The sequence below is a fragment of the Magallana gigas genome, chromosome 10, assembly GCF_963853765.1.
Source record: "Magallana gigas chromosome 10, xbMagGiga1.1, whole genome shotgun sequence".
NCBI classification, from domain to species: domain Eukaryota; kingdom Metazoa; phylum Mollusca; class Bivalvia; order Ostreida; family Ostreidae; genus Magallana; species Magallana gigas.
In genome coordinates, this window is record NC_088862.1 from 26,895,245 (window position 1) to 27,039,423 (window position 144,179).

At 33.2% G+C, this 144,179-nt stretch overlaps 5 protein-coding genes across 23 annotated transcripts; 2 read left to right on the plus strand and 3 right to left on the minus strand.

Moving 5' to 3' along the window:
- Positions 1–6,402: 6,402 nt before the first annotated feature.
- Positions 6,403–20,528, plus strand: LOC117683867 (peroxidasin). The gene is made up of 15 exons (XM_034453937.2): positions 6,403–6,519; positions 8,797–8,943; positions 11,020–11,161; positions 11,569–11,789; positions 12,104–12,283; positions 12,664–12,718; positions 13,465–13,568; positions 14,252–14,359; positions 15,734–15,832; positions 16,304–16,638; positions 17,087–17,232; positions 17,548–17,748; positions 18,592–18,767; positions 19,470–19,584; positions 20,420–20,528. Exons 1-15 carry the CDS (start codon positions 6,513–6,515, stop codon positions 20,499–20,501), a joined length of 2,118 nt encoding a protein of 705 aa, XP_034309828.2. The 5' UTR covers positions 6,403–6,512; the 3' UTR covers positions 20,502–20,528.
- Positions 20,529–26,113: 5,585 nt separating this feature from the next.
- On the plus strand, positions 26,114–79,953 carry LOC105321641 (rho GTPase-activating protein 23). 12 transcript variants are annotated; one of them, XM_066073770.1, is made up of 22 exons: positions 26,114–26,153; positions 28,200–28,265; positions 43,004–43,150; positions 45,582–45,615; positions 48,808–49,064; positions 50,148–51,705; positions 56,835–56,957; positions 58,098–58,190; positions 60,022–60,114; positions 60,692–60,830; positions 61,676–61,736; positions 62,451–62,561; positions 66,399–66,488; positions 67,765–68,064; positions 70,965–71,169; positions 71,655–71,788; positions 72,112–72,237; positions 72,855–72,963; positions 73,553–73,716; positions 74,015–74,140; positions 74,510–74,627; positions 76,659–79,953. In XM_066073770.1, the coding sequence occupies exons 2-22, from the start codon at positions 28,233–28,235 to the stop codon at positions 78,680–78,682; spliced, it is 6,045 nt and encodes a 2,014-aa protein (XP_065929842.1). In that variant the 5' UTR covers positions 26,114–26,153; positions 28,200–28,232; the 3' UTR covers positions 78,683–79,953. The 12 variants fall into 12 exon arrangements, with proteins under 12 accessions (XP_065929842.1, XP_065929843.1, XP_034309816.2 ...); XM_066073771.1 differs by lacking the exon at positions 26,114–26,153 and adding an exon at positions 26,439–26,455 and having other exon boundaries at positions 28,203–28,265; XM_034453925.2 differs by lacking the exons at positions 26,114–26,153; positions 28,200–28,265 and adding an exon at positions 29,356–29,673.
- A 9,341-nt stretch (positions 79,954–89,294) lies between these two features.
- LOC136272336 (uncharacterized) lies at positions 89,295–99,444 on the minus strand. 7 transcript variants are annotated; one of them, XM_066073780.1, is made up of 8 exons: positions 99,300–99,444; positions 98,739–98,841; positions 97,486–97,657; positions 93,605–93,712; positions 93,488–93,527; positions 92,376–92,497; positions 92,097–92,141; positions 89,295–90,680 (listed from the first exon to the last, which is right to left on the minus strand). In XM_066073780.1, the coding sequence occupies exons 3-8, from the start codon at positions 97,652–97,654 to the stop codon at positions 89,503–89,505; spliced, it is 1,662 nt and encodes a 553-aa protein (XP_065929852.1). In that variant the 5' UTR covers positions 97,655–97,657; positions 98,739–98,841; positions 99,300–99,444; the 3' UTR covers positions 89,295–89,502. The 7 variants fall into 7 exon arrangements, with proteins under 7 accessions (XP_065929852.1, XP_065929855.1, XP_065929853.1 ...); XM_066073783.1 differs by having other exon boundaries at positions 98,739–98,852; positions 99,300–99,406; XM_066073781.1 differs by having other exon boundaries at positions 99,322–99,401.
- An 11,308-nt stretch (positions 99,445–110,752) lies between these two features.
- On the minus strand, positions 110,753–120,060 carry LOC105321642 (uncharacterized). Of its 2 annotated transcripts, XM_066073882.1 has the most exons (7): positions 119,801–120,060; positions 118,422–118,599; positions 117,342–117,449; positions 115,366–115,411; positions 115,133–115,254; positions 114,878–114,922; positions 110,755–112,038 (listed from the first exon to the last, which is right to left on the minus strand). In XM_066073882.1, exons 2-7 carry the CDS (start codon positions 118,594–118,596, stop codon positions 110,867–110,869), a joined length of 1,668 nt encoding a protein of 555 aa, XP_065929954.1. In that variant the 5' UTR covers positions 118,597–118,599; positions 119,801–120,060; the 3' UTR covers positions 110,755–110,866. The 2 variants fall into 2 exon arrangements, with proteins under 2 accessions (XP_065929955.1, XP_065929954.1); XM_066073883.1 differs by lacking the exon at positions 117,342–117,449 and having other exon boundaries at positions 110,753–112,038.
- Positions 120,061–127,770: 7,710 nt separating this feature from the next.
- LOC117683513 (uncharacterized) lies at positions 127,771–141,852 on the minus strand. Its single transcript, XM_034452801.2, has 4 exons — positions 141,515–141,852; positions 138,072–138,287; positions 132,591–132,719; positions 127,771–128,471 (listed from the first exon to the last, which is right to left on the minus strand). The coding sequence occupies exons 1-4, from the start codon at positions 141,822–141,824 to the stop codon at positions 127,972–127,974; spliced, it is 1,155 nt and encodes a 384-aa protein (XP_034308692.2). The 5' UTR covers positions 141,825–141,852; the 3' UTR covers positions 127,771–127,971.
- Positions 141,853–144,179: the final 2,327 nt, after the last annotated feature.

A 144,179-nucleotide genomic window follows, 5' to 3' on the forward strand; every position in this document is an offset into this window, starting at 1 on the left:
GATAGAAAATATTTGTGAATATATATAATTACACATACAGTGTAGAAGGATAAATATTGACAAAAGGTTCTGTAATTCTGAAATCTGTTAAATGTAAACACAGTTTTGTTTTGTGTTGTTTGTTCACAGGGATCTTACCGTCTGCGATTATGTGATTAACGGTATTTCAACCCTTTGAAGTGCATGAAAAGTGCATGAAATAAAATTCGCTTTGAGAACCGAGAAATGTTTAAACTTAATGTTTCAATTGTCTTTACAATATTTCAATCTCAACGCTTTTCCTAAACAGCTGAAAAACTTAATGATATTGCATATAAAATGCTGCAGATGTCACACAAACGTCTTAATCCGCAGATGTTGCGTTAGAATTCGTATAATTTAATTTCATATAAAAGTCAGGTGTACGTTTTTTACTATAATCAAGAGCAGAAGATTAAATTATACGCAATTAATTATATATATACATATATATATATATATATATATATATATATATATATATATATATATATATATATATATATATATATATATATATATATATATATATATATATATTCCAATTTATGCTCAGCGTTCGATTCAGATGGAGCAGCTTTCGCTACTCAAAACCTGATTTGCTGATTATAAAGAGTAAACTTCTTAATCTAGCTAGTTTATACTTTAATAAATGTTGTAGCCATTGAAATCAGTCCTTAAATGTATACATGGTCTATTGTCTGTGTCAGTGGTAACATTATGTAGTATTTATTCGTTTATTGCTAAATATTATATATAGAAATTATTCTATGACTATAAATAGGTGATCATATATGGTTTGGGGTGATCACGCCATTCGAGCTTTCTTGGATTTGATAACTATAAGCGTGCTTTTGATCAACTTATAATAAAAAAAGAATGATTCCTTATTGCTTAATAAAAGTCGTACTTGAGAATTTGGAAAATTCTACACGGTGCAAGACTCGGGGTTGTTGGAGAGGGAAGTTCTGTCGGGATTTCAGTAGGAAGCGACTGGCTCATCACGACAAGACTAGCTACCAGTAGGACGGCAAAAAGAATACCTCGAACCATTATCATCGTCATCTTCTGACACAGTTATCTGAAATGAGAATTACTGTATAAGCACATATTTTCGTTGGGTTAAATTTTCATTTTTTAGTACTTGGGTTAAAAATTTGGATTTCATGGATTTAATTTCGTTGATTTATACTGCCAACGAAAATGACGATATTACATCCTCTGCGAAAGATTAAAGCTATTTTTCACGTAAAGAGCATATTGTTCAGTGAAATATGTCTTTTCTTGACTAGAACAAACAATTGGTACAATGCTTGCATTAATGCAGTAATGCATAGTAAAAAATTACCAATTAATAAAAACAATTGTAATATATTGAAATGTATATCAAAAATTAGAGTCAATGAAAAGGAACACCAGCAGATTCAATACTGTATAGGAAATAATTATAGATTACAATATCAGGAAAATTAAATATCTTACCGTTTCTTCAACAGAAATGAGCACTTGTGTTGAAGTTATTGTCAGTTCGTACTTTATATTGATAGCCAATACCAGTAGGTGTATATTGATATAAATGAATAATCGTTTATATACAAAGGAGTGAACTTGATCAATGAAAATATCTTTGATTTTAATTTTAGATTGTATTGATATCTTTAATTTTACATGACCACGCAATGTGGGTTTTTAATGTAATACAGCCGGCTAAGATTGATTTAATTGATATTTGTTAGATTAGCTGATGTAGGCAATTTTTTACAATTTTACAATGTGAGAACAAGTGGTAAATAGTGAAATCAATTTTATAATGAACGATTCGTCTTTTTCAATCTGTCTTTAATTATCAAGAAGATGCTCGCATAATTCAAAAACTACTAGTATGCAGAACAAAATAAACTTTAATGTTCAAAATAGTTACAAACTCAGTATATTCTTGGCGTTGTCGATACTTACCACATCCAATTGCAGTATTAAAAAGACGTACTTATCTAATCATCTTAAATGATAGATCATGTTCAGATGTCTTATTGTGTAAAAGTACTTTTTATAACGTAGAATAAAAGTTCAACATCCCGCACTTATGTGTGAATCTAAAATCATGTAATACGCATGCGTAACTTAAATGTACTTTTCATCATTCAAGAAAATACAAGTATTGTATTGTTGACAATTTGAATTTGTTTTAGTTAGTTCGTTGTAATGAGATTTCGTGATATCATAATTGTATGCAGGGAAATGTTCGTCCCGTTTTATTTTACTCCTTTTGCTTAAGACTTAGCAAATTTCAATTTTAAAATTATTTTTCTTTAAACATACTGTGTCTGGGCGAATTTAAGACTGTTTGCAAGTGTAGAGGGGCAAACATTTCACGGGGCGAAAATAACACTGTATACAGTAATTAGAGATTTTTTTACAACTCATTGAATATTTATAAACATACGTGTGAGGAAAGGGCTTGACAGCTACCTAAATCGATCGAGTCTTCACGAATACTTATAATTCTACATAGAATTAAGAAATGTTAGATGGTTTGGAAAAAATGTCAAAATTTGATGTCTATCAAATCTAGAATTGTGTTTGACCTTTCGTATGATAGACATTTTTTAACAGCTTTTAAAGTAATAAATGCAAGAATTTCAAGAATAATTTAGAATAAAAAACAAACGTATAATGTTTTTTAACATTTGACTTTCAAAGATTCCCTCTACGAAAGGCAAAGCTTTAAGAATGGGTTTTAATGTTGTGGGTTCACATTTGAAGAGTGGATAGAAAGAAAAGTGTTTTATTTTATTGATTAAATTTCAGGTCCATATTGTATTGATAGTCATACTATTGCTTTTTTCAATCTAAGTATTACTTTACACAGGTAATGTCCAGCTTTGTTGACACAAAAAAAACACAAAACAGATTTTACCTTAAACATAAAAAAACCCACTTTTCTGAAACAGCTTAAACAAGATTGATGATAGGGTGCATTTATCATTGCAAAAAATCATTTTATAATAAATTTTAGGCCTCGCCATTATAAGTACAGTCTAAGCAAAATATGCTTCATAACACATTTATGAATGCATGGCAGCTGCCATTTTGAGGATGTTGTGTGCGTGTACTGACTTTTTATTAGGAATGGACGTTACAGGTTACCAACTTTCCCCCAGCCAAGATGCAGCCTCAGGTTACAGTATTCATCTCATATTCCTTAATTTTCTGTAAATAGTTGATGTGAGAACAGAGTTGAGTTATGATGAAAAGCCAGGTCTCATTTCAAATCATGTAGACCCCATCTGAACCAAACTCCCAGGGGTGATGCATCGGAGAATATGTGGAGCGCGCACCCCATCTGATCCAAACTAGCTGGGGTGATGCATCGGAGAATGTTAGAATGAACTGCCACTATTACATTATCTAGAACGCATTCTGGTCGTTGTGGATCGTTTTATTGAACTTTGTTTTTTTGTTTAGATTATGGTAATATTGAATTCATTATTGATAATGTGAATCCCCTTGGATATTAGAGTCATCGGTCAAGCTCCAATTTGGAATGCGTAATAGATTCATATGATATAGTATTATTCCTCGAAGAATGAACATGTTTTGAAGCAGATTCACTTAGTTATATACATAATGCATGTTCCAGGCATAATTCTGGCAGAACCTGTGACTAGCATTTTCCAGACAGTAAACAGGTTAATGGAATTAGGTTTGCTCCCACGTTCTCTTCCTTGGGCAAACCGTTTTGATTGTTGCACTCAGACACACTGTATGTAAAATACCAGTAACGCGTAATAATTTGCATGATTCTGGCAGAACCTGTGACTAGCATTTTCCAGACAGTAAACAGGTTAATGGAATTAGGTTTGCTCCCACGTTCTCTTCCTTGGGCAAACCGTTTTGATTGTTGCACTCAGACACACTGTATGTAAAATACCAATAACGCGTAATAATTTGCATGATTCTGGCAGAACCTGTGACTAGCATTTTCCAGACAGTGAACAGGTTAATGGAATTAGGTTTGCTCCCACGTTCTCTTCCTTGGGCAAACCGTTTTGATTGTTGCACTCAGACACACTGTATGTAAAATACCAGTAACGCGTAATAATTTATAGCGAGCGCAGCTCGCCAACGCGCAGCGCCGGCGCGCGGCGAGCTCCACCGGCAAGGCGTGTGTGAATAGAAAATTCGGACTAGTTGCACATTCATTCAACGGATTTTTTGGCGTCAGTAAATCGGACAAGTAGTTCCCTGTAATCATGACAATTTTTTTAATGTCACACATGATGTATACGACATACAGTGAGTTACCTCTAAAGTTCACCTCAGTACACTCTCAATCAAAAATAATCGAGTGACGTCACAAAGGTTTACACATTGATCCGAAAGATTTTTTCGGCGTCAGTAAATGTTGGCCCACAATTCATAGTACCAATGGTTTCAAACCTCACGAGCATTCATCCAAATGAGTGCAAGTTACAACTGTTTCCTATATCTGAAGAAATGTCCTCATTCTTTAGCTTTGCAAGATTTTGAGAGGATTTTTGAAAATTTCAGCAGATTTACAATAACTTCGGTTAGAGTAATTTCCCCTTATTGTGACGTCAAAGTTCACGTTGGTGTCGACTGACTCTTTAAAAGTCCCATGAGAAATAAAAGTACGCGAAGTATACCGTTTTATTTACTTAAAATGTATGATGTTCTTAAGATTGCTTCTCAGAAAATTTACATCGATTCTCGCGATAACTTGGGGTTGGAAACCATTGGTACTATGAATTGTAAGTCAAAATGGGTTTTTTTAACATGGGGGGGGGGGGGGGGGGGCTCTATGATGAGTCAATTTTTGGGAGTTGATTTTTAATCAACTCTCCTATGCAGTCACTCGGACAAACCGAAAGTGAAACAGTGTTTGGACCTCAGCACAAATCATTGCTCCTGACAAGACTTAGTTCTTGAAAATAATTGATGAATTCGATGTGATGTATGCTTAAGCATTGTTTTTCAAGGAAACTTATTTACAAATACCTTAAAAATAGTCAGATTTTAAATGGTACGAAGAATTTAAATATTTTTTGTAGTCGTTTGTATTTCTACGCCAGAGTTCAATATAGTCTCGTTCAACTCGACGCTCGGCTGTCTCCGTAAACCCTTGTCGGAGATTTACGGTGTCAGCCGAGCGTTTGGTTGAACGAGGCTTATAGATCAATATTGCTTGGATCCATACAATTTTCGAGAAATATTTCTACCACTGATACATACTTTGATTGAATTAATTTTATCTTTAAATATTATTTTACATGATTCATATGGAAGTTTCTCGACATTCTAGTCGAAAAAGTTCAAAAATTCATAATATAAAAATATGCGTAATTCAAATTAGAAACTACGTATACGTGTACTTGTCATGCAAAAAAACATATCATTGATTTTAAAATAAATAAATATCGACAAAATCAACTCCCGTCAGTTCTTCAGTACTTTGATTATATGTAAGTTTAAGAAAAAATGTCTACTGCTAAAAAAGGGGATGAACTGACGTTACAATCAATCTAAAAGAGGAGATACAGTGCAATGAACATATATATTACAATCTTTATTAATCAACAACATTGTATCTGGGATTAAACTATTGTTCTACTTATAAATAAATAAATAAATTATAACAAATCTTATAAGCTATGAATAATGAATAATGAAAATTTACTGAAAAATAGGTTTGTTTTATTTTATTTTGCAATCAAATTCATTTACGTTGTTAATTTGAGAGAGAGAGAGAGAGAGAGAGAGAGAGAGAGACAGAGAGATGTGGACATTTATTCAATGTGAGCTTTGAATCTTTTCTTAAGATTAAATGTTTGGGTGTTTTTCTTATAGAAATTTACACAATTACATGTGTTGTACATGTACTGTAAGATACCTTAGATTTGTATAAATCTAATTCCAATTACATATAAATATTGGCACGGCCTTTCTAAGTCAAATGCAGACGTATTCAAGCAATATAATAACATGTACTATGTTTTTGATACTATTCCACACGTAAACAAAATACGACCTCATTAACAAAGATTCAAAGGAATTATTAAAACAAATACCTTATATTAATATATCACATCAAACAATCATAATGTACATTTCAATCCCTTGTTAAATAAAATACAAAACTCAACACTTTTCATGACAAAAATCACTGTCTAGAAATACATCCTATGAAATAAATGCCTAAATATTGTTATGATGATAAAAAACTACTATCTAATCCTTTTCTTAACATAGCATAATTTCTTACTAAAATTAACAGACGAGGACATTAGCATTACTATCAAATCAATATGGGAACTTCTAATGTATGAAGTTTAATATTTTTTCTGAGTTTGAAGATGAAAGATAAAACATAATTATATGTTAATAGCTTAAGACTAATGGCCCTTAATTGATGTCAAATAGATATTTCCCTGTTGTGACTCCTGTTTTAAATCATTTCACCCGAGGACTGCGATATGGCAGGTAAGTAGCAAATATGATCAACATTTTACTATTTTAAATTAAGATATTCATCTAAAGCGGCTAAGTAGCCAACTCACATCTCAACTCTACCTAAAACCATAATTTTTCTAGCAATGAAGTATTATATTTTTAAAGAAACCCTAACAATTTCTGGTTCAAAAATCTCGGACAGAGTTTATCCTTTTCACAGCTATTTACTAAGTACTTAAGATAATAAAATGTACTCTTAGCAAGGGCGATTTTCTATACTTACCTACACATGTATACATACTTACAGCATATTTTACTAATAAAAGTATTTAAAAAAATTAAATATGCAATATTACACTCTATGTACATTGTACATGTATGTAAACAGATGGAGATAACAAAGAATGATAAGATCAAAGGGACAAATTTTTTTACTGATAGCTTGATTATTTGTCTTCTGTTTATCGGGGGTTTTTTCGTGGTTTTTGTTTTTGTTTTTGTTTTTTTTTTTTTGTTTTTTTTTTTAGGAGGGGAGGTTCTCGCTCTCAAATTACATTTTCCTTCCGGTAAATAATGCTATTATAAACAATAGACGTTTTCATAATGTGGGCTTTATACTATATGAAAAATGTTTTGAATAGGCATAATCTTATTTACTTTTGATTGAAGAGGGCTAGTTAATAAATTGCTCACATCTACATCAAATGTTAGATATGTTGTTGTATTTGTAAACTGTCATTGTGTAAAGAAAAATCCTATAAATTAAACTGTAAAACTTCAATATAGTCATATTATCTTTCATTCTAGAGAGAAATAAAATAAATCAATAAAGTCTAAAAATTATACTTTCCCAGAACCCCACTTCCACTCTATTTTAATTTCAAATGCAACTTTCTTGTACGTTCTTGTAAATTTTCGAACAATCTTACATTTAGAGTATCAATGCATGATTAAGAGACAAATTAACCAAATGAAAAGAAATTCAAATTGTATATTTCAGTTGGTAAAATAAATCCCTAAATTAGGTCATTTAAATTGACGAGTGTTTACTTGATAAAACTTCAAATCGATTTTCCAGGAAAAACAAGGGTTTTTTTCTTTTGATAACAGCAGCCAAAAATACATGCATCATCTATTGATTTGGCTGCAGAAAGAAAATCAAAAGATTATGTAGCAAATAATCTCAACCTTGACACCCCAAAAATCAATTTAACTATTGAGAGGCGATCTTCACTCACAAAGATAAACCTACCGCGGCCCATTGATCTACTTTTGATATGAACATTTTCTTTTATAAGATCCATTAAAGATACAGCTCAATTTGCCGATATTTTTTCCCTAAAGAAAAAAAATCATTTGATTTGTTCCACTGATATCTAAATCGTTTCTTCAACATGCAATATGGGGTTTCAATGTGATACTCCCAAATATTTAGTTAGATTTTAAATATCAATAAATATCCTTTACTACAGTTTATTCGTTACATGTAACTAGTATTCTGACAGCTAAATTATGTTAACTAAAGGTAAGTAACTTGAAGGTGGTCATTGCTGATAAAAATGCAGCTTGTCTTTAGTCTTCAGATTTAATTTTCTTACATTTAAAATAAAATTCATTTGAGCTACACAACTAATTAAAATTTGTGCTAGTATTAACTATTTTCTTTTTACATTCTTCAACTCCATCACACGTGTCAATCTTAAGCTATTTTTGCATCATTATCTTCCTTAATCTGCAATATAGTAATAAACCTCCCCAACTCTCCTATTTGATGTTTCCTTTCTCTTTAAAAAGGGAGGAAGGGTAAAATTAGGGGTTGAGGTACATTATTGCTCTTGTTAGATCATCATTTCGCTCATATGATCTGAAGAGAAAGGAACATAGAAGCTAAGCAAGGCAGAGCATCGTCGAAAATCAATGTCAAACAATAAAAACAAAACACTGAATTGACAAATGAATACTTATTTTATTTCAGTGTCTTTGACTGTAATAACACTACGTATCGATTTTGTACTATACAGTCCAATAAATTCAAATGACGTATAAATTGGGCGCAAGCAGGGTTTGCTCATTTATATTCAAATATTTAATCGTGCGATTGCTGAAAATTATATCAATACAAGTAAAAAGGAATCATTCTTTGAATATAATTATGTAGTGAAAACTTCGGTCGGGACATGTTCAAATTAATCATAAAGCCCTTCGGGCACTTTTGGATTTGATCACGCCCCGACCAAAAGTATCACCTAATAAGTAAACAGTCAAAGAAGCATTCCTTATTCCTTAGATAAAGTCTATTTATTTTAGGTAAATTATTTCTTTCACCACTACTTTACCTGGCAATCCTAGTACAAATCGCACTAGGGTCGGAACCATGGCAAGAATTTATGGAAGATTTGAGACAGGATGTCAACAGCATACTTCAGGAAGATGTTTGTTTCCCTCAGCCAAAAGGTACGTCAGTCACTGCATAGCAGGAGAATTTCAACAAAAGCTTGGGCTTTGGGTTGTTGTGTCAAACGTGCCAAATGTGACGTATGGCTGTCTTTTTCATTGTCGGCCATTTAGCCAAGATCACTGAAATTAATCGACAAGATTTGTCGGACTCTTAGAACTATTTTAACAAGAGCTTGGACTTAGGGTAGTTGTGTCAATCGGCAATGTGACGTAGGCCTGTCCATTTAATTGTCAGCCACTCAGCATAGTTCTATGTAATCAACAAGATTTGTCTGGCATTTGAGCTAAGACTACACAATCTGTGTATATTTCGCTTAAACCAGTGCCACTTTTTAACTTGTTTTGACGCAAGAAATAGATTGTTACGTCCTATACCGAAAGTCCAATGTCTTGTTAAAATGGTTCCAAGCTGAGCCTACACAATCAATGCATATTTAGCATGAACGGTCACCAGGATAATTTTTACCTTGTTTGGAAGCAAGAAATACATAGTTACTTCTACGGAAAATCCAAGGTCTTGTTACATGTAAAATGACTCTCAGAGTTTTCGTAAGTAACTGAGTATTAAGCCTCACTTTAATATCGAATGGATTTAATTTAAAGCAAAAAAGGCAACTTCAAAGATGTTGCTTAACATCTAAGCAGTTCGGAGGTAAATTTTATGTTCAACATGGTACGTTACGTTAACGTAAGGCACTTGACGTCAAAAACTCAAAAGTTCTTTTGACGTTAACTCATCGGATTAATTAGATCAAGGCTACCCAATCAAAAACCAAATGGTCTTTAAAATCAAATTTAACGAAACGTTGGTCCTGTGTTTCGATAAGTTTTGGTAGGCATTTTAGAGATTTCTTGCTCAGTTGCTGTACATTAGCGTGTTTACAAAACATAGGCCTTTAACACAAGTGTTCGACTGCCATTAGATCTGATAAATCATTTTTCAATGGAATCAAAATAGACTGGATTTGTTTAATCTCATGAAATCATAAAAAGCAGCGGGTTAAATGGTTGGATCTAGTTCACCTATATATTGGACTTAAAAACAAATTAGATTTTCGCCTTCAAGAAATTTTTGGGAAAAATCACAAGAGCATTTGTTGCGAGTGTTTGCGAACCAGACATTTATTGTCTTTCGAAAGTGCTTAATATTATCAAAATAGGTCTTGTCACACAATAAAATATCTCGCCTGTAACAAACTAATGGTTAGTTTAAACGCAGAAAAAAGTCGCCGTGAATTGAACCATTTTATCAAGACCTTGGACTTTCAGTAGGACGTAGCTATCTATTTCTAGCGTCAACACAAGTTAAAAATGACGCAGTTTAAGTGAAATATGCACCGATTGCAAAGTCTTAGCTCAAAAGCCAGACAAATCGGGTTGATTTCAAAGAGATATGACTGAGTGGTCAGCAATGAAATAGACAGGCCTATGTCACATTGCTTTGTGACACAAATACCGAAAGTTCCAGCTTTTGTTAAAATAGTTCTAAGAGGTAGTTAACAGAGTAAGTAGATGTTTTCCATTTGTGTTTTCCAGTAATCTGTGTTAGCAAACACAATGATTTTCCGCATCAGGCACGTAGCATGGGAGGGGGGGGGCACATTTTTTTCGAAGCAGACACAGTTCTTAATTTACATATGAACATTTGAAATACCACGGAGTTGCCCCCCCCCCCCCCCCTTGGGGAGCATGTCATAAATGAAAATGAAAATTAGTAATTTAATAGTAAAATTGAAGATACAAGAATTACCCCACACACACTCACACACACTTTCAAAAACAAGCTTCGTGCCTGGGAATCACTTTCAGCGTATATGAAATTTCATAATGTGTAAAACTGCTGTTAGTCAATTAGAACCATTTTAACAAGAGCTTGGATTTTGGATAGTTGTGTCAAGCAGCAGTGTGACGTAGGCTTGTCGATTTCATTGTAAGCCACTCAGCCATGGCTTTTTGAAATCAACAAGATTTGTCTGGCTTTTGAGGGATGACTACTAGTCGGTGTATATTACGTCCCATCGAAAGTCCAAGGTCTTGATAAAATGGTCCTATGTATTAATAATTCTTTTTCAGTGGTGTGTGACGAAGAGAACATCGACTTTCACAACGTCCGCCAATCCGTGTTCGCCAACCTCCACAAACAGTCGTCCACGTCAAGGGAGTCCATCCGGCGATGGGGCGTCCTACGGGAGTTCTCACAGCAGCTCTGTGACATGTAATGAGAGAGAGAGAGAAAAAAAAAGAGAGAGAGAGTGAGAGAGAGAGAGAGAGAGAGAGAGAAAATGAAAATAGGAGACTGAGAGAGAGAGAGAGAGTAAGTATATGACAGACATATATAAACAAACTATTGATTTAACTAATAAAACAATCTATCATTCTTATTCATATAATGAATTAAGTTTGAGAGAGAGAGAGAGAGAGAGAGAGAGAGAGAGAGAGAGAGAGAGAGAGAGAGAGAGAGAGAGAGAGAGAGAGAGAGAATAAAGGAAGAAAAGCGATTGTGAACTAATAAAAAAAAATACGGTGAACAATTGCTTCAACTGTGTTTACAATGAAAAACATGAACCAATAATTACTTTTTCCCTAATTTTTGACATCGACGTGTTTGCTTTTATTTACCAGGAACACGTTCAGCCTGGCCACGCCTGAGAGCTTCCCCCAGTCGCCTTACAAGGACCACTTCAACCACATCGTCTGCAACAGAAAAGAGGGCCCAAACTGTGACTGGGCGAGGTCGGCACGGTACCGTACGGCCGACGGGGTCTGTAATAACCTGATCAACTCACGATGGGGGGCCTCCAACACCGTCCAAAGAAGGATGTCCCCGCCCCAGTATCAAGACGGTCAGTTATATTCATAAAAAGCACCCCCGGCCATTATTTTTTTTCAGGAACGTGTTGGAATCGTTTGGCCCATTTGCAAAACTGCGTGAAAACGCCAGCTCTTATATTACGAATTGTTGTCCCATGTTTCGACCTCGTCGCATTGCACACTGGACATATAGATTTCAAACAAAGAAAACGTCTTTAAATTTGCAATAAATTAGATAAGATCTTATTCAATTTCACCAGCCCTCGTCTACCCATTTTTCAAAATAAAAACATGTAAAATTGAATAAATTAAAAAAAAAAAATACTGACGTCATGTCTCCTTATAGAGCACTCGATGCCCCGAGGATGGGGACGGAACCCCGCTATGCCTACCCCACGAGATATCAGTGAGCGCCTGTTTTCTGCCGCCGGGGGAAACGAGACGCCGAACGACGATCAGAACTCGCTCTTTTTGTGGAGCTTCGGTCAATTCCTGGACCACGACCTAACTTTCACCCCGACTATGGGCAAGTGTATCGATTCATCCCTTTCCCCCTATTACTATCCATCTGTGTTTCATTCTCTATTTTTTTATTCTCTCTTTCTCGTATTATTGTTGATATCTATCAATCTAACTAATTATATTTCTACATTTATTTAAATATTTATTTATTCATAATCTATCTATCTATCTATCTATCTATCTATCTATCTATCTATCTATCTATCTATCTAGTATCTTTTCTGACGGATAAAAGGATTAGAATTTACCTTAGTAATGTTTTCAATACTTGATGTACAATTTACATAGTCAATAATTCAATGTTTTGGTTTTATGGGGTTTTTTTCAATATGATTAACGCATTGTAAAATATAGATAAATAAACAAGAAAATTTTTCTTTGTAGATGAAGATGGTAGAATCCCACAATGCTGCGCTGATTCACATAAAAATAACATCAGGTACGTTAAGAATTGATTACCCCATGAAATCTTAAATTTCAAAAAATAAATAACTTGAATTGGCAATTTCTTGGAAAAGTATATAGATTATTTTCCAAGAGCAATAAACACAGTTACCTACGTTATGTAAGGAGGAATTTTAATTCATCCTGCAGGTTCTTGTGCAATATTGAACTCCATTACATCCATTAAGATGTCTGACATTGATATTAAGATTTTCTTAGAAAAGTTAAGGCATAATAAAAAGTTACAGGAGGAATAACCCATCAAAGAATGATGCGTCAAATATAGTTTAGTGTTTTTCTCTTTGAATGCTTCATTAACACAATGTTACGTAAGAGTATTTTTTTATTATCAAATACAGTACAGAATGTTCTTTTTTTAAAAGAAATATTCAATTGATATATATAGATCTGGAATTTTTATAACAGTTTGTGGTGTTTGCTTAGAAATGTTTTAACGATAATGTTCGATAAAAGGATGCCATGCGCAAATCTAGAGGGTTTAGAGACCCACCCCTAGAAAATTCAAACTTAAAAACACTTAGTAAAATTACCGGAGATAGGCCTCGGATCACTTTACCCCGATCCGCTTTTGAATGTTCTCGTATATATATACTTCAGGGTGTACTTAAAGAAATATTAATAATCAATTCATAGAATTATGCATGGAAAGAATAGCATCGAAGTTGATTTATAATGTTTTATCAATAAAATAATGCATTAAAAGAGTGATATTAAATATAGTTCAGGATGTTTCCCGCTGGTTCGTCACGTGGGTGGGGATGAGGAATGTATGCCCTTCATGAGATCCGCCCCCGCAGAAGAACCGGTCCGTCCAGAGTCCTGCGGTAAGCTATCAATCTGCACACGTGGTAAGCTAAAAATAGTACATATATTTGTACACATGGCATGCGCGGATCCAGATAATTTTTCCAGGGGGGGTCCGAAGGATAATTGTGTTTGCCAGGGGGGGTCCGAGGCATATTTTCGCGATAATTTTACTATGTAAATTTAATAAATTTTCATTTTCCAGGGGGGGGGGACCCCCCCGACCCCCCCCCCCCCCCCACTAGATCCGCGCATGCATGGTTAGCTATAATAAATAGAGCAAGTAATTGAACACGTGATTAGATTTTTTTTTAACAAGTACATCTACGAGTTATATTTTAGTTTATAATAAAATAGAAATAAATGTGTATAAGTTCTGGATAACAAAAAAGTTGCATAAAAGTGATACCAAATATAAACAGTACGAGTATAAAGTACTACATGCATTGATACATGTATACACATGTAAAGCTAAAACACCTGCATTAAAATGTAAGAATAATGTCATTTGTAGTTACTAGTATACGTCTATCTAACATGTTTTGGTAAAAAGTGAATGATTATCGATTTCAGCAAAAAAACAAAAAAAAAAACACAAAAAAAAAACGGTAATAATGTTTTAAATCTAGATCTAGAACTTTGAAAATGTTACTTGTCACAACTCTTTTTTCTTACAAAGTTTAAAATTTTGTGTTATTTTTAGGGAAAGATTTCAGGGAGCAGATTAACGAGCTGACGTCATTCATAGACCTTGGCAACGTGTATGGCAACAGTTACCTTGTATCCAAGGCGATGGAGGCCGGGGTATATGGTGAGATTTTTGACTGTTGAATATGTATATGTAAAAGGTACATTTAACAATGGAAATTGCGCACGGGGGGGGGGGGGCCTTCAAAAAAAATAAATAACGACTTTAATGGGTAAAGGAATGTAACGAGTTTCCTGTCCAAGAGAATGGGAGGCAAGCCAACTCCAAACAGTTTTGGGAGCAGGGGCATTTTTCTACAACTGATTAATTAAGTTAAACTTACTTTGATATTTTATTTTCACTGCCATAACAAATTCTTCGTTGGAAAGGAATTTGTGACTTTGAAATAAATATAAAATCATGTTGCCATAATGTGCCCTCTCTACGTTACTTCGTGTCTGACCGTGGTCCGTCAACCTAATTTTCCTGTGGCGCAACAGTTCCTCAGCTATTTCGTTAGGCCTATAATTAATGTTAGTTTTCGGCACTAAGTGAAAATTGTGGTTTCCCAATCCAGGGAAACCTTAGGAAAACAACTTTGAAACATATGTTTTCTACATGTACAAGTTTTTAACTGGTTTTCCATGTGCAACCATGGAGATTCCACCATTTCTCCGTGCAGTGGAAATGATTACCTCCAGATTCCGAAGTCTCCATGAACGCGGAAACCCGTTCGAGGTTTCAAAAGTGTCAGTGTTCTATTTTTCAAGATTCAAGATTTTTGTAGTTTTTCACTTTCGGAAAGCACAGTTGTTTCCATGTGGTTTCCTTTAAAACGCACATAGGGATGTTGATGACGGCATTTCCATTAAAAAAAATTTAAGTTTTTTCTGATATGAAAAATAATAGAGAAAAGAATCGTGTTATATTTGACTATTTATCAAACAACACAGAGATGGTGATTCAATTTGATAAAAAAATTAATAAACTCATGAAACCAAAAAAACAACAAAACCAATAAAAAAAAAACTGGTATAAAAAATTTTTAGAAAAATATCAGATATTAAAATTAGAAAATATTTCATAATGCTGTAAGATCGAGAGACTGTTAATGGCTGTATGGTTTATATGAAAAAAACCTTTTAACATTAGATATAACGTTAGAAACTTTTAAACATAAAGATCAGTTGATTAAGTTCTACACTTTTAGATGTTGAGATAAATGTAATTCATTCAACTAATGCAAGATCCTTAATTCATTTTTAATAGCTAGATCTAACCTTTCAATACATATGCCTTTAGAAAAACCATGCAGCGAAAAAAGTAATTCCATACATATAATTGATTTATTGCTAGCATTTTTTTTTTTTTGGCTGGACTCGGGACATTATTTTACTATACATGTCAAAGAAGAAGAAAAACGTTTTTGGTATGGCGAGAGAAAAATGAGAAATAATTTTTGAAAGCTGTACGAGTGTATGTACAGTTCTGTTTCAGGACTGATGACGACTTCAAACGAAGGCAGGTCACTGCCTAGGGGCAATCCTAATGACTGTAAAAACGGGAATGAGACAGACTCGTATTGTCAGCTAGCAGGTATATGCGAGATATTTTCTTCTATTTGATTGAGAAGGCTTAATGATAAACATACGATCTTCTTCAAATTGGTTTTAAGAGGAAGGGCTGGATGGTCATTGCCATCTTTAGACTTTATCAATTAATTTTCCTTTACAAGGAAAGCTTTGTATAAATATAAAACATTAAGATTTTTTCTTTACTAAATACACATGTACTACTTTATGACTTTAGAAATCAAGCTAATATTCCACTTAAGGAAGATATGGTGAATAATTTGTTGACCAGCCAGCCTCCTTCATCAAAGAGTTTTCCTATCATTTTGTTATGCGATGTTGCTAGCATATGAAATAGTAGTATACTAGTATTATATAAAGTATTGTAACATGTATATGCTATTTTAAATTTTTCTCAGTGATGCTGAGATGATGATAAAAGTGATTTTGAGATGATGATGATGATGATAATGATGATGATGATGATGTTTTGAAGGCGACAGAAGAGCCAATGAGGTACCCACACTAGGATTCATGCACACTATCTTTCTTCGGTTCCATAACTTGGTGGCAAAAAAACTCAAACTTCTGAATCCACACTGGACGTCCAACAAGATCTACCTGGAAACGAGGCGAATACTAGGGGCGATAACCCAACATATCACGTACAACGACTGGCTCCCAAGAGTTATCGGACATTCTAATATGTTGTATTATGGACTATATTCCACTACTCCTGGTCAAGAGACCCGCTATGTGTATTATGACACGGCTGACCCCAGCATGCTAAACGAGTTCACCACAGCAGCATTCCGTTTTGCACATTCGGCGGTATTTCTAATCTCTCTCTCCTTTTTTTAACCTGAATCCTCTCTCTCCTCTTTTTAACCTGAATCTAGCGTATGTAATTAAAAAAGAACCTTATAGTATTTTTTAAACCAATGAATTCTAACTCCTTGTTCAGCCATGCAGTTTAGTGCATGTTGCGAATTGCAATTTACACAAGATTTTATAGTAAATTAATGCACCATTTAATGCATTCTGCGGGATTGTCTCTTAATTTTTTGTATTCATTCCATTCGCTTTCCCCTTAAAAACCGTTCTGTGTATATCATACAGTAGGAAAAATATAGAGGCACCTGACTTTAAAATTTTTTTTTATCGTTATGAAAAGTTAAACTTTCTATCTTGAAGTAATTTGGTTATATTAATAATAAACAACGTCGGGGGAGGGGGGGGGGCATAAAAAAGTACTAGACTAGTTCTCTTTATACTACAGATTCCTGCCCAGTTGACGGTGAACGACATCAAGTATAAGATAGATGACATCTTGTTGGACACCAGCCTTATTGTGGCGAACGACGGCAAGGATCTGAAATCTGTGGCGAAGATGCTCATGTCAACGCCTTCTAAACGTATAGACAGGTAACCATTCCGCTATAGACCGATTCGAACATTTTTTTTCTGGAGCTCAGAAAACCATATTTCTGATTTTCGTAGAGGCCTGAGGGGCTGCGATGCTCTAGTTATAGATAATAAACTGTCGTGTACTTGTACCGAGCTTTATAGAAGCAAATCAGGAGATATTACCTACATTTGTAGCTACCCTAACCGTAACACCGTATTTTTCAAACTAATGTTACAATTATTGTATTCAAGTGAATCCAAAACGATCTATACAAACATACAATCATGTACTTGTTGCAATAAAGTGAGCATTATTTCATATTTTGAACACAGAGATTTTGAAGAGGCAATTCGAGAAAGACTTTTTAAAAGCGATGGGAGAGGCCTAGATTTGCCCGCACTTAACATTCAAAGAGGCAGAGACCATGGCTTGGCCCCTTACACCAAATACAAACACATCTGCCAGCAACCATTTGTGGGCCTCCCAGACCATGATGAAGATTCCAGAAGGATACTGATGGATCTCTACCATGGGTAAATACAATGATACTGTACACAGGGTTCTTTTCGCCCCTCGTTATTTTCGCCCCGTGTTATTTTCGCCCTAGTTGTTTTTTAGAGAGATAAAATTAAAAAAAACATTGGAATTCGCCCAATCTTAGATTCGCCCGCTGGAAACCTTCTTCCCAAGTCAAGAGTTACTGATCCGCTCCGCTATGTAGAGCGGAGAGGATCAGAAACCCTTCACTTGGGAAGATGGCTGAAAACAAGGTCGAAAAGGGCTAATAGTAAAACGGGGGCGAATATTTCTCTGAATAAAGTAATTAAATTTGGAATAATAATGGTCTTCATGATTTAATTGATTTCTCGAATTATTACAATGGCTCATAAACAAACCTATCTGCACACGAAATTAAAGAACATAATTCATGGAATCAAAATTCACCTATCGGTTTGTTGTTTCTTAATGGTTAATTGATTGATTTATGATCGATAATTGATTTTTTTGGACCATTCATTTGAAGACAGAAAAAACCCCCAAAATCTTAACTAATAAATCTTTAGTTGAAACAATAGAGAGCATTTTTGCGATGCACACTGCACTTAGTGCAATCGACTCTGCACGCGTATATCTAAGACTATACCAAGTGCTGTCCAAGTCCATGTACTTATACATGCAAAGTATTTATAGCTCAATTCAATAATGGCAATTAGACATTTTAATCAGTCAAGCAATAAATATACAGTTTTCCAATTTTACTCCACAATAAGTACATGTATTAATGATTCATAATGAATTGAACTAGCTTCTAGTAGGTATTGAGTTTTAAATGTCCAAAAACATACCAGACCGTCTCTCCAACATTTACTTTAAAGCAACATCAATGACATCGACCTGTTTGCCGCCGGAATATCCGAAAGGAGCGTCTCGGACGGGATCGTAGGGCCACTGTTCGGCTGTATCATCGCCAGTCAGTTCCAGCTGTTGAAGTACGGGGACAGGTACTGGTACGAAAACACCCGATCTCATCCGAATATCAGGTTTTCTCCAGGTGAGCACGTTTTGCTGCAATAATATTTGAACAAAAAGTAAGTGATGTCTTTGCAAGCAAAGAAGTTTTAGATCTACAGAAAACCCTTGGTTTGCGAAGATAACAAAGTGACAGCTTCTTTGTAGTCTAATATTAAGAGGGCTCGATGGCCATGGCCATTTTTTTTTTTTTTTTACTTTTTTAATCTCCTTAAGAAGAAGAGCTCTGTATAAAAATGGAAAAAAAATATCAAACTTCACATTTAAAATATTTGGGTTTTGTCTTCACTAAATGTTAGTTTATGGCCATTGATATCATATGTGAAAGTTTAAGGTAGATCTAATGTTTAATTTGTTCACCACCCAGCCTACTTAAACTATAAATTGGTATACCTTGGATCGTCATGTTGATAATTGGTAAAATTTAAAATTTTTGAAAGATTTGATAGCTGCCTTTTATTTATCTGGAAAAACACACACCTTTTATCATTGAATTTTTATTTATTGACCAAATAATTAATTTTTGAATATTGAATTTTTAAAAAATGATGAGTCATGCAAGAAAATGTTAAAAAGATCTTTACATAGATTGAAATTCACAACCACAACTACTTCTAATATTAAACATTCCACAAAAAATGGCTCGTAAACGGCCTCTAATACTAATATTACATGTACGATGGTGAAATTGATTGTGCTCCTCTTCTTTCTTTGATTGTATCAGAGCAAATCCTGGCAATAAAATCCATGACCTTCGGTAAGATACTGTGTGAGGTGTTCTCAGAAGATTATGACCCTTTGACTGAAATTCCACAGGATATCTTCCAACTGAATCAGGAGTGAGTATTAGATATAAATTTAACTATTAACAAATAGATACTAAATATGCATACTATGAAGAGAGAAAACCATTTTAAGGGAGGGGTGTTGCTGTACTCTCGGTGCCTTTTAAGCAAACTTCTGTAAAAAATAATCCGAGGAAGTTCTTTTTGACAATTCTTAGTGTAGTAGTCAGGCACGTAGCATAGTTTTTGAAAGTGTAGGGGATGGGGGCCAGACTCATCCAAAAATCTTGACAAGCAAAAAAAAAAGGAAAAAGGGGGGGGGGGACTCCATGATAATTCAATTTTTTATATGTAAATTTAAGAAAATTAGTTGTTGCGAGAAAAAGTGGGGGGGGGGGGGGGTGACCCCCCTTGCGCCCCTGATGCTACGTGCCTGGTACATGTAGTAGTTACAGTAGTGTAGTGCTAAATTACAATAGTTCTCAATGCTTTGGTTTATGTTTTGGTGAAGGTCTGTCAGACTTCCATTTTTTTTTAATTCGCCGCTGTTCAACGTAATTTAATTAAACTATTGATTGTTATTAACTATCATAAAATTCTTCATACTCATTCAGAGAGAGAGAGAGAGAGAGATGAGAGAGAGAGAAAGATTAATATTTGGCAAATGACATATACATAAATGCACAGACATCATACAAATAATACTTGCAATTCTGTGTTTATTAAATACATGTGGCTGTGATATTCATAAAAAAATACTTTCAATCAATTTCATTCTTTCTCAAAATGAAATTGATTTTGATTGATAAATGTTCAACCTGCTTCTTCACTGTACCATTGATCGTCTTGCACCGAAAAGCGATTTGATAAATAACCTTGATTTTTGTAGCTCGTCAATGAACTGCGCCGATCCAAGCTCGGGATCCAGAATGAACCTAGAGTCGTGGAGAGAAGAGGGCGGTGTAAATTGAATAAAGAATAAACTATTTGTTCCTTTTTTTTCTTCTCATTTTTGATTTTATTTGCTTCACAGTTAAAGAATTGCAGTTTCTTCGAGAAAACGAATAAAAGACCTTTGTTTTACTTGGGTGTTTTTGTGTGTGTGTGTTTTATGCATTAAAAATCATGCGTTGTTATTTATATTGTTCACTGAATGAATGGCCAAGTTTTTCTAGGAAAAGTGCTTGAATTCTTGGAATTTTGAAATATTTTGTAGCGCAAGACCTGTCACTAATGTATCTAAAGCACGATAGATTTTCGTGTCTGTAGAACTTTGATTTTGATAAGGAATGTAAAAGTACTGTTTTACTTAAAGAAAAGAGAATCATTCCTTGAGTATTATGAGGTGATAATTTTGGTCGGTGTGTAATCAAATCCAATAAACCCCGAAGAACTTTATGATAGATTTGACCACGCCCCAACCGAAATAATCACCTCATAATATTCAAAGAAATTCCTAATGACTTATATTTACATAATTTTCAGCAATTGCACGGCTTAAATATTTGAATATAAATAAGCAAATCCCGCTTGCGCCCCAATTATGCGTCATTTGAATTTATTGGACTTGCAATTAATTAAGTCACTAGTGCAATATATAGGTAAAACGCCAATGCACACACAGAGGAATCTCCTACGTACAGAGCCGCAACAACGCAACGCCATCTTCATTTGTCGCGGTGGGATCGACTAGAACATTGAAATATTTTGTAGAACGCCATGCGACGGCGCACACTTTGAGCATGCACAAAGTACTGGCTGTTGCTCAGCATTCTGCGCAGCTCTGTTGCTATGAAAATATGAAAATATCGACGGATTTAAACGTGCATATAACGATGCGTCTGTTATTACAAACTATTTATGTAAAGTTATTTTATCATGGTGTAAATGTAATATAAAATGAAACAGTATAGTTAATGCTACTTTGTATAACTCTAAGTGTGGTCCCCTGAATATAGTCACGTGACATGTGTTAATAATTCTCCCGAATGGAGGTCATCAACAAATTTCGATATTACAAGGGCATACCCTTGATTTAAGAAGTAGTTTATTCAAGTATATAAATACATTGAAATGGATTGAACAGCAGGCATAATGCCTATTTATGTTCTCTCCTGTAGTCAAGGTATGATATGAGTGTGTATATATATATATATATATATATATATATATATATATATATATATATATATATATATATATATATATATATATATATATATATATATATATATAAAAGAAGATGGGTGGATAAGGCGTGTAAAATGCCCATACGCGGTCGGACAGGCTACTGAAAAATTAAAGTATCAATAAATCTGATGGGGTTCTTTTTAAATCATTGAAAACAATATATTTGACGAATCATTGATTTTTAACCTATATGTATGTTCAGTACTTGAAATATATTGACTCAAACAGGCGTGTGCGTCTCAAAACCTGCAAATACTGTCATTTTTTAGAACTTCAGGGCATTTTCTTTTCTAGAGTGGGTCTGTCCTCCATATTTTTCTCATAGTCTAATTAAGGTCTATTGGAAAACAAACACATTTCAATCAACAAAAACGTGGAGAGGTGACCCACTATATATTAAAAATATCATTTTGTATCCCAACATTTGAACGTTTTGAAAAAATAATACAAGTCCGGTAGTTCGTGGCCTTAGTCACACATAATATTTAAAAAGCCCAATTTGTTGTGTCTGAAATGTCTTAGTGGTTAGAGCACCTGGCATAAGCTAACCTTATATATCTAGGGTGTTTATGTTACGGGTTCGATATACCACCAACAATTTTAGATAAAAAAAATTCTTACTTTTTGTTAAATATAGTAAAAACTGACTATAGTTAGAAATTTTGCTTTTGCAAAGTTTTATTATAATATATTTAATTGGGGGAAAATAAAATCAAAATTGTATTTCACTAGATCTACTAATCCGAATGGGCATTTGCGCCATCTTTTCCCCCCACCTTCTTAGAATAGGTTAGAATTAAATGGAAAATAAACGAATAACTTTCTCAATAAGTAGCTCAATATATGAAAATGAATTATTGTTGATGAAATTTTTTTTAGTCTAACTGCATCATATATCGCCAAAAATATGTTACACAAAGTTCTCATTTCTCTGGCTTTAACATGGATGAAGGTTTGTTTACAAGATTTAACGATTTACCCCGTTTGGAAAGAAAAGTTTAAATGTTAAACTATATATACAAAATGGTTTTTAAAATAACTCAATGTTCAATTCACAAAATTTTGATTGAATTAAGTATGCTGCAATTCAATAATTACACATAACATGCTTTAGATGTACAGTCTGTACTTATTTATATAAATCCTCTTATACGGCACGTCTTTTAACCACAATTAAAAACAATGAACGGTTAAAAGACGCGCCCCTTTCAAACATTACCGATATACTTACTTATACATTACAATCAAATATTTAACAAGGTTTTCATGCAAACTTTTCTTTTTAGATCCAACTTTTCAATTTTCCCGAAAAAAAGGTATCCGAAGTTATTCTAAAAAAGAAAAAAAATCTTATATTACTAATTTCTATTCTACAAAACTTTGTTCATTTACTAAACGAAACAATTTAACGATCCTCAGCAATGTTCGATAACTCTTCATTATCCTGAATTTTTATAGACAAATATAATTAGTCTTAATGTCACGCAGCACTGCTAAGGCTTATTATAAAAATATGAACGGATTTAAACGTTCATAAAACGATGCATCGATTTTTACAAAATATCTACGTAAAGTTATTTTATCATGATATATTTACATCTACTAAGTGATTATTCCCTCTATTTCTTACGGAAACTTATAGCTCTATAGAAACAGCCAGACTGAAATAAACACGCCCCGTTTATCGATTGGTCGAAATTTACAGCAGCTGAAACTGACAAGAAAGTGACAGGGCTGAAATTGACACGCCCTGTTTATCCAATTGTCAAAACCTACAACTACCTAAGAAAAATCACGGACTGCACGAAATAACCATGATGATGTCAGACTCATGGTTTCACAGGAGACGATTTGGCTGTTTCTTTTAGCTAACGTACTTATGTACGTTAACGGTAATTAAGTGAATTTTACTTACTCTCACGCTCAATTTATTAATTTGTTAATAGAAAGATGTTAATATAAACAATAAAAATGCGGGTTATGAAGGTAGCGGTCATTGCAGAAAAATATACATAACCCACTAACGCTAACGCGGGTTATGTATTTTTCCTGCAATGTCGCTACCTTCATATCCCGAATGAATCACCAAAGAAAGCATTTTTTTTGTCTAAATAAATTTAATATCAAATGAAACAGCATGTATAAAGTAAATGCCATTTTGAATGACACTTAGTGTGGTCCTCAGAATGGACAGTCACGTAATATGTGTTCATGATTCTCCAGAATGGAGGTCATAAACAAATTTCAATTTTACAAGGACACACCCTTATTTGAATTAAAAGTGTAAATGCTGATTCAATTCTACTTATCTAGTAGATTCTGAAAAGTACTGCTGCTTCGTGTTTATATAGAGTTCATCTTTTATTAGAATAAATATAAAAGAAATGAGCTCCGGTTGAAATTTACAACATACATGTATGTATATAACCTTCGCTTAATATTATAGGTATTTAATATTTTTTCTATAGATTTCATCGAAGCATCAGCACTTTTTAATGAATTAAACATTCCCTGTTTTTGTATATGTAGTGTCGAAAGAGAGATAAACCTTGTTTACATGAATAACTGTGTAACTCGGAAAATACACATTCATTGTCAAAAGAAAGATATAATTGATATAATGATATTCCCGTCTAAATTAAAGGTACTCAATTCATTTTTTTATTATTAGTTTCCAAGGACAAATCCCGCTGGGCCTTTTAAAAGTTTTCTCTTTCCAAAAAAATGTCAAGTACCACTATGATTTCTTTTCAGGCACGAAGCATCGCTTTTGAAAGGGGGGGGCAGACTCATCCAAAAAATCTTGACAAGCAAAAAAAAAAAGGAAATTAGGAATTTTCCGAAATCTTCAAACTCCTAATCCGTGTGGGGGGGGGGGGGGGGGGGGGGGTTATATGCTCCCAAAAAAGTGGGGGCCAACTTCATGGTAATTCAATTTTTTATATGTTATTTTTAATAAGGTGGCTCTATACACCACTTTTTGATGACGCAGTACGCAAAAAAGTAAATCTGGAAACATGCATTTCCGGTACTGGCTGATTTAAACTGAGGTGAATTGTATGGGGACCGCTATTTTGAAAAATTTGTTAAATGGATAGATTTAATTTGATAATTGGAAAATTCATTACTTACAAGTAATGTGGTATGTGACACCTTCACGTTGTGTGGTATTATTTATCGAAATAAACAATAAAATCAAGTATAAATTTTTAAAGAGTTTTTTTGGCATCATCGATATGTTACACCGTAGCGCAGTGGGTTAGTGGGTTCACTACAAACCAGTAGGTCATGAGTTCGATTCCCGTTGAGAACAATAAATTTTTTAACTTTCCAAAAATTTCTAAAACGTATTTTTTGGTTGAATACCGTGAAAGAAAATTCTAAACAGGTGAAAATATTTCAATTATAATATACTTTAATGCACATTAATATCGACACCTAACGGGGATGAGAGGGTTGCTTTGAATTTCTCTCAGGTTGGGATACATAAATCCTATTAGCCTAGTCAATGTTCCCCTTTATTTATTTGACTTAGTTTTGCACTAAAGCGAATATATTCACTTATACAGGGCAAAGTCTATTATGAAATATGCATGTATTTATCATTCCAACATTATATTTAGGAAATTTTCTTCAACTCAGAAATGAAAGTCCCCAAGGTGTTTGGGCCTTGGGATTTAGGAACGATAACCCTTACATGAGGAACTTTCATACCAAATAAAATTTAAAATATTTTTTGTGTTTATTTGCAATTGTTTTCATTCAATTTTTTATTTCACATTTATTAAAATACATTTTCTTATAACATCAAGCAACTTTTTCAGATGATTTGTCAACAGAGTAAGAAAATATGAAAAAATATGTTTTGGGGAAATGCTAAAAAAAAATTGCAATAATAACATTTTTGAATGTTAAGAAGTGTTATTTTTTTTTATGTGTCCGAAGGAAATATCCATCATATGACAAAATAATTTCTCTCAATTTGTTGATAGCTGTCTTTTTAAAAAATATTTTACAAAAACACGAAAAAACATTAAAAAATTCTTTAAAAATACCTATAGTATCCCTATCGTCATTTTAATATTTGATAAGTATATGTTTTGTGGTCTTCTATTGAAAATTGGTATAAACTGTGGGTGTATAGAGCCACCCCCCCCCCCCCCCCCCCCCCCGATGCTACGTGCCTGCTTTTGTCACAGATGTAGTAGAAATTGAAAAATTCTAAAAAGATGAAATAATTTTAACTAACATGTAGTTTTATCTACAAAAATAACGACAGCTGTCCCATATAGCACTTTTAAGTTAAAAAAAAAAGAAAAGAAATCGCTATACTCAGCATGTGCTCTGGTAACCCGAAACCTATTCCGTACAAATTACTTTCACATTCGAAACAATTTTGTATGAACGATCTTACGCCTTACAGGTAAAACACACAGGACAGGTGAGTTATTTACTTTCTTACTAAAACCTATTCATCGACTCAACAAAAACAAATACAGTTGCAAACACTGGTAGGACTAGAGTGTTTGAGTTTTATTGTCACGTTTCAAAGATTCCGAGCTCTTCGGGATAAATTGAGTTGTTTTATCCACGGCGTGGTTTGTATGTAAACAAACATGGCGGGTTTTTGGTTACAGTAACGTCGGAATTCACGTTTAACTGTGGATAGTAAAATTGTGACATGTCGTGCATTTGATAAAGCGGTGCTATTTTCCATGGATATGGGTTATAGATGGTAAGTTTAGCTGTTGTGGATATTAATTCGTCGTTTATTATTTTAACTCGATTTTTACACAACTGGCATAGAACACCAATATTCCCAGAGACACCAGTGTTGTAGTATGTATCGAGATTCCTCTTCAGTTGCTTTTTGTTGATTTGCTTACATAATTAATAATTATACATTTACATTTCTAACAATAAAGAATGGTTAAGTATACACAGAAAGTTCAATACTTTCTTTTTTAACGTGTCCTTTCATCAAATGAGAAATTGACAAAAAAAGTACATGGGATTTATGATGGAAAATCATTTATATTTTGCTATCTACAAAGTTTTATTCACTTTTTCCACATTTTCAAGTATTTTAATGCAATGCAAATTCCATGTAAACATTTGGATGTGTCTTTTAACCAGATGCAACAGAAGGGATCAAATATTTCGTTCAAATAAAATTGTGAAATATTTTTTTTATGTATTGATCTGAATTCATGTAGTTTGGACATAAAGATATTTATATTATTGAAATACATGTAGTAAACAAAATAATGCAACCAGGATATCTGGACAGATTGTACAAGGTAATATTTTCTCAGATTGAATGTTTATAAGTCCATATTATATACCAATCTCTCACCAGAGGGCGTATTACGCTGTGCTTCAACACGTGTTAGTGAAGCTTGCGGAACGCGCCCTCTGGTGAGAGATTGATTATATACATTTGTTTTCCCTTGGACTGAAATGTCACATTTTCATTGGTTTAAACATAGCACGTGATTGCCTCATATATCTCTATATTTGTTCCGTGAGAAATAATATTAGGCAATATGGCCGTCATTGGTCGACGCTTCGCTTACTCATTTCGACATTTCATAGTATTTTATACATAAACTGCATGCTGTAAGTTCTTAAAGTATTTGGAGTTGTTGCCCTTTGAAATTCTTTAAAATTAGAGTAGTTGCCCTTAGAATATTGACGTCACATTGTTTTGTCTGGAGCAGAACAAAATGGCAGCGACGAAATTTGCTCAAATCTCTGCAGAGGAAAGGAAGAAAACGTTTGAAAATAAATAGCAACAAAACATTGTAAGTAAACATGGGTAAAGCAAAGATTTTGAAAGAGTATTTGAAAGGTGAGATGAAAATTTTGAAGAGTTTAAATGAGTTAAATTGGACGAGATGTAAGGCATCTTGTACATGGCTTTGCGTAGATCATCGCTATTTGTGAATAAATATGTCGCTTGATAGTCCTCGAGAAAACAAAACACTTATTAGGTTAGTTACTGACTCACTACGGAAATATATATATTGGGTTGATCAATCTCATAGAAGGCTCGGCTTCGCCTCGCCATCTATGAGATTGATCAACCCAATATATTTCCGTAGTGAGTCAGTAACTAACCTAATAAGTAATAGTATTGAGGCTTTTAAATTATATTCTTCAGAATCGTTGCATAAACTTCTAAACATTATGGAAATTAATGAAATGTCATTTTTTCTAGCTCCTTTGAAAATTCCACAGTGTAAAATATTTTATGTAGGATTTCAGACATGTAATAATTAAGGAAATAAACCTCAAACAAATTGAAATCATATGATAGGTCAATAATAAAGGCCTTGAAAGTTAAAGACAGTATATAGCTTATTGTAAATACAATAGACAATATTTACCCATCACCTAATTTTTTTATAGAATAATTGTTAAAATTCATTTAAAAATTTGTTAAAATTCATGACTCATACATATTGATATTATTTTTCCAGTTTCTTCATGATGCTAGTCCTAAATGATGCATGAATTGTAACAACATTGTTATGGAGAAGGAGGTAAATGAATTATCTGATATAGATCTTACTAATACGTCCACCAGAAATCACTAACTTAACTCACAATCGCCAAGAATTGAAAGAGAGTTAAGGGAAATAACTCTTGCAGATCTATTAATCTAAACCATGGTGTTGCGTCTCAAATCAGCTGCAAATAATCCATTTAAAAAGTTTTTAATATTTTGATTCTTCTACATACATGTAGGAACCAACAAAAGATTATCCTTTTGATCGATCGGTTTTTCCATTACCGGTAATTGCAATATTGAGTGCATTGATGTAAGCCATATGTATAAACATGTAGGTTTAATTGGGAGATCTTATAAAGTAAATTTGCATGGTAATATCGGGGAGTATAGACAGGGACGTATATATATATATTTAATACTAGTACATGTATAGATTATACGTCTCTGGTATAAAGTAACTGATGTTTATATATATACAAGCAGACATGATCAATATACATCACAATACAATTGGCCTGTTTAATGCACTACACAGCTGTAATAGGCTTAATATATAAAATTAAGCCCTATAAGCTCTCAGACCGAAGAGTCATAGAGTAAAAGTTGGTCTGGGGTTTTTATAGCCCCAAGTTTGAACATCCATGAAGGCTGGTTGCCAATGTGAAACTGCTTGCAGTTGTCAACTTTTTGTGTTGAACATTTTTTGGTTTACATAATCTTGAAACTACTGGTATTATTCCTGATGGACTATACCGGTAAATGATTGATTTAGAGAGAGAGAGAGTACAGTCTGGTAATTTTTCATAAAAAGAAAAAGAATTTTTATTTTTTACAGTGCTCGAAAAGCAATATTCAAAAAAAAAAATGTGGATTTTTTTAAATTGTTTTCAAAATAAAATCGATACCACCACCTGTTTACAATAATAATAAATTTGTGCATCAAAAATGTTATCATGCACTACAGACAAATCTATTCTTAGCCTTTCTATAAAATACCACCATTTGCCCTAATGCCAGCTTATAAGATAGAGAGAATTCCAATCCAAGTTTTCAACTTTTTTCTCCCCTCTCTCTCACTGACTGAAATATTTGCTCTGTTTATTCTGGATAACAGTCTGGCGTACACTGGGCCTCCTGAGGTTCTGAAGATGTTTTGGTGATTTTGTTTTCATTTTTTTCTCTCGATCTTCTGGATCTGCGTGCAATTTCAGAACTCTTGGACAAGCCAGCTAGCTATCATTTTTTCTCTGTGAAGAGAGTGCAGATAGAGGCAGTGTTATAGGAATTATTCATGATTCACGGGAGGGATTAAAACTTTCAAGGGAGGATTAAATTGTGAGAAGTTATATTGTCCACTGAATGTAAACACTTGGGCCATGGAGAGCTTTGTTGTTCAGTTTAGGAAGAGTAAAGTCTCTTCCCATCGCCGAAATGTCCATGTGAGTTAATTTACATCCACTGTAATTTTGATAATTGTTTTCTCTGAAGGGTCATTGCATTTGGGTTGGGGGGGGGGGTGCAAATGTTTCAAGGATGTTTGATATATACATGTCAATGCAAATGTGAAATGTTATGGAATCCTTGCTTTTGAGTTTTAACTTGCATGAATGCATGCATTATGAAATGTCTCTGGTAATGTGGTTTGTAGCTGCATTACATGTAGGAGCCTCTGGAATGTATTGAAATGAGGTCTGTTTTTTGTTGTAATAAATACGATTTCAAAGTTTTTGTCATAAATTTGCCAAAAAATCCCGTCTGCCTCATATCAGAGATCCAAAAACTTTAGAACATCTTAGTATACATATGTTTTAGCATGATCATCAATCCAACACTTAAATTGATGCATGTGAGAATTTACCTGTTCAGTTATGGATAATACAAGGCAGGTACAAGTGTTATAGTTAAGGTCTTGTTTTTTCTCACATATAGTACTTATAGATAAAATATGTACTTAGGCATCCCCCTGTGATGGCAGGTCTTGTTTAGTCTCAAATTTAGTACCTAGATAAAAAATGTACTTAGGTGTCCCCCTGTGATGGCAAATCTTGTTTAGTCTCAGTCATATACAGTACTTTGATCTTGTTTATTCTCATGATCAGTACTTTGATAAAAAAAATGTACTTAAGTGTCCCCCGCATGACTGACCAGGTAAAAAATCCTCACCTGTGATGAGCACCTCCTTAGCTCAGCGTGTCTTTCCCTACCCCCAGGGTGACCATTTATTAAATTGATGTGATAATTATCCCTGCTGTGCAATACACTACAGGTAACATCAGGTAATCATTGTGGGCCGTAATCACCGCCCCTGTGATTTCTTGTCCCATGTGAAACTTGGACCCTCTGGCCCTCACACTGTTTGGGTGGTGGTGGCGATTAATTTTACGAGCCAAATTTGTCTCCGAGATCAAACAAACTCTTCTTTTTGCATGGGGGAGAGCAATTAACTTCTCAATGGTTAATCACATGTTGTTGGCTCATAATAAGGTAAAGAGAGATTTGTTTATATATACCTGTCTCAATTCCTGATGTATTTATTTGTTTCGTACTGTGTTGTGCACATAAACAAAATTCTGCATTTCATTGCGATCAGGAATCTGTCTTTGTTGTGAGTGGCATTTGTTGCTTTTTTCATGATGATGATTTTCTTTTGCAAGTCATAGCATTATGAATTGTACTGTCATTCAGGCTACAGACTCATTTTTCTTCCACTTTTCGAATCATCTGAGATCAATCCACTATAATAGCTAGATCAAATACTGAGAATTATTTTTCAAAGTGTGTTGGATCTTAATTGTTTATCTTGTGCACCTGGCATATTTAATGCATGTATAATGATAATCAAAACATTTTCTACTCATAATATCAATGCTTATAATGCAAATATCTGGACTATTTGTAATTTGAATATAAATTTTTTATTCTGACATAAAATGCAACTCTCTACTCTGTATAAACATTAAAGTTAAAGAACCATGCGGAGATGCTCATACTTTTGATTTGATGTGTACAAGATAGAGTGGTCAGTCGATCCATCTGTTTAATGTAAAACCCAGACACCCCAATATACTGTGACCTTTAACCTTGATCTGTCTGTAAAAATAGGTAATCATTTTTTGGCCCAGGGCCCTGGAATGTTTTCAAGTATGCCTGTGATCATAATTCGATCTCAATTTATTAATACCAACTCTTGCGGCATATATGTATTTAAATGTTCTGTTGTGTATGAAATGCCTGGTATTTTAATTTCATCTGCGTGTCCTAATATTTTGTCCTAGCTGACACTGTAAAAACAAGATTATGATAAACTTTTGATATTGTTAGTACATGTACAGTGTTAGTCAATTTCAAAGTGTCAGAATTTGTCAGATTATTTTAACTGCCGACATGCCATTGCTTTGAATTTTTTGAATTCCCTGTTTTTCCTTTGATTTTTAGTGGGATTTGGGGGTGGGTGCGGTTTCATCATTTTTCATGGCTGTTTTGTGTATTGCATGTTTATTTTTCCCCATCCATTTTTGATGCTTTGCTGATTTTTGTTGTTGTTTTTTTTTTTGGTCAATGATTAATACCACAGGAATGCCTAATGGCTTGTATATTCATTGAAAACTCATAATTGAAAACCTATACAGTACAAGCCTCTTTAGTGTCGGAGAAACTTGACTTGTAATTTAACAGGTACAGGTATCAGAACTAAATATCTCTACATGCCGGCGTGGTATTAAGAGTGCATTCAAAACACATTGACACATTTCAGGGTCAGCTATCAAAAGGTGTGCACTTCTGGGTTTAAATGCATTATCTCAAGGCTAATGAGTAGTACTTAATTAACATGGTGGGTATAAGAAAGAAGGTGTCTTGGAGTCGTTGATCCACGGTAAACTATCAGCACTTTGATTGCGTCAAAAAAAAAGAGAGAGAGAAGGAACAAACAGGGGATATTCAGCACTACAGATGTGTATCTGCAATGGTTGTACCATGAATGGGGCCTTTGTAGAATGCCATAATATTATCCCCCAAACAACGTTTGTGCCGGCTGTCTGGACCCTTACGTGAAAGAATTCTACCTGGCATTAAGAGTTTGTTACATAGCAGTGTTTTACAGGTGTGTATTTCTTATGCGCTTGACTTGATGTGACAGTCTTTTGAAGCCTTTTTTTTTTTGTCGTTCGAGGATGTACATGTAGATTATAAGCCGGAATCACAGACAGTTAACAAGCGACGCTGGACAGCTCGGTTTGTTGTTTGTTTGTGGAGGGATTATCTGGAAGTTCTATCAGCACTTACCTAATACATTCAATCGGTGGCACCGTCTGCCCATTGTTCTCGTGTTGACCGACCACTCCATAAAGCTTTAAACTCTGGCCAGGTACAAATACCAGGTGAGGAATTTTTATCATACCTGTCGTTTTTCTTCCCTTCCAATAGGTGTGACATCGCTCAGCCGGGTCTGATTTTCAAGGGAGATACATGTAAGCGAAGTGGCTTAATGTTTCTCAAAATGTGATTTCTAAAGGGAGATAGGAATCATGGACAGGGTGGTCAAAATATTCATGAACAAAGGTTTGTTACACAACTTCTAACAGGACCTTAGGATCAACATGAAAACGTTATTAAAATAATTATAGTTTCTCTTTAGTATTCCAATTTGTTGCTTTCAAAAATGCATGAAACCCAAGCAATTTCTTGCCATAAATGATTCTCATATGATGCAACCTTTTTCTTCCCTTGATATGTGTCGCTAACCTTCTTTCAAAAAAGAATATCTAAAGTAATTTAAGTGGGTCATGGGTATTTAAGTTCCTTTAACTTTGATAATCTTTGAAATTCAATGATGCTTTAATTTTTCCATGAGATTTTTCTGTAAATTGACTGCTTTATTGCATCAACGAAGAGGATTAAACGTTATCATTAAGAAATATCACTGAGAAGCTCTCATATCAAGTTGATTTTTTGTTGAAATCTGTTTGATCTCAAGAAATGTATATTAAATACACCGATAGAGATGATTTTTACCAAACAAACTGCTGTATATACCGGTTATCATAAAATTCAGAGTTTACTTCTTGAAGAATCTCAAAAATACTTTCAATCTAAAAGCTCTTTTTAAAAACGTTATATTTTATATAGTGTCAGCACAATGTGTGTGATAACCTTAACTGACCTACGCCAATTTTTATGGTGATATTCTGTTAATTTAAGGTGTCGAGGTACCTTAAATTTTTGGCTGTCAGTTTCAATGAATTCACCTTTAAGCTGATATACACCTGCTTCATCTGTTGGTTGGACCATTCTAATCTCTCTTTTCTTGAAGCTTCCTGATTCTGTGAGGAATTGATTAGCACTAACAGAGCATTCTTGAGATATCGCAGGAATTTCACTGTTTGTCTTAAGCTAGTTGGATAACTAAATGTTTTGTCAACTCTTGCCTTTGTTTTTCAAAACCTTGCATTATGGAAGGAGTCTTTCAGTTGATGTCAGCTGCTCAGTTGATAGAAAACTTGAAATTCATTTCCCAAAAAGTTATGTTTGCATAAAAATCAAGAGAAACATGCATCGCCTGCAAGCTTTTGAAATATAATTCCTTCATTTTCTACAAGTTGTGAACAATATAAAACTACAACTGTTTCGAAAGCACAGCAATTGCAATTATACTTTTTCGCAACTTACAAAATGTATCACAATATAGTGGAGTCAGGGAATTAAGTACTCATGTTTACTTAAATAATTTAAGGAATCTACAGCACAATAAATGTTGAAAGTACAATGTATGTGTTTTCTTGTACATATGTATTTTACAAAAGAATCAATATTTTTTTTTTCAATGTATAAAAAAGAAATATACATCAAAATTGCCTTTTAAAATTTTTGGGATCTAATTGAAAAGAAAGAACACTTAAAATCCTTTTTACATTGGTTAAATGACACAAGTATACAATTCACTCCTTTTATTTTTTGTGACTGGTTCACCTGGGATGTTAGATCTTAATTGTAGTTGAGTCACAGTTAATTGTGTAGAAAGATGATATTGTAATTGAATCTACAAGAGGAAGTGATTGTGGTTGAGGTGAATTTTATGTTAAATGTGGAGACTGGATGAAATGTATGACATTTATTTTGACAGTTAACAGAGAGAGAGAGAGAAAGGAGAGAGAGAAAGGAGAGAGGGAGAGAGTGGAATAAAATATGTTTATATAATTAAGAAATGTTAGAACAATTATTCACAGAGACAAAAAGATCAAGGGAGTTATTATGTAAGAGAGAAAGAGATAAATTTTTAGACTATTAAAAGTAAAATATAGATAGAGAGAAGAGGATTAGGAGAGAGAGAGAGAGAGAGAGAGAGAGAGAGAATGGTTTCAACATGAGTCATGAGCAGGACCAGGAATACACATCTGTTGTGAGGGATTAGTTGGAGTTTTATGATAATCCACAATCATGTCCAGACCACGAGTCTGGTTTCTTACAGATGTGGCAGGTGTATTTGTGATGTTGAGGGGAAAGCAGGTTTTGGGAGGGGGTGATTTAACGGCATCAGACAGGGGGTGATAACTCTGTGTACCAGCCTCCATAAACAAACTTTACATCATCGTGAATTGAAGCCGACACAGGTATTAATGGTAGATAAATATTCAAGATTGCCTCTGAATTGAGCAGTTGTGCTCTTTATGATAGCTGTTGGGGAAAAAAAAATTGGTATGTAAATACAGAATTGTTTTGTCGTTTTGTATGGTAAACATTCTCCTGTTTTAAATTGAAAAACTGATTTTGGGTTATTAAGAACAAACCTAGATTTTGTTTCTTCTCATCATTTTTGGACATATACAGCTAGTGAACTCTTTTGTGTTTCTGAGGGTTTTAACCCCTAATTGACATGCTAAGATTTCAATGCTTAATATATAGAGAAATTTATGGAAGCTTTTCTACACAAAATATGCCCCACTGTCCCATTTCGTAGATGATCTCCTCAATGCATGAAAGAATTCAAGGAAGTGAATTCTTTTGCTACGGAAAAAAAATGTGGGAAACAATTTGAAGTTTAGTAATATAATTTACAGCCTTTATTATTCGCCTCTCTCACCTGTTGAATTGAAATACCTGAGAACCCATATTCATCTGGGGCCTTCGTGTGTTATAGTTAAAAGCCCACTCTTTTTCTCTAATACCTGTAGGCCCCTGGCCCTATGAATTTGTGTGTATAATAACATTTGGTCTGTGGGTCGTGTTGGTGGGTTATGAATGAATTGTCCAGGTCGTGTTTACGACTTTGGGGCTTATTATAGCTGGACTCTGTTTTATGTATATTGCTGTTAGCCGGCTGGTATAGGAGTTCGGCTCTGTGAAGTACGTAGTACCAGAAGTTTCTTCCTGTGTGAGGAATCTACATTTTAAACTCCGTTATATATGTCAGAGAATTTTTCTATAAAGTGTTTCCTAAGTGTTTTTACTGTTTCTGTTCAGTTAGAGGAAGGAGATTGGTTTATATATATATATATATATATATACGCGATTAACTGGAGTTTATGTACATGTATCTTTGTGCACTCTGTATTAAATCAAAAAAGCGGGGAAATATTCATATACTGTGAGTGACGGTTCCTTGCCCTAGTTATTTCCTTTCATCAGAGGGCCGGCTCAGAAGTCCTGTTTGCCGTTTTTGGAATTGATCATTCATATTTCATTTGATTTCGCTCTGACGGCACAGTGTAAGTAAATATATACCTATCAATGGATTTATTTATTTAATATGCTTATGTCATACAAATATGACAGCTTGACAGAGATATAAATAGAACTGAATTTTTTCCAGGTGAGTGCAGATTTTACCTGAAAAGACAAAAGTGAATTATTTAATATTACGTCATGATGGGGTTAAGAAATTAATATTTTTGCTGCTGATTTCACTTTATTAGTAACATGCATGCATGTGCTCTCCCTTTGTGTGTTGTTTTTGACATGAATTCTGACGTGCATGGAAAAGACTTGGGTCGCTGTGTGATTTGTAATTATCTTTTTGATGAAGCAGTCTGATTATAACAGGTTAGTCTATACTTATGGTAAATTTTACAAGGTGATTTGCCTTTGACTCTTACCCGATAAATCTCATTGGTTTCTTGAACTTTCCTTTTACGTCTAAATAAATGGAATAATTTGATGATACATTTGACATTTATAAATGCAATTAATATACCTTCGGTGCTTACAAGTCATTTTGAATACTGTCTGTGAGGGGTATATTACTTGGTAATTTATCCAGTACATGTGGTTGTCGCATGGCAAATTATTGATATTTAAGGGGATGAGGGCAAAGGAGGATGCGTGGGGTGGGGGTGGGGCAATATAGGTACATGCATGCATGTCTTTCAAGGAAATTACAGGACATGTATTAGACTGTCTGCTATTAGTCAATCTAAGCACTAGACAAATGTCTAAATAATAGATCTAGACATGACGTAAAGAGCTGGAGGCGGGATGATTTTTTTTTTGCGGAGAAAGGGGAAGGGGTATTTTACTGTGTGAATTTAATAAGTTTGAATCCCCCTCTAGACCCGTGCATCGAGGTCTCAATTCAGAAATTGTTGAATCTATTAACAATCATGCTATAAGTATATTTAAGATCACAGTGTAAAGTTACATGTAGATTCCTAATTAAACGCGAGGAATTAATATCTGCATAAAATCGCGAGAAGCACCCTTCACGGATTTATAATCTCGCCATTATTTTCTGAGAGTTTGAAGAACCATAAGAAATAAAAGAAAAAGTTCCACGTTCGCGATTTTATATTCCTGTGATTTGATACAAACCAGCTGGATCGCGGAATAAAGTACTCACGTAATATAAGGAATTTACAGTACATGTATGTTGTTATTTGACCACTGACTGCTGTGTAAAACATGGCGCATTGAAGAACTGAAGAAACCAGCCCTTCCCCTCCTTCCTTGATATGTCATTTAAGATGTGTCGGTGAATATTAAACTTTATGCAAATTGTAAACATCAATAACACAAAGGAAATAGAGTGCACTATACTTTAAGTTTGCACAATTTCTTCATACATGTACATGTAGGTCACGGGGGAAGACAAAATTAAGACAACATATTTAAAGAGACCTGTTAAGTATCTATATTGATGTACATTGGGAGAGAAACCTTTAGCCATTATATAGGAGTCATGTGATATGACTTAATGTATTTCACAACCCACCTAGTTTAACGCTAGCTCCTTATATTTTAATACAGGTACATGTAGGTACAGGTGATCGACATCTTAATTTGTTTATTTCACTCCAAAGTCAGCCCCCGTTTAAATGAATCATTAATTGCCATTGATAATTATTTATCGAACAAATCATCTTTTCTGCCACTTCATGGGCTACAGTTTAAGACAAGTACTATTTGTAATTCGATCACTTAAAGAATTTGCTCTTCACGACTGCAAAGAATGATTTATTAATTCAAGATTTTCAAAGAAAAGGATAGAAATGTAAGTATATTTGAAATGTATTGAATTGAAATATTTAAAAAAAAATTGATTTGATATTGTTACATGTATGTTAGCAATTTCCAATATTGTAAATCTGTTGGAGGTTAGTTTTCTGAAACAATTTTGAAATGACAGTTTATCTGAAAAGTTGGGCATCATAAGCGCTAATAATTTATATATTGGTGAGTTGGGATGATTCAGGAAATATCCCCTAAAATTGATGTCGGAACGAAATACCTCCAACATTACGAATACTTAAGTGTTGATCCTGTAAACAGCTCGGGCTTTTAACAAAACACTTGGAGTATTTAGTAGATGAAGATTCAATTGGAAAGAAGAAATGGCTTAAGAGTTTCTTAATGGGCAAAGCTGTTAATTTTTTATTCATTCAGCATTATGTATTGCTGGTTGGCTGTAATTAAAGCCAAGAACATTCCAAGAATGTCAATGAAAGAAGGAAATGACTTTTTACTTGAAGTTAAAAGTTTTAATTAAAATTATTTCCATTTTTTATGTTCCAAAGTAAAATTCTTTAGCATGACGAATCAGATAATACTGTCTCTCTCTTTTTTTTAAACGTAAAAGTTTAATTACATTTTTTCATGTATTTCACCTGATATTGTATGTAACGAAAATGAAGGTTTTACTTTACAAACTTCCATCCATCAAATTTAATCGTACGGTAGTTTCGTAGTTTTCGTCCTGTCTGGGTTCCAGGGGAACAGTGGGGCACCTGTTCTAGGCAGTTTGAAAGGTGAAAATTGGTTCTTATGCGCAAGATAATTTAGTTGTTTTCCCAGGATGAATCACACGAAATGCCTTGAACGTGGCTCTCTTTCATCTCTAAGTAATATCTTTGTTTTCACAGTCAGAGGTCCCAATAGTTTTTGCATGGTTTATACGCTTTCACGATCATGGTTTTTTTTTTAGGCTTTTTTACATGTTATATTATAATGCTGATAAAATGGATGATTTGAATCTCAGACATTTAATTAAGTCATTCACATTGAATTTATTTCTTCATTTGCCGGGGGCCTTATTACTAAGACATTTATTTATGCTACATGCATTTGAATTGTATTATGAATAGAACCATGCAATTATATAATTCATTGCAGCTGATTATATCATGCAGACATGTATTGATGCAGTGATCTGTATTATATTGCATGAACTTCATGCGCCATTGGAAGCTGCATAATTTACTCATAGCAGGCGAAATTTTTTTAATTATGATGATAGCATTGCGATTGATGATTATCTTTTTAGATTTAGAGTTTTACTTGTGTACATCACTATTTTTGTAACATGGTAGATATATCTAAAAAAAAAAATCACAATTTTTTTCTTTAATAAATCTTATGATGTCAGCAGTTATATGATATTTATGACTTCATGATAGATGAATCCGTTTAATGGTGAAACACATGTAGAAGAAATGCCATATATAAGGATTAATTTAGAATTATATCAATGTATAATAACTGTAGACAAAATTACAGACTTAGATAATTAATTGTAGGTTGTAGATGACTTATATAAACTAGATAATGAATTGTAGGTGGTAGACCAAAGTTAGGCTGTCGATAACTTTTCTGGTAAAGCGTGGTTCGTAATGAATGAAATGACATAATTCTGTTATATCAACTAGAGAAAGAAGATAGTACATCTTGCATCCGATTACGTTTTTTGCCAAAATGTTGTCTCAGTGTGTATCAAGTTTGAGGAAGAAAAGTATAAGCATTAGCCTATTTAAGCTTCATCTAGTTTATGTGGCAGATTAGTGGCAAATGTAGTTTATACCTGAATAATAAACAGGCTGACATAAAGCTGCGGTTGTCTGACAGTACATGTAGTACTTCAGTGTTTTGACTAAGGGATGTAATTGTACCATACATTGTAGGTGTACTTATCTGATCTGTTGCTGTACAAATCTACTTGTATCCTCTCATTGCTTAATACATCATAAGACATCTTGTAGCATATCAAATGGATGGTACACGAATGGCATTGATTATGATGTCTGTATTGCAATTGCACAATTTTCCATGTATGATTGGTACTGAAAATAGTGCTGATGCAATGTATTCACATGTAGTACATGGACTATTAATATAATACATACATCAATGTAGTACTTTACAATTTAGAATTGTTAACAGTACACTGTGATTGATGTACATGTATTGAGAACATCATCATGAGATGCAATCTGTTCCCTGTCTGTCAATATTATAGATAAATTACAATATATACATTATGTGTGTGTTTTAAAACCATAAGAATATTTCATAATTATATTATTTATTTCACTTGTATCTTGATATATAATTATAAAGAACAATTTCAGTAAATGATTTCAATTTATATTTACTTAGATGTCAATAGTTTGACAGGTTTAATTGGCTCTATCAGTTCATACATATATTATACATGTAATAACAATTTGACACTCTGGTTTAATTTGCTCTTGATCGCATGTAATAACAAAAAATAATTTAGAAAAAAGAAAGGTTTCACAACAGCAGAAAAATTTGTTAGCAATATTCAGTTTCCTGTTTACATCTAAACAATAAAAATAATGCTGCACGAAAATAATAATGGGGGGAAAAAAAGAAGGAAAACAGAAAAGGCCGGAATGCAACAATCCTTTTGTCTGAGTATTTCACAATATATATTCGTATCGCATGTGTGAGACTTGCAAAATAAAGACGTATTGTTGCCAAACATATGTTTTTATCACGTCATAAGAAACAAATTGCTATCCAAAACAAGCATCGTACTAAATTCATTATGTTTACCTGCACTAGTACCCACACACATATTGCCGCACTTCATCCGATGAGTCAAATCTCTCTCTCTCTCTCTCGACTGCTTCTTGTAATTAATACCAAAACAAAAAAAACTGAATATAGGAAATGAGCTAGCACCCAAGCAATCACTGTTTTTCGAAAGGTATAACGTTTATACTGGTAGGGTGTTTTCACTATAATTGTGCCGTCCCATACCACTACCAGTGGTAAAACCATCTTACTGAATGCCCCCAGATTACGGTAAACCAGCAGGATTGCGTTATGCTGGTAGACGTAAATATGGTGAGAAAAATACAATCGCTACGATAGGAGGCAGGCATATTTTTACCCCAACTTTTTTTTTTACGGGAGAGACATTCATGGCATAACATTGGGCAAGAGATCTGAGGGCAAGATGAGTTGTTTTACGTAATGCCTTGACATAAACGCGTCGAGTGATGAGGAATCGCAATGGATGGATCGCTCTATCTCTGATCCTCACTCCCCCTCTTTCTCTCTGCGAGACTCTCCTCCGCAAGAGTGTGGTGACAGAGTTGGGATATCTTCTCCCTGAATCACACCCCCCCTTTTCTCTCTCATTGGCGGCACCTCGGGGTCCTGATTGTAGATGGTTACTCTTCTTTATTATATCACCCGCCTGTCTGATTCGTGATACATCTTTCGACATTCTTCTGAAGATTTGAGGCCCTGATTTTGCCTGCTGTGACTAAAATCTTTCTATCTTTCGAAAAATGAGTGATAATGAATTGGTGAGTGATGTTTGCTGTTTGAGATTTATTTCTTTGGAGTGAATTTTAGGTCAAATTTTTAATTCTAATTTTTTCGTTGAATTGAGGTTTGAAGGCAGTTATAAAGTTTCACAATATATTTAATGAGTTCGTATTAATCATGATAAATTAATTACTAACAAAGCATCTTAAATTTTGCATGATGTACTAGGCAATTTTCTTTAAAAATACCTAATCTATAAACTAGTTTGTTTATTTGATAAGTTATGACTAAAGATCATTTTTCTTTAGATTATTTAAACCTGTCCAAATTTAAATGAATGTGACTTTTTTTTTGTAATTCATGTTTTTATTAACTTCATGCAATGTTATCAAGAAGGGTTTTAAGTTTAAGTTGAATGGGAAGAATTCCTTGAACCTTCAACTTGGCCTAGTTTTAAACCATGCAGTCAGCTCTTTTAAATGAGATCAGTTTCATTTGTTTAACAATGAATTATGTCGACAGGTAGACAGTAGAGATTCACAAGTCTCAAGTTTCTCATTGTTTCTCATTGTACTATACTGTGCCGTGTTCTACAAGCACCTGTTGTCCTGCTAATGCTGATGTACCAAGTGATTTGGTATATATTGGTTCATAAATGGTCATTACGTATATTTGTGTCAGTTCATTATCCGCTGACTTTATGAGTACCAATGAATTTTCTACTGTACTGTTGTTTATTTTAAGTTATATAACTTGAGTGCAGGGTTTTAAGAGGGTTTGATGTTATAACCATTTTTGGGGACTATATAGATCTCCTTAGAAAGAAGAGCTCTCTTTAAAACTTGAGAAAAATCGTCAAATTTTAAAGCTAAAATATATAAACTTGTTCATAAAAATGAATGATTAGTCTATTGCTTAAGCTAAATCACATCTTAAAATTTAAGTTAGATCTGATTACAGGGTAATTTGTTGACTACACAGACTTATATCCTTAAAGCATTCACCTTTAGTGTGTTGTGCTTTAATCAGTTATTTACTTGCAGTCACCAGCTTATTTACTAAGTTCTCAGCAAACAGAGTTATTAAGTTTATGACTGTTGAGATCCAATTGCTTCTTTCATTTGGTAATCCAGAATTGTCATTACCGCTTATAATTATGAATTGGAATAATTATATTTACAGTTTTGATATATTGTACATGTTTGTATAGACAGTTGACTCTCCTTTTGATGTTATTTCCTGTCTCCTTATATAGTATGCATCTTTATGGATTGATTATACCCTACAACAGTTCACTTATTGTCTGTTGGTTACTATGGGGGTAGATTTTTATAATACCGGTATATGCCCTTATAAGCTATTACATTGCATTGCAGTACATTGCCATTACATTGGGAGGGTGTACAAGTTCAGATGACTGTTTTGTACAAAATGCCCTGTTTGTACACTGACAATGCATTTCATTTAAGTTCAGAAGTTTGGATCAGTTGTTTTTTTGCACAGTATTATAATGCACAGTTGATACATTTACTGACTATACATATATAAATTATGATCTGTTTAATTTAAGTTTGGTTCTATTTTGCACTAACAATACCTTGTGTCCATTTTGTGTGTGTAAGTGCAGAATGACGTACAACAAATGTAATAATGTTTGACATACATGTATCAGATTAATAAAATTTCTTTTACAATGAGTACATGCTCTAACAATACTTCTAAGGGTCTCGAAATTCATAAGGAATTTTTTCTCTCTTTCAACAGAGTGACGGTGACCAGACTCTCGTAAGCTCCGTGATTTCCCGATGGCCTGCGCCAAAGACGATCCTCATCCCTAAGACAGAGCAGGGCTACGGCTTCACCCTCAGGCACTTCATCTTCTACCCCTCCAGTGCTACAGCCCAGCAACAGGTAAGTAATGGGCTTTATACCTACGGTATCCTACCAGATTCTGTGATAACATTCAGCCTTATTTCTAAGTATGAAATTATTTGCCTTTTTTCCCCCAAATTCCTACAATTCAGCAAATTAAAAAAGAATTTTTTTATTGGCAATTTATGAGGCAAGGATTTAGGTATTATTAAATGAGTATATTCTGTAATCAAATTATTGGAGGTTGTAAGTGATTGTGCAATTGTAATACATGTAAAAAGCACCCTGCTGAATTTTTATACGTTATAATCATTTAACAATATTTTATTCACAAAATAACTTAAGCACTTGTGTCCAGGAGTATGCTAGATTTATTGAGATCAGATTTAGTGAATTAAATTTACTTTTAATTATAATGTCATTGCTAAAATAAAAGATTTTTGTTTGCTTAAGTGAGACTTTTATTTTTTTTTCAAGATACTGCATTTAATTTGTTAAGATAATAAACAAAAAATAGTCCAGTCCATTAAAAAGATTTTATTATTCAAAACGCATGAGTGTAATTAATTGACACAGATTTCTTAATTTTCCCCGTTAAGCTCATGAATAGATTCAATAGATAAATGACAAAAAGCCGTTTGACCTTCAGAAACAAAGTCAATGACATGTGTGATAGAAAGTTATAAAAATTCTTGTAGAAGAACTTGAAAAATTGAATAAAATGCTTTATAATTTAATCTGAGTAATATTTGAACCCCCCCCCCCCCCCCCCCAGGAAAAAAAAAAGTTTTAATTAAAAAACATGAGTTGAGATTTCAAATCAACAAAATCTTAACTTTGAATGTAATAGTCTTTGACATTTAATGAAGAAAATAATCTTAAGATTTTATCTTTTTTCTACATATACCAATGGATTTAGACTTCCATGGCGTTTTGGCCGCATGCAAACATTAAGACATTTGAGTGAGTCAAGAAAGAGGTATCCTAAGATATGAGACAGATACCAGCCACAATCAAAGGATTGTTCTGAAGGCAATACACAGATTTCACAAATTTTCTCTTGAGCTAAGATGAGGCATTAAGACAATAGGTTAAGTATTAAGTTCTCTGATTGCCTTGTTAGATAATTCTGAAATTGTGGGAGCTTGCAGGGAGATGATTAGGAAACTGGGGGTTATCCTCTTGTATTATCACAGACCATCACGGGTCAGAAACAGTTCAAGATTAGGGGCTGTATTTTTGGAAATCAGTTTTGGGTGTGCATGTATAAACAATTTTGCATGAGCTGCTGACCACGCACAATTTAATTTAGTATTATTTGTATAACGATGATTCATGCAAACTGTCTCTCTCTCTCTCTTTCTCTCAGCTTTCTTTCTCTCGTGTTCTCTCTCTCTCTCAGACAGTCTCTCTGTCACATGTTGGTCACTATCTTAAATTCTTCCCCCCTCTCTCTCTCTCTCTCTCTCTCTCTCTCTCTCTCTCTCTCTCTCTCTGAATGAACATTAAACATTATAAGATCAAGTTACCATTAAGAAAAGTAACAAGATCTATATGGAATGTGATGCATTGTCAGATTTTCGGAGAGGGGAGGGGGTCGTTTGAGTTCAATGGCGTAGACAAGGTGACCTTCACAATAAGTGCACTGTACCAGCAGAATTTATTCATTACGTGCTTCGTCGGCTGGCACCCAAAAACAGCAGCATTGTAACGCAGATGGAAAGTCTTGATCACCAACATGCTTTAAACATGACTGTTAATGATGCAGCACTTGGATGCCAATATGCCATCATTATGTTTTTGGTTGCATGTAATAAACTCTACCCCCCCCCCCCTTTTCATCTAGAAAATAGGCAATTATAATCATTATTATCAAATCCTCATTGATTTAGTGAAGTTGTATTTTTATACACACTTTTTTTTTTTACTGTTCTGTGATTTGGCGCTATTTTTTTTAATGAATTTTATTTTTTATTACTGCAGAAAAATGTAGATGGTTGCTTTGATTTTTAAGTTCATATTGGTTAAATAAAAAAAAAGCTATGGTATATTCTTTAATAGCAATATATTTTAAGAAATTCAAGTTGCTAGACATGAGCTATTAAAGCAAAATGTTAAAACGTGATGTTTTGCCTTTGTATTTCAAAAGAATGATTACATGGGTCTCTTTATAAATAATATTTTTCCATTTTAGTTCACCCATATATTATATCATAACTTCATTTTATTTATTATAGTTTAATACTGGTTCTTTAAGATATCTGTTAATTAACTGTGAGTGGTTCAAATGCTTCGTTGTTTGAGCAAAACTGCAATATTTGAAAGGACATTGATGTTACATGTACTAATAGCTAGGATCTACATGTATGACATTTACGACTGTCTCATTTTACTAATATTGCCAAATATTTGTTCATTCAATATGGAATTGTCTGTAAATTATTGCGATGATTCATTTCTTACATTGCAGAACCTAGAAAGAGAGCAAGATGATGGAAATCAAGGTATGAAATACACTACTGTAGATTCCTTTTATTATGTGAGTATATTGAAATATTTACATTTCCAACTGCCTTTGTCTGTGATAACATTAGGAATCAATTTTGAACCCTAAAACCCTGTAACTTCATAAAACATGAGTGACACAAAATAAGCTTTTCTTATAGAATAACCGAAAAACGGTATTGGCTGCGTCACGTAAATAATAAATGTAGCATGTGCTACATAAAAAATAACAATTTTAAAATAATGTTGTGTTAAAGTTTACAAATTGGAAATAATAAAAATATAAGTAATAAGGAATCATTCTAAGAATATTGTTAGGTGATAATTTCGGTTGGAGGATGGTCAAATCTATCATTAAGCCCTTCGGGCATATTAGATTTGACCACGCCCCGACCGAAATTATCACCTCATGATACTCATAGAATGATTCCTTTTTCCTTGAATAATTCCACAATTTTTCTGGTTTGAACCAAATCAAGACTCTATAAGATCTCAAAGGCCAATTTTTTGTTGTAATTTCATTTAATTCACAACCATCAAAAAAAAAGTAAAAAATTATCGATATTATAAAAGTTTGCGTCTAAGGTAGTCTTCAGGTGCTGGGATGTGTTTTAAAAGCACATGTTGTAAATAATAGGATTTCTCTGAATTTAAATAATTATGCGCAATTTCCATAACTTGCCTAATTTGACTCATTAACGTGATATAACTCCATTTCTTTTATTGTGCTATGATCTTAGTGACATGACAGAAACATTTAACTTTGAAATAAAGTGAATAAAATAGAGATTTATTTGTAATCCGAGTCACTTACCAGATACTATTTTTTTGACTGCTTTATTACTAATATTATTCAATCTTCATATTATATCCCATCAGCTGTTTGCATTGCACAATTTTGAAAAACACAGCATTGACAATATGATAAGAAGGAAGACAGATGCAATTTTTATTCTGACCCAGATTTTGGGGTTCATTTAATTTTGAAATGATCATATTAATGTTTCTCGAAGCCAGGAGACTCTCTCTGGTGAGAATTATTAAAAATGTCTCTAGTTCATAGAGTCTTTGATAAAAATTGAAAGGGCAGATCAATGTGATTATCATATGTTTATTATCACAATATTATGCGCACAAAATTTTCACATCAGAAAAAGCTAAGGAAAGAAATGGAGAATATCAGAGTTATTCCCCTTTCTAAAGAGCAGACATTTGTGTATTGTAATTTAATTCAGCTGTATTGTGTAACATATTATGGAACAATTTTTTTTTATTTTCATTTTGAATGTATGGATTTTTTTAAGGAATTATTTATCAACTACCTGTATATTCTATTGAATGGGTATAATTGTATTCTTAATTAAGGCTTATGAATATTATTTAACTTTAAGTTAGAATTTTAAAATTTATAAGTCATTATATACTGTTCGGAGAAAACTATAATATTGTACATTAACCATGTTATAGTATTAGCCACTAATAAATGCTAAATTCTGGAATTTTGATGTCTGTTCTGAAACTAAAAGGGTCAGTCTACATTCTGAAAGTGAAAGTAAAATTACTTAAAAAAAGGAAGATATCAGGATTGCAAAAGAAACTATTGACTTTATACTGGTAGTGGGATTCTGACGTGTGTTTAAAATATAAATGAGTGATATTTTGGATTCTTAACTCTCAATTAAGACATTGTTTTGGGCTTATGATCTGCATCAAATGAGGATGCATATGTCCATTAAATGTCATGAAACAGTAGAACAGGTATTTATCAATACATGTACCTCTTTTTGGGTCAACTTGGTTCTCTAAAAAACATATATATGAATATGTTACCTTAAAGAATTAAATTTTTTTTCTTTTTTTTTAATATAAAAAAGTTACCTTGCATAAAGTGAAAGTGAAATTAATAGCTGATCATAAAGAGATTATTATTGATAAAGTTTAGAAACTTCAGTTCACCTTTCATACTGTTACTGTCTCTTGATTAGAAAAAGTGTGTTTTATGCGCTTCCTTAGTTTCGATGAGGTGGAATATTGGATCACCTTTAATTTGTTTTTTTCTTGGAAGAGCTGAGTGACTAAATATATTATTAAAGCTTAATTTAGTCAGACGGAAGCTTTAAAATTTGGATTAACACAGTTTTTTCGGTTATGTTTATGTGATTTATAATTAACCCAGTGACTTATCTGTCTTTGATTGAGCAGTTACCTGTAAGATTAAGATATTTTCAAAACAGATTACACAGTGGCTTCCTCTGGAGGGATTAACCTGAGCATCAGGTAGATAATCCACTGTCAGTTTGTAGTTTCTTCATGCCTGGAGTTGTAGTGACACTGAGAGTAAATCTTGTGTTTTAATTTGTTGACGATATTGTTGGGATAATATATTGATGAAGCAGGTATTGTGTTAATTAAGGATTGTCATACACATTCTAATTGGGGATACCTTAATTAAAGCTATCACGTATTCCATTAATCATATACCTCGTGATTTCATCTAATATGTCATAATCTGGCAGAATTTACCTATGCCTGTTCATTGATCGAAAATTAAATAGAGGATATTTAACCATTGTTGTAACAGGTGAAGTAATTTAAAAGAATTTTTTTTTCATAAATCAATTTCATAATTTTTTGATTGAAAATAATATTATGATTCTTTGAGAAGTGTTCAATTTTTTGATTGATTTTTTAAATGGATAAAAGTTGAATTTCATCCATCTTTTGAGAGATTTTGTTTTAAAAATATATATAATTGGCAGGCATTTTTAATGCACTTTGTTTAATCATTATTTATTTGTCAGAACTATCCATTTCTTTAAATTTCTACATCAAAAAAAAAACAAACAAAAAAACAAAAAACAAGGAAAAATAGAGATTTGTAAACTTTACTACACAATTTTTTTTAAAACAATTTAGATAGTTTAAATGTTAATAGTGTAAACATTAATAGTGTAATGGTGTATTAATGGTATCCATCCTTAGCTTTTCCTTGATATTTTATATTTGAGTCATGCACATTTTTCTGAGGTTAAAATGCTCAAATACACCCATCCCTTGCCTATAATATGTACACTTATAGAAACATGACTACTAACTTGATATACTTGTAGCAATGTGATGTACCTTGTAATTATCCTGACACCTGTATCCTTTAGATGTTTGAATAAATGACAAAGTAATTACATTTTCAGGTCCCTCCTACAAGCGAAAACGACTCAGTTTCCTGGATCCAATGGACACCATCTTCGTTAAAAATGTCCGAACTTATAGTCCCGCCTACGACGCAGGCCTAAAGACAGGGGACCGAGTCATCACCGTCAACGACCAATCCGTGTCGCAGAAATCGTACGCTCAGGTGATCGGGCTCATCCAGCAGAGCGAGGGGACGCTCAAACTAGAGGTGCTACCAAAAGACGAGACCGACGGTCAGGAGGATCCTTGTCAAGTTGTAAGTCTTCTATCTACAGGGTTTTCTGAAAATAACTACTATTAAAATCAAGCTGTAAGTCTTCTTTTCAAGTCTAAATTAACTATTGTACACAATTGTCACAAAGAGTTTGTGCCAGGAAGACCCTTAATTGTCAAGTGGTAATTAATTTTTCTTTGCACAAGGTTGTCTGAAGAAAAATACTGCTATTGTCGAAATCAAATAGATGAATTTTTAATCAAATCTGAATTAAGTCTTCTATGTATGCATGGGTATCGGTATTCTGAAAGAAAACAAAGGGTGATTTTTCTGTTTGCCAAGAGTGCACAAAAGTCAAGTGGTATTAAGTTTTCTAATAAAAAGAGGAAATCAATGTGTATCAATTTTCAAGTCTTCTCTGCATGGAGCTGACATAAAAAGTCAATATTATAATTGTAATTAAGTATAAGGTTTCTATATTTGAGTTTGTAAAAAGAAAGTGGGCAAAAATCTAGTATTTAATCATCAGAGGCGTGTTCAGCAGAGTTGGTGTTCACGACAGCTCAACAAAATTTGAGTTGGAGGTATAGGGAATTTTGGGTAGCGCTCGCGAGCACCTGCTCTGCTGAATACACTTCTGATGTTAATCCAGGGATAAATAATGTAAAAAAAAATCAACTTAAATCTATTAAATGAATTAATGTTTATCTGCATTATTATTTTTTTAAGAATTGTTGTAAAATGCACAATTAAATGCATTCAGTTCAATCTGTAACAGAACCAGGGACAATTAGGCAAATGATAAAGGTAAAACAATATTCCTGATCCACATCTATTGAAAATTTGCAATCAGACAATCTGTTATTAGAGAGTCTGTTTATTGGCATTTCTCTGGAAGAGCATGAAATATGGTGAGGGAAAGAGAGAGAGAGAGCGAGAGAGAGAGAGAGAGCTGGAGAGGGTGATAAATAGAGAGAGAGAGCAGTTACCTATATCACCTATCTGTAAAGTCAACAGTAGAAATCATTTATCTCCAGTGTCTTGTCATTGGTAACAGGTCGTTGTTTATCCAGACCTGTGAAATCTGTATCAGATGTGATATTTATTTGTGTAATCTGTTTACAGGCTCACAGAAGTCCCGAACAACTTCACCAGGCGGAACTCTGTCACAACGACGAAGTAGACAGTCCCGCCTCTAACAGGAAGTCACCTTTCCGTCGATTCATCTCCAGTGACGAACTACGAGAGAGGCCCAGATCTCTTCTGGCCAGAGAAGAAATAGCTCCAAAGTCCGAGGACAGAATTTTACTGAAAAGCATGGATCCTCAGAGTAAATTAAAAACATCTACGTCGTATACTTCAGGATTGAGTGTTTTTCGCGAGCCATGGAATTCAGCTGGAAATCGTCAGAAGGAGTCTCCATCTCGTGAATTCCTGGAAAGGAGACAAGATTTTGAGGTGAGAGCTAAGGAAAATAACGGAATGCCGGCCAATAAGGCTTATTCTTATGGATTATTTTACGACAAAACGAAAAGTGTGAATGACCTTTCAACGGCGGTTCCGCGGCGCCAGGAGCATGTGCTTCATCCTACGGACTCGCAGGAAAATATATCAAAATCAAACAAAAGTGAAACAAGGGTGATTCCCCTTGAGAATAGACGATCAAGGGAGATGATTCAGGACAAAACAGGGTATGGTATCTCTTCATCTTCACGGCATAGTTTTCCCGATTCAATCTCAGGTCGTCATTCTGCCTCCCTTTCAACAGGACTTCAAAACACTTCTAATTCGAAGTCGGAATATCATACTTCAACTCGGCAATATATCCCAGTGGTCTCTGCTCAACCGTCTGCCGCACATAAGATGTCCGCTAGCGTGGACAGCTTGGACTCTAGTTCTAGTTACCATACTCCTGACAGAAACGTTCGAACGCGAGTTTACGAACAACCGAACCAAGGGGGTGGACGGACTTTTATCGTGAAGATCGGAGATCGCCATTATGAAGGAGGGGTAAGCCAAGGAAACGCTCAGAGTGATGTGTCCGGAAATGCTGTTAAACAGGCACCTCGGTACGGCACAGCTTTCGCGCTGACACGATCTCCAATGTCAAGCAACGGGGATCAGGGGAGAGTGGTGTCACAGAAGAAATTTATGTTTGAGAATGGCAAAAGTGACAAAGCTCAGAGTAAATCGCCGGTCGTTCAGGAGCGTTACAAAACAGAAATCGATAAAATCACGTCTCACGGAAAGTTCAGCAGTGTGGCAACAAGAGTGCAAAGTTTCGAAAAAGACGAACCGCAACCAAGTTCAAACATTCGAATTCATCGACGTTCATCTCAGGATCGCTGTGTTTCCATGCCACCTGATTCATTAGGCCAATCAAGTCATACATCTCAACAGCCTTATCAGGAACAAGCACCAATCAGAATCTATGTCTCACAGGGCTCTGGGAATAACCCTGGCTCGCCAATCGTTGAAATAGTTCCTATGTACCCAAACAGCAGCAATAAGACTGTCACCACCTCTCAGGAGATGTCTCCACAGCCCATCATCCACATCAAGCAGTCGGATGATGTGGACGGAGCAGCCCTGAGTTGTCATCAGGAGGAAGACACTGGTCATCCATCAAAGCCGGTCCGAAAACCATCATTTCTGGCTGCTGTCAATGGCTCTCAGCAAAGATGTAAGTAAAAAGTTAAGAGTTACTCCCCTTTGATTGTTTTATCGCAGAGGATGACAGACAGAAAAAAGTTGGTCAGAAAACGATCATTTTTGCTGCTACTAATAGCCTTAAGCAAAGATGTAAGTTAAGTCTAAATTTACAGTTACTCCCCTTTCATTTTCTTATCTCAGAGAGAGAGAGAGAGAGAGAGAGAGAGAGAGAGAGAGAGAGAGAGAGAGAGAGAGAGAACAGAGAGAGAGAGAAACAGAGAGAGAGAGAGAGAAACAGAGAGAGAGAGAGAAACAAAGAGAGACTGACAGTCAGACAGACAGACAGACCAGAGATTGATACATGCAGAGATAAAGTCTTAGAGAAAGTGTGAGAGAGATGCAGAGAGATAACCATATTTTTTTCATGTTTTGGGAAGGTTAGTTCTATTAAAAGTAACAGTTACTCCCCTCTGATTGTGTATTCAGGAGAGAGAGAGAGAGAGAGAGAGAGAGAGAGAGAGAGAGAGAGAGAGAAATCGAAAGATATTGAAGGCCAGTTTGATAAGAACTCTTTTACAGGTTTTCAAGTGCCAGGTGTTGAAATGTATTTGTTATATCAGGAAATAGATCGTTTGTTTCAATAATTGTAATAGTACATGTAAATGTACCTTCTTCCTCCACAGAATGACTTTACCAACTCTAAATTAAAATGCTTTGATCAAAATGGTAGAAATAACAGTGCAACATTAAAATACTTAAACCGCTAAACATCCCCAACCATTAATATAATTCAATCTTCAGATTGAATTACATAATCTTATCTAACTGTAGCAAGTTATCTTCTGTATTTAAAAAAAAAAAATTCTTAAAAAAACCCATGCCTGTTGTACTTGAAAATATGGGTTTCAATTATTGCTGTGTCCATATGCAAACCATATGCTAATATTATTGTACTTGGGTTCTGAATGGGGAAAGCTATTTGAGAATCAGGATGAATCATATTGCATAGAGGAAAAAGGCTGCATTTAATCTGTGTGTAATCCGGGAATTTAACAGGTTATTGTATTTTGCACTGTCAACCCCATCATTGTAATAAAGTCACTCTGTGTATGGTGTGATACAGTCTCTTATCCATACAATGCCTGTTTTTGTGTTCGCCTAGTGTGATGTGTTTTTCTCTCTCTCCGTGTATGTGAACGAAAATTTTATAAGGAAGGATACATGATGTTTAGTTGCATGTCCTTAACCAGTCAAGTGCAGAGGAATTGAACTTGACAAGTACAGACTCTCATAAAAGGCTGAGATTCTCCCCTCTCTCAACTAGGTCTCGTCAAGCTGGGATGACATGTTGGACACGAACGTTACACGAGTTCTATTGTGCCGTTATCATCCCTGGACTTTTTTTTTATGTGTGTGTTTTAAATTCTTAGCAAGTCATGTTACGACTTCAATCTTTGTTTTTATTTTGTGGTAATTGATGTTGATAAGAAACGCTCTCTCACTTTGTGCCTTCACCGGAGAAATTTACATTCATTTCGTTGTGTTTTCATTTCGTCGATGAGATACGTCTATGTAGCGAATGTTTTCGTAGGATTTTTGTTCTAATCCTTTGTAGATATCGTTGATATGGATTGACTGTACTTTTAAAATAGGGTTCCTTACAAAAAGAGGATGTTTAATGGTGTTCACAAAATTTGAACGCTGTGACTAATTTTTTGACAGCTGTATGCAGAAAGCCTGCTTTTATAATTGCCATGCTGGAATATGATTTTTTTTTGGGCTAAAGGAGGGGAAAATTCATTCATTATGGATGTTTAGACGATGGGATTAGGCTCTCTACATGATCGACTTTCCCTGCACTTGATATCACAGGAAGTCATCATGAAAAAGGTTGAACACTATCAGTTTTTATTCTTTGAAGGAAATGACTGTCTGAATATTGACCACAAGTTTCCAATGTGAAGGTCATTTGTGTTGCACTTATAATCTGATAATGATATAATATGTCTAATCTTCTTTTGATTACCCAGGACATCAGAAATTTATCAAAAAGACTTGATCAGCTATGCTTTTAAAAGATATGAATTATGGAATCATGGATTAACACGAAGTTGTGATAATTGTGGGGAACAAAATTAAGGAGGTGTTTGTGAAAGGACAATAGAAAAGGATTTGTCCCTTTACCTTGTGTTTTTCATTAGGTGGCAAATGTTATTGGACTAAATGTGGATTAAATAGGTGGCAAATCATTGTATAAAATGTAGATTAAACACAAAGTTGCAATACTGACAAAAAAAATATCATTTTGCTTGATCAACATATCATCAATCACCAGGAAAATAGAGAGGGATTCCTGTATTCCTTGACAATGTATTAAGTGGCAAATATTGGGGACTAATTGTGCATTAGTCACAAAGTTCATTGTGATAATTACGAAAAAAAGAGTTTGGCAATGTTCGAAAAAGGAAAGTAGAAAAGGATTCATCAATTCCTTCAGCCTGTAGATTTTTTTGAACCAGCAATGTTGTCTGGGATCATGGCTTTGGACTGCGACAACATGTTGAATCTCTTCGACTCCAAAATGAAGGAAATCTACATTGGACTGGGGCTGGCTGATGCCTGGCCCGAAGACGATGATGAAATTGATGACATCTATATACTTCCTGAAGGTGCTTAGAAATATAGAAATACTGGAAGTACTTGAAATATATATTTCTATATTTTTTTGGGGGGGGGGGGGGGCTTCTGGGCAAAGCCTTCATTCTAGAGCAGCATAGTCAAAGACCTTGCATTTCTTTTTCTTGAAAATATACTCCCAAAGGGAATGGTCAAAACTCTTATCTTTTAATTATCCTCTGGGTTATTGGTCCTACTGCTTAACTTTATCACTTAAACAATCAAAAGGTGTGAGCAAAGACTTCATATTCTTGTTGAGGATGCAGCCTTTCCACCCACTCTATCAAAAATATGAGAAATTGGGCAATGATTTTATAAAGCCTTTATACTTAAGATTGGTTAAGGGCAAAGTCTTCATCCTTGAGCCTGAAAAAAGGACAATTTTTAACACCCCCACCCCCTCCAATAACTTGAATCAGCTGTATTGCATTTACTTAGAATCCATCAGGTTTTTGCTGATTTGAAACTTGTCCAGACTATTTTTCCTGTTAACAATTTTTATATTGTTACAATGATTGTATACAGAGGGCATTCAATTCTTAAATGCATCATATTTTGCATGTCCATGATGCAATTCACTTATCAATGGCTGTTTTACAGAGATTAAATTTTATAGTTAAAAATTTAAGGTGATAAGGATTCAACCATAGTCCAATTTGGAGACCAAAAAAAAAAAAAGAAAAAGAAAAATCGTAGACATGCAGGTATTTAATTCACCTTGTATGAATGATGTTTGGACAAATCTGCTTTTTGAAGGTCAGACTCAAGGTAAATTACGTAAAACAGGTAGCCTTTTGTAGAGATATATATATGTCTATACACCTCGGTCAGATAAAATTTAAAACCCTAGACTGCGATCCTTGTAGATCAGGTGATTTTGTTTATTCCGCAGATGTGAAATCTACGTTGTGCAGGGTACATTTTGACAGTCAAAAAGTTGCATTATAATCTGCGTATATACATGTATATGCTTAATGACCATACAAGGGCTAGCTATTATGGGAAAGAATATTGATTATACATGAAATATGTAAATTGGGTATCAAATTTTGATATTTATATGTAATACATACTAGATGATATAATAATTTTTTTTTGATTAACGCAATTTCCACCTTATGTGAAAAATTAGACAGAAGGGAGAAATATATATTATATATGTTCACTTAATCATATTGATGCATTTCAAACAAAACTAGGAAAAAGAATAGAAATACAGTAAAACATTGTTAATGCCAACACACATATATAATATATTTAATAATTATATAATATATATAATTGACACTTACAGCAAAGTGATTTTCATACCCTGTGACTTTATAACATGTTGTAAACTTGACGGATATAATGATTTACGTTTATTACGAAGCAAAATCACCCATCCCTGGTACTTCGTTAAAAGCGTGTTCTACTGTACAGGGAATGCTATATTATTTGCAGTTAAGCTGATTGCATATTTCAAGTTTTCCTTGAAATTATAGGGCTTGGCCGGATTTATTTTTATGATTTTCATAATCTGACATTTCTGAACGACCCTTGTACTGCAGTATATTAACTAAAAGATAGATGTGTATAGGCTAATGATGACTGATGAAAAATACTTGTAGTAGTATATAAATAGACTTTAAACGATAAGTCAATTAAATCGAACTGGAACATGATGTCTGTCACATTCAGGAAGTTAAAGTAACGTATAAGCTAGCAGGAAAATAATCCAACTGTTATAAGCTGGATTCTGATACACAATCGGTCTGATTCATCGCCTTGGCAATGCTGAGAGTTGTTAATGTTTAAAAAAAGAAAGTTGTTATTTTTATCTCCATTGATGGGCTTTGGATAATAGGTCGTAAACTAGATTTTCTAATTTATAAGTCACAAAGACTGAGTAAAAGTTACCTAAAACTTGCTCGTATCACCTGCTTTTGATTTCCAGAAAGAAATTGGGTTAATAAATTACTCTGCTGCAATGCCATATTACTGGAGAGTATTAAAAGTAGAGCTCTTCTTTAGTAAGACACCCCCCCCCCCTTAATAAAAAACGAAAAAAACGAAAAAAAAAAGTAAAGGCAGTCATTACTGCTTTGCTTTTGGACACATTCTTTTAACATTTATGAATAAAATAATGTGTTGCATGTATATATCATTGCTGTGACAATGTTAACTTTTAGTTAAGGATGGTCGGCTGCAGCTGACTTGAAAATTCTTTGATGATTTTTTTTTTTTTTAAATTGAAAATTTCTCTTAACAGTATGTAAAGTTGATTTAACAATGACTTTTTTAAAGGACTAATGAACCTTGAAATTTTCATGACTTTTTTTCATTATACAACGTATTCCAAAATCCTATGGACCTTTTTGCAAACTTAAGACATATATAAATTCTTCGAATTGTTAATGTTAATTCAGTAGTTGCTATGAGGTTTTATTCACATGCTGAAGTTGCTATGACAATGAACTTTATTACCCTTTGACCTTTCCACAGACTCTGGGAGCCGTTCCAGTTCAGAACGCCTGTCCAGTCCGGAACCTTCCTCCCTCCACCATTCCAGCCCACCCTGGGATTCACTAAACATCCTCCCTCCCGGCTCTTTCTCCTCAGAGTCAGGTAAACCACCACACAGCAACTGCTCTTTTAACTTTAAGACTGATCCCCAATCTGAAGTGACTGCTTAAAACTGCATTTACATCATTCAGTTCATGCTTTTTCCATTTTAACAATGCAGTGTTGTTATTGAATGCAAATGTTCTTGTCATATTTGAGCTTTCATTAATGCTAATTGTGTTGCATTTGTAAATTAATTAAGTTTAAACATATGAAAAAAAAATTAATGTCGAAATTTTGACAAGTTTGTTCATTTGTTTGGAGTTAATTAAATCTTTTTGTCTTATGGTGGTATGGGACACCTCCATATTGTGACGTACTTCCTATCAAAAAAAATAAATTGTTGCCTTATTACAGTGTAGCGCAAAGGGTTAAAGCGTTATCTACCAATATATAAGTGACTTGAGTTCAAATCCTTCTGGGACTATTATAGTTTTTACATTTAAAAACATTTTTAAACACAATTTATGGTCAAATATTGTAAAATTTGAAAATTCTAAACCGGTGAAATTATTTTGATTATAATGTACTTTTTATCCAAATTAATATCAACAGGTGTCCCATACCACCTTAATCAGATTCATCTATACAAATGATTAATTCATACCATAAGGGCAATGTCATTTGCTCACAGTTTCCCTCTCAATTATTGTTCACTTTGATAAAAGGTACTTACTATAGGGGTAGTGTATGTTGTTTGTAAATGATTTAACATACAATCATGTACATTGAAAATTTGATTAGCAAAAACTTAAGTCATAAGGTGTGCTAGACTTTTCCTCATATATATAGAACCATTTTAACAAAACCTTGGCTTTTCAGTAGGATGTAACTCTTTTTTGCATCAAAACAAGAAATGACGCTGGTTTCAAGCAAAAAATTCACCAATTGCAATTGCATAGTTTTAACTCAGAAGCCAGAAAATCTTGTTGATTTCAAAGAGCTATTGCTGAGTGGCCAGCAATGAAAAAGACAGGCCTACATGTACGTCACGTTTCTGATTGAAACAAACACCCAAAGTCCAAGCCCTTGTTAAAATGGTTCTGTTTACCTTTTCTTATCAGTTATAAAGGTTTTTCATCTTTCTTGACATTGATCTTTTAATCACCATTATCGTGATCATCATCAGCTGTTTCCTTTCAGATCTATCATCCATTTCTCATTGCACTGGTTTAGCATTTACTAGTACCCCTGTCAGGGAACCAGCTAAAGCAGTTTTGCGAAAAAAGAACAAAAGTATATATTTATTAGGCTTTTTGTTATTTTATGTGCTTGTTCGTGTTTTTTGGGATGTTTTTTTGTTTGGTGTTTCATTTCTGTTGTTGTAATTTGTCGATAATTGTTGTGTTTGTTTTTTTAAATTCGATTAAAAAAAAAACCAGTTGCACCCTTTCTTTTGTTTGGTTGTTGAAAAGCACAACGCATGAATTGTTTTAAACTGTGAGTGTGTGAGTCGGAAAACAAAGTTTATCAAGATTATTTTGTAAGAGGGCTAGGTGCTGACGACCATTCTTAAACTACATTAATCTCCATTACAAGGAGAGCTTTGTATTTCAAAGACATGGGAAAATGCTAAAATTTTAAACCTAAATTGTTCGGAAATTTTCTTTCCTGATTTTATGGCTAATCTAATCGTATCTAAAGTTTTGAAGAAAGATCTGATGGGTACTTCGTTCAATGCACTCGGCCTCCAGTACTAATTTTTTCACATTTTTGTTCTTTGAGGTGTTTTGGTGGTCACAATTTGAGTTGACGTTTTGTTGCACTTAACGAGGCCGGGTCTAATTTGTTCTGCCCTAGATTTTTGTATGAAATTTTTTACATGAATTTCTACTGATATAATTATTATTTTAAGATTAAAAAATAAGACATTTACCACACCGTTTAATTAAAGGGTCATCTAAAAGTTTGTTAATTTTTAACATAGGACCCTATGGGATTTTGCTTAAAATGTATCAATTTTGCACATTTTTTACATTTTTTTAAAACTTCTGCCCTAGGGATTTCTTTTTCTGTTCTACATATTAAACCTATTGCTAAAAGGCATCAAATGGTTAAATAAAAAAAACCTTTTTACCTCCTCGTTTGTTCCATGGGTCTTATCAAAGTTGTTTTTTGTATGCCCAATTTCCCAGATTTGTCGGATTATGGCTATTTTTTATTTAACAAAGGCGGAAACGGTTATCTTTATAGTATTATTAAAACATTCAGACATATTTAAGTAATAAATAAATAAATAACATCACATATTAAGGGTCATTAATATAAAATATATGGTTACTGTCTTGAAACATATGAATTAATCTATATTTAGGCGGGTTAAGAAAACGTGACAGAGGGCTAGGCTTGCTGAACCTTCTTCACGTTTTCGACCCGAGCCCAAATATAGCTTATATTTCGAGACATTTATGTTTATTCCACAAAATAAATTCAATTTTATGCATCAAACGAGCTATTTTCAATAAATTGCGCTGAATATCTGCAGTTGAAACTATCACGCCATGGCGTCAACAAAGCAAAAAGATGACGTCACAATACAAATGAAACGCTGAGCGAAAGCGTGCGTACTCGTTCTGTACTCGGCCTCATTAAGGAGGCTGGGTGGTCAGACCTCCCTTGAATTTTTAGATATGATCTCTTTAGCTATAAACTGTTATTTTGTAAAGGTAATTTAGGTCCATAACTATATTTTACCTTTTACATCTGAGCATTTACTTATATTCTTACATAGAGCTCTTCTTTTAAAGGAGATCAATACAGTGTAAAAATGTCCATGCCCATCGAGCCCTCTTAATTATCAATGTTTTTATACATTTTTATGCCAAAACCTTGAGCTTCATGTAACACAATTAAGACTCTTTATAGCTCATATTACTTTAATTTGATTGTGCAATCTTCATAACAATTTTACAGGCAAGCAATGCCTGAACTTAAGATCTTTTATTCTGTGAATCTGAAAATGAGATTGAAAACCAAGCACTGAAGCTGAACCTTTAAACTGAATAACTTGATGAGCCCTTATAGCTCCTTTGCTGTAACTAAGGTATTTTTTGTTTTCTGTTATTAGTACTACCTGTTACGACAGCTGATGACTTGGCCCTTCCAAGTTCACCAATCAAAGACGTCAAATCCACGGTGGTACTACGACGGAAATCAGAAAGTGAGTCTCAATATCTAGATGGAAAAACAGTTTCAGAAAAAATTACTTCTGCTAGATTTTACATTGTGCATTAAAGCTAAGGCATATACTGTTAACCAACTTTTATTTGCTGGCTAGAAATTTTCTCTATGTTTGCAAGAGCCTTATCATTGCGACTATTTCTTGCAGCAAACCAGTCGTAATATGTATATAGTATTATATTTGCTAGAAAATCTACATCTTTATAGTCACGAGAAAAAGTCGCCACAAGCCAGTTATTCTCCATTGTCAGGGTTGTCTCTAAGACCCGGGAGGCGGGGAATTTCCCCGCCTAAAGTGACGTAATTACCCGGCTATTATTGCATTTCAAACACAATCTAGCCATAAGCTAGACCTCCAGACCCCCTTCTACTTTTTTATTTCTCCCTTCTACTTCAACTTTTAGAGACAACCCTGATTGAATAATTCAGTCGCCTTGAATAAAAGTTGGTTTTCATGCAGTAACATATGCCGTACAATGTCATATCCTTTTACTGGAAGTCATTTCCAATTAATAGAGGGTTTGTGGTGATACAATGTGTGTCCTTGCAATTTTTAGCTTCTCCTGAAGATGAGGCAATCAAGTTACAGAGGAGAACCTCCTACCTCATGGCAACCGCCAAAGACCGGGACTCTCACAAGCTATCATTGGACAAGACTCATTCACCTAGCCAATCACAGACTGAGATACATTTACAGTGAGTACCATTGTGGAATGAAAGAGCAACAGACATTGTCACATACTGTATATCCAAGGTTTTTTTTTTTGCACGTTGCAAAATTTGCGAAAATAGAAAAAAATGTGTAACATTTTTGTTTGCGTCATTTTTAGCAATTTTAAAAGTTGGTTATTAGCAAACAACACCAGATAAAAATTCTGTGTATTGAATATTTTGCGATGTAAAAGTGATTATGAAAATAGTGAAATTTAGAGGGTCACGAAAATTACTCGATTTACGTATTTCGACAGAATTGCTTTTTTTGCAGTTTCTATTAGCCTTAGGGTATGAATTAGGAAAATGACTGGATTAAAATGGGCATTGCCATCATTTTTCCATTAAAACACCACCCACTAAAAGTCTGTGACTGTGATTGCATTATTTTTTAGCAAACTCTCTCTTATAAGATTAAAAACGAAAACAAACTGGTTTCATCAACATTTTTTTTTGTATCAATTTTTGTCAATTAAAAAATTAAAATGTTTGTGCTACTGCTACTACCCACAAATTTACTTAGCCTTGAAAACACTCCTTTGGAGAAATGTAAAGCAAAAATATTTGTCAAAGATACAATTATCAATAAGAATAACAGCCATACACGTGAGAGAAGGACTACATGTATGCAACAAACTTTTTGTCATTTAACGTATTGGGTTTTTTCAGAGCAAATAATATACATAGGACAGTTAACATCCTATCTATTTAATTGTTTTCTCTTATGTATAAGAATCTTATTCCAGACTTGCTACTTAATTGCTATAGATATCAAATGACGTGCGAGACTGTTTGAATGCTATTTAATTTTCACATTTCTCTCTTCTTAGAATCACGACCCCCCATCAGAAACCCTCCATGAGGAAACTGAAATACTTCTTTGGGGAAAAAGTGAGTATCAAATATTTAAGGAATGAATATAACTTCTACCTTTGTTATACAATATAACATAACTTGGGGCATTTTATGCTTTATAAACTGCAGAGCGGATTATAAAAATGCGTGAACTGTTCTAAGTTATGTTATACTCGTATAACATAGGTAGAAATTAAATTTATTCCTTATGATTTAATTTTCTACTATTTAAATCAGATAATAAATTAAGGCCCGTTAATTAGTTAAAATATGTTAATTTGTACAAAATTTAAACGTAACGTCAAGTGGATTAATAGTACGTTTCGCACGCGCGTCGTATTGTGACGTAGGCAAGTTATGTTATATGATATATATGAATTTTTTTAGCCAATCAAATGAGGGGTTACAATCAGAATTATTTATTATTGATAAATAACAAGGTTCGAATAATAATACATCTTAAGTGCAGAATTTGTTTCCAGTCTATTATAAATGTTTCTTTTTAAGATGTTAAACAAATTATCAATCAGATAAAATTTTAGACATGATACATGTACTTTTAGCCTTCAACTGCCATTTTGTAACAAAAAATAAAATTCTAAATATTTTACCTTGTAAATTTGCATGTTTACTGCTATCTTTTATACAGATCTTCTCCTTTAAAATTAAAGGAGATTGATATAGTCTAGAAATGGCCACAACCATTGAACCCAAAGCTCTTATTATTTTCCTTTGTTTTCCACTTGACAGACTCCAAGGATTATTGAGGCGACAGAGAGAAGACAGGACCCAGCCAGTCCAATGCAAGAGGTGACCAAGAAAGGCGCACTGTTGTGTAAGACAGATCTTACGGATGGAAAGGTAAACATAACACTAACTGTAAAACTAGTACTGTATGTTGCATAGTCATACACCCCCTTCCCCCCTAACACAGTCACACACACACAAACTGAAGTATTTTTGTAGGTAAAAAAAAATTTCCCCCGAGTAAACGCATAACTTTTGCAAATAAATGTGAAACTTTCGCAAATGAATGCATTAATTTCACTAATAAATGTGTAACTTTTGTGAAAAAAAGCAAAGACTTTCCTAATATTGTGCATAACTTTTCAATGGGCTTTCGTACAAAAGAGATAGTTTCTCTCAGTAAAAAAAATCCTACAATTTTAGTTACCACTGATATCGTATTAGCAACAACGTTACTGATATTTCACCTATTTCACTGATATTCTGCTGATATCCCATTGGCATCAGCTAATATTTTGCTTACTATCCCTAATATCCTTCTGATGGCATTGACATCAGCTGATATCTCACTTTCACTGATATCAAACTGCCATCAGCTAATATCCCATTGACATCCATTGAGTGATCAGTTAGTGTGATTGAGGGATCAATGAATGTTTTTCCTGTTTTGATAGACCCAGTGTGACTCATCCTGCATGGGGGTTTGTATCTTAAACTGTCAGTCGTACTCTCCATAGCATTGTACAGTATATACTTTACTGAATTTAAATATAAGATTATATATGTACATTGTTTAAACAGAAGACTATATTGAAGAAAGGGCAAGTCATGAAACTTGAACTTGAACTTGAAACTTGAACTATTCAGAAGACCATGAGCTTACTCGATCTCAGATCTTATCTTTTAACATACTGACTTTAGTATATGACTTCATAGCATATTAACCCACTGTATAATACTTGTATGTTGTTAAACAGAACACTGAATCGAAAAAAGTGTAAGATACAGGACCATAAAACTTAAAGGTGGTCACTTTTGATTTTTCCACAAAAAATGGATTGACTGCAGAACAGTGAGACTGAGGTTATAAGTCAGCTTGTTTAAGTTAAATGGCCCAGTGGCCAGGGTTATAATGATGGTGGCCGTAACACCTAGACATCTAGCGAGACTTTATCTCAATGTTTCTTTTATAATAGGAATTTATGGAGGAAAAGCAAGGCTGAGATTGATCGTGAGCTCTTCTTCCTAGTTTTATGGCCCCATACAGGGCCAGGAAATTTACATAATACATGTATATACTATAAGCGTACTACATTTGGCTGTGCATTCTTTTTAGCGCTAAATCAAGTACATCGTCAAATGTCATGCATATATGTAATAAGTATAGTCACATTCAGAATTACGCTATTTCAAATCCACGCCAACTTGTTCAAAAACTAATTTCCACCAAATATCGTACACGCCAAATATAATACGTGTACCTGCAGTAGATGAGCTCTTATTTTGATCTCGGGTCTTTTCCACTACACATTCCTTAGCTATTTATAAGAATTTTAAAAAGTATATTTATTGTATATCAGGAAGCATGTACATTGTTAAACGGAAAAAAACTGAGTTCAAGAAACAGCGGGTGCACATGCAGGCAGATGGAGCCATGAAACTTATGTGAGCTCATTTTTCCTGATCTCCAATCATTCCTCAGACTCCATATCAATTCCTCAATCTATTCCACTCGAGCTTTTACAGTTAATCTGTCAGAAGTATTTTTTGTCACATTTCCCAATTATTTACAGATTAAGCAGAATTGATATTGTACCTGTATCTATAGCTATGAAGCTGATCATGCTTGATAATTTATTAAGTGGATGATAACTTTTATGCCCTAGGAGATATTGGTGAGAAATTAAAAGTTTACTTGCTGTAATTTTGAAAGTCATAGTTCATCAATGTAAGGGAATAACCTGCCTGTCTTTTATAATATGTTAGGAGAAGATGTGATTTTTTTTGGTGAAGATGTGGGTTTTTTGTATCACGGACAAGTGTCAAACTTTTAATCGAAGGAGCAGTTGAAGTGAGTTTTTAAACCTTCAGATGGCTGAGAAAAAGTTTTTTTTTACCGCTCAAATTATTAACCCTGTCAGATTAACAAAATTAATAGTGACAGTTTTAATTCCTTAATAAGATTGTAATGTAATAGTCATATTGTAAGAGTACACAAGAAATAGTTTGCTGTTCTTGCTGTTTACAAATGCTTTTGAATCATGAATCTGTATTATGAGGCATTGAGGATAAAATACAAGTAAAACCCTTATTCATATGATAAAATACTTAAAAACCATTAGAATTTCTTAATAATAGGATAATATGCTTTTATAAATTGTCAAATTTTAAAGTAGATTTGGATGATAAAAAAAAAAAAGAAAAACGTCGGGAAATTTGGATAAGTGGCAAAGACATGACTGAATTACATTTCCTGTTGGCTTTGTTTTGCCTGTTGCCGCAGATAGAAGGTGGCAACATTAGGTATTGGGGAATATGAGTCATATTGGATTTTTTTACCCCACTCTTTCTGTCTCTCGATAGAAGTGAGTTTCTTGGTTTGTCATGTTTATTGATTGTCGAACGGATAGTGCAGGCAATTTCTTCCTCCAAGGAAAGAATCACTTGTAGCTTCGTAAACTGAATGGTTAAAAAAAAGAAAAAAAGGAATCAGTGAATTGGATGAAATATTCAGAAGGCTTTAAAGACTGCAAAATTGTGCATTGAGAAGTACAATTAAAGCCATTAGAGACAATTGATAAGTTAATTTGCAGCATTGCCATTTATATTATAATTTTGATGCTAATATCAATCTTTGTAATATGAATGAATGGCGTTTGGTACCTAATCAAGAAATCTAACAAATTAAGTTATTGCTAATAAAGATATGTGTATAATTATACCTGGTTTATATTATATATCTATATATGAATAGACACTAAATTATATATGTTACCTATTGAATTTAATGTATACAATCATAAAATTCATACAATATTGAAGTTTTTCCAAAGCTGTAAGTGGTGTAGAAGACATGATGTGAGTCACACAAGCTATATGAACTGTGAAATCATTTACATGAATATTGACTACATGCATGTTAGGGGAGGGGGTGGGGGTGGGGGTGTAAATTGGCAGTTGCCTTAAGAAGATTTACTTTCAATTGGTAGATTCTTTAGCCAATCATCAAGTCTAGAGTTTATAATTAATTTGAATATGATTTTACTGGTTTTTATCATAGTAAACCAGGTGCACATGTCATTACTGTGGAATCATTAAATTTCGTGGTGGCTTAATTTTCGTGGAATTTGTGGGTACCTGACTCATCCACGAAGTAACATCTTCCACGAATTAATAAACTAGAGTTATAAAGTCGTATTTCTTTTTATAAGTGTAAGAATACACGAAATTATGTCCCCACGAACATGCAAAATTTAAGCATTATCCACGAAAATTCACCCCCCACGAATTTGAATGATTCCACAGTATGTGTCAAAATGAGCTTTGATTACATTTGATTACACAATGCAAGTATTCTAAGAAGAAGAAAAAGAACCCCATCAAAACAGTATAAAGTTGAATTATCAATTTATTATATAGTAGTAGCAGTATAAATCAACGAAATTAAATCCATGATGAATTTTTAACCCAAGTATTAATAAATACAGAGTTGATACGCGATACATTTTAGGGATGATATGACAAAATGAAATGCCAACGAAATTGTATTTGTTTTAAAAGCAACGGAATTTTAACCCAACGAAAATATGTGCTTCTACAGTATATGTACTGACATGTAAGAAACAAGATTATCGCCTAAATGTATATATTATTTACATATGAACCGATTATCGCCTTCATTACTTTAAAAAAAAAACCCTGCTATTGTAAGTTTATTATTGGTGTTTGCAGAAAGCCAGTGACAGGTCCTGGAAACCGGTGTGGGTGGAGCTAAGAGGTCACGCCCTCTACATCTCCAAGGAGAAGAGAGATCCAGCTAACGTATGTCAATTACAGTCAAACTTCGTTATCTCGAACTAGCTGATACTGTTTAAAAACTCTAATATATTCTAGTATTCAAGATATCAAGGGTGAAATACTAAAAAAATAAGTGATTAGGACTTACAAATTACAGTCAAACTTGTATTAAGCAGTCACCTGCGGGAGGCACCCAAAGTGACCGCTTAACAGAGGTGACCTTTGAATAGAGATTTGTGAATTTGCCAACATCAAATATCTTATCAAAATAATTATCACAATAAAACAATAATGTATCAAAATGATAGAAAAAGTAATTGATTAAATGTGTTTATAGTATCTATAATTATATTTACAAATAAGTACAATTACCTAACAAATTGTACATGCAATTTTTGTAATTTTTAAAATTATTGAAAAAAGTCACTACGTGGTAAAACCGTGTCGCTGACATTTTCACAATTATAACACTGACTATCTTCATGAGTACCGTATATATAAAAAAAACAAGCACTTTTAATACAAATCAACAGTCAAGTTTTTAACTGACCGTATCTGAACTTAAATCATATTATGAAATCAAGCATTTTTCTCTTGCCTCGCCGCGGACATTTTTGACACCTATTTCATTCATGTTTATAAAACAAACATTGTTAATACATGTTTAAACAATTCACTTGATTACCATTCGTATTTGATCTGCCAATTATGTATTATAAATACATCGATTTATTTGGTTTCTCTCGTCTCAATCGTGTAATTATTGTTTACGTTTATCACCCGACATTCGGAAGCCATGATAAAAATCCCCGGGTGTAAATCATGTGACCGGCCAAAATGGCCGCCTAATGCAAGTCGACTGTACAGTTTCGGATCAAAATACGATGACCGCTGACCGCGTTAGACAGGTGACCGCTCATTAGAGGGCAATTATATAGAATTTTTCATTGGGAGGAAATAAAATGACCGCATACGTAAGGTGACTGCTTAATAGGGGTGGCCGCTTCGGCAGTTTTGACTGTACTTTGACATATCCATTGTATTCAAGATATCAGTGTTCAAGATATAGAAGTTCAACTGTATTTTAATCTTTTTATAATTTTGATAAAGTAAATGTCATTAAACATACTAATATATTTGATTAATTTGGGTACACTGGGAATACTTGCTTGATAATGCTGAGTACATCTTGTTTTGAAGAGATAATTTTAATTTTGTTTTTGGGAAGGGGGAGGTTCAATAGTTTATACATTTACAATCTAAAAATGTTTCACTTGAAAATCTTGTGACGATTTTAAAGCTTGGTGACCGTGATGCCAATGAACTTCCCTCTTCCCAGCCAATCAAAATGAGCGTTACAAACAGGAATTTATCCAAATCTATCATGATTCGATTCCAGACTCACACGTTTAACTTCGACGATCAGCCCATCTCCATCAAGTCTTGTTTGGTCGACATTGCACACGATTACACCAAGAAAAAGAACGTGTTCCGACTCAAGACCTTCAATGGCTCCGAATACTTGTTCCAGGCGGACGAAAACAACACCATGCTGGACTGGATCCGGTCCATACAGTCCAACAATAATCCAGATGCTGATGTAAGTCCCACCTTTCTATGAAAAGTTGAACATTTGTTGTCTATTTTTATTTTTGGAGTGAGTTTTTTGTATGTAATTCCCCGGTAGTGGTAATGTTTGTTTGTTGTTATTAGCTCTCACAATTACGTCAACCTCTGTGTGAAAAATGTAACAATTTTTTTCATTTTTTTTTCCTGAAAGCAATTTTTTCCCATATTACTGTATACAGGGTTATTTTCACCCAGTGTAATTTTACCCTGTCTACATTTGCAAACAGTTTCGCCCATGTCTTGAATTGCTTCGACACAGTTGTTTTTAAAAAGATATAACTTGAAGCTTTGGAATTTGCTCTCTTAATTTTGCCCATAAACAACAAGGGTGAAAGGGGGTGAATATTTCCCTGTATGCATTTTGTAATTCCTGGAAGTATTATTGTGTGTTTGTATAGTTGTAGATCTCACAATGATTAATATTTTATGGTTTTCTGTGCATCCTTTTTGTGGAGGATTACATGTACTGTAGATTCTTAATCAAACGCGAGGAATTATTTTCTGCGTAAAATCGGGAGAAGCAAACTTCGCAGATTTTGAAGTCTTGCTTTTTTTTTCCAAACAAATTATAACTATAGGAAATTATAACAAAATATTGATGATCACGATTTTATATTCTCTCGATTGGTACAAAACAGCAGAATTTCGGAATTAAGTACTCGCGTAAAATAAGGAATTTACAGTAGTTGTGATGTTCCATATTCTGACTCTTCCACCCTGAAGATGGCTTGACACTTCACCTTGAAATAGTTTCTCAAAATGTAAAAAGTAGCTCCAGGTTGATTCAAAATCATGATTTACGGTTCACAAGTCTGATCCTTGAACCACTGAGCTCTGTTATTATTATTTTTTTCTCTCATAGAATAATTGTTCAGTCAGTTATTTAAGGAATGATTTTATTTCTTCGTATAAGATATTACATAATTTTTAATTTAAAAACCATGAAATAGTGACTTTATTATAAAGTGATAACTGGCCCAGGTGATGTTATACTCATATATATGTAGGTAGAAATCAAATTTATTCCTTGTAATTTAATTTTCTACAACCTAAAAATCAGAAAATAAAATTTAAATGGAACATCAAGCAGTTTAATACGTTTTGCAGGACTGGTGTGTCTATTGTGTCGCAGGCAATTTCTAAGTCAGTCGAATAAGGCGTTGTATCGCAATATGAAAAAAAAATTAATTCCTTATTATTTCACGTTATCCCTCACCCCCTGTGTTGCGATTATATATAGGGACAACAAGAATAACTCACCTGACGTCATTTTATTGCATTTAAGTCGAAACCAGCCGTGTTGTAACCGAGTTTCTAATTCTTTCTGTCGGTTAATGAATATGCAGGTGGTTGCCTGACTTTATTTGTGCGTGACATTTACGAGCGTTGAATAAGTTGCTGACGGTTCAGCAAATATATATATTATATGTATATATATATATATATATGGCATGAGATTGGGTGGATTTCCCTCTTTTAATTATGTCTACATGACAGAAAGCTTGCATTTACCCGTTACTGTACATGAATCATCCTGTACCAGCAGACAGTATAATATATAATCATACATTACATTTCCCTATTTTTATAGAAACTTTCACATGTAAGTATGGTTTTCTATTTCAGAGCAAAGTCTTCAAAATAATTTTTTTTTTTTTTTAAATTCAACATGGCACCCAGAGAGCTACATTTATTTATCTTTTTTTTTGTTATTTTAAAACGCTTGATTATAATTAGATTTCACATGTTAATTAGAGTCCATTCATTGCATGCCATACATTGTGTGTGCTGGTGTGAAGTAATCATCGCTTGTCAGCTAAACTGTTTTCTGTCGGGAAAGGGGGGAAAGCACTCAAATTAGCGTATGATTCCAGTCATGTTCAATTTCTAATTCTCTCGCGATTCCATATTTGCCAATGAAATTAACTCCTTTGATATCTCACCTTTTAATTAAAAATTCATAATTTCTTAAAATACATCCAAGATTTTCAAATTCATTTCTAACTTTCAAAAAAGGAATAGAAGTACACTAGTGCTATTATTTTCTTTTGCCTCTGAAACACCACTGAATCTTTGCTGAGAGTTTTGATTGTAAAGAATCTGAAAAAGGTTTGCCAATGCTAACATATGAAAACTCTCAACAACCAAATGAAGTTTTCCAGTAGATGTTAATTTTTTTTTTTGATTTGCACATGAAATTGCAGACTGTGATACATGTACTTATTTAAGAGTTTAAAAAAATAGCAATGTTTGCACCTTGTACCATGCTCTTAATTACTTAGAATTTTACTGATAATTAACTAATGATGTCATGAAATATTCAAGAGTTCTGTCCCTTTCTATGTGCTTTTTCGTACTACTCAGAGAATAATATGTATCTTATTACCTTATATTAACTTTGTACATTTTCTAACACTTACTTGGTTTTGCCTATAAAGGCTCTGGGGCCATAAAACTTAGATAATTAGCTCATTTTTGATCTCAGTATTTCATTTTCATTTATGTTCCTTTCATAAAATTGATTGAGATACAAAGTGAGTTTGTCAATGTTTTATGGCCCCAGAGCCAGAATTACTAGGCCAAAAAAAATGTTTTGTTTCTCAGGCACTGCAGCATCTGGTGTAAAATTTAATTGACATACTATAAAGGGAAATAAATCTATTTTCAATTTAAAATTAATTATTACCTCCATTTTCAAATCTTGCACAATAAATATAAAAAAATGAAATACCTATTTATTTTACAAAAAAAAAAATTCCTGAGAACCAAATTTATTAATTTTTTTTTTTTTGGCCTAAATCATGCATATCAGAAATAAAGAAATCTTTGATAGTAAGCTGTAAAGATCCATTTTTCATCTCTATTTACCAGGACAAAGGACAGATGGAAACAGACTTGATTCTACGGAGCAGGAACCAGATCGAGCCCCCTGCTGCGGGCCCCTCTCTTACCTCCGTGGGTTCCACTTCTTCCTTGAGGACTTCCCCTCAGGTGCCCCCTAAGGCCCCCAAACAGAGTAGCAAGAACAAGCTCATCCGCATACCTCACTCCCCCAGTATGAGGAAGAAGGGCAAAGGTATTGGCAGATTTGGTTTAGTACTCTAACATTTCCCTGTATCGATAATAGACCCTTTCATGGTAACTGCGGTACTGCTGTCTTGTAAGGTAAATTGATCAAATTTGGAGAAGTTTTCGTAGTAAGACAATTATATGACATAGATTTAACAATTGACTTTGCATCATATTTGGGCAAACTATGTCAATTTGCCCTGCAAAAGAGCAGTGCATGCACTGCAGTTACCGTGAAGGGGTTTATTAGAGCATAAGGTATTTGCAGATTAGAATACAGTCACTCATGTATTAACAACAACAAAAAACAACTATTACTAGCTTGGTACACCTTTTAAAATTTTGTTTTTTGATGTCTCCAAAGTCTGTTTTTAATCTGTGGTTAAAATACCAGTAGATGGAAAAATTACTTCTTTTTTTCAAATAGTACAATTTTTTTTTAAACATGGGGGAGAAAATTCTTTTAAGAAAGACTTTCAATTTTTTTTTCAGATAAGACCTGGAGTCTATCAAAGTTTAAGAGTTTTCGTAAAGGCAGCAGTGCCACGTCCAGCGCAGGCGAATCAGAGAGCAACGACATGTTTGGTGTTCCCTTGGAGTGTTGTATTCCGTCACCCAACAACGACGTAAGTATTTCATCTGACAGATATTAGGAATCAATGAAATTGCGATCCGGTTAAAAAAATAGGTTATGGCAGCTTGTAGTGTAGTGTAGTGTAAAAAAAAAAATCTATCAACCAAATCACTTCTTAGTATCAATCAAAACAAAGAAACAGCCCCTAAATGAACTACAACAAAATAAACCAAGATAAAAAAAATTAAACAAATTTTAACTGTTCGGGCCCCCACCCCCACCCCCCAAAAAAAAACAAAAAAAATTCCTTCAAGTAATATTGCAATGCCATAATTTTTACCATATAAAATTTGGTGTGTTCTCTTGCCTTTCTAGTTTGTTCCAATGATCGTTGACCTTTGCACTAAGATCGTTGAGGCGCGGGGGTTAGAGGTCACAGGCGTATACCGTGTCCCTGGAAACACGGCCTCTGTCAACATGATGATGGAAGAGCTCAACAAGGTACAAAACTCCATAACTGTTTACCTTTTCAAAGGGTTTTCATGGATCAAACTCTAATTCCTGGTACCTTTTTCAAAGGTTTCCAGTAGTTTTAAGCAGAGTAACTATAATACAGATAACTATAGCTTGTATTACTTCCTTTTGAAAGTAACTCTTGCTTTTTTGTACAGCAATTTAATGTTCACAGGATAAACATTTGGTTTGTGTATAAGTTTGTGTAAAAGAGGATATATAGACAACATGAATTCAGTGATGTTCTGCATTAGCTTTAACTTTACATATGACAGGCTATAGAAAACATGAATGCAATGATGTTTATGTACACTGGATAAGCTCTAACTTCACATATGACAGGCTTTGGCAATACAACCACAGTGATATATGTTACTGTATAGTGGGTTATTTTCGCCCTTTTTCACTTGCAAACAGTTTCGCACAATCTTGAATTTGTCCAGACAAAGTCATGAATAAAGAAAGATAGTTTGAGACATAGGAATTTGCCAAGTCTTAAATTTGATCACGGACAACGAGGGCGAAAGGGGCAGAAATAAAACGGGCGTATATTTCCCTGTATAAAATATGTACAATGATTAAACTCTTTACTTTGTTCACGACAGGGTATAGACAACATGAATGTGGACCATGAGAAGTGGTGTGATGTCAATGTGATCAGTAGTCTCCTCAAGACCTTCTTCAGGAACCTCCCAGACCCACTCATCACCTCAGGTAACTCAGGCTTACTTTTAAAAATCAAACTGTGCCATTCAGTCAACTGAAATATGACTGAAAGGTAACTAAAAGGTGACTGAATGATAGCATAGTTATGTCATTCAGTCACAGTCAGCAGTCAGTTGACTGAATGGCAGTGCTTCATCCAATGACAAGGAAATGAACTTGGTTGGTCCCATTATTAAATTTTAATGAAGCCTGAAGGGCTACTTGCATGGAAGGTTTGATGTTGCACTTTGGTGACAATTTTGTATTCCAGTGAACTTTTAAACAATGACATATATTTTAAATCATGCATAATGTCAATTTTTATAACAGCTAGTACATGTAATTAGGAATTTGATAAAAGTTGTTTTTTTATTTAATTATTAAGTTCATTATAGTTTGCAACAAGGCATACACTCATATTAATGAATATACATAATATTGATGCAAACTATTAAATGATTGTATGGTACTTAAAAGAATGGATACATAATATTCATGTGTGATTATCATCCCCTTGTGAATGGATATGATATATATGGTAACCATGTTTTTCATATAAAATACAGCTGACAATACATCTGATGTTTTTGTTATACAGCACTCTATCAGGACTTCATTGATGCAAATCGCACAGAGGATCTCGAGATGAGAATGTTGAAGCTGAAGCGACTCATTCACAAACTTCCTGAGCATCACTTTGAGACATTCAAGCACCTCGCTGAGCATCTCAATACTGTGGCCAGTTGTGGACACATCAACAAGGTATATTCTGTTGTTTGATAAATATTTATTGAAAATCATTTTTCATGGATAATCACTGTTCAATCAATTCAGAAAATAAAATGCTCACAAAAAGAAAGATAAGTGATGTGTTCTGTAATTAAGTTCAGCCACAAGTCAAATCGTTCTTTACAGAAACTTACAATTAAAAGTGATGATAGCTAGAAAATAAGCCAAGACAACCTATGAAGCAGAGAGTAGCAGAGAGTTCAACTTGATAGACTTTGTAGCAAATGTGAGAGATATATTAAGTTGTACATATTTGGCTCTTAATATTTAGATGGATGCGCGGAACCTAGCCATTGTGTTCGGGCCGACATTGATCAAGAAGAAGGATGATGACATGACCTCCATTGTCAGGGACATGTCGGACCAATGTCGGATCATTGAGAGCGTTATCCTTCATGTAAGTCCTTGTACCGGTAGTAAGAGAAAGGTCCTTGTAATAACAGAGTTCTTGGTCAAATTGGTGAGAAAGATTTCTTTTGTTAGTACAGTTGCAATTGGAGACATAGTGTTTTCATGCAAATTAGTGTTATCATGAGTTAAACAATTTTTTTTCGAGGCCTAAGTTAAATGCAGTTAGCAAGGAAAAGGCGTTTTCAAATATTTTTTTTTGAAGCACGGGTGTCAGTTTTATTTAAAATTTGAAGTCCAAACAACAATATGAAACAATATGCAGAAACATTTTCAAACACGCCTGGTTATCTTGACCTTTATTGTTGAAGCCAATAGATAATTGATTGTTGACCCATTTTTTATCGTCGTTCTTCAGAATGATTGGTTCTTTGGATCCTGGGACCAGGACAGCTATGTCCCCCTAGAGGAGGGAAGGGAGGACGATGAGGCCCCCAGTAATCCCTCTGTGTCCAAGATGAGTTGTGATGATGATGGTACGTTCACGATCTTCTAATCACTCTTTTGGCCTTTTGTTTTTAAATTATTATTTATTTTTTTGTTTTTTTTTTATTATTGACGGACCCAAATTTTCAGACATTGAAAAAAAATAATTTTTATTCGCTCTTTAAAGTCCCAATTTTTTTTCCGGAAAGGCTGATAAAAAAAAAAAAAAAGAAAAAATGTGACATTAAAATAATTCTTCCAATGGTTATATATGATCACTATTACAAACACATGATGAAAAAGGATGATGAAAAGGAAAGAGATTCTGTAACATTTACGCATCAGCAGCCCATTTAATGAAATGAATTTAAAAAAAATCTAAAGTAATTTTGAAAATTTTCAAATAAGAGTTATCCTAATGATTCTTTCATTAGTTTGTCATTTTGTCACAGAATTTTGTTTAATTTTTTTAGATGTTCAAATGTTTGTCTTGTTATTACAGTTTTTATTTTACAGTATTTAGAATTCCTTCAAAAACTTTGACATTCATATTAAGCATTAAGACTTCTTCTTGATCCAGATTCAAGGGCAATAACTTTGAAACTGAATGACAATCAACCAATCTTAGTCCAACTTGTTAAGTCAAATTTTGGTTGAAAATGAAATCCATAGAAATCCACAGTGTAACTTTTAAAATGACACACTGTAAGATTGTACAATGTGTAAATACATTTAGATTAAAAAAACCCAGATTGTTAGTGAATAGCATGTTTTTGCAGATGTGTTTTTACCATCCCCAACTTACTTGTGAGTACATGATGTATCAAATAATGCTTCAATTACAGGACTTCTCTGACATTATGTCAGTCAAAATAGAACTAAAATAACAGGCACAATCATCATGCATGTAATCATGATTATTGATTTCCAGATTCTTATACTGCTGATTTACCTATTCAGAATAATATCTCGGGAAATTTCTTTCCTCATTGATTCAGATATATAATTGGTTTTAAAAGCCAGAAATATCCACATTTACAATATATGATGGTTGTGCAGGTTATTTGAAGACTTTTACACAGACGATTACCGGTATCTGGCCCCTATTGTACCAATTTGAAAATACTTATGACCAAACAGTAAAAAAACACCTTTGTTTATTGAATTATTTTGGGGCTGTATTCTTATTAAGGAGGCTAGATGGTCAACAAATTGACCATCAGATCTACCTGAAATTTCAAAGTATGATTTACTTAGATATAAATTATTATTTAGTAAAGAAAAAAATCCAATATTTAACCTATAAAATTTGAACATTTTCCTATATTTTTATATAGAGCTCTTCTTCTATAGGAGATCAAAACGGTCTAAAAATGGAACAAACTTTCAAAACAATTTAGTGATGAAGATCAAGATAAAATTTCAATTATTCTAAGTTCTTCTACCGGTAAATTGTGAGATACTCCACTATTTATGTGACTTGGTCATAAGGTGGTAACCAGAGCAGATTCTATTATAATAATAATTATAATGTTTTCTTTCATTGGATTTCCGTCTCCTATTATGTATCAATTTTTGAGACACCTTTACTCAGTACAGGAAAACAATTAACTCAGAACTGACAAAAGATGTATTCAAAGATACAAGATATATTATATATATATTATAAATCGGATCACACTCTGTAAAATTGACAGTATCAAGAAGGGAAAATTGATGGGCATATAATAAAATTATCATAACTTAATATCAGGGTAATGATGTTGGCCAGACAGTTAATCTGAATGGAGCCAACTTTATTGCAGAAAACTATCAATGTTTTCATTTAATATAATTGTTTTTGTTCTAAGTAAAGAACGGATGTACTTGTCAGTGAATAAATTATAACAATTGTTTTGGGGGTTGATCTGTTAGGCTTAGATATTGTGAAAAAATTGGTACTAACTTTACAGTTAAGAAACATATTAGTTTTATTTTTTTCATTTAGAGCAGAGAGGTTATTAATACATTAGTTTTAAAAACATAATGCTTATGATTATTTACATCAATTGTGACAGTATTTTGGGTTTTTTTTCCTTTAGATAACACCATCAATCCCCGAGATATTGTGTCCTCCATTGTCCAAGCAGCCAATCAGAAAATGAGAAAGAAATCGGCACCAACACTGGGGGAGGACCTAAATGCCAGCATGACAGACGGAGGTTTCCGAGAAAGAAATATTGACTTGGAAATAAAACATCGAAAAATCAAATCACAGGCCGAATTAAAGGCGCGTAGCAGTCCAAACTTGCCAGCAATGGCTGCAAGTGTGCCTAACACGAGACAACCCACTTCTGATGGGCTACCAGAGCGACGGCTAGCAATGTCTCACGAAGGGATCGATTCTTCTGAGTGGGACAAAAAGGATCGAGAGAAAGAAGGGTCGAGTCTGTATCCCAAGTCTAGACACTTCTCTGACGATTCTCTCGATCCACGTGAAGAGTACAGTAGTCAGACTTTTAGTCACTCAACCATTGAGGCTCTGAGAAAAATTGAGGAAGAGGCAAGGAATTTGAGAGAGAAAGAAGAAAGGAGGCAACAAAGAGACAAAGAGAGGTGGAAGATAGAAAGACAGTGGCAGGAACAGAGTCGCCGGGAGAGTGACAGAGAAAAAAGCAAAAGTAACGAGAATTTGTTTGAATTTGGAACAATTTGGCATTCCACCTCCGACATTTTTAATAAACTTGCGAAAGGAGAATCCAAGGAAGTGCTAGAAAACAGATTATCCACTGATAGAAACTCTACAGCAAGTGTGTCCGATAGGTCGGAAAGTTCTCGGAAAAACAGCACGGGAAGTAGCAATGGGGGGAAATATTTCGTCATACAGAGTTTGGGCTCAAGAAGTAACAGTCGTGACCGATTAGTACAGAGCAGTGGGGATTCTCCAGTCTTTCCTAGTAAGAGGGCAAGTTCAATGGAAAGGCTCCTAGAGTCGCCCAGAAAAGATTACTTATCCCCACCCCCCAGAAACATTCCTGGAGACAGAGGTCAAACTAAAAGTGGAGGGAGAGAAAACCGTGAAAAACGCCGCTCAAAGAAAGGACTCAGTAGAAGTGATTCTGCAAGGAGGAATTCTCTAGATTCGTTGATCGATATCGGTCGTCGTAACTCCCACCATTCCTCAGACTCCGAAGATGGTTCTGACCTCCTTTCTGATCTCACCTCCACGTTTGATCAGAAACTACAAATTCTTGTGAATCCAAAGTATAAACTGAGCGGAAATGTCATCAGAAGTTCAAATGAAGTTCTAGACAAAGAAAGTGCTATTTCATGCCTTCCCCCACAAAAACCTTTAGCACAAGCGCAGTGCAATAAGTTTGGCTTGTGCAGTAGTAATGACATGTTGGAAAAGCAATACAGAGATCCTAGTCTACATAGATCACCAAAAGATGCCAAAGTAGGGATAGCTTATCGCTTTGAAAGAAGCCCCTTGAGCAATGCACAGCAGATGACCGTCTCTCCACAAAACAGTGTAGATGGACAAACTGACCCCAATCTAGTGAGCTATTTTCCACCAGAGGATACAAGAACCTCTTCCACCACTTTACTCCCCATGTCAGCACATGTGCAAGAGATTCGAGCAATTAGTAGCAATATGTATGGATCTAAGGAATTCCGCCCAAGTGCTAAATCAGAACGCTCTGAAATAAGCTTCCCGATCAATAGGCAACAGGAGAAACAGTATTGGGTCCGCTACGAAAGATCCGCAAGCACTCCAAAAAACTTAGAGTCGGATACCTATGTTATAAGAACATCAAGCTCTCAGAAACAAGTGTTTTCCCCACCTCCTGAGAGACGGAAAGAAAAACGCCAAAAACGACGTCACACCGTGGGCGGAACGGACGACTTGGAACACTTTAAGGCCCTGATGACCGTGGTTCACCCGCGGAGCAGTAGCGGCAGTGGGTCTCAGAAGGTGTCCGCCTGGGATCAACTCCAGCCCGCGGTCAAAGACATGCCGCAGGGATCTGCCCGGTCCCTGTTGTCCTGGCTACAGAACGAGAGGCTTCGGGGAAGCACACCTGATCTCTCAGGGGATCAAGAATTGAGGCCAAAGTTTTTTTAATGATATTTGTGTGTTATATCGTATGTATAAGAAACACTTGCTTTTTTACATTGAGCCCGAGGCTGAAGTTGTTTTTTATTTGGTGTTGATTTCATCATGCTTTTCTGTGGTGTGTTTTGTAGTGGCACTATTCCCATGTAATGGACAAATCAAAAGATGTACTTATAAATCAAAACTATCATGTGTTGTTTTATTTTGGTCGATAGATTTTGTAGTCAGCAGTGAACCGATTGAAATCTTACGAATTCAAATGCACTTTAAAAATGGCAATATGAAGTGAACATTAGTTTTTAATATAAGGAAGTCTTTTTTTATGTTTTTCTTTTTAAAAAAAAGGAAATGTTAACAGTACCAGGAAGATAATTTGAAATATTTCATAAAGTACAGAAATGATTTCTCATCGAGAATTACATTTCATTGTTCCCATGCTGGACGAATGATGTGAATTTAAGATATATATGTGCTGGTCGCAGAAATACAAATATTAATCAAGTATTGTGTCATTTGTAAATCAACGAAACAAACTTGATGAGTTTTGTAACAGACTGGAAGTACTTTACAGCATTTTATCCCTATTTCGGATTTTATAATATTTTTGTATGGTCCTTCCACTGTGTTTGATCGATGCTAAACTTGTTTATTTTTAATTATTGGTTTAAATATTAATTTGTTCATTGTTTACTAATGATACAACTGCATTTATCTAAACAGAACTATTATATGAATTCATTTTTTTAAAAACATTTTGACAACATGTACAGTGCATGTTTAAATTAGTGCTAATGTCAAGCAATTTTTTTTCCGAAATGTCAAAATCCTTTGGAAATATCTTGTACTTACAATGTGTTGTTTAATTTTGGTAGAAAAACATAATTGTATTATGTATATAATTTTGAGAAGCAAAATGTCAAGTTATTTTTTTTTTTCATCTATTTCATTGACTTAGCAAGCAATAACCTAATACCAAGTTAATGTTAACCTGTGTATTAATTTTCATCATCATTTTGTGAATGAGAAAATGAAAGTTTATTGAAGGTGAACTAATATGACCCAGATGTGGTCTCTTATCCTTTGTTTGGCAGTCTTCCATGACAAAATTGCATCATGTTTATTTTTGTCTATTGAATTGTTGTTGCCCAAATGAATTTTTTTTTGTATTGTTGAGGATTCTGCAATGGTTGCGTTGATTTTACAGAAATTGTTATTTTATGCTGTACAGTACTCAAATAACAGGAGGATAGTTCTAAAAATAAAGAAAAAATATGCAGTTTTATATTTGTTGTTGTTATCGCACACACCCATGGCCCGTATTGCTAACCTTTGCAAAGACCCAAACACTTAATATTACACATTTTTTCATGGGAAGGAAGGTTAACCTCAATAAGCCTTTTTTAGCTCACCTGAGCCAAAGGCTCAAGTGAGCTTTTCTGATCACAATTTGTCCGTTGTCGTCGTTGTCTTCGTTGTTGTAAACTTTTCACATTTTCATCTTCTTCTCAAGAACCACTGGGCAGACTTCTTCTCTAAAACTATTTGGCCCGAAAAGCTTAAACTTGTGTGGAGGCATCCTCAGGTAGTGTAGATTTAAGTTTGTTCAAATCATGGTCCCCGGGGGTAGGGAGGGGCCACAATAAGTTTTACATAGGAATATATAAAGAAAATCTTTAAAAATCTTCTTCTCAAAAACTATTAGGCCAGAAAAGCTCTTATTAAAATGGAGCATTCCAGGTAGTGAAGATTCAAGTTTGTTCACATCATAGTCCCTGGGGGTAGGGTGGGGCCACAATTGGGGGATCAAGTTTTACTTAGGAATATATAGAGAAAATCTTTAAAAATCTTCTTCTAAAAAATTATTAGTCCAAGAAAGCTCAAATTAAAATGGAAGCATCCTCAGGTAGTGTAAATTTAATTTTGTTTAAAACATGGATCCTGTGTGTAGGGTGGGGCCACAAGAGGGGATCAAGTTTTACATAGGAATATATAGAGAAAATCTTCTCAAAAACTATTAGGCCAGGAAAGTCCAAAACAAAATGGAAGCATCCTCAGGTAGTGTAGTTTCAAGTTTGTTCAAATCATGGTTCCTGGGGGTAGGGTACAACAACAAAAGGGGCTTGGTATTTACCAAAAATAAAGAAGTGGATAAAAATTGACAGATTTTCAATATATTTTAGCAAGATCTACTGTTATTGTACTTAGTTGTCAAGATATTTTGATACTGTAATGCTAATTTGATCAGACTTAAGGCAATTGTTGCTCAGGTGAGCGATGTGGCCCCTGGGCCTCTTGTTTAGCTAACCTAGACAAAGTCCAGCTTTATCAATATTATTCAATACAATATCATAATGAATTATACAATATAATATCCTATGTTACACAATTTTTATGTATTATGTGATATGATATTGCTTAATATAAAACTATATTGAATCATATTTTATATACTATGATATTGTATTATGTGATCAAATACAATAATTTATAACACAATACAATGAAATATCATGTTATAATTTCATATTGCATCATTATTTATTACAGTATTTTATTGTAACGTATAATATATATTGTACGTATCAAAGGATGCAAGGTTGTATTTCATATAATTGTATTGATAAACATCGTATCTTATGCATGTAATACAGTATGAAATGAACATATGATTATCATTCAATTTTTTAACATGTGATATAGTAATTGAATATTGTGTCAAAACAGTATTCATGTTTATCCAAGATCATTAACTATTATTTTCATGTAATATGATAAAAGTGGTCTTATAAAGGCGATGCCTTGAAGTCTGTGATTAGTCTGTGATTACCAATGTTTTAAAAACATTTATACATTACACAAGAGTGTAGTTAAAGCAGTTGTTCTTGAGGAAATGAAATAAAAGAAATTAGTCCACAAAATCTTCATCTCCGATGATCAAAAATATCGTAATGCGTAATCAATTTTCTCCTCTTCACTGTAGCTCTATTTGAATATTTATTTTACATTTTATGTGATATTCTTACTCCAATCTAGAACTAAAACAAAACATGGTAATCACATATTACAAAGCTCACCGAGAAGAGGCATCACCTTTATGAGACCACTTTTATCATATTACATGAAAATCATAATTAATGATCTTGGATAAACATGGATACTGTTTTGACACAATATCATATATTAAAAAAATAGTATGATAATCATATGCTCATTTCATACGGTGTTATAAGATACAAATATAAACATATAAAATACGATATTGCATCCTATGAAACTTGCAATATATATATATCATATAATACAATATAGTACTGTAAGAATATTGTTGCAATATGATATGTTGCAATATGATAATGTAATAAATGATATGAAATTGTATCATGTTAAACATTATTGTATCATGTTAAAACACTATACAATATCACATAATACAATATCATAATATATGATACAATAAAGCATTATATGATATTACATAATACATCACAATATTGTAACATATGGTATTGAATAATATAGAATTATATGATATTGTATAATATTTGATTCATGATACGATATTGTATAGTATGACACAATTTTATTTGAAACAACATGGTATCATATGATACAACATCATGTGATATTATAATTGAACTTAGATGCAGGACCTGCAACAAAAAATTAAATCAAATCCGGACGTCACCGCCGACATTAGGGGTATAGCATAAGCTCCTCCGACTTCGTCACGGTGAGCTAAAAACCGGAGCGGAAAACGGAACAAAATATTCCGAACGCAGGAAATTTAAAATTATAGTATTATTCTAATTACAACTACGTTAAAATAGGTGCGCACGGGTCCGACGAACAAGAAATCTTGTTAGTGTGGCATGATTAGAATTTCTAATTTTTACACTCATTGCAGTTGCATTCAATATAACAACTGTCACTTCGTGCCATGTTTTTGTTTACATTGGTTCAGTACACCAGTAAAAATTCTTTTTCAAGCTGAATTCTGGATTTGCTTATTCGTTTTTTAAAGCATGAATAAACAATTTTAATATAAATCAAAGTACTGAAAGTACTGATAGGCGGAAGCATGATTGCAAGTTGTCAATGTCATAGTGTTATTATGACTATTTTGTTTTTAAGAATTAGTTTGATAACATAAAACACTATTCTAATATGTCAATTAAGATATATACATGTAGTAAATGTGGAAATGCTCTGTTACTGCACCAGATTTGTCTGGATCATGCCTTAAAGCTGCTTGGTCCGATTTTTTTGTAATTACAGTATCAATATTTTTTCCATACAAATCATTTACCTAAGAAAGTTATGGACTTTCTCCTATTTACACCAGCAGAATCAGTCTCCTTTCAAAGTTAGAAATATTCAAAGTAAATAAAAATAATTTCTCTTTGGGCAAACGAAAAAACAAACCAAAATGCATCTCGGGAATGTTTAGAAAAGGAAACCGCTTGGTTTCGTCCCCCGAATGATTGGAGTTATTAAACTCGCATGCTATGCATCGATTGTAAAGAAAGCAGACTTTGGAAATATTAGCGAACAAAACGTACACATGTTTATTTGTAATTTGTCTGATCATTTCGACCTTTATTTAAAGCGATGTCAAAGTCGTAATACAACCATACCCGTCTCGTCGTCAGGGTTGAAATTTAATATGAGGCGAAATAACGCGGTACCTTTTAATGTCGTTTGTTTTGTTAGCAAATTTTGTACGTATTTTTCTTCATTGAAATTTGGCATAATTGATGGGTATAACTACTGCAATGTCTATTATTATACATATACTGAGCATAGCCATCGTTTAAAAGCGTGATAAAATTTGATATAAAATCGGACCAAGCAGCTTTAAATAAAGATTAAATGAGAAGAGCAATTTAAACATCAAAACTTTTGTTTTGTGAAGTACATTCGTATAACAGTTGATACTTATATGCAAGCTGAAATTACAGGTATACAATTTCTTTTATTATGCCGATCTATTAAAAATGTTCATTTTGACATCAAAATGATGAAAGAATATTATAGTAAATGTATTAGAATTTAGTAAACTGAACTTCTGAAACTGTAGTATTTTATTCTTTACAATCATGTTTCACAAAAATGCAGAAGTTACATTTGTACATCACTTGATTACAGTATTTTACAGAATCAAGTAGTATGTGTGTCAATTTGCTTACCTGAGAAGCAATAGCCATTGAGAAGTCAGCTACATAGAATAATACACAAAATATCTGGACAATGTGTTGTAAAAAAGGTATTCAATAAAGAGATTTTGATGTTTTCTTAATATAGTCTCAAGTTTAACAGTAACAGGATGATTTCAAAGTCATTTTATATGTGGAGAATTGCAGACCTCTAATTGATCCTCAGATTGCAGTTCATATATTTTGTTGACAAATGTTTAAAACTTAGAAAGAATGTATTTACTTACTGTACTGTATACCAAAGATATTTTACAAAGAACAAACATATATGCAAATGTTGAGAATTACAATACAATGTAAAAGCCCAGTAATTTATGGATAACTATAATATTATATAGATATTCAATAATGTACAAATTATGTGTCCTTTACAATTGCTCCATGTTGTACTGTCAAATCACAGGTCTCTAGTATTGAAGACATTTGAACTTTGAACTTTAAAGTTTTTATTTTAATACTAATGGAATCTTCAAGAGAACTTCCACCATTACAGAACATAGACTTTCAAAGAATCCCTTTATGGCTGCATACCGTAATGGTGTTCTTGGAAAGCATGTAATCCTGGAGTGTGCCATTTGTGGTAACAGCAATTTCAATTCACTAGTGTTGTCTTGCATCCATTATACCGATGATAACAGTCTTTTTCAGCAGGATATTCTAAAAAGTGTTGATGAAAAATGAATAATAGATATGTTATCAAGCAATATTTCATTACAATATACTTGACCTCCAACAAAGAAAACATGGATTAAAAAAAAAATTAATCTATATAATATTTTGAATTTATATGTGCTTTACCTTAAATAATTTATTTTCAAAAGTATACATGTATTTTGCAAATAAAGGATGATATATATAAGAAGATCACACGATATGAATTATCAATAATTGTAAGGTTATTTTGGTATACAGTATCAGTACATACAAGTAATGAAAAATATAGTGATTGAACTGTAAATGAAAGTTTAATAAAAAAAATTCTCCAAAATTCTTCAGTTTTTAATTGCATTTAGTACAAGAATATTTACTATACTATTAAGATATGACAACAAGATATATGTGAGTCAATGCTCACCAGTGATACCCCTGCTCTGATGTGTACATACAAAAAAGCATAGTTAACATTACATGTAATGGGAAGTTGACATCAAATATTTTGAAAAATCAATCCTACCGAATGGCATGCCTTAACAAAGACTGAGTTAAAATTTCAAGCATCTGCAATAAATCATATTAATTTTTTTTCAATTGAATGTGGTAGATCGGGATTTTGTTTCTATTTATTATTATTAGTATTCCGATCCCGATGGGATTTATTCTATTACTTTGGTAACGCCCACTTTATACGATAGCCAATAACTTTAATGACAGTTGTCTTTGTTCTCTTTTCCGTATATAAACCCATGTAAGTCTTTATTTGACGAGGAAGACGGCTGGTTTCGCTAGCTACTTTTCTCCAAACAGAGAGAGGGAGGGAGACAGCTTGTTTCGCTAGCTACTTTTCTCCTGAGTCCCCGTCTCGTCTGTCTATTTGAGGTCCCTGTTAAAGTTAGGTTTTATGGTTGGGGGATTTTGAGTACTTGTAAACTTGTGTTCTTACTTTGTTATAATTAGTTTATAAAGGGTTGTTATTCTTGGTTTTCATTTACTTTGAGTTTTGGTTTATTATATCTGGTTTATCTATATTGAGAGTAAAGTCGTTTTCACACCTTATTTATAATTTAGTAAAGTTCTTAATTCTTAATGTAGATGTCAAAATCAGTATCAAAACAAAAATAAACACAACGCGAGGTACTGATCAAAATCTAATACGGCACTGACCTGCTACATAAATATCTTTACAATAGCCTATCTGTAATATTTATTATATCAACCAATGAATTGTATCTTGTATGATACTTAAAAGCTATATTTGAGATATATTTAGAGAAAATTCATTTGCATTATTCATGAGTCATTTTTAAACCAAGCTGAATATTGTAATTTTTTGTAAACAAATATATAAACCCTATATCATACAGTGCAGTTCGTAACATATTATAAAATCACCATATGAACATATAGATCTGCAAAGATGTCACAAAATATTAAAGGTTTAAAAAAAGGAAATGTTATCTTCCTTTATATGCGATTCCATTGTGCTAAATTTTAATCTTTAAAGATATCCTGTAGGCCTCGCCTTGTACATGTACAGTATTCATAACAAAAGGCCGACATTTCAGAATTATCGATGAATGCCTAACACAAACAATATAAATTCTTTCATAAAATTGATGTACTTATCTGAAATTTCTCTGATTCTAACCCCCGCTTTTATATTGTGACATGTCTCCTCCGCACGTCACAATATACAAGCGGGGATTAGAGTCAGAGGAATTTCGGATTAAGAATGTACCAGCTCCTCGATCAAGATTAAATTATTGTAACATGAAAATTTAAAAAGATGAGGCAAACGTTTATACAATGAGATATAACACATTAATTACCTAACTCACCTTACGTATGTCGAAGTTGGACAGTCACCATTTGTTCTCAACGTGGGTTTATTGACAAAAATTTTACACTGCATAACGTTATGCAGTATTGTCTGAGATTACTACTCGAAACGTTGGTATGTTTACAAATAATTCATAGGCATTGTATCATTCTAATAATATTTTTAAAATAGATTTAGAGGCATCAGACTCCGTGCTTATCCTTTGTATATGTCGCATACCATCGCAAGAGACATAAATCTACCACTTGCTATCTTTGCTATAGGCATTTTCAATGGATAATTAAAAACGATGAAGTAAAAATTTAGAGACATATCACAGTTCTATTATCAGAAACGATGTTTAAACGGGGGTCGAACAGTGTGTGTGTGTGTGTGTGGGGGGGGGGGGGGGGTTAAGAGTTGTGTGCCCTTAGTTTAAATAACATCCGATAGTTTACCATGAAAAAGGGCAGGAATTTGACCTATGACGTAGAAGGTCATGAAAGCAATTGCAATAGGCGCTTCCGCCTAAAAATGTGAGCTTTGTATCTTGTAACGGCGTTTGAAATTAAAATGTTGGGTGCCTTTTAGAAAAACCTTACTGAAGCATTGTAAACATTAAAAATAGAAGAAGAAAACAACATTGCATATACATACGATAAATCTATACAGTTGTACTCTGTTTTAAAAATCGCTATTTGCTATCTTTGTGTACATTTATTATAAGATATTGCAAAATATTAAACAATGCTTGATTTTTTGCAACTTGGTCGCGAAACTTTCAAAGCAAACTAATATACATTTCATGAAAGGCTCCAAAACCAATTAAAGCTAATACAACCACAACAGCTGTTGGGCTTTTCTGGCAATTGTTTGTTATGGACAGCCACTAGTATTGGTGCATTGTTGCAACCAATATTGAAATAAAACACTTTATCTAACGAACAATTCCAAATATACAATTGAGATATTTTAGACTTGCAGTTTTTACAGTAATAATAACTGCGACTATCAATATTCTAATGTTAATTAGGATTTTCACTGCTGTGCAGAAATAAATAACCAATTCAATTCACGCAAATTTACATATATATACAATTGTTTTCATATTCGCTTTCTATAGATATATCATGTTTTTTATACTGTTGAATATTAGTACACGGGTGAACATGTTGTAAGTTGCCAGACCTGTTATTTAAACACCCTGTAAAATAAATAATTGAAATAAATTATTTCAATAGTGGTTGGGGGTGTATTTCATTACATTTGTATTTCACTATTGAAATAAATTATAGGGGGATTTCTTATGTATGTCTTTTAAGACGAAGAATTACTTCAGAATCTTATTTACAATGTACTTGTATATCGTCATGTTTCCCATACCACCTTTCTTCCAGAACCAAAAGTGTTACATACAAATGGGATATTAGACATGTAAATGACATGCATCCCAACCACTATTGAAGTACTTTAATTAAATAGCGTATGTAATACTTATGTAAATATATCTAAATATTTATTGATTCAAATTTCTTAAGTTGATTTATTGCTAACAACAAAAACGGTTTTAGCTTCCAGTTTATTTTTTCTAAAATAAATATGAACACTTAACGATATGCAAATATATACATTTTTTAAGTTTTTTCTTTCCTTTCACAACTAAATAAGTAAAAGCATAGATGCAATTTAATATGGTGTAAATATCTTGTTTAAATTCGTGGCTCACAAGCCTTGACGGTCACCTGACTTCCATGGCTCGTATACGCACATGTTAGGGAGACTCTTGTTTGCATTTTAAGCTTTATTTTGGAGTTTAAGATGACTTCTGATGAATCTCTATATTCTATTGACATTAGATGATCTACCACGAATATACAGAAGAAAATGTAGCCCTGACCCAGGGACCATGATTTTCTCAATTTTGGTATATTTAAAGTTCATGAACACCATGATTTCGCTTTCAGTTTATCTCCCATGGATATCACAATTTAGATAGTAGGTTTCATGGACATCAGAACCATGCATTCTTTTTATGATCTTCTTCTGTGGATATAGAGATGATTTTCTAAGGTTAAATAAATTGCAATGATATGGCCATATTGGCCCCGCCCTAGAGCCTTAACCCATAGACCAAGAGACATGAGATTCACAATTTTTATGGAGGCTTCATAAACATTGTAATCATGCATTTAGTTTATATTCCATTACTGTAGACGTAGAGAAGATTTTCTAAGGTTTAATACATTATTACAATATTATTATCCCGCTCTAGGCTATCACACCCTGACCCAGGGGACAACATTTTTACGACTTAGGTAGAGAGGTTCATGGACATATTGACCATGCATTTAGATTTCTTTTCAAATATATATGACAGTAGAAAAGATTTTATAAACTTTAATAGACTTTTTCGATTGATGACAATATCAGCCCCGTCCTAGAGCCCAAACCCCTGATCCTGGTGCATGAATTTTTACAATTTTGAATAAACATACATGGGACAGGTATAGAGATAAATATCAAATTCAAAACAAATTATTTTGAATTAACATATTTTATTTTTTTTTCTTGAAAATATAACGTCAATGTGTCTCCATAGACACAGGAGTTTTAAGTATAGACTGGGTTTTTCTCGTTCTGAAAATAGATCCCATGCCGACTGATAAAAAAAGGATTCCCTATTTTGAGGCAAAGTTACCACTTAAATGAGCAAAATTCAAACTTTTGCTCAACAAATTGTTGTAGAGAGGACACCAATGAACATCCTTCATATTTTTTCAGATTTTTAAATCTTCAAAAAAGTCTGTAGCTGCGCAGTTCAACAGCTGTTCTGAGTGATTAAAAAGGCATAGTCCTGTTCTCGTATGCATACTTTTCAAACGAAATGACATGTAGGACTCCATATTTATTGCTTTTATATCTTTTGGCAACATTTTTGGCCAGTTTAGAACAGAAACAAGCCACTTCAAGAAATGTTTACATTCCTATCCTCAAATGTACAAGATGGCAGCACATCCCCTAAAATGCAATGCATGCAAAAAGAATTTATTTTCCATTAGTCCTGTTATTTGTTCAGAAACATCCAGATCTCAGAAAATGCAAGATAATCGAACGTGGATCGAATTTGTCATCTTGTTTTGTTAATGTAACTTTTGAGATTCTCTCTTTGTTTCACATGTTCTCGATTTCACCAAGGGATTTTTTTCATATCTTTCTGCTAGATTCAATTCATGTATTCTTTCATTAAACAGATTAACACAATGCTCATCTGCAGTTACTTCGAAGTATGAGGTTTTAGCTCCCTTTGGTCGAACAAGTTGCAAAATGGCGTCTACATTGCAGTATTTCACAACAAGTTCAGCGTCCTTCTCAAACAGGAATTTGAAGGCGCAGATATAGATAAATCGGTGCCAGAAAACATATTGCACATTGTTAGGAGAAACATTCTTTTTTGCATTAGAATTTCGCACCCTAAAATATCTTCGGAGATCCTTGTCGTTTTCATTAAAAGACGATTTATCTATGTGGAAACCAATTTTTTCAACCAATTCCGTGTCAAATTGTTCAGCTCGGGTAAATTGACCTTTAAAACAGATGTATGCAATCCATGCATAGACATGTCGTTTCCTTTCGTCGTTTTTAAGAGAAACGAAATGGTCTCTCAACGCCATTGAAATATCCCAATCGCCTTCATAATGGTGGATCAGGTCATGATACTTTTCCATAAGATTGAGTTTAAGAGGCATACCAACATCGATATCGTTTCCTGATTGAATCATGTCGTATTTCAGTTTTCGGAATGCACAAGTCCTCTTATGGCATTTGTTTTTTATATTTTTATGAAAATAGTTTGCGGATTCGGCATCTTCATTGATGTTAGCACTATCTAGAGTTATTTTGTGTAGAAACAAACGCTTTTGAAAATCGCCAACATTTAGTTCTTCATGATACTTCATATACATATCTGACCTCATTCCAAGTATCAATTTTACATTGGTCGTCTCGTTCAGTATTCGTATCAAGGATTGACAAGCCGTTTTTGCCACATCTACTGAACATAGATCATCGTTCCACAATCCGAACCATCCGTATACAAACATGATTGTTTTTTCATTGACAGTGTCCGGTATTTCTGTGTATCGACAATGCAGGGTATCCCAATTTTTCCAAGTGTTGAATTTCTTTGAAATAGCACATGATGTACTAAAAACGCCATTGCCTAATTTTCCCAGTACAACTACAGATTCATTGTCTTTCCTTAATAGAAACGAACTTCCGTTGTAAATTGTGTCTTTAACAATTTCTGCCGATCTTCCAACTTATATTTCAAATAAAACAAAGAAATCAATAAGATTTTGTAACACTATCGTTACCATCTAAATGCAAGTTTAAAAATCAAAAATAAAATATGAATCCAAAATTCTAAAACATCATTGTTGAGCTTTCAACTGCAACTCAAATCCCGTCATCAAAAAGACATGATAAATCTTTGTTATCAAATCCAAAGTCCATTTGCACTCCTTTAACCAATGTATTTTAAAGCGATTTTATTGAATGAAAAATGTACCAAGGCAATTCATAAAACTTTGAACTATACTAAAGCAATAAGAGCTGTATTTTTGTAGAGTTTTATGTGCTGTAAAAACCTGCTAGTATGATAAGTCTTCATATAACTTAAACATTTGTGATAAATAAGATTTGAGAAGATCATTATTTTTTTGTAAGATGAAATATTTCTCTTCTAAGGAATATATAGCAGATCATGTTTTTTGTACAGGACGGTAGTAATTCAATTTTGCTCCAATTAATGCTTCTTTATGACCTTTCACACGAAATAAAGCTAACAGAAGTTTAAAAATCATGATAATTGTTGTCATTTTAGTAGAAAATAACATTATTGTAAAAAAAAAAAAAACCCAACATGAAAATTGCAGCTCATGTCATAACTGCAATATCAAAATGGAATAATGAACTACCACAAGAACAAAATTTGTGCATACAAGACTGTTTCAAAACATGTTTTATGATAACTAACGATACATCTGTTCAATGGCTACAGTACAGAGCTCTACACAGAATGTTCTTCCTGTGAACTATTATTTGATTGAAAAAAATCAAGATCATTGCAAATGATTGTTGTATTTTTGTAAAGAAGAAATAGAAACAATACAGCATGCATATTTAGTTGTACTAATGTTTTACTCTTGTTGAATAATCTTAGTATGTCTATATATGGAAAAACAATAAAAGCTTGGATTCAATGGTATCAATATACTATAAACCTGTGAACTTCATAATCTTATAAACAAAACAATTCACATTTACATGTATATGTCTAAAGCAGAATTAGATTCCAAACTATGTTGATTTATTGCATCATTTGAGTTTTAAATACAAGATAGAGAAATATGCATCAGTTCAAAAATTTAAACTTAGGAAATTTGAAAAATGCTGGTCACGGTGGGAGCATTTCCTTTGTTTATAATTGTCAAACTATAGTATACAGAAGTGGAATTTGCTATGAATATTATTATTTCATATTTTTTCTATCCATTTTAATATTCATCCTCAGGTTTATTTACTTCTGATTTTTGAATGAGAGTATGAATGGAAGTGGTATGAAAAGCGAGTGACTAAAAGATTTAAAAAAGAGATGACATCAGTTTAATAGAAATTTTGCATGTTTAAATTTGAAAAATGTAATTTTTTTTTACAGTCTTCAAACATTATTCACCTTTTAAAAGCCTCCGTCGTTCTTTATCGTCTTGGGTTATTGCATCTAAAAAACATCAAATAACAAATACTTATCATTAGAAAAATGTTAAGTACGGTCATTGTATACTTTAATAACTATGTGTTTATTTGAATAGAAATGATTTGTAATTAATTATTTAATTATTTTCCATTATAGAGGTTTTTTCATTAAAACCTTCACACAAATGTAGGATCAAGGAACGTAAGAAAACCCTTATGAAATCAGAGTAGTTGACTTTAGAAACATAGTGTAGCTCACCTGAACGTTTCCTCCTGATTACTACAAAGGTCATGACAGCTACAAGCATGGTCACAATGGCAAGAACAACAAGGACGAATAACCCAACATTGACACCTTCAGCATTTTTAAGATTTTCACTTCTAAACAAATAAATATTACATGCACAAATTAACTTCAATGAGCAATTCCGTATAAATTCAAATTCATTTGAAAAAAAGATTGTTAAGGACGTTGTTTACTCAGAGTTTGAGTTATCAAATACGGATTCTTATAAAGTTCAATGTCATGAGTAAAATTTGTTCTTAACACAAAAAGTATTTATGAAATGAATTATTATTGACATTACATTCAATATTTTTACTATATCATGAAATTAGGCGCAAAGATATTTGTGCTTTTTGCAAAACAGAGGAATTTCGGGTTAATTTTTCAGATTTTGTTTTTCACTGAAATATTTTTGGTAGACTTTATTATCTAGAATAAAGATTTTATTTGTTATTTAACATAATTTTGCATATTTTCTGTTTGTTTTATCTTACTTTTTCATTTAAATAATCGTCTGGCACACACTACAAAACATTGAAAAATGCTTAAAAACGACAAAAGATACCATATCTATAATTTTTTTTTTAATTGACCTCATATAAATTTTATGCCAGCAGAGTAAGGTCAATATACTTAGTTTAATAGCATAAATGTTTAAGTATTTTCATCATTCAGTTTTTTGTAAAATTGGATCAAAAAAGGGTAGAACTTTAAAAACCGATAGAGGAAATTCGGATTGGATTATCTATTAACATTATGAATGAGAACATAGTGCTTTGTATCTTTTTAGTGTCTCTGTCACTCATAAACTATATCTTATTTAAAGAGTTTTGCTATTTGTATTATTTTCACAATTAAGAAAATGTCAATCTTAGTGTAGAATTTTTAGGGATTTTACTTAAATTTCCAAAAAATATCCAATGGCCATTCGCCGAAACAGTAGGTCATTGGCCTACTTTTTAACTAAAACAACAAAACTACCTTGAAAGGTCTATAACACACAATGGAAAATTTTTAAATAATCAGTGGAACTTTTTTTATTCTGAATAACGTTATCCTTAACAGAACAATGTTTTGATACGTACGTCTGTTCGTGCAGGCTATTGTTCCCAAAACAGTATACATCTGAAAGGTAAACTTTGAAATGCAAAAAAATAATGAAGTAATACACGATTTTTTTTATATTACAGAACATAACTTACGTTTGTAAACCTCATTAGACACATAGGAACTGTTCGGACATGTGGGTGCTGATATGTTACATGACTTCCAATCAATGAAGCCTTTCCTTGAGAATATTGGACAAAACCCTGAAGAAAATAATATTTTAAATTGCAATGAAGCTTCGTTAACTGCGAATTCATGGCGTGATCGCCTAATCTATATAGTTACAATTCTGAATGGTTCATGACTATGGAAATACTCACTATGCGACCAGTTCTAGTTATTAATGTCTACCTATATATGTGCTACTGTTTTTATCGTAATGGTGGCACCATTTTATTTTTTAAAGGAAATATCTAGGAAAAAATTAGAATTTTCATAGATTATTTAAATAATGTTGTTGATACTAAACTAGTCAAAACTTCTAATGTCCCGGGCAAGTTTTTGTATTACACTGTTCTCAAAATTCATCATTTTGACTATAACAATAATTCAGTAAAGAATAACAAAAACATTTTTTTTCAAAAACTCAAACTTTATGTAAGGGCGTAATCACATCTACCCCGTCCCATGCAGACAGGCCTTGCACGCATTTTATAAGTGTGCCGTGCATTTGCGAGTGCTGTTAAGTTTCTTTTCCGAGGGTGAGTTACATGCACCCTAATAGAGCGATCCTATTGCATGACGTTTTGGCCTTTGAGGTAAGTAGTCAGCACTTTCCGATTGCATTGCATTTTGGGATAAGACTTAGATCTTTGTAAAAATTATTAATAACAACTTTTTATAATTTCTATAGCTCTTTTATTTTCTAAGAAAGCATTTGCAAAGGTTATAAGATTATAATAAGTAAATTAGGCAAATATTGGGGGAAAAAACTAATGTAAACCGCGGCATGTTTGGACCATTCTAACTGCTTTTTCACGTTCTTGACGCATTTTACTCAGTTGACTTTGTTTTTTAATAGGCAACTAAAGCAGAGAACAGATTAAATCGAACCGTTTGAAAAACACACCCGAAAAACATTACGAACTCGCATTTTCAACAAATACGGTCATGTACAAGTAATTACTTAATCAATTTCATTATTTGCTGACATGGACAGTGAACATTTTAAAAAGCAGACAATAGAGGCAATGTCTTAAAACCTCATGTTAAAGCTGATCGACATTAATTCATTTATATGAATTATGTTCCTTTCATCTCTGACGCAGCCCCTCTAAGAGGCCGAACGCACTATTCATGCTTCACCGCATTAAGGTATTTCATTCTCCCGAACACGTTACATTGGACGAAAAGATTTGTAGAAACGCGTTTTGTAAAAAAAAAAAAAAGACACCCACTGCACTGGTAAGCAATATCCAATGAAAGACGAAACAAAACAAACTGAAATCCAGCAGGCCTGTTCACGAAGCTATCTTAGGACTATGGCGTGCCCTCAGTACATCTAGGGATACGTCTTAGTCTTAAGTGTGTTTCTCAAAGCTCTCCTAAAATTTAGGAACCGCCATAACTTTGTCCTAACTTTAGAACATCACTTACCTTGTCCTAAGACCATCCTAAGGCTGTAAAATCACGTTTTTGGTGATTTTGGGAATGCTGTGAAGGTTTTTCTTTAGACAGGTATAGTCAATCAATATTTTTTTTTTACAGTTCTAGCATTTCCGACATAATCCGGGGGGAAGGGGGGCATTTATTCGATCATGTATTTTCATTTTAATAAAATTATTTGGAGATAGACCCCGAACTCTCTCCACCTTCTTCGTTAATAAAAGCCTGCCTGGAAGCTAACAAATTAAGCAGTTTTCTTTTCGCAAACACTATCTCTGTTTGGCGAATGAAAATTATTCACTTATATTTAATATCTCATTTTACACTAATTGAGTTACATTCATTGTTTTGATTTTTTTAGGAAATTATTCAAATGTTCTTGGCTAAAAAGTAAATTTACATCGGTTAATATAAGTCATGCGTGATCATTCTTAATTTCTAATACTTCATTCCGAAAAAAAATTCTTTAAAAAATTCGTAATGTTTAATAAACTGTATTTATGTATTCTCGAAATAAATTACAACTTATTTCTTATTTTTAATCATGTTCGTGTATTCTATATATTGATGATTAAAGGGAAATTAATTGTTGTGTGTGTACGTGTGTGTTTCTACATGTAACGTTTAATTTTAGGAAAAGCGCGTGTTTATGTATTACGTGTGCTTGAATGACAAGATTATCAAATGTTAATCTACACTCAAAGAATGCACACATGTTGTTCCTAAGTTAACGTCGAGCTACATCTTAAGATGTGTCCTAAGTTGATCTTAGGATGTTCATAACTTTTTTCCTAAGTCATATCTTAGGAACACACTTAGGTCATAACTAAGGAAAGGTTCGTGAACATGCCTGCTGCATGGCTTATATTTATAAATTAAGACATTTTGCCAATAAACTACGAAACGCCTGCCCCAGAGTAAATGCTTACAAATACCTTTGGTATTTAAACTCCTTAAGTTATAAATGAATTTCATCTGATAAATAATTTTTGAGAAATCAAAAAGCTACTTTCATTTTCACTAAATCAACTCGAAATAGTAAAAACGAGAGTAAGGTGGTGGACACGCTTTGGCGGATCCAAGTCAATGGAAGTTAGCATTAAAATATATCCTTACAATGAAATAATATTGAATGATTACGTAATTCGGAACTTACTTGGATTATACATACTAGAAGTTCAGATTTGACAAATGCTGAATAAATGAAATAAAGCATTTCTTTCTTAAATGCGCTTTTTTAGTTTGGGTAGATAAAAGTAACCGAAGTGCAAACTCTGGCGAGTGAATGAGATAGAATTTGCAAGATTGGGGTAACTAAGTTAGGTGTAGAAGGGTTCATCATGTATCGCGGGCAGAAATTCATACCTTGGATGGAATATCTTTAGTTCATATACAAAAAATGACAACTTAAATGGTACAATTTGAAGGGGATTTAGTTTTGATCGAAAGAATTTATTTCCCACAACGGAGTGACAGAAACGCGGTTTGACTTTACACCATGGCGAAAAGTGTAGGGAGGTTTAACCATGCATCGAAAGGATACTTTGGATATGACAACTTTGGTCTAAAAGATGCAAATTAATATGCATACACTAGCGTTTTTTAAATTTGATACGTTTTTATACCACGATAGATTCGTAGTAAACTTAAGACATTAATTTGTAAACTAGGAACATATTGTGTTCTAAAGTCTTCATGAATAAGTTTGACATCAACTTTTGGTTGCCTATTAAAAATACCTTACTGAAGCATTGTAAACATTTAAGTCGGAAAAAATTTTTTTGACCAAAATCGTGACCATGTCCCTTTACGGTGTCTTAAATTATAAAATATTAATCAAAGTACTGAAGTATTGAAATCCGGGCTCTTTTGGTGTGTCTTAAGCGTTATATATCAACACTTTTGACAAAACGTGACTCTTTGTGTAACTATTTGGTATAGCGGAAGCTTTTACTTTGACGCTGTTTGATTTTTTGTTTACGTTTGAAGTTGTGCTATTTATAGTAACATTGGCGATTTGCCTGCCTATAGCCAGGACTATGCTTTCAGCAGAGTCCGGCTAAAAATGGGGTGTTAGAAATGTTGGTCAGTATATATGCTGAGAGTTGAAAAGAGAGTTGAACAGTTTTTAGAACTTTTAAAACACCTTAATATTTTGAAAGCAAATTCGTTGTACTGTTCTCAAAATTTTCAAACATAGATCAATCACATTCTAAATCTAAAACAGTTGACTAAAAAAACCTTGAACAAAACTTATTTCAAATTGTTGCTTCATTTCATTGTGAGGACCTTCATATTCCTTATTTTATTTATAGTCTGCGTTAAATATATCTGTTATGGATACTCGAAACTGACTACAGGTAACAAATACCTTCTTTGATCAATGCCTTTTCCACACATTTCTCCCACTTCCTGCCTTCGCTGTCAGCCAGACAATGGTACACGCTCTGTCCTCCACAGTCTGCCTTTTTTGCTTCTGCGCGTGCCTCCCATGTCTCCTTGGTAACGGGACAGACGTCCACGTTTCCTTGTTGTGTCATGATCTGTCATTGTTGATAAATTGTATAATACTGAGTACACAATCTAAACGGTCAGAGGGTTTCATTTAATCGGCACACTAAAATAATGTCTGCTCAAAAAAGAAGAATTTCTAATATATATAACATTATTTTCTTAATGAACAAGTTCTCTTCTACATGCATAAGGCACTTTAAGTTTTATTTTCATAGCATCTTGTACGTATTCATGTAATGTGTTTAGACCAGAGGTATACACTTTTTCTTAACTTAATTATAATTTGCTTTTATGGAGAAAAGTTTACCATATACGATGAAATTGAACATTCATTACCAATTACTACGTTAAATTTTTGTGAAAAGAAATTCGTTGGTCACATGATTAAGGAGGCCGACTTAAGATTTCATTGCGCATGTTTTTGCGCATTCTAGTAAAATACGATGTACATGTATTTATACATTCTATGAAATAGTTTTGATACCATTAATATGATTAAAACACAATAAACAAAATACAGACTTTTTAAAAAAAGATTTTTTAAGAAAAATCATTTTGTAAACAATAATTGTTCTGTTTTTTGGTAGGTGAACGTTGCCATTGTGCTTTTATGGCGTTATCATAAAATTAATATAAGGTAGAAAATGATATTACTAATCACAATTTAAGAAAAAATGCTATTGTAGTCTTTTAAATCTGCTTCGAAGTGCAGAAAATACAACTTTCTTATATATTCTTATAGTAAATGTACCTTTTGAGATGGTTCCTAAAGAGAACTAAATCGACCTCCTGAAATTCATTACTAACATCATAGATCTACTATTTAAGGAATAAGAAATCATTCTTTGAGTATTATGAGTTGATAATTTTGGTCGGAGCGTGATCAAGAAAAAAAACCCAACTCGAAAGGCTTTATAATTGATTTGATCACGCACCGACCGAAATTATTACATCATAATATTCAAAGAATGATTCCTTATTAGTCATATTTATATATGCAATCCCCGCTTCCGCCCCAACAATATGCCTTTTGAATTTACTAGACTGTATAGTACACAATCTATTCGTAGTGCAATCACAGACAAAGACCCTCTTATAACAGATATTTACCTTTTGTTGCAAGAAGGTCAGATTGTTGTGCGATACCGTTATTATTCTCGAAGGCCCAGAAGTCGTTACTTTAAGACAATGTGCCACATTAGGCGTTTATACTCTACAATGGAACTATTTTTAATTTAGCGACATATTCTTTCATATAGAAATTGTGCCCAGCCTATTTCATTATAGGAACCCTTTCTTTTTCTATGTCCTTTTCTCTGTTATTTCTTTTATATTGTAAATCAAAACAAGCAATCTAATTTAATTAACATAATCGAAACCGAAAGTGATTTTTGCTGACAAACAACATAAATCGCGCATTTTTGATATTTTTTTCTGTTTAAAACGAAAAATTGATGATTAAAATCATAATGGTATCATTCAAAAGCAACACAAGGCTTTTCAAATAATCTATCTAATACCACACGTCTAATATTAGTCATTGACAAATTAAAACGCAATTAAATCATGTAACAGAATATTCGCTAAAACTTTGCAGAGAATAGAAAAAATAACTTTGGCATTCAAAACATCTTGTACTTATATATTAATAAGAAGATAAAACGTACTTACAAACGCAGTGTTTTCTAGATACCTTTTTCACCTGTGCTAAATTAAAATGAAAATGCTCCCCGTGGAAAACCGACCGGAAAGGTGTATCTGATATATTACGGTGGGCAATTTGGGTTTTTATTGTTATTTTGCAGTCTTAATTGATCGTATTTACTGCAAACGTTAAAAATTAACAAACATTTACCCGTATCTCAACAACATGCTATTAACAGCTTACATCGGGATTCAACTATAATTATAAAAGAAGCCAACAAAGGTGGCGCTGTAGTTATTATGGATAAAGTCCATTATAGAGAAATGGTGTTGAACGAACTAACTAATTCAAGATTTTATCGTAAACTATCAACATACCAGGATCGACACACAATGCTTAGAGTGAAGAAACTTATCAAAAACATGCCGAAAACCTGACAAAAAAATGAAATTGATTACTTGACAAACTTTGAGGTAAAATCCAGTTACTTCTATAGATTGCCCAAAATTCACAAATCTAAGGAAATCCAAGACGCGGTAAAAATACACAAAACAAGAGAATACACTTTTTGAAAGAACATCAGAAGTGTTTGATGCCGAACTTAGTACCTATATAGGATCCAATTTGAAACGCTATCTTGACTACTGTTTCATTTTCTGGAAAAGTGGAAGGCGACTTAGAGAAATTTCATTCATTACTAAATACTTTAAATGAATCAATACAATTTACGATGGAGAAGACTTACAAGGATCTTTCATTCTTAAGATCTAAACGTCTGGAAGAATTAGAAATATTTCTTTAACGACAGAAATACCCGATAAATTTAATCAAAGCTGGAGTAAAAAGAGCGACACCAATTCCATTACATGTTCTATGTAATCCTCGCCGGTCTTCTAATACTCCCAACAACGACCGTGGGGAAACTTACCTTTGTTGTGACCCACAATCCAAGGAACAGAAAAATTCTAATAGACGCAAAACGACTTTACTCTATTCTAGAACAGTAATAAAATATTAAACAATTATTACGATCACAGGACATAATCAGTAGGCGACGACAAGCACCGAATCTTAAACATATATTGAACAAACCCCGATTTACAATGCGGGAGGAAGTTTCATCCGTGAAAAAATGTCGCGACCCGAGATGTGGTACATGTGCCTACATAGAAGAAGGAAATACAATTCTACTAAAATCCGGGATGGAAATTCACGCCAATTCGTCGATGAACTGTAAATCGGAAAATGTTATTTATTGTCCTATTTGCTTAACATGCAAAGAATTTCATATTGCACTGACGGGAAACTAAACGCACGTGTTCGTGTCCACAAGCAACAGATTAAAGACTTGAGTGTTCGTAATACTCCATGTTGTAAACATTTTGCTGAGTGGGGCCAGGGAAAATTTCAATTATTCCCATTTTATAAACTTCCAAATGAAAATAAAATACTACACTTAGCCAAGGAAGAGCCCTTTATTAAATTATCTAAACCAAAACTTAATAGCATTCAAAGAATATGTATTATAAGTGATAATATTCAATCATTTGTAATATTTGCTATTATTATTTTGGCGCCCTTTTGCTCTGTGACTTTAACTTTCCTCTACTTTAACGTTATTCTGAGGTCACAATGAACTTTTGCTTATTGACGTTACTACGTTACATATTAGTCAGTTGTACATAATTTAATTTTGGTTGTAACGCCTCATTTAATTGGCTGATACAGATGGAGGGACATGTATTATATTGTATAACATACCTTGGTATGGGGACACACCCACTTGACAATATCTATCCGGAACTTCTTTTTTTTTCTTTTTTAAATGTAAACCTTACATGTACAGTTGCATGAATGTGTACATAATAGTAAATAAATAGAATATGACCAAGTTTATCTCTTTTCATTTGCATGCTATAAATTAAAAAAAAACATGCTCCAATCTTTCCAAATTGAAAAAATTAAAAATGATTTACAAATATCTCACAAATGGAACTGAAACAACTTCAAGACAAAAAAAAATTCTACGAAAAGGAGCACAAAACTTGAGGAGGGTGTTGAATCTTTTTCAATGTATGAAAAGAATGAATAAACAAATATCAATAAATTTTATACCATAGTAAAAATAAGCGCCTTACCTACCAAAACACCAAATTTTAACCAAGAATGGAAATTGCACCCAAATCTCTCTTTTCAGAGTGCTTTGCTTTTAAGCTATCTAGGTTTATGGTTGTATTTTGGAGTGGTTTTCATATTCTGATGCCTGTTTTCTTAAAAACATTAATTTGACGAGCAGATTTCCATCTGATTGAGCTAGCTCCTCCCCTCCTCCGCCCAATAATCGATGTCGGGATATAAATCATAAACTGTAAATATGAATTCTGTTTTAACAGTTACAATCTCGATTGCTCAGAGAAAACAAATGAGCGAAACTCTTAGTGTACATGTATTTACTGTAATTAGCGGCAAAATACAAACATTCCATTTTCTGCATGCTCGGTCATTTCATACACCACTCCCAATTTCCGAGTCGACCTCCGAATATGAACTTGACGCGTGCGTCATCAACGGCCCCAAGAGGCCTGCCCCTTCAATCTCCACACTTTCACAGTTGATGTCTAATTCAACTTTTGACAACTGTACCTTTAACTTTGAGAAGTAAACTGTGAAGACGCGAACGAGCGTTCAAACACCAAATTCAAATATGGCCGCCACCCCTCGCTTCGTTCTAATCTGGGTCACCTGTTACTAAGGATGTTGTACTAATGTGCGGGTAGTTTGAAATGTCAATTACGGTTAACACAAAAGCATGAAAATGGTAGAGAGAGTTAGTTTTGTTTTAAGTATTAAGTTATAAGGAATGCATTTAATTTTGACGTATGTTATACGATATAACATAACTTGGGACAGTTTACGCTTTTTTATAAACTTTCAAATAGACTATGAAACTTAAAGATCATAATAGAGTGCTTGACCTGATATTGAAAAAGAGGAAGACTGTGATAGAAAACAACTTTCTTAAATATGTTAGCTTTCAGGATAGGTTGTATGCGTATATGTTTTCATAGATATTTTAAATACTTTGTCACTGCCTTTAAATATTCTTCTTTGGGGCGAGAGTAAGAAAACATGAACGCGGGGGTGTTAAGGAAGCATATGGAATCTGAGTTGCATGTAATTCCGTGAAATCACAAACCTTAGTTATTATGTACATATTCAAATATCTAAGCAACGAAATGTAGACCAACAAAAAATAATGAAGACAATTTTTTTTCCCACAAATTAGTTTGTATTACGTAGATTTACACAATGATGACATCATGACTAAAAGTTGAATTTCATGTGAATTTGATCGGAAAGCATTGTAAACAAATTCAAAATATAACTTATCTAAGAACTCTAATAAAGTATTGTGGTGTGATTTATTGAGAATTGAACATAAGGATACTGGGGGAAATGTTAGTTTTATCAATTATTCGCTAAAAGTTATGTGAACTTGCTTTTATTTCTCGGCCAGGCTTTCATTTGTCGTTGTTTACAATATAAAAATCCGACTAGAACAACACTACCCCGTATATATTGAACTTGAAATTTTATACGTATCGTTAGTTTAATCAATGCTTAAATTTAAAAGTGCTGCTAGAACCCCATGTTGTGTGTTGTTTTGATTCAATTTGCCGTTTTCCGTGCAAACTTTAAAAAGTTGGGAAGGTTTTATGAGAACCGAATGAATAACTTTTTAATAAGGAAAAACATAGGATTATAGCAGCGGTTTTGATTAAACTGAGATAATTTGTCTTCACTTGGTAATGTTTATTTTATTTAATAAGTTTTTGATCTTATTCAAAACAATTATTTAATTTCACGATTTTGAATATAACAGTCAAGATAAGACGCTAAATTGCTTAAATGCTTCTTTAACACCCCCGCGAAAGAGGGCGAGTCCAAATATTGCTTATATTTCAAGACAGTTATCACGTATCTATACTGCTATATTAAAATAATAGACTCGAATTTTTGGTCTTTAATACGGATAAATCGGAAAAGTACTGTCTTTTGTTTTAAATATTTTAAACATCATTGGTACTTGAAAATTAACAATTGGTTTTTATTTTTTTTTCTCTATTAAGCTTTGCTAATTAATAATCAACGAAAATGCCCCCCCCCAATCCTGGAAATCATCTGAATTTTTCTTTTATTTTACAATCTTGCTCGCGCGCAATACATTCATGCTAACTGGATCTTTAGATTACGTTTCCACAATATCGTATTTGCAGGAATAAACTCGGAAACGATAATACAAATACGTGTAATTTTCATTGGAAATTTGCTATATATTCTGTTCATACATGTATATATTTATGATTTCTTATGAGAGAAATTATAAAATAATTATACATATCAACCTAGTATTTAATTTTGTGTTTGTGATGGCAAAAAAATATTTTGATTCCATGCATAAAATTCGCATTATAGCTCTTAGGAGAGTGAAGAAAAGAAAAGTGAAGCGCAAAGAAAATACGTGTACGTTGGTGAAAAAATGTTGAATTCTTCCATTTTATGGATTAAATTTTTTAAAAAGTGGTCCTTGAGAAAACTAACATGTTAATGAATGCAATATCATGTACAATATATAACAAGTTAGCCTTACAAAATCTTCAGCTCATATGAGCAAACTTATCCTAATGCTTTATCAGCTTTTTAAAAAATATTTTACATTTTACGTAAAATTCTTTCTCCAATCTTGATCTTTTTAGTTTAATACACATTGCATTCAAAATAATAACAACATTTCATATATAATATAAAATATGTACAGATTCTTCAAAAACGCTTTTTGCTATCTTTGTATACATGTATTGTTAGTAAAATATGGCAAGCGACAATGCAACTTTACTACCAGACAAATTGAATTTGTTGCGACTTGGCTATAGAACTTTAAGAGCATGCGTAAATTAAGACTCATTTAAAATTCATATACATATGTAACAAAAATTCAAAGCCAATAACTAAAGGACACACAAGAACACATCAACACCTAAAACCTGGGCCGATCTGGCAAATATTTGTTGTATGGCTTCGCACTTTCCATCCTTCAATATAAATGACAACCTATAGCATTGGCGTCATAAAATGATGCATATTAGGTCCTTATCCATACAACTTTTTGAAGTTTACAGATGTATACACTCAACACTGTATGATACTTCAATTTCGTCACCAGGACTCACCCCGCCCCCTTCATATCATAGTAGTAAATAACATAAACATCGGCCTATTGATTGCCTTGGCTTGGCAATTTTAACCTGGTTAAATAGCTTACATACCGTACGGGCTACATACAAATTCTTCATACATAAGCATTTTCATAAACATTTACTATCTGCAAGATGTGACGATTAGGCTGCATAGAAAACATAATGCGAATGTGGACGTAAAATGTATTTTGACAAACAGAATAATCATATAAAACACTATGTAGGCGAACAAAAAGCAATACATTTACATGAAGTATATAATTATATCTAAACAAAACTGTGTGTTCAAGTTGTTTTGTATTTGAATTTCTTTTTCGATTCTGCCTCAGGTATTGTATGTAATTCCAGTTTCTTAAAATGACTAACACACAATGCTCTGTTGCAACCACTATTGAAATAAAACCACTATTGAAATAAATTATTTCAATAGTGGTTGGGAATGCATTTCATTAGAAAAATCACTTTGCAACCACTATTGAAATAAAACCACTATTGAAATAAATTATTTAATTTAAAATAAAAATAAAACTTTGCTATATCACACGGGTGATGCTTTATCAAATACTTCCGGTCCGAACTATTTTTGACACAACCCCTCGCTTCAACGCTTCAGTGACCTATTTTCGAAGATTTGCTAGTACTTTCAACATAACTATATCTACTACAAAAATTAATATAAAATTGATTTTTTCAAAGATTTAGATTACAAATATGAAGGAAAACACATAACTGGGTAGCACAGGCGTCGGATAAGGGGGGCTATTGTGAGTGGGGGAAGAGGGGGGGGGGGGTAGCTCCCCCCCCCCCACACACACCTTTTTTGGCAAAGTTATTCATAACTGTAACCACAAGACCCTTTTTTCTTGTTTGTCAAGATTTTTTATAAGTTTAGCCCACTTCCAACTTTCAATTTGCTTTCAATTACGTTAACTATCAAGGAGTTCATCCTGACGACGCGATGAAAACAGAGCGTTATGGTTGTGTTTATATACAAAAACTTACCGAAATAATGTTTCATAAGACTTTTATTCCACCACCAGTAAGCATCCTTGTTCACTTTTTTCAATTTCAAATCATAAGGCTAGCCTAGTGTTTGTTTTATAAAACATCAACAACTGTTCTCGTTCGAGTCAATTCAAACTAACGAGCATTCGCAACTTTGTGTATGTAAACAAACTTGATTATTCAAGTCTTATAAACGGAATTTCCATTTAATCAAGCGAATAAGCTCTAAGAAAAATTAATTAGAGCTCGAAAATTATTTTAAGGTTTATTTGAGTAAAACTTTACATTAAAACAGTTAGATTTATCTCAGGAATGACGTACTAAATTGTATTGCGCAAGGTCACAATAGCCGCATAACACAACGTTGCATCATCGTTTTTATCTTTGAAAAAAACCCAATTCGGGTCACATAAGGGACTGTCTCAAACGCTTCATAATATAAATCAAATTGTATCAGATAAATAGAACATCTATAATTGTGTGATTTTATATTTGATTTTTTCAAACTCGATTAATGAATATAAAATCACACAATATTGATGATATATATATATATATATATATATATATATATATATATATATATATATATATATATATATATATATAGTAACATTTATAAATGTGTTTATATTTAGTTTGTTTTTTAGTTTAGATAATAAAGTAGACAAAAAGAGCATTGTTGCTACCACTATTGAAATAAAACCACTATTGAAATAAATTATTTCAATAGTGGTTGAGAATGCATTTCATTAGAAAAATCACCCTGCAACCACTATTGAAATAAAACCACTATTGAAGTAAATAATTTCAATAGTGGTTGGGGACGTATTTCATTAGAAAAATGACTTTGCAACCACTATTGAAATACAACCACTATTGAAGTAATGATTTAATAGAGGTTGGGGATGTATTTCATGATAAGAACTACTTTACAGACACCATTAAATTTCATCTTCTATTAATTTTTTTTTAATTGTAGATGGGAATGAATTTCTTATAAATATAACTATGTCATCACTATTATGTAACACATTTGGAAAGAAAGAAGTTGTATTTCATTTTTGCAAACTATTTTGAAATGCAAGAAATCTAACGAGTAATATAAAATACACAATTATTGTACAATTTTCACTGCTGTGTAGAAGTAGATAACCAATTCTCGCAGATAAACATGCATATACATTTGTTTTTATTTAACAAACAATTCAAATACACAATTAAGTTACTAAAGACTTGCAAATTTTATGGTAATAGTAATCAAGACTATGATATAAATGTACTTATTTTAGGATTTTCACTGTTGTGCAATAATAACCAATCCTTGCTGATTAACATATAGAATTGTTTTCATGTTTTTTCTTTACCTTTCTCTCTCTATAGATATATCATGGTTTATGGAAATTGTAAACTATTTGTACTAGAAGACAACGTTGTAAATTGCCAGAACTTCTATTCAAAACCCCTGCATATTAAAGATAATTTATAGCTTATATATTATAGATTTATGTAAAATGAATATCACTATTAAGATAAATAATTTCAATAACGGTTGGGAATGTACTTCATTAAGACCAATATTGAATGAAATAGATTATTTCAAAAGTGGTTGGGTATGCGTTTTATTTTATCCACTATTGAAATAAATTATTTCAATAGTGGTTAGGTATGCATTTCATTACAACCACTATTGAAATAATTTATTTCAATTGTGGTTCAGAATGTGGTTCATTACAACCATTATTGAAATAAAATATTTTAATAGTGGTAGGATGTTATTTTAATGCCTATTATTCCGACTGTGCATAACACTTTCGGTTCCAGATGACAGGTGGTATTGGAAACATGACCATATAGAGGTAAATCAAAGAACATCATAATCAAAAAGGAATTCATCATCTCATAAGGCATACTTCTTTTCTTAAGAAACTCCGCTAGCAGAAAGGCAAGTGCTAAAAACAGACATAATAATAGACATAAAACTGAAATGCATAATCAACCCCTATTGAAATACTTTATTTCAATAGTGGTTGAAATGAAAGGTATCCCCAACCACTATTGAAATAAATTATTTCAATAGTGGTTGAAATGAATCGCATCCTTAACCACTATTGAAATACTATATTTCAACAGTGAAGTAACCCCCAACCCCTATTGAAATAATTTATATTAATAGTGATATTCATAATAATATTTATCAATAAATAATTACTCAATATACAGGGGGTTTGAATAGAAGTTCTGGTAATTTACAAGATGTTCACAATTGTGCAAATAATATACAATATCATAGGACATGATATGTTTGTAGAAAGAGAAATATAAAGAAAAAAATATAAAATTTCTATGAAAAATTAATTAAAAAAAATTATTCTAAGCTACGATTAAAAAATAATTTTAATTGTAATTGTACTTCAACAGTATCTGTAAATTGATTTTCAAAATGGAATACATCCCGGAATAGTGGTTTTATTTCAATAGTGGTTGCAAAGTGATTTTTCTAATGAAATGCATTCCCAACCACTATTGAAATAATTTATTTCAATAGTGGTTTTATTTCAATAGTGGTTGCAACATATGTTTATATATATATATATATATATATATATATATATATATATATATATATATATATATACATGATCCGCTTTAAAGAGGTTTCAAAATATCATGGTACATCACTTTCATAATTACATTAAGCAAAAGCTTAGTCTGTTTAAGATCAACTCTATGTAAGAATCAATGATTTATATAAGGGTCTGGCCACGCATAGTCACCAATTTTCCTTATATTTCATACATGGACACACCTAGGTGTAAAACGCAAAAAAACACTAAAAGTTGGTTGCTGGGGTAAACCGTTGCCATGGTAATCGAGGCTAAAGATGGGGAAATAGCAGAACTTGCCTACTTTGAAGCCATATTAGAAGGTTTTGCCCACTAATGTAAACTATCAAAGACATAAAACAGCCTTTGTCCTATTTTCAATTATTTAATCATATTAGAAAATTGATGGAGAAACCAACACTATTAAAATGTTACCATGGAAACCGTTACAAATTTTTGAAATCAGTTTTCTGCGGTTTTTTAATAAGCCCAAATGGGAAACTGTTAAATTTTTACATCCATGTCAATGTCCATGCAATATATACTTTATCTTGAAAATTAACAGGCCAAAAATTAAGAAAAACTGAGAAATTGAAGATTATTTTGATATGCTTCCATTCCTGATTTTAGAATTTATTTGCAATTGTTTTAGTTGGAACTTGTAGAAATTTATCTAAATTTTCATTATACACCACAAAAATCTTTGCTATGCAACAGAGAGGTGTTGTTGCTATGGAAAATGAAGTTGCTTAAAAAATTACACAGAAATTCTTACTTTTTGAAAAGTCCATAGCAACGTCATTTATTTTTTTTAAAATTTCAGATTTTTTTCAAGTGTCATTAAAATTAAGGACTTTATTTTTTCTCACCATTTGATTTAATATATTAATTCATTATAAGTGAATAATATCCATTTAAAGATGCCTAAAAATATTATGATTTTCCTTAGTTTAAAGCTTGTTACCATAGCAACGGTTATCAATTATCATATTTAAATTTTTTATTGCACAATCATAATAGTGTTTACCAAAAAATCCAAGATTTGCACTTTTTATTCAAATTAGATGAAGAAAACAGATTTTAGAATTTCTGTTTAGTAACCATGTAACGCTCTAAAAATAAGCATTTCTCCATGAATTTTTTTCTTTCTTTTGAAAAATGACAACTATTTTTAATAATATTTTCTACCCTGGAAACCCCAGGTTCTGCACATTACTCACAATATGTTCTCAAATAAGCATTAAAATGCCATTTTCCATCTTTACCCTCGGTTACCATGGCAACGGGGCCACATAGAAACAAACAAATGGTGTAAGGCTTTTTTACTCACCAAAGTCTATTAAATTGTCAAGTATGAAGAAAATCTGTGACTATGCGTGGCCACCGAATTTTGATTCTTACATAGAATTGATCTTAAATGTCTAATTTGAGAAAAACAAGATGACAGCACCAACTACCTGAGTAGCACTAAGTTGGTGACTATCAGTTCGTAGGTTAGTTCTTGTATCCATTTCTCGTGAGGGGAAAGAGGATGTGGTACACAATTTGGAAAAATGAACAAATTGAGAGCGTTTTAGAGATTTTCCTTATTAAGCTCATTGAAACGAATTCGACTGGGTAGGGGTGTAGTGGGGGATTATGCTATACATTTGTCATTGGGGTCGACGTCCGGACAGTGTTAAAGTTTTGGAGCAGGTGTCCTATGATGGTCATATCTAAGTCTTTACTGGTCCTATTCTAACCAAACTTGCTTGGATAGTGCATCTTAACATTCTTATGTACATGTACCTGACAACCGTGGTTGCTTAATCTGAGCCTTAGCTGGATTATGAGGAGGTTATGGTTGAATGAAGGAAGTCCGCGTTGTGTGTTTTTTTTTTTAAAGCAAACGCCCTTTGATGACCATATCGAAGTTATTACTAGACATATATTAACGAAACTTACATTCATGGCGCATCTTTAATATTCTTAACATCTTAACATACTTAGTCTTATGCAATTGACACGCTTGGTTGTGAATCTGAGCCAGAAGTATCAGATGCTAGACTATGTTACGGTAGGTTGACAAAGTAATATATCTGGGTGAATACAGTACCGACCAGACACAACCTCACACCAAAGTAGAATCCAAAAACTGACCCTCGGTCTGCGTTATGGGGAGTTCAATAAATGCATAAAAACGATGGAAAAATTGATGATGGGACGAATAACGAGGAAAGTTTAATATTTCACAAAAACAAGATATCATACAGTATTTCTCGTCAAATCTCATCGCTGGTTGCATTTTTTCCACGTTTTAGCAATCCTCATCTGCGTTTTACTAAAGAACTTTCGACTTTCGACGAAAAGAGTGAATGCTAATCAATTATGAATTAGAAATTAATCAATGATTTTCCTCAATGACCAAACAATATACTTGCAGATATCATATTAGTTGTAATTAAAAAGTTTTATTTAAATGGTTGTTATTCAAAATTTAAAGATTATTCAGAGAGACAGAAAGTATTTACATGTTCGACTTTTTCGAAAGTTATTTTGTAAATGCAGCCCAGAAATCCAAGTAATCATTGACTTAATTTTGCAATCGCGCTTATTTAGAACAAAAATACAAAGCATGCATATAAATGTTTATTTTGCCATATGCATTAGTTCTATTATTTGTTCAGCAACATCCAGATCTCAAAAACTGCAAGATGTGGAATATATCGACGCATGGTTTTATTGTCATTGCAACTCTTGAGATGCTCTCTTGGTGTCACATGTTCTCGATTTCACCAATGGATTTTTTTCGTACCTTTCTGCAAGATTCAATTCACGTATTCTTTCGTTAAACAGATTAACATAATGCTCATCTGCAGTTACTTCGAAGTATGAGGTTTTAACTCCCTCTGGTCGAACAAGTTGCAAAATGGCGTCTACATTGCAGTATTTCATTACAAGCCCAGGGTCCTTCTCAAACAAGAGTTTGAAGGCGCAGATATAGATAAATTGGTGCCAGAAATGATATTGTGCATTGCTTGGAGAAGCATTCGTCATTGCATTAGAGTTCCGCACCATAAAATATCCTTGCATTTCCTTTTCATTGAAAGATGATTTATCAATTTGGAAACCAAGTTTTTTAACCAATTCTGTGTCAAATGGCTCATCACGTGTAAAATGTCCTTTTAAGCAAATGTAAACGATCCATGCGTAGACGTGTCGTTTTCTTTCGTCGTTTTCTAGAGAATTGAAATGATATCTCATCGCCGTAGAAATATCCCATTCGCCTTCATAATTATGCATCAGGTCGTGATACTTTTGAATAAGTTTAAGTTTAAGAGGCATACCGACAGCGTTATCTTTTCCTGTTTGAATCATGTCGCATGTCAGTCTTCGGAATGCACAAGGGCTCGATTGACATTTGTTTGAAATATTTTTATAAAAATATTTTGCGTATTCGGCATCTTCATCGTTGTTCGCGCTATCCAGATTAATTTCGTGTAGAAACAAATGCGTTTTATAATCGTCTACTATTAGTTCTCCATGATACTTCATAAACAGATCTGACCTCATCCCAATTATCAATTTAACTTTGTTCGTCTCGCTTAGTATTCGTGACAAAGATTGACAAGCCGTTTTTGCTTTTTCTAAAGAACATAGATCATCATTCCATATTCCGAACCACCCGTTTACAAACATTATTGTTTTTTCATTGACAGTGTCCGGTATTTCTGTGTATCGACAATCCAAGGTACCCCAATTCTTCAACTTTTTGAATTTTTTAGAAATACGCCGTGATGTACTAGATACGGCGTTGCCAAGTTTTCCCAGTACAACTAAAGATTTAACGTCTGATCTCAATAGTAACGAAGTTCCGTTGAAGACCCTTTCTTTCACAATTCCTTTTGATCTTCCAACTAATATTAAAATAAATAAATAAATCAATTAGTTGTTGTTTTATGATCGTCTACGTTAAAAAAGCAAACACAAGAAAATATCAACGATTTCAAAATTATGTTGAATTAACTATGTTTCTACAATTAAAAAACACGTACAAAACTAATAAGTTATTTACTTATACGGTTTGTTGTTTGTTTTGTTGTTGTTGTTGTTGGTTTTTTTTGGTGGGGGGGGGGGGGGGGGGTTGAAATGGAAGCAAGGGGCCTTTGGGCCACATTGCTCACCTGAACAACAGTTCCTTGTTTCATTCTATTTCAGTTTTTTTTTTTTACATTTTCCCTACATATTTCATTGCTAAACTATGAACCCATTAGAACCCAAGTATTAGTCTGGGGGTCAGGATTTTAACAATTTAGAATCTACACTACTAGTATCTTTAAATGCTTGCATAGTAACCTCATAAATTGTAATATTGTAGTATTCTAGAAGAAGATCATTAACTTTTTTCCTATTGATTTCTGTGTTTATGCATAAAACCCTCCTTGAGCCCCAGTATTGGTATGGGGGTCACAGGTTTTTTTTTTGACAATTTAGAATCTTCACTATTTTAGAATGCTTCTATAGTAATCTCATAAATCGTAGCATTGAAGTTCTTGTTGAGAAGATCTTCTTTTAAGTAAACCTTTTCCCTATATATTTCTATGTTAAACTAAGAACCCCTCTTGGGCCCCAGTATTAGTCTGGGGATCTTGATTTTTACAATTTAGAATCTACACAATTTTACAATGCTTGCATAATACTCTCACAAATTGTAGTATTGTAGTTTTCTAGAAAAAGATTTTTAGACATGTTCTATATATGGTTCTTTGTTAAACCATAAATCCCTCCTGGGGCCCCGGTGTTGGTCCGGGGATCATGATCTTAAATTAAAAATTTAAAATCTTTACTATACATACAAGCTTTGGTGTAAATATTAGCATTACTGGTTTTTAAAGACACACGCCCTGTTTTTACAGTTTTGCAATTATCTCCCTTCATTTTAACAATTTAGAATACCCTTCTCATAAGAATGCTTTGTAACAAGTTTGATTTACTTTGGTCCTATGGTTCTAGAGAAGAAGTCAAAAATAAGAACAGTTTACAGACAGACAGAAAGACGGAGAGACAGACAACCGGACGACGGACATCAGGTGATCGGAAATTGTTACTTGAACCTTCGGTTTAGATGAGCTAAAAACTATTCGATTGAAAAAAGATACAAGAGAGCTTTTAAGTTGATATTTTTTTCAAAATATAGAGCTCTCTTGATCTTTCAATTTTGAATTCAAATTTAAAACCCATTCACTGAAATATCAGTTTGTCATAGGATTATTATATCGATGGCACTTTTTCGGTTACTCTCCATTAAAAATACCCCTAAGTACACGTGAAAGGAATTTTGGACACCGATGGTAGAACATTTGAACTAGACGAAGCCTTTCATTTTTAAGCATTTTATTACATATTTCAGTCTTTTCATAATCATTACTTTTAGCAAGCGTCTAAAAAGTACTAGTATTTGTTTTTATAAATTCATGCATTATGCATGCTCTATAAACTAACTGCAGGAGTGTTGCATTTTTCTAATATCACGACTTGATGCAAGTCTTATAATTCACCGCTCGAATTAAGATATATCCGTTGTTAAACTTGCATCCCATTAATGGAGCTTGTTTCAGCAATATATCTTCAAACTCACCTTAACAGACTCAAAGCACCCTCTCACTTAAAATATATCCATTGAATAATAATCATTTTTGGGTAAGGATTAACCATGTCTGCCGCCCCTAACTATGATTACAAATGCATATATTCGAATGCTTAAAAATTAAGAGAATATTCGTTTTTTTAGTAATTTGAATTTCTTTGATTGAAGAGTTTTCTGTGGTAGCGATTTTAGTGGATCGATTAATTTTTTATACTTTAATGGGTACCAAAATATTCGTGGAACTACTTATATAATGATGAGATAAATACTAAGTGTATTTTTCTAATTCGTTGTGGATGTAAATTCGTGGATGAGTGGATCCCTGAAATCCATGAAAATGTAAACCAACTAATTCCAATGAATCTGTTAATGTCGGTCTACATATGCTATCTAGAGCTAGATTCAAAGTGAGGTGATGTACCATTAAAACACCAATCAACAACACCACTTTCAATATATTTCCAAGAAAAAAAAACTACAGGCACCTGTTATATATGTTAAAAAGATTTTTTTTCATTTTGTCTAGCCAGTATAGAGGGTATCAAGAACACAGATAAATTACAATAAGATAAATACAATTTCTCATAATTTGTTGTAGACGTAAATTCGTGGACCTACGAAATTCATGAAAAAATGAGCCTATACGAATTCTAACAATTCTACAGTATATATCTATACGTCAATGTCAGTCTACATATTCCGTCTAGAACTAGATTCAAAGTGTAGTGACGTACAATTAGAACTCTCAAAGATCTGACAAATCAACACATGTTTCGTCATAATAATCAACAAGTCGACTTGTCAAATAATTCTTCATTTGTTGACACTTCTGTTGACTTTTCAGGATTTCCCCCCCCCCCCCCCCCCCCCGGTTTTCGATGTCAACTTGTCAAATATTAATGTTATCTGGTTAGATATTTATGATTTATGTCAACTTGTCGGCTATTATGATAGCAGAAAAAGACAAGTTTTGTAAACAACAGTTTGAGTTTTAAGTGTCATGCATATATAAATGATGATACTTTTCGGACAAGTTGACAGAAATCTGACAAGCCGATACAAATTGTATGCCATCATACAAACCCAACAATCTTTTTTTTATTAATTACCTTTGAAAAGCATATGTTGTCCTCTATCATCTTGGAGATTTAGACCTAGAAAAAAATTATCAGTTTTTATCACTTAAAAAATGTCAGAGTCAAGGAAAAATTTAATAATTACATATACGTGTAAATTAAAAGACATGTATAAATGACTTTTTAAATAGTCATTTAAGCATCTTCCCTAATAAAGGTTTTATCATTAAATGCATTCACACAAACGTTGAACTAAGGAACGTGAAAAAAACCCAGACGAAAACTCACTTGAGCGTTTCTTCCATAAAATTATCAAACCAAATACAACTGCGATTGTGCACAAAATGGTGAAGACAATAGCGAAAACTTCCCAATCATCGAAACCTTTAGCTCTCCTAAGTTCTTCATTTCTAAACAATAAATATTGTATGCACAAATTTACCTTCAGAAGAGCAATTTCGTTAAACCTATTTTAATTTACAAAAAGGTCAAGACATAACAGACAATTTCCTTGTACGTACTCTTGTTCATACGTGCTAGCGCTATTGTTACCCAAACAGTACACATCTGAAAGGAAAAAATGCAATATTAAACTTGATTAATAAGAAGGCTGGCTATAGATGGTTGTTGTTATTTTTAGACTATACTAACTTTCCAGTTTGAAGTTTTGAAGCTTTATTTATTTTTGTAGATTTCAACATATGCAACGACCAGGGATGGGGTCAATTACAATACAAAGTAATTAATTAAATTACAATTACTTGCTTGAATCCTTCAATTAATATACCATTACCATTACAAGAATTTTCAAATGTAATAAATTAAATTACAATTACTTCACAGATGTAATTAAATAAATTACAAATTACATTTTCATCAAATTTACTAAAACCATGTTGTACCGGTAGCTACAACATATAAACATTGAAGGAGGATTGTCTATAATGTGAATAAAATCTTGTCATAATCAAAATACTTTCACTCTTTTTAGAATTTGCTAACTACTCTGATAGGTAACAATTTTTGGAAATAAAAATAAATAAATGGGGTTTTAATGTTTATTTCAAAACGCAGGTAGTCACATTATGGAGGTGCCCCATACATGTACCACCTTGATATTCAATAAACATTTAAAAGTAATATCCCCTAACCTACACCCATCATGTCAACTAAAGTATTTCTTTATAAATACAATGCCAAAAATACAGGTTAATATCAGAGGGCAGACTAAAATAGTTATCAAAACACAATTCACGTTTTATACCTAATTATCAAATGTTTGCATAAGAGAACACACCCTGTGGACATGTTTGGCATCTCAAACATAAAACCCATTTGAAGCCATACATTTTAGCTCTATGTATTTAAGGCTATCAATTACAAAGCAAAACTTGATAGTTTATATAATTTAGATAACACTGATTTTGATTGTAAATTAAACAGTTATTTTTGTCGGACTAATTCATTGATAATTGGCACACTAATTATTCCAATAAGAATGAAAATAAGTTTTTAAAAAGAAAATAGATCAAACAAATCATCAAATACATGTGCTTAATTAAATTTGGAAAAACTTATCATTAATTATTGACTCACTGACAAAAATCATTTTGAAAAATATTTAGTATAATGAGTATGATAATAGTTCAATGATTTTTACTACTCTTCCTAACTTGACCCTGTACCATCGATAGTGTGGAGAACGATGGGTAGTGAACACTTTCATATTTATATGTACATCAGTGTGTAATTGAAAGTAATGAAAAAGTAATTGGAATTACATGCTTTTTTTGAAAGTAATACATAAATTACCATTACATGTAATTGAAAATTTGGCCAATTACACATTACTTACAATTACATCAAAATTTGTGATTAATTACACTCAATTACCAAATTATCATTACCTCATCCCTGGCAATGACAGGTTTAGTGTTTTAGAGCGTTATTTCAGGATTCACTATTTATTCACTTTCCCTTTATACTTTGAATGAACTTTGGAATGTTCTCAATACTATAAGAGCAAGAGATTGAATGATTAAAGAAAATAGTTAAACAGTTAAATTAGTTTTAAACTAAGTATCAATTTATCATGTGTAGATTGTAAAGTATTATGTGTATAAAATTTTATAAGAGAGATTGTGTGCAAATTAAATAGAGCTAAAAGTAAAATTAAATTATAAATTACATGTACACCGAAATATCATTTTTCCACGATTAGAAATAGCACACTTCACCAAAACTTGACCATCGCAATTAAGGGAGGTTGGATGGATATTGACTTCTTGTTGGAAAAATGCATTACTTTTAAACTTTTCTTGATCCTTTTTACAAAAAGAAAAAACAAATGTTTCCTCAGACTTCGCTTAAGTCCTTCTTACTGACTTAAGTCAACATCTTAGCATGCTTTATGTTCCGAGCCCAGGTCTGATTGCTTAGTTTGTTCACCACCAAGCCTCCTTCAATCACATATTTCAAATTTACAAAAATATCTTACATTCGTAGACCTCGTTCGACAAGTAGGTTCTGTTTGGACATGTGGATTCCGAAGTGTTACAGGCTTTCCAAGCGATATAGCCATCGCTTCTGAATATTGGACAAAACCCTGAAGACCATCACATAAATTGCAATAAGGTTTAATAACAATAAGCTACACTTGCTCAAGTCTCTATCGTGTTGTTTTAACGTTTTTATATATTTTGAAAATTTTACTGTCATTTTAAATTATAATTCCTGCTCTCTACCACTTTAAAGTATTAATTTTTTAAGGTGGTATAGAACACTTCTACTTTGTGACGTACTTCTTGCCGAAATAAGCAATGAAAGCATGTATCTTTTTTAATTCCCAAACCTGTTACATAAGAGCGTAGGGTTTACTATGAATCTGTTAGTCGTCTATTCGAATCCCAACGGGGCTAATACAATTGTTTAGCTTTCTAAAAATATTAAAATATAATTTTTAATCGAATATTATTGTATTTTATTCTTTAATATATGTAATATAATTCAGCGACGAATTGTTTTAGACATATATTAAATTGAGTGTCATCAAGCAACGTTTTAATCTGAAGCCATAGCCGAACAAATTGAGAAACGCGATGTTTCATTGGACGATCCATTTTTAGTCCAATGTAGAGAAAATCAAAAGTTAAATTGACCTGCTAGGTCACGTGCAGGTGATTATAACTTTCTGTTTTTTCGAGATAGTTGGATACGAGCCAATCAGACAGCTAGGGGTAGCTACCCTCCAACTCGGTGAATATTGTACTTCTTGGGTAGCTAAATCATCTTATTGACCTCAAAAACAGCAATAATTGTAAATAATATACTGTAGTAAATCATCAATATTTCTTAAAGATTTCGTTTTCAATATTATTGAAACTATTACTCTATCAAATCTACAAAAATTGACGCCCACAATTATTGATGAAACCACAGTATTAGATATGAAATATGATTGGTATGGATGGACTACCTTAAATAACAAAACATACATGTATTTGTGGCTTTCAAAACCACTTAAAAATTCTTACTAAATCATAGGCAGATTATTATAACAGATGGGAGCGGACTATACCTTCTTTAATCCGAGTTTTCTCCACACATCTCTCCCACTTCCTGCCTTCGCTGTCAGCCAGGCAATGGTAAACACTCTGTCCTCCACAGTCTGCTTTTTTTGCTTCTGCGCGTGCCTCCCATGTCTCCTTGGTAACAGGACAGGCGTCCACGTTTCCCGAGGCTTTTTGTGTCATGATCTGTCATTTTATTGAGTACTTATACATGTAGTTAAAGTACCAGAAGCTTTCATAAATTCATTCATAAACTCATAACCAAAACCCATCGTCGCTTAATTACCACGGCAATATGTACAAATATTTACATTTACCAGAGTCTTTGTCTCTGATAACAATACAAAACTGAGCTAAACATAGTTCCGCACTCAATGAACCTAATTTATCAACTAAGAAACTATGTTTAGCTCATTTTTGTGAGTATGGCGTGGCATATAACACTACGAATCTATTTTGTAATGTTTAATCCGACACATTACACAAATAACTATTTCAATATTTAATCGTACAATTTCTGAAATTAAAATAAATATAAGTAAAATTATTGAGTATTATGAGGTGATCAAATACGGTTGCATGGGCGTGATCAAAACTGTCATAAAGCCATTCGGGCTTTATTGAATTTGATCATAATACAATAATAAATGAATAATTACTTTTTCCTTAAGGTAGCTCACTACACCTTGAAATATTTTCTCAAATCAGCAGAAAATTACTTGATTATAATAGATATCATAATAAATAAGAAGTATTTAAGTCAAATAGGCAAAAAATGTGCAATTTTGGATGAAAAATTGCATTTTCGAAAATTTAATTCAGTGAACAAAAGTTTCAGGAGGATTCGAACTCATGATCTGCGGTTCAGAAGACCAAATACTTTAACCACTGAGCTACGACGATATACAACCGAATCGAACGATGTACACAGTTTAACAAAACATTTAAATCGCCATCTTGTGACGTAGTGTCTTAAAAAGTATAAGTCTGGGTGTAGTGAGGTACCTTAAATACTTTCTCTGCCATCTACGAGAAAGGTATGCGAACTTTAAACCGTGGCTTGAGACGATGAACGAAACCGAAAGTGGAATTGTTTTTGTTTTCTGTCTTCTTCTTTTTTTGACAAATCAACATAAATTGCGTAATTTTGATAATGGTTCTGCTTTAAAAAAATACACTTTTTAATTAAAAGCATTTTGTGTTTACCTTTAAAAAAAGTTTAATAAAGTTATTGAAAAATTTAGCTGTACGATAAAAATCTACAAGTTGTAAAACTAAAACGCAGTTAAATCAAGTCGCAGAAATATGCGCCGAAAACTTAACACAGAATAGCTAAAATAACTTTGGCACAAATAAAACATATTGATAAGAAGATACATATACTTACAAACGTAGTGCTTATTCACAGTTTTTTTTTCAATTTTGCTAGATAAAATGAAAATGCATTCCATTGAAAACCCAGCACAATAAAACAACCGGAATTACATCAGTAATAAGTGGACAACTTGTGTTCTCATCGCTAACACTTAACCTTTGCACAGTATATTAAAATCTCGCCTTATAAGTAAGTAAGTAATTTATTTATTTATAGTGACATGTGTATACATTTCCAAGTGTAATATTAACAACAGTCAGCATAGATTAAACACCCGGCCCTATATGCCACTTTGAACACATAATGCATGAATCAAGCGGTAAACAAAGATATGATTGAAAATATACATGTATGAGTATAAAAATTTCTTCAGAACCTTGAGTTTGCATAGTTTATATAATACAGTATATGTTTATTTCCTGAAAGATTGTCTACGTGTAGAAGAATGATATATTAAGTATTTGGCAACCTGTCGAGGATAATTTGGAATAAGAACAATTAGTGCATCTATATCCATCTTCGCTAGCCAAGGGTTTTGGGTTTATGGGGAGCAAAGTGGACCGAAACCCCTTGGCTAGCAAAGATGGTCTGTATCTGACAAATCTAGTAATTGATTAAACCCAGTATGTTTTGAAAAGGATTCTTCTATAGTCGTTATATAAAGGACAATGTAATAAAAAGTGAATTTCGTTTTCTACACTATTTTACAACAAAAAGTAGAAATTCGCTCTTCAACAGGTTCACCGTGGTATCTACCCGTCTCAATTCTCAATGGTAAAATCCCACATCGAAACTGAGCCAAAATTGAACGCAATTGTTTAGGCATATCTAAAACTACATAATTTTCACTACCCAAAAACTGTTTTAAAAAGTACGTAGTTTTGGAATATTGCTAATCTCACTGTTCCCGAACTTTGAACAGAAGAAGTGTATTTTTGATTGAACTATATTTGTGTCTACTATCATTCTAGAGTCAAAGTAGTAATCTAAATCTAAACAGTGAAAAATTTCTTTTAAATCACTACACCAATTATTCCTACATCTGTTGTAATCAATTTCAAATACATTTCTTGTGATCCGTTCATTGTCAAAGGATAAAACTCTATTCCAATATCTAATTACATTGATCCAACGTCTATTTTGACTAGGTACCCATCCAGTGTCTCCATAAATTGACCAAGTTGGCGCAAAACGATGAACTCCAAGAAAATAACGCTGTACGATAAAAATCTACAAGTTGTAAAACTAAAACGCAGTTAAATCAAGTCGCAGATATATATTTACAAACGCAGTGCTTATTCACAGTTTTTTTTTCAACTCTGCTAGATAAAATGAAAATGCATTCTGTTGAAAACCCGGCACAATAAAACACAGGAAATACATCACTTAAAAGTGGACAACATGTGTTTTCATCGCTAACACTTAAACTTTGCTCATTATTTTAAACCCTCGCCCTATGTTCCCTACGTCTTCGTTTTTCTGTCCTTGTTAATCTTGATTTAAATAAAATGCTCATGGGTTAAGGTAAATGAAATGTTATTTTAAATACGGGGGGGGGGGGGGGGGGTCAAGACACAAAAATATAATTAAACTTAAATAAAAATTGGTCAAACCTGGGGAGAATCAAAACTAATCACAAAAGACAGAAGAAGATGGAAAGCCACTGTAGCCGCCCTATGTCCCCATTGGACAAAGTGGATTAAGTCAAGCTTATATAATTAATAATTATAATACATAACGACCCTTTATTTGAAATGATTTTAATTATATCTATTAGACACCAGTGAAAGAGTTTCCTGCTACAAAAAAGAAAATAATAGATATTAACTTCAACTTTTTATTTGGACTGTTTAGCTTTAATTTGTTGGGTCTATTTGTAATAGTTAGATATCAAATAAAATGTACGCGATTAAGAGGGCGGAGGGAGCAAGGCGTAAATTTTACTTAAAATATGATCTAACTTACTTAGAACATAACCAATTTTTCCATTTTATTTAATATTTATTTTAATTTAAACTAATTGATTCTAATTGTTTTGTATTTTTCATCGTTTAAATGCTGAACACCGAATTGTTTTATCTTCAATTTTATTTTTTCTTTATCAAATATAAACCCACCTTAGTGTGCCCATATATACATGATTAATTTTTTAAGTAAAAATATCATTGTACATCGCCAAGTTTCACATTTAAATTAAACAAAAGCATAGATGTGATTATGGATCAATTTTTTGTCTTTTTTTAGGAAAACCAAGATGACGAGGAACGCACAGATCACATATCACAAATCACGCTTGATCACAAATCAAGCGTACAACTTGGGCCACATTGTCAACAGAGTACCGCAAACATTTAACGAGTTCTTTTTTCTTTTCCTCACTAAGGGAAAAGAAAAACTCTGTGGTGCACGATTTTGAAAAAAAAACTAGAACTGTCCTAATGGGACTAATACACGCGCAAGGCTCATTTTAAATGGGACAAATAATAAAGGTTTGGAAAACATACAAAAAAAATTTTCTAGAATTGTACAAAAAAAAATAATTAGTTAACAAAGAAAAATTAAAATCAAAATTTCACTGTAGATACATATCTATAACAGGAATACATTTACAAATGTATGTATCTGATGATACATTGTATTTTTTAAATTTTAATTGATTTACAGAAAAACCAACAAAATGACAATAACCCCTCCCTTTGCAGTAAATGGAAATACCGGTAGCCAAGCAATGCTCTTTTGTTGATAAAACTTTCAATATCTTTCTAATAAGAGTTTTGGCAGATGCAATTATTTGTTTCAAATTTTCCTCACTTTCTCCTATGGCACAATGGAACTCCATATCAGAAAATTGATCCCATAGGACTATGATTTTCTTTGACGAGATTGTTAAATTTTATAAACTCCCAAAACATTACCATAATATTACCATACTATGTAAACATAGGTAATCATAGATTACTAAGCTCACCGAGACGGAGCACCACCCTTATGGGACATCACCTTCATAAAACCACCTTTATCATTTTATATGAAAATCATACTTTATGATCTTGGATATTCATGGATTCTGTTTTGACAAAATATCGTATATCATCTGATAAACTTTTTTATGATAATCATATGTTCATATGTTAATCAATACAATGATATAAAATTAAATATTGCATCATGTCATATTTCTAATATAATATATATCATATAATAAATAAAATACTGTAATAAACAATAATGAGATTTGATATTGTAACATATGATATGACATTGTATTGTGTTACACCTTATTGTATTTGATCACATAATACAATATCATAAAATATAATACAATATAATATCATATTACAATATCATATTACATAATACATCATAACACTGAAACATGATATTATATTGTATAATATAGAATGATATTGTATTGAATGACACTGAAACATATTTGATACATTATATGATATTATATCATATAATACAATATAATTTGATTCCAACATTGTATCTTATCAAATGATACAATATTGTGTGATATGGTAAAATATTATAAAATACATTATTATATTACACATATTGCATCATATGACACAAAAAAATATATTACAATATCATATAATACAATTTCATGTGATATGATAATATATCATATAAACCAATATCATATCATACAATATCGTATAATACAATATTATATAATATTACAATATCATATAATACAATTCCATGTGATATTATTCTATATTACTGAAACCAATATCATATTATACAATATTGTATGATACAATATTATAGAATATACAATATTGTATCATAGGATACAATATAATATTTTGCAATATCTTATGTAATTGTATCATGTGATAAAATAATAAATTAAAAATACAATATAATATTATACAATATTGTATCATAATATACAATACTATACATAACAATATCATGATACATAATCATATCATAAAATATCAAAAAAAATGATACAATATCATATCGTATCGTATAACTTTTTATAATATAACATATGATATCATATTGTATCATATCAAACAATATTGTTTCATATCATACAATACTTTATCATAGGAATCATGTTATATCATTTATCAACAAACACATCTATCTATCGAGCTGGTTTGAGTGAGGTAGGAGATTTCTTTAGCATCCTTGATAATGGAGATCAGGCTCTGCTTCTGAAGCAACCTCTGCATTTAATTTATAATAAAGTTAAATCAACTATGCAAGCTATCATCTATAAAACATGTGACCTGTTCCAAAAAACTAAACCTCATCCAGCATCCGAAACCTATGGCTGAGATTCAGCATTCAAGCCCATCAGGTGCATTTGTATCATAAGACGCATCATCCATGCAATTTTGGTGAAGTCTGGACCAGTAATAACTAAGATATCATCATCAGAGGGCACCTGTTTCAAAAACTTTATCTAACCAGCTCTTAAAACCTTAACCTCCTCCAGCATCCGAAACCTATTGCTCAGATTCAGCATTCAAGCTTGTCGGGTGCATCAGTATCATAACGCACACCATCCATACAAGTTTGGTGAAGTTAGGACCAGTAATAACTAAGATATCATCATCAGAGGGCACCCGCAACAAAAACTTTACCAGCTCTAAAAACCTTAACCTCTTCCAGCATCCGAAACCTATTGCTCAGATTCAGCATTCAAGCTTGTCAGGTGCATCAGTATCATAAGACGCACCATCCATACAAGTTTGGTGAAGTTAAGACCAGTAGTAACTTAGATATTGCTATCAATGGGCACCCGCCACAAAAACTTTAACCTGCTCCAAAAACCTTAACCTCCTTCAGCATCCGAAACCTATAGCTCAGATTCAGCACTCAAGCCTGTCTGGTGCATCAGTATCATAAGGCACACCATCCATGCAAGTTTGGTGAAGTACAGACCAGCAGTAACTAAGATACTGCTATCAAAGGGCACCTGCAACAAAAACTTTAACCTGGTCCAACAACCTTAACCTCCTCCAGCATCTGAAATTTAGGACCCAGATTCAGCATCCAAGTCTTTCAAGTCCATAAGTAGGTCCAGATGCATCATCCATGCAAGTTTGGTGAAGATAGGACAAGTAATAGCTTAGATACAGGACCTGCAACAAAAACTTTAACCAGGTCCGGACGCCGACGCCGACGCCACCGCCGACGCCGAGGGTATAGCATAAGCTCTCCTTGACTTCGTCTCGGTGAGCTAAAAATGTGTGAAAAAGAAAATTTAATATTACAAACAATTTTAAAATTGCAAAAACACTACAATCATATCAGTAATTTTGAATTTCATTTAAATTAATGCCCAATAGGGTCACTTCATCAATTCACTAGAGTAATAAATTCAAACCACTTCTAAAATTAGTTTAACTTCTTTATTAATAATGATATTATTTATTCCCTTATAATGATAGAAACTTTTGGTTTACATGAAACAGTTTTAAAATAGCCCCAAAACCATCACCCATTTTACAGATTATCAATTTTCCCTAAACACATGCTCCATCTGAACCATGGCTCAGATAATGGCTCCCTTGGGACAAATGAGTTCAGCCACACTTGTCTTTGATGTTCTTATTAGCTCCTAAGAATTTATCATTGACAAACAAAAACTTTGAATTGTCAGTTGATAGAATACTTATAAAAAATATTTTTTTTTATTAATTAAGACATTAAGACAAAAAACCTCCATCTGGATGTATTTATAGAAATAAATGTCATAGTGTTTTAATACTATGAATAAATTAATAAAATCTGTAAGAATTACCTCCCTTACTTTTCAACATTAGTGTACAATATATAGAATAAGGAAAATGAAAACTGTCATAAAATCATTAAATCTTGTCTGATCTTAAAAAAAATTGCAGGTGCACATCTTCAGATGGTGTTCAACAGATGTACAGATTTTCAAACTTTTCTATGTAGTAATAAAAAATTCTATAGGGGGGACAAAGTTGCGTCTACAGACAGACGGACAGACAGACAAGACGGACAGACAAGACGGACAGACAGACAGACGGACAGGGTGAAACCAATATACCCCCCTAAACTTCGTTTGCGGGGATATAAAAACAACAAAAAAAACAAGAGATCTATGGGATACATCGCTCACCTGGGTAACGCTAATAATTAGCGATTTTTTTAAATTGAATATACTTTACAAATGTGTATCAGAAGTTGCATTCGTGTAATATCGCAAGTTTTAGAAAGGTATATATACTGCATACAAAAAAATATTCGCCCCGTTTTTTTTTCGCCCCTTTTGTCCTAGTTAATTTTTCATTTTCTTCTCTTAGGGAAAAAATAGTCTGTGGTGCACGATTTTGAAAAAAAAAAAACAACACAAAACAAGAGACCCATGGGCCACATCCCTCACCTGGGTAACGCTAATAATTTGCGAGTTCTTTATACTTTATAAATGAGTTGCAAGTTCTTTTTTTGCAAATTGAATATACTTTATAAATGTGTATCGGAAGTTGCATTCGTGTAAGATCGCAGGTTTTAGAAAGCTATATATACTGCATACAAAAAAAATATTCGCCCCGCTTTATATTTGCCCCCTTTGTCCTAGTTTGAATTAGACGAATTTTCAAACAATTTTTAAATTATTGTGTTAATAAAAAAGAGAATATATCATTTACTGTGTCTGGGCGCTTTCAAGACAGAACAATAATTGTAACTAAAATATTAAAAAAATATTTTTCAGCATAAGTCTTTGAAATATCTCTATTAATATTCTGAATTTGGCACCCACTCTGGAACCACATCATTAACATAAATCAGCCGGGTTATTAAAAATAAGAATCTGTCGACAAGGTTTTTATGGTAAAACCATAGAATACATCAGAGTTGATCTTTTAAAACAAGTTTTATCTCGATGATTTTTATGTAAAATCTGCACCGACTCCTTTTGGGATCTTTCTATTGACTCGTTGGTCACTGTTCTAACATATGTGAATTCGAAATAACATAAGACTGTTTGTGTATTAACATCGTACGTTAGAGAAATGCCATTCTTTAAAAGAGCATTTTAGAAAATGTTTCCAATTATTTTCGCATTTTCAATATTTCCACATTGCAAGTGAATTAAAATTTAATGTAAAATTTAAAATATTTTACACGATATTTGCATGATCGCATAGCAATTACCTACAGTTGCTGCATTGGATTGTTTCCTTTCATTCTCTTATGTTAAACTTTAATTCTACTCCCTATTTGTTCCCCTTAAAAAGTTTGGAAGGGGGTGGTAGGCAGAATTGGGCTTTCGGTAGGACGTAACTATATTTCTTGCATGAAAACAACTAAAAACGACACTAGTTTCAAGCGAAATATGCACCATTTGCGTAGTCTTAACTCAAAAGCCAGACAAATCTTGTTTATTTCACAGAGCCATGGCTGAGTGGCCAACGATGAAATAGACAGGTCTACGTCACATTGCTTTTTCTCACAACTACCTAAAGTCCATACCCTTGTTGAAAAATTCTAATAACGGTAATATAAGTTCACAACTTTTTGCATTGTAGTTCTTGAGAATGTTTTAACGACGTTTCCATTTTTTACTGTTTGCACTATGAACCCTTCCAGAGGCCCTAGAATCGGTCCAAGGTGACAGTTTTTATATTTAGAATCTACATTATATACAAAAGCTTAATTGTAAATAATCATTCGTCATTTTCTTTGATATTTGATTTTTAAAGACATTTAAAGACATTCACCATGTTACATTGATTATTTGCCCTTTGAACACGGTTTTGCTCCGTTACATTCTGTTCAGGTGAGCAGAAATGGAAACAGTGTAACAGTAAATAATTACTATTGAACTGGCGTAGTTCTAATTTGCTTAAATGTTAACATAATTTCATGAATCTCAGCCTACAGAATGTGTCACAATGCAGTTAAATTTGTATGTAAATTCATCCAAGATTCTTTGATTGGGTAATTGCTAATTATAACACGTCAAAAAAGGAAGAGGAAGAACCAGAAAAAATCATCGTATTCGTCTATGAAGACATACATTAGGACCTTAATTAGTATAAAAAAAACTAAAAATAAAGTCTCAAGCTAACATATTAATGTTTTTTCAGCCTGGCATATATAATACAGCATGATTTCAATATGAATATAATAATGAAACACGATTAAAATATTCTGACACTTTGTCTACCTCAATCACTTGATCACCCATACGTAAGTTCTTTTGCACGCCAGTATGTATCATAAGATATTGGATTTTTCTTTTTCTCTTCTGGAAAATGGCTTATATTCTCCTTTAATGATTTAGAATATATGTCCCATTTTGATTTCGCTATTTTCCTGAAATTTGCCTGGATGTCAATTTTTTTAAACTCCTCTTTGAGTTCATTAACTTTGATTCCAGCACAAAAAATACGATAGTGGAGAACCATCCATAGAATTATGACCGATTCAATCTGTAAGCTCTCAAAATAAGGATCAAATAATTTTAGCGATAAGCTACTGAGGAGAATGTCATTCACTGCATCATACATATTAACTCGAAATTCAGTTGGAGTTATTACAATATTCGGTATTAAATGGTGCTGACACGATGGGTAATTCTGTCGCTTGAGCAATGAAAATACAATTGTTTGTGCAATAGCCTGGTCTTCCGATCCTTTTGCATCTTCTGAAATTTTTTCTTCATCAGGAGAATCTTCATCTGTAAAATAAACCCACACATACTGTGACACACACAAAATGTTGATTTCAATGAAGAAAAAAATGTCACATGGATATGAAAATGTTATTACAACAAACTGCTGATTATGAAATTTTGCAACTTCCATTAGAGGAAACATACAATCTAATGACCTTAATGGCCATCTAGGTATAATACAACGCTGTAAAGAATCAACAAAAGTAAAAAAAAAAAAAAAAACCAAACAATATCACCTAATAGATGAGGCTATGTTGCCCCAAAACAAGAGAAACTACAAAACTGACCAGTCAGGAAGGGCCCCGCTTTGACAATTAATATAGAGAAGTGAAAAAAACCTTGAATTCCATCCTCTTTATATTAACAATGAATCTTCTTTAAAATTTCAAGATAATTCCTGAATGTTCAAAAACTCTAAATAGTAACCTTGTATCTGCATAAAACAGGGATAACCTATGTCTTAAAAAAAACTAAATTAAATGTGTATTTAAAAAAGATTTAAACAGGTGTTTTATAAAAGGCAAGCCTTCAGCGAATGCAAATACATTGTATCAACCAGGGTTGACCTCAACTTCAAAACAAACATCAGTTGCAGACAAGGTGTTCATTAATCTTCATATGACAGATAGAGATAAGCCTCTAAATTTTCTGCAGCAGGCAAGATAATTAATCCCAGGGGATTAATTGTTCTGCTCTCTCATCCTTTTCTTCTAAATTTACAATAAGATTTTTTTTCAGAAATGACAGATGGGGTTATTATCTGATTACCTGTTAAAATTAACAGCATTAAGGCAGAAAAAAATAAAATAAATAATTAAAAAATAAGGTAGTGAAAAAGGATATCTTAATATATGTCTTGATTTTAGAATTCAATAAAATTATCATAAATCATTGTGTATGGTATTTTAACTAAAATAAAGTAGGAATATTATATTTTAAATCCATATTTCAAAGAATGTACACAATACTACACATCAAAACAAAGTTCATTTGCAGACAATCTGCAATTAATCTCAATGTGACAGATAAAGATAAAGCTTAGGATTTTCTTCCTGTGGAGGTTAATTAATCCCAAAGGACAAATACTGCACAGCCTTCCAAGTATAGAATGGTAACATTCTCAGCAGTTATCTCTCTTTGCACATTCATTCTTATGCATAGTTAAGGAATCTACCCCACCACCCTAGCTCCAAACCAGAAGACATAGAGAACCAACCTTCGCATCAAAATATGTATTTCTGCCTACTGAACTACCATACCAAATTTGAACTTGATTGGGCAACCATAAAAAAAGTTATAAGAAAAAAACAGAAAATTTGTGGATGGAAGAGTGACAGAGGACAGACAGAAGGACAGACAGAGTGATTACTATAGGGCACCCGCAAATCCTTGCGGGGCCCTAATTATATGGATGACCAAAAATCCACAAAAAGTCTAGAGCTATAATAAATCTAAGTAGTCTAGATCTAATCCCTATAGATTTGCTGAGATTAGAAATATTGTGTATTGAGGAAGCTGAAAAGTTGAATCTACTACTAAAAGAAAAATAAAACAGGTTGTATATGTTTAAATATTTGCCAGAACATTGTATGAAAATTGCAAATGCCCTATTGAATATAAAAGTGGTCATTTTACTTTTACTTTATAAAATGCTGTGGAGAACTGTTTTGAGAGTACAATCAGAAATTTCTGGAAATTCTACCTAACCTCTTCTATTTTAGTAAAACTTGTGTTTATCACTAAAGAAAGCAACAGAAAATGTTTTAACCCCCCCCCCCCATTTAAACAAACAAAATTTCCTTTTTAAAACAACTATGAATTGATATTTAACAAGTTCATACTAAAGCTTCTGTTGTTTCACATTGGGAGGGTTATGTTTACAGACATAAGATATTTTACTCTATTTTAAAAAAAAAATCAAAATTCTATTTTAAAACCTGTTGATGTATAAAGCCTGATTTCAATGAATAACATCCTCCAACATGTCCAACTCCCTTATAAAAAGCATAATACATGTAATTAAGAACAATTAACAATTTGACACTGGTATTATTACCATAATTAAACTCTTGCTTGTGCTAAAAAAAAATTTGTGGCAATATTGTCATATTTAATGAAATGGGTGTGAAATGAAGGCTGGAATCTAGAGTTAGTGGGCATAGTTCTTTGCCACACTCTCTCATTGACCGTCTTGTAAAACTTAAAAACCATTTTAACAAGAGCTTGGACTTTGAGTAGTTGTGTTAAGCAATGTGACGTAGGCCTGTCTATTTCATTGTAGGCCACTCAGCCATGGCTTTCTAATATAAACAAGATTTGTCAGGCTTTTGTGCGAAGACTACGCAATTGGAGTATATTTTGCTTGAAACCAGCGCCATTTTAACTTGTATTGAGGCAAGAAATAGATAGTAACATCCTACTGAAAGTCTGAGGTCTTGTTAAAATGGTTTTAATCTTATAGTGATATTGTATGTTAAAATACATTATAAGGATTTGTGAATTCTCATATTCAGATTGCTGGAACCTGGCAAGTAAAATTCAATGATAAAACTCTACTGAATGTAAATAATGTCAAAACAACTAGGCTTATTTCTTCTAAAACATATGGGGTTTTTTTCTAAAAAGTAAACGGGGCATTTAAGGAGGGATATTTTCTCGCATGATTCCGGGTACATCAAATCAACATTAACAAACGAATTAAAAACAATATTCAGCAACACCCCTCCTTCTTTCCCTTTGACAAACGTTTTTTGTTACATTGATATTTGTGATTTTGACGTACCGACAGAGTTTGATCATTCAATGTCAGTAAGTACCTGAATTAGCCATGAATTTACAAAAGAAGGACAGGGTGGCCTATTTATGGTAAACACAATTTAAGGACCCAAGATACATCAACTAAGATAGTTTGGTGATGCTTAGAGAGTAAGTATCTGAATAGCCATAAAATTGCAAAAGTCGGACCTGGTGACCTACTTTTTAGTCATATACTCTGAGGAGCCAAAATGCATCAACTGACGAAGTTTGATGATTGTAAGCCAATTTCTATTTTTATTAGCCATGACAATGCAAAAGTAGATCATGGTGACCTACTTTTTGCTGGACACAATTTGAGGATCCAAGTTGCATCAACAGACATAGCTTGATGATTGATTATTTATAAGCCAATAAGTATCTGAATTGGCATTAAACTGGCAAAAGTAGATCATAGTGACCTACTTTTTTGTTAACACACTCAGAGGACACAAAATGCATCAACTGACAAAGATTGATGATTCTAAACCTCCTTCTATCTTAAGTAATGACCTTTAATGTTTAGCAACTGATTGGCAATAAATTTAGAAAGTAGGTCATGGTGACCTATATTTTAGTTGACACACTTCAAGGTCCCATGATGCATAAACTGACAAGTGTTGATGCATGATCATAGGCCTCAAAGTAGCAAAGTTATATATGCATCAATATCAAAATCAAAATGAATACCTGCAAAATTCAAAATGTAGGTCACTGTGACCTTCTTTTTAGTTAACACACTTCGAGGACACAAAATGCATCAACTGACAAAGATTGATGATTCTAAACCTTCTTCTATCTTAAGTAATGACCTTTAATGTTTAGCAACTGATTGGCAATAAATTTAGAAAGTAGGTCATGGTGACCTATATTTTAGTTGACACACTTCAAGGTCCCATGATGCATTGTGACCTACTTTTGAGTAAACAGGTCCTAAGATGCATCAACTTACAAGATTTGATGAACCTAGGCCTTATAGTGGGCAAAATATTAAAGTTTTAACAAAACATAATGTTTGTGTTAACTTTGAAGTGACCTTGAGCTAAAAATCTTACTTGCTAAGACAAAGAAACCACATATCAATTAAATCATGTGAAATTGTAAAATTTCACAAACAATGGTCAAACTGGAAAAATATTTTTGAACTGTAATTTTCATGTAAACAATTAGAATGTTTCTGATAGTTATGTGTGCAAGTTTATGAAAGGGCGTGTGAGTGCCAATAAAAATTTACTTTGTTTCTTTGATATCTTGTAATAATTTTGAAAATGACAATAAAATTTGAAAAAAAAAAAAAGACAAAGAAACCATCAGAGTAGCAAAAGGTACCTTCTGTTTCTAAATCCACAGGAGATGTAGATGGTGAAAGTGTCTCTGTTACTGTTGCAATACTTTCTGGTATCCCAGTATGAGATGAAAACAAAATATCAATAAACCCATGCCAGACGTCTTCATGACCTACAAAATATCAATAAACCCATGCCAGACGTCTTCATGACCTACAAAATATCAATAAACCCATGCCAGACGTCTTCATGACCTACAAAATATCAATAAACCCATGCCAGACATCTTCATTACCAACAAAATATCAACTAGAACTGTCCTAATGGGACTAATACCCCCGCAAGGCTAATTTCAAATGGGACAAATAATTGAATTGAATAATAAAGGTTTGGAACACATACAAAAAAAAAATCTAGAATTGTAAAAGAAAAAAAAATTAGTTTACAAAGAAAAATTAAAATCAAAATTTTCAGAATTTATCTGTAAATACATATCTATAACAGTAATACATTTACAAATGTATGTATCTGATGATATATTTTTTAAAAATTTAATTGATTTAAAGAGAAACCAACAAAATGACAATAACCCCTCCCTTTGCAGTAAATGGAAATACTGGTAGCCAAGCAATGCTCTTCTGTTGATAAACCTTTCAGTATCTTTCTAATAAGAGTCTTGACAGATGCAATTAGTTGTTTCAAATTTTCCTCACTTTCTCCTAAGGCACAATGGAACTCCATATCAGAAAATTGATCACATAGGACTATGATTTTCTTTGATAAGCTTGTTAAATTTAATAAACTCCCAAAACATTACCATAATTACCATACTATGTAAAAATATGTAAAAAAGAAAATTTAATATTACAAACAATTTTAAAATTGCCAAAACACTACAATCATATCAGTTATTTTGAATTTCATTTAAATTAATGACCAATAGGGTCACTTCATCAATTTAATTGACAAATAAATGTAAACAACCTCTTAAAATAGTTTAACTTCTTTATTAATAATGATATTATTTATTTCCTTATAATGATAGAACTTTTGGTTTACATGAAATAGTTTTAAAATAGCCCCAAAACCATCACTCATTTTACAGATTAACAATTTCCCACATGCTCCATCTGAACCATGGCTCAGATAATGGCTCCCTTGGGACAAATGAATTCAGCCACACTTGTCTTTGATGTTCTTATTAGCTCCTAAGAAATTATCATTGACAAACAAAAACTTTGCATTGTCAGTTGATAGAATTCTTATAAAAAATAATTTTTTTTATTAATTAAGACATAAAGACAAAAAACCTCCATCTGTATGTATTTATATAAATATATTTTAGAGTGTTTTAATACTATTAATTAATTAATAAATTCTGTAAGGATTACCTCCCTTACTTTTCAACATTAGTGTACAATATATAGAATAAGGAAAATGAAAACTGTCATAAAATCATTAAATCTTGTCTGATCTTAAAAAAAATTGCAGGTGCACATCTTCAGATGGTGTTCAACATATGTACAAATTTTCAAACTGTTCCATGCAGTAATAAAAAGTTCTATAGGGGGGACAAAGTTGCGTCTACAGACAGACGGCAGACAGACAGACGGACAGGGTGAAACCGATATACCCCCCTAAACTTCGTTTGCGGGGGTATAATAAACCCATACCAAACGTCTTTATGACCTACAAAATACACAACACAGTGTGTAAATTAAGTACTGTATTAAGCATGTTTTATTAAAATGATGAATTTTAATAGAAAGAAAATGTAGTTACATGTATATACATAAAATTCTAAAAATTCTACTAACAACACATTGTAAATGTTTATAGCTAGTGAAACTATTATAAGTATTGCAGTACTTGATGAGTACTGAATTCCCATCACCCAGTGATTCAAGGGAAAGGCTTGTGTATTGCAGTACTTAATGAGTACTTAATTCCCATCACCCAATGATTCAAGGGAAAGGCTTGTGCCATGTACAAGCATTAGCCAATCTGATGTGAAAATTGGTCAATTGAATTCAATTCTGCATACAACTTCCTAATTGTTTTACTTTCATTTACAGCGAAGTACATTGAAGCGTTTAATAGGGGTTAACTCCAGAAAAGTTTTGACTGACCTTTGTCCAATCAGATCGTAGCTGGGCGGAGTTAAGACATTGCCGCTCGTGAGTTGAACGAGAGAGAGAGAGAGAAAGTGAATTGAGTAAATTATAAGTGATGCCGATGAAGAAGTCACCATTAGTTATGAACTGGCAAACAGATTTATTAAGGTCTATGTATAAAAAATTACACATCTGCGTCATTACGGGGAGCCAGAAGGCGGTCCTTTATTTGATATACATTTAAATATTGTCCCTGTGTTTCTGCGAGATAGTTTTTTTCAAAAATAGAATTAATATTATGCCTTTTTCATGAACTAAAAGTAAATTTCCATGTAGAAATATGTTTAATGCCTTTTAAAATATAATACACATTTTTTTTTACTCGTAAATGCAAAGTAGGTCATAGACTGTAATGTTAGGCAATTTTTTTTCATCTATAATCTATTCGGAAAATTTCGGAGTTTTTCATTCGTTTCAAAACAATGCAGGACAATGATTGGTATAAGGGACATTCAAAAGACCTGAATGACATGAACTTTTTTATAGAAGATATATTTGAATTTCTATGTGCTGCGTCAAATAAAATAGGAAAAAAAATATCTGTCATATTTTTCAATTCTACTAACATTGTGTAGATTCTACCGGATGAGATGATCTTACATGTACCTTTAAAATAATCCATTTCTATTTTATTATGTGGTCCCTTGAAGTCATATAAACTAATGCATTAAGTTTTAATTCAATACAATGCAACAAAAAAATCAAAATGGTTTGAAATACATAATATCCAAGAGAATAATGATGAGTTGATCAATGTGTTCACTATTACTTCATACTATGGCAATGATCATACAATTACCGTTAGAAATGCTTACAGTAACGAACTCATTTCTTAATAATAAACTGTTAAACATCAAAAGTTGTTGCTGAAAATGTATTACTATATACCATTAAAATTAGTACATGTACAACCAACAAGTTATTGTTTGTGGCTTGTTTTTTTTTTATGTAATCAACCAATGACGGATGATGCATACAACTATATTTTTGCAGCCCATTTGACGCTTGCGTTAATATGATTTCTTGTCTATAATTTACTCCATTAACTCTCTCTCTCTCTCTCTTAGATTAAGTCACGAGCGGCAATGTCTTAACTCCGCCCAGCTACCATCTGATTGGACAAAGGTCAGTCAAAACATTACAAAGAAACTTTTCTGGAGTTAACCCCTATTAAACGCTTCAATGTACTTCACTGTAAATGCAGTTATTTTTAATACAAGGAATCTCTTTCAATGTGGTTAAAACCTATTAAGGACTGTTTTGTTATATGAATCACTTCATAGGACAATAAACCAATTCATTTCCAAGATTCCAATATTCAATTAAAATTTTGACATTAAAACTGACAAAAAAAAAAAAGAAAGAAAAAAACCCAGGCTTATTATTTTTACTAGCCAGTTCCTTTAAAACCATTCTCAATACTTTTGACAGCATGATAATATACAAGATGCAAGAAACAAGCCTTTAAATTTCAGAAAGTTTGATTGACAAAGTAAAAGTAAAAATTGTCCCTTTTCTTCTGTTTCTAGGAAACCAGTGGATAGTATGAAAATTTAATAAGGTAGCTGCATAACTACCATTGCTGATCTTCATTTCGTTTGTTTTTAAAACATATATATCATTGAATACCAAATCAATTTAATCAATTTACATCACATTTATTTTGAAAGTTATGCTGGCCAACAAGACCAATTCAATCCAACACAGGCAATAACCAGTAAGAGGTTGATTCGATCCTTTTGCCCAATGCCAAAAGATATACATGTAGTTTCTGTATACAGAGTTAGGTTCGCCCCATGTAATTTTTGCCCTTATACACTTGAAAACAGTTCCGTCCCATCTTGAATTTGCCAAGTCACCGCTGTGTTTGCAGAGAGATAATTCGAGACATTGAAATTTGCCTATTTATAAATTCGCTTGCTGACAATTGGGGCAAAAATAAAACGGGGGGAATATTTCCCTGTATATAGTAACACCTACTTGATCAGAGATGCTCAACCAGTTATCTCCCCACACTAACCCATTAATTTATCTCTATTTTGACATGCAATTTTCTGTTATCAAAATTCTTTTTGACCAGCACTTGATAATTACACCCATTGGAGAAGCGAAAGCTCTCTTGTAACATTACATTTGGTATAAATAGATTGCTGCTAAAGTATATAATGAAAAAAATATGTATCTTATTGATTAAACAACTTTTCACTGAGGATGCTGGAATACTTTTGAATCTTTTGGGTTTGTGTAATCTCAAAGTTAAAAAGCATTGACTTTTATAACTTCTTTTCTTATAAGTATTTTGAAAAAATAAGAACTGTTATGTAGCCAAAAATTGACTTGGCTTTTTCAGTGAAGTTGGTGAAATGTAGCCTCTGGATCAGCCTCTTAAAAGCACTGTAAATGTATAATGTCAGCAGCATGAAATGATCTAGAGGGGGGTCAGTGGGGTCCAAACCTTCCCTCCCCCTGCAAAATTCAAAATTCTCCAAATTACATTATAAATTACAAAAAATATGCCTCGGAACCCCGCACCCCCACACTCAAATATTACCTTCAGACCCCCCTTCTGAAAAACTTTCTGAATCCGCACATGAGTAGTGTACAACATATACTTCTTTTAACAGCATATTATAAGTATTACAGTAAAACACGGTTATTATAAAGTGTCAAGGATGGGTGATTTTGCTTTGCTATAAGGCCTAACAAAAAAAATGGTTTGTTTCCGCTTTCATGCTGAAAAAAAGTAGGGTCGGTCGGTCGGAAATTTTTTTTATTTTTTTAAATATTTTTGTTTCCCTTTAATATTGCAGTATCCATACATGCCGGTAAGATACTGACACTGCTGAATGGTATAAAATGAGAAATACTTTTAATATCATTCCTGTCTATTGCAGGTCTTAAGAAAAAACAAAAATGATATTATATATATATATATCAGATACTTCCTCTGCCAACGATGAGAGCATTATTAATATTTACAATACATGGAAACATACAGCCATTTTGAAACAAAACGTTTGAGTTACACTGATTTGAGAAGAGTAACTGCTTCAAGCGTTTTTGTGACCAAAATTTTGAGTAATTTATTTTCCAAATCAGAAAAAAACGAAAATAAACGATTTTCCATCAAAAATCCTTAAAAAAAAGTTTTGAGTCGGGGGGTAAAAGCTAGGGTCGGATGGGAAAGCGGAAACAAACAATTTTTTTTCTTAGGCCTAACCGAAATTCGGTTTATCGGTCAAGTCTAAAACGTGTTATATACCGTAGTCAGTGGGAATGAAAAGCACTTTGCCGTAAGCATCAATTCATTATAAGCGTGTTCCCTATAACCGTGTTTTACTGTATTGTACCTATTCCTGTAGATCTGTATTTTGGGCTCTTATTGCATCCACAGAGACACGGTCCTTTTCCCCTGGCTTTTCCATCGTCTACATATGAATCTCCTGGAGCTAGTTTTCCCAGTAAATGCTCTGTCAAAGTCACTGCTACTTCTCCTTCAGTAAGATCTTTTCGCGGACGTTGTTCCGTCTCAAAAAGTACCTTCCTGAGACATCCTGCATGATAGTCTGAAATTGAAATCATCAGAGATGAACATTAATAAGTTTAATTGATGAACAAGAGGCCCATGGGCCACATCGCTCACCTGAGGAACAATAGGTATGATAAAATCAGCTTAATGGAGTCATAATACAAACAATCTGGACAATGTACAATAATACATGTAGATCCGGTATAAATAAAATCCATTTTTTCCCCCTGGATATTCTTATGTTTATAATCATTAGTCCCATTTCTAACAGGATGATTTTATAGTCATATCACATGTTGAGTATTGCTGTCCTCAAAAAGATCCTTTACAATTGTTTATACATGGGATATTAAGCTACATCAAACCCTGAACCTTCTTGTGAGGCCGAAGAATTGTCCTGGAGCCAAAGTCTTAACAATTATAAAGAATCATCTGGCTGATTAGTTTCTGAGAAGAAGATTTTAAAAGATTTACTCTATATATTCCTATGTAAAACTTTAACACCCCCCCCCCCCCCAATGTGGCCTCACCCTACCCCCAGGGATCATGTTTTCACAACTTTGAATCTACACTACCTGAGGATACTTCCACACAAGTTTCAGCTTTCCTGGCTGATTAGTTTCTGAGAAGAAGATTTTTAAAGATTTACTCTATATATTCCTATGTAAAACTTCGACCCCCCATTGTGGCCCCACCCTACCCCTGGGGGTCATGATTTTCACAACTTTGAATCTACACTGCCTGAGGATGCTTCCACACGAGTTTCAGCTTTCCTGGCTGATTAGTTTCTGAGAATAGGATTTTTAAAGATTTACTCTATATTCCTATGTAAAACTTTAACCCCCCCCCCCCCCCCGATGTGGCCTCACCCTACCCCCAGGGATCATGATTTTCACAACTTTGAATCTACACTGCCTGAGGATACTTCCACACAAGTTTCAGCTTTCCTGGCTGATTAGTTTCTGAGAAGAAGAATTTTGAAGATTTACTCTATATATTCCTATGTAAAACTACGACCCTCCATTGTGCTCCACCCTACCCCCAGGGATCATGATTTTCACAACTTTGAATCTGCACTACCTGAGGATGCTTCCACATAAGTTTCAGCTAATCTGGCTGATTAGTTTCTGAGAAGAAGATTTTAAAAGATTTACTCTATATATATATATAAATTCTTATGTAAAAATTTGACCCCCCCATTGTGGCCCCACTCTACCCCTGGGGGTCATGAATTTCACAACTTTGAATCTACACTACCTGAGAATGCTTCCACACAAGTTTCAGCTTTCCTGACTGATTAGTTTCTGAGAAGTAGATTTTTAAAGATTTACTCTATATATTCCTATGTAAAACTTCGACCACCCCATTGTAGCCCCACCCTACCCCCAGGGGTCATGATTTTCACAACTTTGAATCTACACTACCTGAGGATGCTCCCACGCAAGCTTCAGCTTTCCTGGCTGATTAGTTTCTGAGAAGAAGATTTTTAAAGATTTACTCTATTCCTATGTAAAACTTCGACCCCCCATTGTGGCCTTACCCTACATCCAGGGATCATGATTTTCACAACTTTGAATCTACACTTCCTGAGGATGCTACCACACAAGTTTCAGCTTTCCTGGCTGATTAGTTTCTGAGAAGAAGATTTTTAAAGATTTACTCTATATATTCCTATGTAAAACTTTGACCCCCCCATTGTGGCCCCACCCTACCCCTGGGGGACATGATTTTCACAACTTTGAATCTACACTACCTGAGGATGCTTCCACACAAGTTTCAGCTTTCCTGGGTGATTACTTTCTGAGAAGATTTTTAAAGATGTACTCTATATATTCCTATGTAAAACTTCGACCCCCCATTGTGGTCCCACCCTACCCCCAGGGATCATGAATTTCACAACTTTGAATATACACTACCTGAGGATGCTTCCACACAAGTTTCAGCTTTCCTGGCTGATTACTTTCTGAGAAGAAGATTTTTAAAGATTTACTCTATATATTCCTATGTAAAACTTCGACCCCCCCATTGTGGCCCCACTCTACCCCTGGGGGTCATGAATTTCACAACTTTGAATCTACACTACCTGAGAATGCTTCCACACAAGTTTCAGCTTTCCTGGCTGATTAGTTTTTGAGAAGAAGATTTTTGAAAATTTCTCGAAATTTTTCATTTATTTCTAATTATCTCCCCTTGAAAACGAGTGTGGCCCTTAATTTTCACAACTTTGAATCCCCTTTGCCTTAGGATGATTTGTGCCAAGTTTGGTTGAAATTGGCCAAGTAGTTCTTGAGAAGATGTTGAAAATGTGAAAAGTTTACGGACAGACGGACAGACGGACGACAGACAAAATGTGATCAGAATAGCTCACTTGAGCTTTCAGCTCAGGTGAGCTAAAAACTAGAAATGTTCAAAATGGACTAAAACTCCTACAGATTTTTTTTTTTCGTTTTAGAAAATGTATCATGCTTTAGTATTTTATGGATCTAAATTAGCCCAAAAGGTGTCTGAAACTGTCAATAACATAGACAATCAAAATTTAATTAAAATATTAGTTTAGAGGGCACGATGTTATTAAGCTGCACTGCCATATTAGAGTTATTATCTCATGTATTTCTACACACAAAAAAAGATTTTCTATAAAAGCCGATATATTCTCCCGGCGTGCTTCCAGTTCTCGCCAGTACATTGTGACGTCATTTTTCATCTATAATTTTAAGTGTTGATAAAATGACGTCCCAATGTACTGGCGAGAAATGGTACTTGGCGAGAACTGGTCGCATGCCAGTACCTACAGAGATGTTTACGCAGTACATTTGGCCGAATTTTAATATAAATACACATTCCTGTGAAAAAGTGGAACTAAATTGATGAATGGGAAATGTTTCAAGATATTCATGCATTGACCATGTTGGCATATTATCTTTTTTTTCACAACGTAGTCTAGACGTAATTAGAAACACAGGTGCTTGAGGACAGGACCAACCCCAACTCCGCCCCCCCCCCCCCCCCCCCCAGTATCTACACCCCCTGCACTTTACTCATTTTTCTCTTTAAATTATCTTTTCATTACATATTTAAAATCTAATGTATACAATCATTGCAAAAAATTATTTTAAACAAACATTTTGAAAAAAAAAGCCGGGGGTGTAGATACTTGGGGTGGGGGCGGAGGGGGAAGGGGGTTGGTCCTGTAGCACCTGTGGTTTACACTATTGCAGCCAACTAGGCCAAGATAACGTAGAAAACAATCGTTATAATATTTACCCATTTCCTTCACATAATCTTCCAATTTCTGCAGGGCCCTTTTTTCGTAATCCATTTTCCCCTCCACCCGTCTGCCGATGACATCTTTCAGAAAAAGTATTCCAGGTTCGAAAATAAGGGAAAAGTTTATGGCCAAAGGAAAGTCCCCGTACATGATGCATTCATAATCACTATCTGCGTCTATGAACGATTTACTTTTTATAGCATTACAAAGATTGCCAAGTTTCAACAACCCAAACAAGACTCTTCTGAAACTTTGAAAGTTTAAGGATTGCAGAACACGCTCGCGGTCTTCAGCATTCTCTGCCATCGCTGTGCAAGGGTGCCAAGTCAATTCGTTCCCATATAAAACCGTCTCGGTCAATCCGTCCCTTAACTTTTGCATACCGCCTCCTCGTAGAGAATTCAAATATATGTAAAGGAATTTACAACCGCCCTTAAGTTTAGTACAGCCGCCCCAAAGCAGGTATATATTATACATGTAGCATCAGAGGGGCCAGGGGAGGGGGGCTTCCACTTTATGTGAGTCGTATTAAGAAAATGAACGTTATATATTGACCCCCCCCCCCTCCGTCGGAATTTGGTAAGATTTTTCTTTGAATGAGTCAGTCCCACCCCCTACCCCACCCCCTCACTTTGAAAAACGATGCTACGTGCCTGGAGAGACATATTTATGTGCCTGCAATGCATTTTTGATTGGCAATAATTTGAACTCATGTAGATACATGGACAAATATAACTGATATTACGGTCACATGCAGAGAGAGAGAGAGAGAGAAAGAGACAGATCGAGAGACAGGTCTATATATTAGAAACATCACTAATACTACTTTAATTAGACGGAGGTGGCCCGGATGACAATCGATTACAAAATTGTTAAACATCCTGTTCCGACCAGGTACGAGTCGACGTTTTTAAAAAAATATATTTATTTGCAGATTATCCTAGGTATAGTACCTCTATTTAAACAAACGTGAGTTTCTTACCTTCTCTTTTTCACGATGCCACTGACTCGTAATCCAATTAATCCATTGTAACATATGGAACGCCATAGCTGCCTTATGTGCCTATTTCATGTGAAGATGGTGCTTTATTATATTATGCTGTGGTTATTTCATGTGAAGATGGTGCTTTATTATATGAAGGTGGTGCTTTATTATATGAAGATGGTGCTTTATTATATGAAGGTGGTGCTTTATTATATGAAGATGGTGCTTTTTTATATGAAGATGGTGCTTTATTATATGAAGGTGGAGCTTTATTATATGAAGATGGTGCTTTATTATATGAAGATGGTACTTTTTTATGTGATGATGCTTTTTAATGTGAAGGTGCTTTTTTATGTGAAGATGGTGCTTTATTATATGATGGTGCTTTTTTATATGATGGTGCTTTTTAATGTGAAGGTGGTCACTCGGAACTCCTCTTATTTTTGAATACTGAGTTAACCATTTATGTATTATCTCGAAATATTGAAAGTAAAACAAAAAATTGATGCGATCAAAATCCATTTGATACACTATTGCTAGTTCCTCTTTTTTCTAGCACAATTAGTATATAAGCTATCGAGAAGATCTAGCTGCGTACGACTTTACCCCAACCGAACTTACATCTATTAAGTGACAACTATATAATGACGGAATATTACAAGAATTAAAGCCTAGTAACGTTATCCTGAAAAGCAGAAAATTGAATTTACTAATTATTTGTGTTTAAGCGAAGGTTATGCCCTAGCAATCTGATTAAAATAAGGTCTTTGATCCACTCTTAATTGAGAGTTGATTTTAATCAACTCTCCTACGCAGTTTATGCAGTTACTCAGACAAACCGAAAGTGAAACAGTGTTTGGACCTCATCACAAATCATCGCTGCTGACACGACTTTGTTCTTGAACATAATTGATAAATTCGATGTAATGTATGCTAAAGCATTGTTTTTCAAGGAAACGTATTTATAAATACCTTGAAAATGGTCAGATTTTAAATGGTACGAACAATTTAGATAATTTTTGTAGTCATATGTATTCCTACGCCAGAGTTCAATATAGTCTCGTTCAACTCGGCGCTCGGCTGTCTCCGTAAATCTCCGACAAGCAGAGAGTCTCCCTTGCTTGTCGGAGATTTACGGTGTCAGCCGAGCGTTTGGTTGAACGAGACTATAGAGTTCAATATTGCTTGGATCCATACAATTTTCGAGAAATATTTCTATTACTGATACATAGTTTGATTGAATTAATTTTATCTTTAAATATCATTTAAGATGATTCATATGGGGGTTTCTCGACATTCTTGTCGAAAAAGTCCAAAAATTCATATTATAAAAATGTGCGTAATTCAAATACAAATTAGAAACTACATGTACTTGTCATGCAAAATAACATATCATTAATTTTAAAATAAATAAACATCGACAAATCAACTCCCGTCAGTTCTTCAGTACTTTGATTTTGTTATTGTCATCGCCCAGTCGGTCTTCGTCTTTGATGACCGTTCCTCTTTAACCTAAGTGGTGAGTTGGAGGAAGAGCTCACATTCTGAGTGTTTCAAAAAAAAACATTATTAAAAAAAACCAAATAAAGGATCGGATTGAGGATCTGATTTTAAACAGACTGATGCCCTAGGTGATAGGATTTGACTTGAAGATAAAGTAAGGGAAAGTCACAAGG

What these genes read in the sequence shown, in the direction of transcription:
- LOC105321641 (XM_034453925.2), top strand. Translation starts at nt 29,611, where the DNA reads ATGGAGAGCTTTGTTGTTCAGTTTAGGAAGAGTAAAGTCTCTTCCCAT. An exon ending in ACTACGACGGAAATCAGAAA is followed by an intron (nt 60,115 to 60,691) that starts GTGAGTCTCAAT and finishes TGCAATTTTTAG; the next exon opens with CTTCTCCTGAAGATGAGGCA. An exon ending in AGAAGAGAGATCCAGCTAAC is followed by an intron (nt 66,489 to 67,764) that starts GTATGTCAATTA and finishes ACGATTTTAAAG; the next exon opens with CTTGGTGACCGTGATGCCAA.
- LOC136272336 (XM_066073780.1), bottom strand. Translation starts at nt 97,654, where the DNA reads ATGACACAACAAGGAAACGTGGACGTCTGTCCCGTTACCAAGGAGACA. An exon ending in AAAGGCATTGATCAAAGAAG is followed by an intron (nt 93,713 to 97,485) that starts GTATTTGTTACC and finishes TATTTTCTTCAG; the next exon opens with GGTTTTGTCCAATATTCTCA. An exon ending in AATCAGGAGGAAACGTTCAG is followed by an intron (nt 92,142 to 92,375) that starts GTGAGCTACACT and finishes GATGTTTTTTAG; the next exon opens with ATGCAATAACCCAAGACGAT.
- LOC117683867 (XM_034453937.2), top strand. An exon ending in CCTTCTAAACGTATAGACAG is followed by an intron (nt 17,233 to 17,547) that starts GTAACCATTCCG and finishes TTTTGAACACAG; the next exon opens with AGATTTTGAAGAGGCAATTC. An exon ending in CTGATGGATCTCTACCATGG is followed by an intron (nt 17,749 to 18,591) that starts GTAAATACAATG and finishes TTTACTTTAAAG; the next exon opens with CAACATCAATGACATCGACC.
- LOC117683513 (XM_034452801.2), bottom strand. Translation starts at nt 141,824, where the DNA reads ATGGCAGAGAATGCTGAAGACCGCGAGCGTGTTCTGCAATCCTTAAAC. An exon ending in ATACAGATCTACAGGAATAG is followed by an intron (nt 132,720 to 138,071) that starts GTACAATACAGT and finishes GATATTTTGTAG; the next exon opens with GTCATGAAGACGTCTGGCAT. An exon ending in TGTGGATTTAGAAACAGAAG is followed by an intron (nt 128,472 to 132,590) that starts GTACCTTTTGCT and finishes TTTATTTTACAG; the next exon opens with ATGAAGATTCTCCTGATGAA.
- LOC105321642 (XM_066073882.1), bottom strand. Translation starts at nt 118,596, where the DNA reads ATGACACAAAAAGCCTCGGGAAACGTGGACGCCTGTCCTGTTACCAAG. An exon ending in TTTATGGAAGAAACGCTCAA is followed by an intron (nt 114,923 to 115,132) that starts GTGAGTTTTCGT and finishes ATTTTTTTCTAG; the next exon opens with GTCTAAATCTCCAAGATGAT. An exon ending in ACAACATATGCTTTTCAAAG is followed by an intron (nt 112,039 to 114,877) that starts GTAATTAATAAA and finishes TTTTAATATTAG; the next exon opens with TTGGAAGATCAAAAGGAATT.